This window comes from Halichoeres trimaculatus, unplaced genomic scaffold (assembly GCF_033239565.1).
Source record: "Halichoeres trimaculatus isolate MK-OKI-2021-1 unplaced genomic scaffold, fHalTri1.1 fHalTri1_scaffold_2, whole genome shotgun sequence".
NCBI classification, from domain to species: Eukaryota; Metazoa; Chordata; class Actinopteri; order Labriformes; family Labridae; genus Halichoeres; species Halichoeres trimaculatus.
This window is the reverse complement of record NW_027437180.1, coordinates 3,362,909-3,484,804: the sequence shown is the minus strand read 5'-3', so window position 1 is coordinate 3,484,804 and position 121,896 is coordinate 3,362,909. Positions and strand designations below refer to the sequence as shown.

Genomic DNA, 121,896 nt, shown 5'->3' with positions numbered 1-121,896 from the left:
GTTCATTCCCCTGACACCTTCACGAGGAGTGGATCCACAGAGAGTGTGGAGGAGAGTTTGTTTCTCCAGCTGTGATTCATTAAGGTGATTTTTACTGTTATTTATTAATCTTTCATGTCTTTCACTTATTGAAGCTCACTGTTGGGGAGGACCTGTGTAGATCATTCTAAAGTTATACATTTTACTCTTCCTTTGTCTTTATGCTTCATCACATTTTTATCATGTTTTAAGGGGTTTATATAATAGCTGGGGTCTTAACTTCAAGGTTTGATTCTTCTGATCTTGCTATTCAAAAGAGTTTAAGGGCGTATTCAGACCTGGACTGTTTGGTCCACTTTAAACGGACCAGGGTTTGTTTCCTACGCTGGTGCGGACTTTTCATGCAGGTGTGAATAGACACAAACGAACCCTGGTGCAGACCAAACAACCGGACCGAGACCCACTTTTTGAGGTAATCTTGGTCCTATTCCAAACGAACTCTGGTGTGGTTCGTGGTTCTCCGGTGCAGGTCTGAATACAAACCAAGGTCCATCCGAACTTACTACAGGATACATGCGCCTTTTGGGCCTATAAAGCCACCGTAACCTAACCGTCTTTAGTTCATACCTGATCCTCCGTCTTCTGTTTAGCCACGCTTTTGCTAGCATGTTGTGAAAATGATTTTCAGCTCTATAAGAGCACAAACACACATGTTTACCTCCATTTCCAGGTCTGTATTCTGTGTGCCGCCCTTTGTCAGTGCTGTCCAATGAGAGCACTGATCGTCACACACGTGGATGTGTTTACAGAATATAGTCCACTTGCAAAAAGTACAATCTGAATACGAACCTCACCAAACGAAAAAAAATAAAGTCCGCTTTTGGTCCGGACCAAACAAGTGGACCAAAGGACTTTTCTGGTCTGAATACAGCTTAAATGTAAATGCCACAAAAAAACTGCATGACAAACACTCAAAAGATCAGCTGGTTCCTAAATCCTACCCAGACAGGACATGAAAAGAGGTAACTCCACTGGAAGGGCATGAGTTTCATTTTTCTAAAAGAGGAGGAAATTACCCCATAAGTTCCTCCCTTTTTAAAATTATAAATTAATATTTTCTTATTTTATTTTATTTTATTTTAATACCTCCGCCAAGGAGGTTATGTTAGGAAGAGTTTGTTTGTCTGTGAAGTAACAAAAAAAGTAACAAATGGATCTTGATGAAATTTTTGGGAAATGTTCAAATCGGGATAAGGAAGAAGTGATTAAATTTTGGAGGTCATCTGGATCACCGTCTGGATCCAGGACTTTATTAAAGGATTCTTTATCATTGTGCAATAGGGCCGTTTTCACCATATGTGTATATAACTCCATCATAAATCGTTGGATTGCTTTAAAAAAGAATACAAGACAAGGTCACCATAATTTAAAGTACCATCCAGATTGTAACAATATTCTGGATCCTAGGATCTGGAATATGAAATGTGTACTGGGTCATCAGAAATTTTAACACTTAGGTAACAAATTATAGTACAAACCTGCAGCTAACACCAAATTGTAGCAGACAGTCTGCTGAAAGGGAGTATAACATTAAAATAGGACTTTAGTGTTAGTGACAATCACAATGGCCCTGATTTATCAAACATGCGTAGCTACGCCTGAAAAATGGCTGTACGCTCCTTTCCCTGCATAGATCCGCATTTGTCAATCTGGACATGGGCGTTAGGTACGCTCAAATCCAAGGCCAGGTCTGAGTTCATGTACGCAAGTTTTATGTCACGAGGAGTGCAGTGCATCGAGGGAAATCTGTCTGTGAAGGAGTTATTAGATCATATGAGGGCAAAACATATTCAGACAGAAACACTGATGTTCTTCTATTAATATTTAGATCCTTGAATTAGATATGTCACCAAGAATGTTTCACTGTTCTTCCATTAATCTGTAAAATATATCCCTATGAAAGAGCAGCGCGAGCTGTCAGCTGATTTCACCATATAAAAAAAGTGTTTTCTCCATCGATTTACCTACAAAAAAAAAAAAAAGGATAAAGAGCTGGTTATCAGTGTTTAATACACTCCCATGTCCATGATAAAGTCTCCGCAGAGAACATTCCGAGGACGCTGGATCAAACTTTAAGCCTGTTTTTTGTTTGTTTGTTTTTTTGTTTTTAAGGAAGCTGTATTGATTACAGGATTTACTGTGAAGATTATTATTTTACTCCTCACAACATTATCATATAAACGTGAACTGTGGGTGAAAAAGTGACTAGTTATTAACAGAAGACGTTCATTTACATGAGATCAACCCATGTGCTCGTCTCGTGGTACGAATAATCATAAAACTCCGGTCTACCCGTGCGTAATTGCGCACATTGACACACTTCAGCTCCACTCCCTCCTCAGTCTGTGACAGGTTCAGGAGTCTGCAGCTTCTTTCAGAGCTGAAACACTTTTTTAAAAGACAACTTTCCACGTTTCTGGACCTGAACGGACACAATTGATAATATTGTGGCTTCTAACGGTCAGATATCACAGATTAATTAATCAAGGTGTAAACGAAGGCTGTGTAAATTAAATGTTTAAAACCCTGCTGTATTTTACTTTGTCACGTCCACGCTGCTGAATCACTGCAGTGATTTCCTTGCAGTTGAGTTTTTTCTGATTCTCTCTATTTTCCGACTGCCTAACAACGCTCCAACAAAGCATTTAAAAAAGAATTTAACTGAACAGTGCTGTAGTGCACCAAAAACAGTGATGTAAATGCTTTCTTTAGTTGTATTTTGAAATTTAAAATGTAAAAAATAAATATTTTTGTTTTCAATTGTAAAGTACACATTTCACAACTACCAGTAATCTCTGCATGTTCTTTTAAAGCATTATTCATTTTAATTGCAATCGCACAATTTTGCCAAATCATGCAGCTACAGGTGTTGTCGGTAGCTGCTGAATGGAATTAATAAAGTAACTTGTAATCTAATTTAGCCACTTTCAAAATTGAGTAGTCAGTCAAGTAACCGAGTTACTTTTAAAAGGAGTAATCAGTAATCAGATTACTTTGTCAAGGTAACTGTGACAACACTGTTCCTAACTGAACATTCAAACCAGAAGTGGCAAATTCGCTTGTCAACGCTCTGGCCGCTTTCACCGCGCTGCTTGGCAGTTGAAAACATACAGAAGCACGCAGGCAGGGGAAGCGCTGTGAGCTGCCGAAGGGGCGGGGCTTACAAGTTGCGGTGCAGATGTGTCACCCTGGGAGGATTAGCTGTGCTCTGGATGACAACGTACAATCATTCTTGTTTTCATGCTTTTATATATCTATATATCTATCTATCTATCTATCTATCTATATATATATATATATATATATATATATATATATATATATATATATTAGTGGTGGGACTTGATTTAAAAAATTAGTTGAATTAATTTTGCCATTTGTAATTGATAATTGTAATTAATTGCATTTTAATCATATCAATATTCAACATCAGAAGCAACACTTTTCAGTTCAAACAGATTTTGGTAGAAGTCTAAATCATTGAATATTATCATACGCAGGTTTAAACAACAAAATCCTGTTTATTTTGTTCAGAAGATGTTTTTTTTGTGGACACTACTTTCAAGTACATTCATCAGCCGTTATGTGGTAAATAGTGCTGTCAGGAGATTAAAAAAACAATCTAATTATTTACAGGATTTATAATTAACTGATCTAATTAATCACATGTTAATCTTATATCTGCTTAAGGTCCCTACATCAAGAATTTGAATTCTAGGGCATCACAAAATTATAGTGCATGACTAATGAGTGAATACACGAAAAAGAGAAGATTTGAAAATCCTTTTTTTTTTTTATTCAACTGGACAATATTGATTAAAATGTCCGTGTTCCCTGCCACTGACATTCGATTACTGTTTACTGCGTCTATAAAAGTGAAATATATTTTTTCAGCGGAGGGAGGCGGAGTCTGGTGGAGCTTGTCAACCAAAATCCTGCTCGTAAACTACTGTGGGTGGTGCGCTCTTTAGACGAGAGCTCAGCATGGATATGAGGAGAAAAGTGAGATGACAGAGACACAGAGAGACGCTGCAAGTCAGAAAAGTTCAGGCAGCTCACGCTCCAACTGAGGATGTGTCGCGGAAGTTCAGAGAGAAAGAGCGGCACCATCGTGAGGAAAGTCGACGGAGATCATCGAGAGGATCAAAGGATGGAGCGCCTGAGGTGAACGCGATCAAAAAAGTTTGAAATTTCTATTTTTTGGACCAAAAACAGGAAGAGAGACATAAAAGAAGAGAGTCGACTCTTCTTAAGTAACTTTGGTGTTTACATGGTCATAGAAAACATTATTTGGGTCTTAAAAGATCGTTCAAGATGCCCTGAAAATGTCTGGCAGCCAATGAGTTAATCTTGCATTGATTTTTATAACGCGTTAATGTGCGGTGTAATCAATCTAATGAACACGTTAAAGTCCCAGCCCTAATATATATATATATATATATATATATATATATATATATATATATATATATATATATATATATATATATATATACAAATTGGTTGCACACATATTTCACAAATTAACATTCCTAATCAATCTAATGTTGGATATCTTTTTCCAAGAATCATTCTTTTTCTTAATGTCCCTGTAGATAAACAGAGACACATCATACAGCTGGGGGAAGCTGGACACAGCAATAAGTTTGTCCTCCATTGTTTACCCTGTTTCCCCCCCCTTTAAATCTCCTGCCCCGTAATACAGATCGGCCTGTTATTGGCTGACGCCTGGTTCGCGCTGCTGCTAATTTGCATAAAGTTGAGCTTCTCCCAACTTCAGCTCATCGCTCGCAACGTGCCACTCCACGCCGTTCGTGATCGCCGCCACCTTGAACGCCCCTCGACACCGGCAATCATAGAAAATGAATGGCAGCTGGACGCCGCCAACGCTCAGACCACTTCTGGTGTGAATGTACAGTAAGACACATCTGAACAGAATTTATCTTTGAATAAAGTTGTGCAGTAGATCAACATCAGCTCTGTGTGAATCAAATGAAGAAGGATGTCTCCATCTGCTCTAAGGTAAACTGACATCGTATTTGGGGCAGCAGATTGTGACTTTGCTGTAAAGAAATATAAGTTATCTTTAACACTAGAACCACCACTGCAGTCTGGCAGACGGTTTGGGATTTTCTCTAACTTTAGCCTAGCATTAGCTCTTAGCTGCTAGCTGTGTTGTTTATCATGTCACTTTGTTTGTTTGGAGTTCATTCATTTAATTTAATTTAATTTAATTTAATGAATCATTTCTAATGTTTCATGATGTGATTTTATGCAATGATTTCATTTTGTCTATTGTGATTTTATTTTATGTTAGCTGTAAAGCACTTTGAATTGCCTTGTGTATGAATTGTGCTCTACAAATAAACTTGCCTTGCCTTCATTGGCCTGTTTTCTTCTTGTTTTTCGTACATCATTGTTAGCTGTTGTCCAAAAGGCTCCAGTTAAGCTAACGTTAGCTTCTAGTGCTTAGCTTAATTAGCTTATCAGTTATAGCTGAGATGCTGCTTGGGGCACCAAAGTGTTAATCCTGTAGCTCCAAACTAACAGAGACACACTCTTGGTAAAGATGGTAAAAAGGAGGTTATATTTTTGTCCTGACCGATGCTGATCCTCTGTCTCCAGAAATCATCAACATCATCCTGTGAATTGTCTCCTACTGTGACACCTGCCACAGCACCTGCCACTGACTAAAAAAATATGTTAATCCTAAACTAGGATCACATGCAAACCTGAGGTTGTTTATTTAAAGAGATTTTGTTTGTTTGTATTATCCATGTAGTTATTTCAGGGTTTCTGCTGCGTGTAAATGATCATGGTGCACCACCACGCTGAAATAAAAGTAGCCATGCCTTCAGAATTGTTATCTCCTTTGTACAGATGTTTCAAACGTACGCGTCGATGCGCGTACATAAGACACAGTTACTGGAGAAAATCCATTCTGCTCTAACTACCATCATTTACCAGAGTTAAAAGACAAGTGTTATCCTCTATGTTTTACATGCTTTAATGATGTACTTCACATCGTAAATATCCTGAGAGTCGCAGAGAAATCTTTAGTTTCCATCGCTTCTTCTAGGTGTAAATCCACACCTAACCCCTGCTTGAGCACAGCTCAGTTTGGATGGCCAGTGTGACCGCAACTTAAATCACTCGCGCTTGTTACGCACCAGCTGTTGGTTAATCCTCCTTTTGCTTCTTCAGGAGGCAGCTTGCAGTGCCCATAGACTGTATCAAACATGGCCGTAGCCTCCGCGACATCACCCATCTGTCCCTGACACTTGAAATAAAGACAATCCGTAGAGGCAGCCACATTCTTTATGATGCTAGCTGTAAGTTTCATTTCGAACAGTTTCAGGGCGCAGGACAGTCATGTGACCTGAGCTGTGCCTCTGATTGGAAAATCACACGATCCTTATAACTTCAAGTTAGAAAAAAGTTAACTCACCACACAATGTGCCGATAGTGAAATCAGCGTTTTAGACCCAAGCTGTTTTTTGAACGAGGCTGTAAACATGTTGCCTTAGGGGTGCCAGACTAAACCGATCTGACCCCAGAAGGTGGAGCTACAACACTGCAGTTCGTTAATTGGTCAAAAGAATCATCACTTATTTTTCCTGGCGGCCCACAGCCTTCTCTGAAACAAAGCTTGATTGTTCTTTGTAACAAAGAGCCACATGCCAGTTACAGAGAGGACAAATTGCTGGATGTTTCCCATCGTTGCTCTCTATTTACTGTGTCACATTTTTCTTTTCCGCTGGATTTATCAGCAGGGTACACTGCTATAGTGTCAGGTTATTATGTTACTGACGCAGCTGTCGGCGTCAGGCTTGTACTCCGCTTACCACGAGGGGGTGGGGTTGGCTGTGGAAACGCAAACAGTACCAGGCTTAACCAACTGTACCAAACCATACTGACCCAAATCGGACTGCTTTGTGGAAACGGGGCAACAGCAGCGTTGCCAGACATACGATAATTATCGTATTTGTACGATAATTTAGCCCTCTGTACGATGTGCCATCAGTAATTCCAAAAAAGGCTAAATGTACGATAATATGACAATTTCATGTGGTTGTTACAGATCTACCCCAGTCTGACGGAGTTATTTGTAAACCCTAAATGCATCATATATCATGTGACGTTTCCAGCCAATCATAGTTTGAGTGTCATTTGTCTCAGAACGATTGACAGCCAATCACGCTCGTAGGAGCTCAGACAGTCAGGAAGTCTCTCGTCAGTAGAGAGAAAAATGAGCACCGAAAGAGAGGACGAGGGTGAGCGGGAGCCGAAAGAGAGGACGAGGGTGAGCGGGAGCCGAAAGAGAGGACCAGGGTGAGCGGGAGCCGAAGCGGAGGGCTGATACTTAAATGTTTCAAGGGGGTCAACACAAAAGAACCTCTCATCGTGACCCTTAAGAGGCTCCAGAGATCAATGTTATGAAGTTATCTTGAAGAAGATGTTAATTTGAAGACAACACTTTTGAGAAAAGTTAATGTTCCTGTCTAAGATGAATTTAACTAAGTGAAGTCAGACTTTTAACTAAGGTGCGGTCACACTGGCCATCCAATGGCCGCTGTTGGAGAGAAATCTCTCCAGCAGCGGGGAGGAGAATGCCAAAGTTGAAGAGCCATTACTGCTTTGTTTTTGGCAGTAAACAGCCACATAGTTTCATGCTCAAGCTTCCCATCTCGGAAGAAGACAAGGCTAAGTGGCTAGCTTCAGGATGCTAACTTTAGCTGCGGTTGGCCTGTTGTTTTAGCCTGTAATGTTACGGTAAACGAGCTTCGTTGTTTTCTTAACATTGTGCACTCGGAGCTCGTGGCGCCGCTCTCAGTGACGTGGAAGAGCGGGGCGGTATCAGCAGTGGATCGTCTACATATGAAGGCCACGCCCACTAAATCAGAGCGTTCTGAACAGAGGGGCTATGAGAGCCTGGAAACAATGCTGCTGTGCTTGATTTATTGGCTTTTTGGACCAAAACATGTTACTACCATTTCATGAAGACATCAATGATCCATATTAAACTGCAGAAAAGGAGCAGAATATGGGACCTTTTAAGTGATACTCTGGGATGGAACAAGTTGGGTCCTATCACAAGGTTTAGGGCAGAAATTACCCCTACAGCAGTGTTTTTGTGCAGCAGGGCGCACCCATCAAACACCCCCTCCCTGCTCCTCTGCCGGTTTCCTCTGCACTCAGACGGGGCCATATTTTACTTGACCAAAAACACAATTAAATGGAATCCCACCGAAAAACTCTGATATCGGTCTGCATTCACGCTTTATTTAGAGAATTTTCAGCGTGTTACTTTCACACAAAAACACTGCTAAATAAGGCTCTAGTTCTCATTGTGTCTTAAAATGGCACTACCTCCGTTGCAGAGCCACAGCTGGCTACGAGGCGCTCACGCTTAGTGTATCAGTCCACGCGTGGCGTGCCAGATATAAACAAACGCAGGTAGTCTGCCAGGATGAAGAGACACGATGAGAACTAGAGCCTTATTTAGCGTTTTTTTTTGTGTGAAAGTAACGCGCTGAAAATTCTCTAAATAAAGCGTGAATGCAGACCAATATCAGAGTTTTTCGGTGGGAGTCCATTTAATTGTGTTTTTGGTCAAGTAAAATATGGCCCCGTCTGAGTGCAGAGGAAACCGGCAGAGGAGCAGGGAGGGGGTGTTTGATGGGTGCGCCCTGCTGCACAAAAACACTGCTGTAGGGGCAATTTCTGCCCTAAACCTTGTGATAGGACCCAACTTGTTCCATCCCGGAGTATCACTTTAAGCCCAGATAAACAGTGGTATTAGAAAAGGCTAAATTTTGTTTGTGTAAATTGAATTATTTATTAATAAAATCTTGAAGCTGTTTTTTTTCTGGTATTCACAGAATTTTTTTTAAATAAAAAATAAATATTTTGAATATATATATATATATATATATATATATATATATATATATATATATATATATATATATATATATATATATATATATTGCAGAAATAATTAAAATAATCTTTTACAGGAATAGTATCGATCATGAGTTGAGTGTATAGTTACATCCCTACTGATGAGCTAACTGGCCTGACTGAAAGTAACTCAAAGCCACTTCTGTTGGCAAAATGGGTGTGCACCTTTGTAATGATGTAGATTGTAAAGAGGTCTACATGAACAACACCGAAAGGAGACTCCACCCTGTGGCACTATTTGGTACTGCAGTTCACAGCATGTCTGCTTATTATGTGTAAAAGATAAGAGATGTTATCCCTCTGCATGAACAAAATATTAATGTGTTGACGTGGATGTGTAAATGTAAAGTTTTATCTAATCTTCATCCACATACATGTGAGTATATATAATTTTAGCGTAATGGTATCTTTAAAGTAACGACAAGAGTGACTGCCTCAGCTCACTTACATACATGTAATATCTAACACTGATGTGACGTTCTGATTTAGTGCATGAAAACGTGAAAATAATGAAATTCAAAGTATGGAAACACCTTAATCTCATCTTATCTTTAATTTGACATACCTGCCCTGTATGCAGACGTTTTTACAGGATGAAGAGAAGTGAAGGCACATAAAGATGCAGAGATAGGATGCTCCAGTGAAGAGAGAGAGCCGCGCTGAAACAGGGACTTCCCTGAGCCTCCATCATCTGCAGGGAGGGAAAAAAACACTCACACACACACAGCCTCCCACATACACACACACACGCACACTGTGCTGAGAGCTAGCAAGAGGGGCTTTAAACAGCTTCACTCCAAACAGAGACAAAGGGACTGTATCGTGCCACAATGGAGGAAAACATGGATGAATCGCAGAGCCAGAAAGGTAGGACGGAGCAGCAGTTTACTCATTTTTATCTTTCATCAGCTGTGCCGTTGAGCCATTGTTCTGTTCATCCATCCATCTTGGTGCCATGGGATTCCTTTGTGTGTGTGTGTGTTGTGGGCTGATAGAGAGGAGATGTGTCCTGCAGAATGAAAAAAGAAAGATTTGTGTTTTTTTTCTAATATCTGCACATTTTCCTGCACTTGTTGTTTCATTGGTGGTGTTTTTTTCCTCCAGCACAAATCTGGAGATGATCTGTGGTTTTTATCATCTCTGCATCTCTATGTCTGCTAATGATAACACCAACAGGGATTATACAACCCCTGTTTTTGCGGTGCGTTGGGTGGATGGATGCTTAAACCGGCAGATTGTTTGTGTCGAGGCGGAGAGGGGATGGCAGACACTGGAGGGAAGGTGTTGTTTTGAAAGGCTGGACGGACAGATGGACAGACAGATGGATGGATGCATGTATGGATGGATGGATAGAAGGATGGAGGAGGTGGGAGTGGCAGGGGGGTGGGGGTGGGGGGTAGATGAGGGTTATGGAAGGAGGGAGTGAGGGGCAAAAAGCTTCAATAAAGCCTAAAAATCAGAGGGAGGAGGGATAAGTGGGGCAGTGATTGATGCCTCCATTGGGATTTTCTTTGTTAGCCTCCATTGTTGATGCTTCACGCTTGTCTGAACGCCTTTTCCTCTCCTCGCTCCCTGGCTCTCTGCATGTCTCCCTTTTTTTCTGCCTGTCTGTGTTGCTCCCGACCCTTTCCCTCCATTTTCCTTTATGTCTCTGTCACCAGTCTCCCTCTGTTCATTTCTACTGCTCAGTATACCTCAAACTCCATTTTCAGGCTCTGCCTCTGCAGCTCTCATCTTTTCCCTTTTCCTTTTTTCATCTCTCTTACCACAAACCTCCATTTCCATTTGCTCACTCCCTTTTTCCTCCCTCTTTTGCTTTATTTCTTCATAAACCATCTACTCCTCCCGCCCAAAGCTCACTGTGCATGCTCTGATAAAATAATCTGTTGTCCTCCCTCAACGTCTTTTTTTAATTTTTTTTTTTTCCTTTTTTTTATCCGTACCCTCCCATATTTTTGTTGTTGTTGTCGGCTGTAAAAAAAATGGGCGTGTCCATTTTCTCCGTCGCACCTTCGATCTTAAATCAGACGCAAGCGGCTCCTGCTTGCATGATTTCAGAAATGCACCAAAGATGAAAGAGTTTTGACGGAAAAATAAATGATTTTTTTGAATTTATCGCCGTTTATTAACACTGTATCTATGGCAACACCACTATGTAATGGTCGTCGGTTGTGCGATAGGCGGACTCATCTGTTTTTTCTGGAAGGGACCTGTTTCAGCCAATCAGAAAGCCAAATGGTGAGGCATGATGTTTCAAGCAAACATGATTTTTCATTCCAGCCACTTTCTCTTTTTTTTTTTTTTTTCTCACAGCACTCACCCCCTCTCCTTCTGTTCATCCCTCCAACTAGTTTCCATCCTACATCCGAGTCATTCTCTCGGTCTCCATTTCTTTATTCTAAAACCTCCGTGTAGTGTATCCATAAGGGCGCCTTCGTCCTCTTGTCTGCTTTTTACATATTTCATCAGAGATCAGGACTGAGATGGAGGGCCATGTGAAGAAATCATATTGAAATCATAAATCCATCTTCCACAGCGCCTGTCATTATATTTGATCACATTGTCATGGCCTGGATGGATATGCTCAGATACGCTGTGTGATATTTTTACCACTTTCACATGGAAACGGTGGAACTTTAGGTTTCAGCAGCTTGTCTCGCTCTCTGTGGGTGATCCACTCCCTGGCAGCTCTGACATTTCAGTCAAACTGGTTGTTTCTTTCTGCACATTTTGGCCAAGCAGATGACTGATGGTGTGTTGCCGGCTGATGTCATTAATTATTAACAGATCAGCTGTTCAAATGCAACACTTGGACTCTGGGTGGTGGTTTAAGTGTCCAGTTATCGATCAGCAAACAATACAAGACGAGGATCCAAACGTTGTCCACCAAACATGTCGGTCAAAAATGAAGTCTTTCGTTATTTAATTAGAAAAACAATGTGACTCAGTGTTGAACTTTACAAAAAGGTTTCCTCAGCTTTGTGCTAATGCTGGATGCTGTTTTCTAGTTAATATTTCCCTCTGCTCGTGTTACGCAATCTGATAGTTGGGTCATGAATAACCTAACTTCAGGCTCTCTGTACTGTTGCCAGGAATGGTTTATTTGCAGTGTTAGCTGTGCTTTTATCCAAGCAGCAACATCAGATGTTAAAATATAAAGCCGATGCAGGGGTGTCAAAAACTGCACTTCCTCCAGGGTCCACCTGAGCCTGGCTCCAGAAGCCAAGGACTCACCTGGAACATGGATGTGAGCCTGTCCATCTTATGAGCTGAAACCAACATGTCTGCTGTCAGATTTGGCTTTGGTTTCTCTGTCTACGCACACGCCACAGCAGGCGACCCGTTTGGTTACTGTTTTTTTTTAAAAGCATGTTTATAATAATCAGGGGTGTGGCCAACAGGTTGACACATTTTAGCTGTTAGCCAGGAGGAGAAGAGTGCTGTATCTTCACATTGTGAGGTCAACTGAAAACTAGACTGAATCTGCATTTCCAGTATTCAAACCTCTATCAAGCCATCAGACAGAATGAAACACACATCACAGTCTCCATGATGTCACTCATTTGTTTCCAAGGTGCAGTATTAAAGCCCATCACTGAAAGCGGCCATATTGGAAATGCTGGACTGAGTGAGGATGAGGTACAGGGATGGACCTTTAGCCTCTTTATAGACAGCTACAGGGTGCTCTCCTGTCAGTCAAGGCAGCCATGCCCTTATATGGGCAAAACTCAAAGGTTTAATAACTTCAAAAATAAGCTATAGAGGTTTTCAGACCCAGATTGTTTGAAACCAGGGTGTAAACCTCCTCATATGTGCTGGAAACATTTTTTTTTTTTTTTTTTTTTTTTTTGGCTTGGTGTGTATGTGGTTTCTGGTGTTTCGACATACAGCCTCATGTGGACACTCAAAGAACTGCAGTTTGTTGCACTTCCGCATCATTGGCTTCATATTCTAAGACCTGTGATCGACTTTTGGGCCTCAAAAACTCATCTTCTGAGATTCAATGTGTAATACAGTCTGTGGTTTTAACCTGACATAACTGGGTCTGCACTGTCTGTTGACGATTTCGTTTCTGAATATTATAAAATTACCCATAAAGTCCTCTTTGCTCTAAAGGTTTGACTTGCTTTTCATTTAGAGTTAGTTTATTGCTGCAGTTATCTGTTGGTTTACCCTTTGATTTGGCTCATATACAATAATATAGCACTGTTTACGGGTCTCAAACACCAAGGACCAGAATGGCCGCTGACTATATTACCCTAAAAGAGATTTGGGCTGAGCAGGATGAAACAGTCTACAGGTAAAGGTGGTGAATAGAGTATTCACTTTGCACTCTTTCCTCATCTGCTGTCTAATTAGATTTATAGGAGTCTGTTTTTTAAATACAGAAACTTAAAGTCTTTCCCTGAGTCACGGCTCGATTCACACCAGCATGAAACTCGTTATTGATATCATTCAGTGTGACTTACCCCTCCCAAGGATATCGCTATCTCCAATTCCCATCAAGGAGAAACGTCCATTAATCAGACGAAAAGACACTTCAGCATTTCAGAGTCATTTCAAAAGCAGGTCAGTGATAGGCATTTGTCATCAGCACACAGGAGGGAGAGCTCGAGCTCCATATAGGCTTCAGAGCGCAGTAGCTGTGTTTCCTGAGAGGCCTGTTATTGATGCCTGAATGTTTCCATGTGTTAGATTTAAACTCATCAGTTTCTGCTGAAAGTGAGCAGCTTTATCAGGCGTCATTTTTGCCTTCTTTTTCTATCTTAAAATAAGAAAATGTTCAGGACTTTTCAGGTGAATGAGGCTCATATTGGGTCTAACTAAATGCTTTCTTGGATTTCAGCTTGAATACTTTCTTATCCTGCTGGATATTGATGAATTCTATTGTTCAGAGGTTTTTACCTTTCCCGCGCCCATCACAACACACATGTTCAGTGTTCCTACCCTCTAATATCACCCATAGGTGCCCTATAGGTGGCAGTGTGCACTAACACTAACTCGGAACTAACTCACTTTGACATGTATAGGATTGAAAACTTTGGTTAAAAAGTACATGCTAAATTTTGTTCCAGGTCTACCTACCTTACATGAGGTAGGTAGTTGCCATCAAGGCGACTCTGGGAGAATCCAGTTTTGGTCTAAGCCTACATCGCTCCTAACAAACCTCACTGTTTGATTCCTCCCACAGTAATAGCAGTTACAGGAGGCCTGAACTTATCTTTTTCACACAATGTTAATTAAAATAATGTTTCTGTGATGATGGTTGGGTTCTGTGCAGGCAGTGTCATTTTTAATGTAGTCAGTTCTCGAAACTAAAATTTTGATACTTCCGATGCTGGCTCTCTGCGCTCTGAAATCGTTTTTTAAAACAAAGTATTGATACTCCTAATACTTCAGTTATTTGAGGTCCTGTAAATTAAAGTGAAAAGTCACTTAACTATTGAGAAGCATAGACTGTGTAATTAATAGATGTAGTCTCCTCAATGTCACCCGTGTGTTTCTGAAACAGGAAATGAAGCAGATTGGCTATCGCAGCTCCTGAAAGTGGCAGGGCTTTGAGTGCAGCCACAGCCCGCACGTCAGTCAGGTGACCTGAGCTGTGCCTCTGATTGGGCGAGCTCGCAATCTTAATACCCTCTAAATCACTGAGTTGGAAAAAATTAATGCGATTCAGACAGGAGACTTTTTCGAACCAGGCTGTAAATGTGTTTATGTCTGCTGTAAAAACAGCTTTTTTTTGGCTCGGTGTTACGTGGCTTCCTGTTCTTCCAGAGCCAGCTTCAAGAGTATCGCACTTTGGCATTGTCTCAAATTCTTAGATCAGAGGTTGACGCATGTTGAGAACGTGTCTGAATGATACGCCAATTAGTGGGAAATGCGTTTTCTTCCGCCTGGGTAAATGCGTAATGCGCTATCGTGCCTGCACGCCGTTCAGTCTGTCACTCAGTCTCAGTCTCAGTCTACAGCCTGCAGTTTGTACGGGACAGAATGGCAGAGTGCAAAACTGCAAAGTCGCTGTTTGTAGTTGGAGTTCGAATTCAAATTAATAGATATGGTTATGAAATAAGAAACAAAATAAATACATGCGCCAATAAATAGCTGCATGAGTTGGATTGGAGTAACAATATTTGCATCAAGGAGATAATCCCACATAGGCAAAAAAGCGGAGATTAATTCAGGTAAGGTTCCCTAAGGAATCGATCATTTAAAGTGAACTTCAAACACCATGAAATCACACAGAAAATTGCAATAAACAGACACGGGGAGTTGACAAAAATATATACTTTAAAAGATCAATAAACAATAACATTTGATCATGAAATGCATTCATTATAATTTACAACCTGTCAAATTTGTTTTAACTGTTGAATACATGGTTCAAAATGCAGGTATTGACAAACTTGTGCAAATATTGTGGCATTTATTTATTCAATTATTTAATTATTTTATGAAATATTGTACTGGCAATTTAAATTAAGTGATATGATTTGACTTTTTTTTTTTAAAACCAAACACATTACATGTATTTAGGGTATTGGTATTGTGAAGGAAATTGGTGGTAGCCAACATCACTATCTTTAAGAGATGAAGACTGAAGGCTCTTTTTGACAAACCTGTGCCATCTTTCCTTGTGAAACTAATGATAATAGTGTTTTCCTTTTTATACCTTAATTTTTATCAACGCTCTGCCTCTCAAACCAAAGCTGAGAAATGGAGGAATTATAGGAATATTTGTTGGTCATTCATCTTTAAGTTAATTATGTGCATGAAGAATATCTTGGTGTTAAATTGATTGGTCTAATCAATGATACATACTTCAGTTACATGTCCTCTGACTGTGTATGACAGGCTAACATTTGAAGCCCAAATGAGCGCTCGGCTGAGTCCTGAGTTGGTGCTTTCATGCTAGCAGGACTCATCTGATGTTGTATGTCAGAAAGTGGCTGCTAAAAATTTCATCCTGACCCAGTTTCTTCTTCTGAAATAGATTTATCTACAACAGTGTTTCTCAAACTCTGGTGCGTGTTACACTGATGCTACAGCTACAGAGCTGTGGGTAAACGTGACGTACAGCAGAAAAATGTGGTTCTTTATGATATTTAGGAATCAGAACTTCTTTCTCTTTCAGAATGTTGAACTTTTTTGTGTTTGCAATCTAAAGTCATGTTAGAGAAATTGGTCTGTTGAGAGATTCTGATCTCAAACATCATCCCCTTGATGAGGAAGATGAAAACATCGATATGACAGAAATACCAAAATATAAACAAACAGATCATCAGAAAGAGGCAGAAAACCTGTGGTGTCCTGTGTTCTGCTGCTGTTTGATCCTCCAGTTTCAGTCTCTCCTCAGTTTCACACAAGCCCCACATCACAGCTCATGCTGGTTACCTGGTTACTGTTAAAAATAGTTCAGTCAAACAGGATTTTCAGAGGAAGAGCTTCATGTTTGGCACAGAGGACATGCTACATCTCAAAGAAACGGGCAGAATTTAATTGGCTGATAAATGCAGGGAAATCAAGAAACATTTAAGAGCTTTTCATGAAAAGTGAGAAGTTATCTGTAGTTTGTATACTCCTACCATCTGTTCGTACTTACACCAAAACAGCACTATGAGCTGTCTGCTGATGTGAAAGAAAAACCAAGAAAACTTGGGTGTCACGCTCAGGGTTGGACAAGCAAACATGACTTTGCACCTGGAGGAGAGCTCAGACCCAAAACCTTGATCCAGATCTGATAGTTTCACTGTCAGCATTTTAGAAATGCAGAAGCCATTCAACAGCAGCCCAAAAAACCTTGTAGCATCCACCAAATGTTTAAAGAGTTTCTAATGGTGCCTTCATCGACTGCTAAAGGGTATCATGAAACACACTGAGAAGAAATGAACACCACTGCCAAGGGGCGAACTTAAATATCTGCTGACAAGTTCCTGACTCCCAGTATTGAAAGAGAGATCAGAGCAGCTGCTCAAGGCACACTGAAACACACACTAAAAGACACTAGAGCAGATGTATCAGGGTACCTCAAACATGCAGATAACATTCAAGACTGCTGAAGATTACATAGAGTATAGGGCACCATGATACACAAGTATAAGGAGAGATGATAACTGATACCTGCCATGAGACGTTATGTCAAACATTAAAGCAGATGTGAGGGGTACCTTCACACAAACAGACCTCAGGATGAGTGCGAGGTTACCATACAACTGAAACTGATGCTACAACTCAGTGCTAAGGCACTAGAGGTGTAACGGTACACAAAAATCACACTTCGGTACATACCTTGGTTTTAGGGTCACGGTTCTGTACATTTTCGGTACAGTATGGAACAACGCAAAACCATTTGCCTGTTTAGCATGTTTCTTTAACCAAAAACTTGCCATCATACAGCGAGGGGGGAGGCTCTTCAAGCTTCGGTTGGTCGTTAGCAGCAGCCATGATGCACAATTCAGACACAAGCTCCTGTGGCTACAGAAACTCTTTGATATTCATCTTCTGATTGGCTCACTGTGAGACGTCACGTCCACATGATATGCACATGATCGCAAAGCAGGAATCACAGACCACTTTCCTCATGAATATTAAAACGCCTTCCCTGCTCAGCCAATCAAAGTCAAGTACTAACGTGAATATTAAAGAGCCATGTGCAGTGGCTAACGTAAACTTACTCTACTCCTTCAAATACAGCACTGTACCGAACCGAACGGCCTTATGGGAGCGGTTCGGCACGGATACATGTACCGTTACACCCCTAGTAGGCACTGAAGAACACTATGACCACAAGTTAGAGAGAGGCACTTAAACAGAGACAAATGGTGCGAAAGGCTTTGGGGTCCCTGGTAACAGACATTACAAGGTTCAGTGCCAAAGGTGCAAAATTGTTGATATATATATATATATATATATATATATATATATATATATATATATATATATATATATATATATATATATATATATATATATATATATATATATATATCAGTATCAACAATTGTCTGGGGTACCGTGACAGAACATGTCCCTGGCTGATGTAGATGACCTGAAAAAACAGTGAAAGTGGACTAACACAGGATGAACGGTGTAAAATACCAACACTTCAGGGAAACGTTAGCCAAAGGAACATTAATAGTGATATGGATAAATAGAGCCAAGTGTTTTGGGGTACTCTGACCATTTACTCACCTGTTATGGGGTACCTTGAACAAGATTTCAAAAGATTTCTAAGACTATTCCAGAGGGTAAAGAGAAATTAAACTTGTTGGAAGAGAGCAAGTTTGACAGGCACTCAAAAGTACCTTAAAACTTAAAAAAGCCCGATAAGTTAGAGACACAGGACTGGGGATACTAAGAAATAGTGTTAAGAAATAATCTGTTCTGGCACTGGTAATCCCATTATAAATCATGGATTACGATCAGGCTACCATCAGATTCACCTGGAGGAAAGACTTCACTTAGAAAATCCTCATAGGGTCTCTAACAATAAATCAAAATATGGTGTTACACATGTTTAAGGACCATGAGAACAGCTCTTAGAGTGTCTTATTTAATGGTACAAGACAATACCCATCATGCTGCTGTTATAGGGAACCCAACAACTGAGACTCTAGACTCCATTTAAAAAGGAACTACAGATTGAAACAGAGAAATAAACAGACTCTCTGGGGTATGAGGCACACCCCAAAATAAATAAATAAAAAATTAGATATAATCAGATAGGGATACACTGAGGGATATGTAAAACATGTTAGATGGCACCATCTTATATTTAAAGGGCCATTACAGGGTACCCAGAAATACACTTTGAAAGAAAAGCTAGGGCACAATACAGTGAATGCAACAGGGCCAAAAACAGATGGCTAAGGTAGACAAAAAGAAAAGTGATGCGGCTCATTTAAACAACAGCTGGTAAACTAATGATACTCCATGAATTCATTTCATGTATGAGTATCTTTCAAGTCCTCTTGCCTTGAGAAAATGCGATGAATTAGAATATCACATAGCCCGTCACATGAGGAGCCGTTGTGTTCCCCCCCCTCAGAGCTGCTGAAAGGCTAAAATTAATTGTCCGGAGTAATTTGTGAAAGTACTTTCTAATCTATTGGAAATGTCAGTGGATGAACTGGCTGCAGTCGTAGAGCTGAGAGTGAACCGTGTGTATCTGCCTCATATCCATTTCATTATTATGACCACTAATAGAAAGGAACTTAATGGAGAGAGGAATAAGTCAATACAAATTGACTTAGCAGGCCCACAGCGGGCGGGGGAGAGGAGAGGAGAGCAGGGAGGGAGAGAAACGGATACTGACCAGGGGACCACGGCCATGAGAAAGCCAGTGAGATGGTTTCCCTTTCTCCTCTCTGTGGGTAATGTCATTACCTTCCATCAACACCACAGATGAAATCTCGCTTGAAACGAGCTGTGCTCTGCTGCTGTGAGTGTGTCACATGGACGCATCCAGCAGCTGAGCTGTTTCTGACCCAGAGTGGGAGGAGGAGGTTAACCCCTGATCTGCCAGCACTGCTTTATTACTCTAAAAAATCTGACGTTTCTGGGCAGAGCGCCATAAAGTTTCTGCAACAAACATCAGCTAGAAGTCTTCATGTGTGATGTGGAGTTATCACACATGTAAGGGGAGAGGTTGCTGTAAAATTAATTTTGCATAATGAACGTGTTATGAGAAACGCTAATGTTCTACCAACGGATAAAAAAGAAATCACAGATTGATGAGCGGGTGTCAGCGGCATTGTACTCAACTACAAGTAAAAGTACAGGCGTTAAGATAAAAGACAATAAGACAATAAGACAATAAGATTAAAAACTCATTCAGCCAGAGAAACAATCCGAGCTAATGTTTGATTGTTTAGCAGACAGTTAAGTTAAACTTTGCAGATAAATTGATGTATTATGTCACAAGTGTAAACACATTTTGGATCATTGCAAAAAATATATTTCTTTAACAATTTAGATGATATAATCTGTATATTATTATTATTATTTTTAGAAAAAAAGAAGAAATACTCATGCATACACAGCATTTTTACTATTAAAAAAAAAGAAAAGAAAAAAAAGTTCCCAGTGTTGCAGAAAAATCTGCTACCAGTCATAACTTGTGACCTTATAGCCGTTTTCACAATGTGCTAGTGGTGCGTTTGAGAGTTTGACAGCAAGGTACAAGACACACATTAACATCGTTAAGTATCAGAGACAACATCTCGATGGTTTAACATCTAAAGATAGAGAGGCTGATTGGGTGATACATTGATTTCCACATGTACTTTATCCCAACACGCGGGGCTAATAACAGCTCATTCAGCATCTCAGAAAATGATGGACAGCTCTCAGGCTAACTGATGCATCTGGAAGTGGTTTCCTTTTCTTCCTGTATACATGAAAAATTACTCCAGGTACAGCCACTGGCACTCATTAAGTGTCAACTCAAGTATCTTCTTTGTTGCGTTGGTATTTTACCTCCAGACACCTGTGTTTGCGGTGATGGAGTTTTCCTTTCCTTACGTCATTGGCGTGGTCATGATCGGACGGCCTTTTTGGCTACAATATGCAGATGGAAGGTTTGGATATTGATTCAAATGGTGGGCGTACTTAGTGGAGACTTGTGATTACATGGTATATCTTGTACTAAGAAAGAGAGTAAAATTACACACTTATTACTCTTGAAAGTACAAGTATGAAAAAAATCCACTTAATTATCGTAACTTGAGTTTTTGTAGTTTGTTACTTTCACCCCTGGGTGTCAATAAATCCTGTTTAGTTAAGTTATGAACATTTTGGGGTTGAAGACTCAAAGAGACCATGGTGCCCCGACCATAGCATACTCCACCTTTACTTGGTGATGTGCAAAATGAGCACCGCTAAGCCAACTAGCCGTTTTAGCTAAACCAGAGCAGGGAGACAAACAGCCAGGGTCAGACTCTGGATCAACATTTCTGAATTTGACAAGCAGACACAACAACACCAAGGTTGACGTCCCTTAGCCTTTCATGCTCCAAACTGCAGCTGTGCACGCTTTAGGTCTTTAAATTTAGCCCCAGCTGTTAAAAATCTCCACTTCTGACGAATTTTAACATCAGAGCTAAGATTTCTATACATTAAATGGAGTGAAAATACCCAGCATCAGAAATCTCTTCGCAGGCACCATAAGAGGCCTGTGTGTGAGTGTCCCTTTTTTCTTTTGGATAAATTCTTCAAATTTTGCTTTAGCAGAGACAGGGGGTCACTGAAATGTCCGGTCCAAAGCCACGCCCATCGCTGTGTTTCCAAGGGGTTCAGAATATTCTGGAAGAGCTGCTGATCTCAGTATTTCTCACCCAAATGTGAGCGCATTGTCTCAGAGATGCTGTGTGTGGAGCAATTTCAGATGTTCTCTTTTTTTAGACACTCGCTCCTCTTTTAATTATTCATCTTCAGACAGAGGAGCCGACGCTACATAATCACACAAACACCAAGCTGTGGTGGATGGGTGGTGTAGCCTGGACCGATCCATAAATCAGCTCACTGCCAGCTCTGTATGGACTGGTACTGGTGCGGCCATGAATCAGGAAATAATCTCATATCAGTGAAAAGCCGTGGAGGCCGCTGTCATAGAGTCCTGGCAGTGCTTCCAGTTTTTCACCATCCGTGGAGCCGCTCCAACGCGAGTCTGAGGATGACATCATCACTACAGTCTGTCTCTGTGTGCCGCTCAGCTGAGGCAGGGAGTGGTTCACAGCCTCCATCTACACATCCACACTGAAGCAAAACCACAGACTCATTATGGATTCTTTTTCTGCAGGGTTTCCTTAACAGTGTCAGGATTTGTTGTAGATACATGTTTAGTTTTACATCCTTCTGTGATTTATTGCTCGGATGAAAGCTCCTGCAGTGGTCTGAAAATGGTGGTTCAAAGGCATTTCCATTGCTTTGAGGCAATGTAAATATGATGATAGATCTATGATAGATAAAGAGATATTTTAATAGGATATTCCTCTGGTATTTTTTCCTAGATCAAGTCACCTGATAATTGAGGTGTCCCAGAGCAACTAAACCAATACAGTTGAATCCAATGTATCAGTACTTTTTTTTCTATCTGAAGTGGTCTGAACTGATGTTGGATTGTTGCCGGGAATGGCCTGCTGGTTTCACCTTAACTGTCGCCACAGCGCCAAACTTCAGACTGCGTCTGTTTCTCTCTCCCTTTCTGTGTACGTGTGTGTGTCTGTGTCTATGTGTGTGTCTGTGTGTGTGTGTGTGTATCCCTATCCCCCCCTCCCCCCATTCTCTCTCCCACTCTCTCTCCTCTATCTGTCTCTCTCGAACCCCAACACAGTCGAGACAGATATCTGTCTAACATGAGTCTGGTTCTGTCCGAGGTTTCTGCCCGTTAAAGGGAAGTTTTTCCTTGCCATTGTAACTTGCTAAATGCTGCAAAGTCCTGTACTCATGGTGGATTAAGATAAGATAAGACTCCTTATCTTGTCTTCATGTTGGGTTTCTGCCAATAAAATTTTATCAACATTTACGGGTCTAGACCTGTAAATGTTTTTGTAAAGTGTCTTGAAATAACATTTGTTATGATTTGGCGCTATTTAAATAAAGATTGATTGATTGATTGATTGATTGATGTTCAGAGGGAGGGATTTTTACCAGAAGATGGCACAAACTGGTCACAGGAACCTCATAACAGAGAATGGAGCTCAGAAGCCGTTTCAACGACAACTGTTTTAGGATGAAACGCTAAAGTATTGTTGCGTTCCAGCCTCTTGTGTCCACAGAAACAGCGTTTTACCTGAAACGCAAACTTTTGAAAATGGCCTCCAGGGTGGATTTGTTACCATGTAAACAGCAAGCAGTAGAAACGCTAAGATCACGCTCCATTTTGCACTTGTACAAAGAACAGTTCAACAGTACTGTTGTTACGATTGTCATGGTCTACGATGTTGTGCTTGTGCTGCTCGATCTGCTGAATCTTTCAATGTTGCTCCACTTCTGCTCTTAGTATTCACCAATACACCAGATGATTGGCCCCAACTCTACTTCCATGGAGATCTACCAAAAGCTGCTTCAGGACAAGACAGTTATAGCGCCACCTACAGGCCTGGCATGCTTACTACAGTGCAGACTTTCTTCTCTGTGTTTTTGCGTATTGTAGTTAAAGGTAATGTAAACGGGGTCTCAGTAACTATCAGTAATTTGCATGTTTTCAAACTCTTCAGCAGAAATAAGAGAACTGTAAATGTAAACCTCCCTTTCTGAGAAAGCTCTAAAACACAGAGCACATCCTTTACACCAGAGCAAAATATAATCTGAGTTCGACAGCAATACCATTGCAATTAAAAAAAAAAAAAAAAAAAATCATGGGAAATGTTAAATGAAAAACAGTTGCAAATGAACAGGAAGTAGCTGCAGCGCTCACTTTAAGAGCTGGCTTGTTTATCAGAGTGGTTGAGTCACCACTGTCCCTTACAAGTCTTAAGTTTTGATTTTACAGTTACTAAACTCGCAAGTTTTGCCCATATAAGGGCATGGCTGATTTGATTGACAGGTGAGTACTCTGTCAGTAAATATGCTAAAGACCCACCTCTTTGCATTACAGAGGCTACATCCATGTTTTTTAAAGGCTATGGCTCTGTCTGATGCGTCCAGCCCTCTCTGCTGAAATATTTAATTTAAAAAGAACAAATCACTCAACCTATTCTACCAACAAATTGTTTAAACTAGAGGTGGGGCTCTATTGATGAAAAATTAATCTACTTTATTAGAGGCTTTTATCACAACTCATAACATAAAGAACCAGCATTCGTTACTTCATATGGTTTTGTTTGATAGACATATACATGAGCTTACACAACAAAATCATGTTTAATTTCAATCACTATCACTTTTAAATGTAAGGTTCAATTAAAGGAACATTCCACTTTTAGAGCAGATAATGTTCACAAGGCTCAACTACTTATCCAAGGTCTGATTGGCTTTATGTAAACTGGAATATATATGTGTGGTGTTTATTGTTTAAAAGGATCCCCATTGGCTGTCACCAAGGTGACAAGCCAGTCTTTCACTCTACCTTGTTTGGTTTCTTCAGAAAACATGAAGCTCCAGTATTTTAGTCAGACGCTGCAGAATAACACTGAACGGCATTCTTCCATGCCATCCTCACGACAAAACTCACAGTAGATTGTTGGGTGGCAGTGCACATGAGTGAAGTGAGTGAGGCCCATAGACTGTAAGAAAATGGATGTCCGCTTGCTCGGCTCGAAGTGAGGTCTCCACAAAAACTGCTCCCCCTGGTGACTGGCTGCAGTATAGGTTTAAAAATACGGCTCTCCCGTCATTCCAGATAGGCTGTGGTCAAGCTTTAAAAAATTATTACACCTCGTAGAAATGCTTCTCATGTCCAATTGTTATAGTGATTTGAAGATATTTGGCTGTCTTGTATCCAAATCCTCTTTATTCTGAAAAGTTTCGTTTTCATTAGTTATACGAGGTTAAAAACGAGGCTTTAGGTAATGTTTAACGATGATTGACAACTGCCGTTCTCGTGTATTTTTATCGGGGATCGTAAAATATGTTGGGAGGTAAAGTCAGGAAGTGATTAGACTCTTGAAAAAAAAGAATTATATATTATTTTTGTCACCCAGCTCCACCCAGATTCTCCCGGAATTCCTCATCGTCTCTACTGCACAGAATCTGGCTCCAAACTGCTACAATGGTGGCGCCTGAGACAGCGGTATTTTGGCTTCAAAACCGTACAATGATAAATGGCGGAGCCACGCTGTCCACTCTATATACAGTCTATGGTGAGGCCCGGTTACGTGGCAACGTTTGACGCAAAAACGTAGAGAAAATATTCTGTGTTTACATGGAAATGCTGAGGAACTGAAAATGCTGTAGTAAGCATGCCAGACCTGTAGGTGGCGCTATAACTGTCTTGTCCAGAAGCAGCTTTCGGTAGATGTTTACTGAAGTAGAGTTGGGCCGATCATCTGGTGTATTGGGGAATACTAAGAGCAGGAGTGGAGCAACAGATGCCCATTTTGTTAGTCAGTCAGCAGATTCAGTAGATTGAGAAGCACAAGTACAACATGGTGGACCTCGACGATCATTACAATGGGACTGTTGCATGCGCGGAACGGAGCCTGACCTCAGCGTTTCCACTGAAAACTCTGGCTTGCCATTTACAATGTAACGGTGGCTCATATTTGAGAGAAAATTCCCTTTGGAGACTGTTTTCAAAAGTTTGTGTTTTAGGTCGGCTAAAACGCTGTTTCTATGTAAAGAAGAGGCTGAAACACAACAATATTTTTACGTTTTATTTTAAAACCACTGTCTTGTAAATGGCCCCCAACAGGAGCTCACATAGAGAAGAGAAACCGAAACTTAACCATCAAGCTTGTATTGCAAATGTTAATCAATGGTGATACCAACAATGCTCTAAAACTCACTTCCATTCATTTCTATTTTTTTAACTTAAATTTCCCATCCACCAGGCCAAGTAACACCGCCTCATACAAACTGTTTGTTACTAATCTGGTGTTATTATGGCTCCTCCTACATCAGGTGGTGGCACCTTGTGCATTGTTGTAACTTTTTGTAACTTTTTTCCTGTAATTACTTAATTAATTGTAATGAACATGTTTAAAACCAAACTGTATGGACTAATGTATGGATTTGTCTCAGTTATGGAAATGAACAATCACATGAAACAGCCTCAAGATATCCACTGGTGCAGGTTTTAAACATTAATTTTCCACTGTCTGCTGCACATCTCACAGGTGAGGGTCTGTGTAAATCTGGAACAAAAGACCTTGTACTCTACATATTTGACTTTGTAATTAACTCATATGTAATACACGAGACCACACTTTTTTTTATCTAGATTTGTCACTCAGGGATGTAGATGGAGCTACAGTGACAGTTTTAAAGACTCAAACAGGATTACAGTCACACCAACCAACAGAGGTAGGAGCCACTTCCACACCAACAGCTGATTGGGGATTATGATAATTTCTTCTGTTTACAGCCAGCCTGGCCTAGCTGTCTGTCTCTGGGACATCCATCAGTGACATATGATTGGTCCCTGAGGGGCTCCCCTCCCCTCGTGTCTCTTTTATTGCTGCTCTGCACCCATTGTCTCATAATCTCTGTAACTCTGCATACGCATGCTCAGATTCACACTGGAGCAGACGGCCGTCCTGCAGACTTCTCAGTTACAGAAAGTTGACAAAAACAAAAGAGTAGAGTTATTACATTATCATGCAGCTCTGAGCTCTTCCATTGTAGGAGCTGTGACCAGATGACGGCTAATCTCCTCTTTGAATGAGCAGTGAAAACTGATTATGAGTGGGCTCACATGGTTCTCAGAGTCTGCTCAGTCCATCAGTTCAAACAGCAGTGCATGGTTTACCAAAGAAAGGGCTTTGTTCAACCCCTACCCTGTTGTTTTTAAGATATGCATCAACAGCATTGTTGAGGGACTTCTGGGTGTGTCAGTTATAGTGCCCCCGTAGACAAAGTGATCCATGTTATCTCTTAGGGGCCATTTACGCAACAATGGTTTTAGGCTGAAACACAAAAAATTGTTGCATTTTGGCCTCGCGTTTACATGGAAACGGTGTTTTAGCCGACCTAAAATGCAGATCTCTCTGAAGTGGCTTTTGAACTAAACAGTTATAGTGCCACCTACAGGCCTGGCATGCTTACGACAGCATTTTTAGTCCCCTTGGCATTTCCGTGTAAACAGATTTTTTCCAGAAAACTCCATATCTATCAGAAAATTCATGGTTTAAGAATACTAGTAAGACTGGTTAACTGTTTGATAATATACTAGAGTTTTACTTTGAACACAAAATCTGTTCCTGTTCATTTTCACTTGAAGTGAGTCCATGCTTGGGCAGAACCTTGGTACAAAACTAACTTTTTCATTCAGTATAAAAAGAAAAAACTTTATTTGTGGTCAAACCTGGTTACCTGGGGTTGGAAAAAGAAGACACATTTATTAACACAGCTGGCAGATGTCGTTGGTGTTGCAGTGTAAAATGTGACTCTAAGCCAACAATCACTAGCCCTGTTGAAATGGGTATTTTTCCTCAATCTGGTAGAAAACGGTCGGATTAAGTGAATCTGATTTGATCTGTATACACGGAGTTTAAGTAAAGAGATCCACGTTCAACTCGTGTTGAGCCTGTACACGGCCCTAGCTGAATCTGATTGTATTGCTTTTTTTGACCTGCACATTACGTTACTCTGGCACTACCTGTAAATTTGTACAAGAAAAAGAGGTGCACTCCCTGCTTTCTGTTTACCTCTGGAAAGATGGATCCACGGCGTGTTTTGTTGGGGACGCTTATTGTGTCCAGTTTTTCACTTTACTTAAGCTGCATTTCCACCAAGCAGACCTGTTCGGTTTGTCTCGGTACGGTGCGCTTTTTGCGACGTTTCCACTGACTTATCTCGGGACAGATCCCTAAAAACCGAGACGAGCCAGCCTACTTTTTGAGAGTCTTTCGTATGGGTGCCAGACTGAACCGATCCGCTCTCGGAAGGTGGAGCAACACACTGCAGACCGTTGATTGGTCAAAAGAATCATCACTTTCCCCGACAGCGGCTGCATTTCTCCTAGCGGCTCACAGACTTCTCTGAAACAAAGCTTGATTGCACTTTGTAACAGAGAGCTTCATGCTAATCACAGAGAGGACGAAATGCTGCATGTCTCCCATTCGTGCTCTTTGTTTACTGTGTCACGTTTTTCTTCTTTGTTGGATTTAATAGCGGGGTACACTGCTACAGCGTTGCGCTATTGTTTAACAGCTGGGGCTTCCGGCATCCGGCTTAAACGCCGCCTACCACGAGAGGGCACAGTTTGCTGTGGAAACACAAACAGGATCAGGCTTAACTGTACCAAACCGTCCCAAACCGTACTGAATCGACCCGGACTGCTTGGTGGAAACGCAGCTTCACGTGCTTCTTATGTACTAGGGAGCGCGTGCCCAGACCACACAATCCTCTCTATCAACTCAATCCGCTCCACTCAGCCGTTTACATGGAGCATGGAGTGGATTACCAATCAGCGTACTACCTTTGACAATCTGACCCGAAATACAATCAGATCACAGGTGAATCGGATTGGCTAAGGTGTTTACATGAGACATTTAAAGTCTGATCAACTTTTCAATCTGATTGTAAACCATTGTATATGGGGCTAGTGACGCATTAGTCTGAGAGTCACCTCTCTGTAACACTCAGAACTGGATAGTAGTTGACTCCATGGTGTTGTAGTGGTGTAGTTTTTAAGCTGCTCAGAGCTTTAATTTAGTGTTTCAAGAACAATAACTCATCTGAAAGATGAAGTTAAATGCTGCTTCTGTTGCCAAAATGCCTGCATATATTTTTGATGACGTTTACAGTTACTTGGTCTTTAGAGTAAAAAGGACGGTTTTTAAGCTAGCATTGCTTCAGAACCGCAAAACTTCTACTAGCTATCAGTCATCTGGAAGAACAGGGATCCATTTACAGCACATAAACTGATAGCCCCATACAAGAGATGTGAGTTGACTCAGGCCCCACTTACACGAAAACGCTAAAACGTTAAAACGCTGTGAAAACACAGTGAAAAAATCTGAGTTTAAAGGAAACGCTGATACACGGAAACGCTGTAGTAAGCACACCAGGCCTGTAGATGGTGCTATAACTGTCTTGTCCAGAAGCCGCTTTTGGGAGATCTCCACTGAAGTAGAGTTGAGCCGGTCATCTGAAGTATTGGCGCATACTAAGTTAAAAAGTGGAGCAAACGTAACAACGGTACTGTTGTCTTGTCGAATGCGTACGCGTGAGACAGAGTATGACGTCAGCGTTTTCACTGAAAACGCCGGCTTACTGTTTAAATGGCAGCTGTGTCGTGAGCGTTTCAGAAAAATCCCACTCTGGAAGCCGTTTTCAATAGTTTGCGTTTTAGGTCAGCTGAAACGCCGTTTCCTTGTAAACGCAAGGCTGAAGCGCAGCAAAACTTTTGCATTTCACCCTAAAACCATTGTCGTGTAAACAGCCCCTCAGTAAGAAGCAAGATCTGTCCTTGTTCTTCGCTGAAAAGGATTTCTGTGATTTATTTTGTAGTAATGCTGGATGCTGGACCATAGACTGTAGACCATAAACTGTATAAAACATGGACATAGTCTCCCTGACGTCACCTGTCTGTTTCTGAAATGGAAAATGAAGCACATCAGCTATAGCAGCCATATTGGTAGTGGCAAGGCTTCGCCTACTGCTATAGGGCGCCTGTCCATGTGACCCTGAGCTGTGCCTCTGATTGGGCGAGCCTGCAATCTTAATATCCTCTGAACAGCCAAGTTTGAAAAAAATTCACCCCCGTACAGTGTGTGCTGATAGTAAAGTTAGCGACTCAGACAGGAGACGTTATTTGAACCAGGCTGTAAATAGGTTAATTTCTGCTTTGAAAACAGCTTTTTTTGGCTTGGTGTGTATGTGACTTCCGGTACTTCCAGAGCCAGCCTCAAGTGGACACTCGAGAAACAGCAGACTTTGGCACTTTTGCATTGTCTCATATTCTTAGGAGGTTGCCTCTTGCTGTAGACAGAAATGGAACAGAAGGCTAAAACACAGTTTGTGATAATGTCATACATAGACGAAGGACATACATACGCCTTGGCAAGAGTCACATCTTTACTACAGTGAGTGATGGTGCTCATGGGAAATGGAGTCCTTATCCCAGAAAAACACTACTGGTTCTGGCCAGAGGTGTCACCACAGTCAACATAATAACGATAGCCACACACAGGGTCTTTCAGCCAACTTTGCTAACTTTCAATATCAGAGCATCTTATTCAGACTTATGCTGTTTATCACCCTCATCTTCGTCATCCTCCACGTTTTTTTTGGTAGGTTATGTTTTTGGCTTTTATGCCTGTAATTGGACAGTATAGACAGGATAGAGCTGGAAACAGGGTGAGAGTGAACACTTGAAAACTCGTAGGTCTAAAAACCAAGTGACATCATGGAAGCCATCTGGACTCCTTTCATGCAGCCTTTATGCACTGATCTCAGGCTTCTGCAGGTGAATTAAGGTGGCTTGTAAATTGGAGCGTGTGTTGTGCATTGAAAAGATAATATTAGCAAAAAGACTTGTGTTTATCCCTGTTTTGCTTGTCACTTTAGTTTCTTCAACTGTGCTCTTAATGTTATTATCAGACACCGTATAAAGAAATAATGAACTCAGAGACATTTGCTGTCTCTGTGGTGTCCAGTCCCTTACACTCAGCTGAGACTTAGTGCGCCGAGGGAAGGAAAGAGAGGAGAGGAGAGGAAGGCAGAGGAGAGAGAGGAGGAGGGAATTTTGGATGAACACACAATGTGATTGGCAGCTAGGAAAATCTTTTCAGGAGGCCATGCCAGCAGAGGCCAGCACCATTAACTCAGTGTGTCAGAGCAGAAAACATCCATTTATTTAGTCTCAATTTAAACAGAGCTCCTGAAAGAGCAGCATCTCTTTATCGTTATTTAAATTAGATGAATTTCACCTGCAGATGATGCCAGCTTGAGTCTCATCAGCGCACTCATAGATTCATGTTTATCTGGGTTATACTCCTCTGTGCCAAGCTGCTTCCCTCTCTAAATGGTGCAATGGGGCTGAACTTGTCATTTTCCATTACAACAGAGCTTTGACTCCTGAGTGCATCTCCAGGCCATGCCATGTGTGTGTTTCTCCCTCTTTCTTTATGTTTGTGTCCGTGTGAGCGACCTCGGTAGTCCTCTGTTAGAGCTACGACAATGCTATAAAAACACACACAAACACACAGCGGCTACGTTGTCTTTTGGACAATCAGGCCAGACAGTGCCATCCAAATGTCTGCTTAATGAGCTCAAACAGAAGTGGAAGAAATAATGTGTGTTTGAGAAACTAAGTGATCACAAAATTCATCTTTACACCCACAGTCTGGTCAAGTTTGATCCTTTAAACGGAGGAAAAACAGACACCAGAGTGTCTACACGATCTACAGTATTCCCAGTGCTTCATTTTTTCCACATTTGGGACAGCAACATCAGAGGTGACTGACCATGTTTTCTGCTCCTGGACAGATTGTGACCAGGTTGTGCTTTAAACCTACACCTGGTGATCATGCTTGGTTTATTTTTTTATTTCATTTTTTTAATGAGCAAGTTGATATCCATAAATGTTGACATTTTTTATGACTTTATACCCCCAATACCTGTTGAAGCAGCTCTCTTTTCATTGTTATTGTTTTTTAATGTAATTTTTCTTCTCTCTTTGGTTCTCTTTGTGTTTGTAGCCTGTCGTTACTTTTTATGGCTCGATGCCACCAAACTTGTTGCATTTCCTGTGGTGTAAAAACTTTTTTTGTTTGTAGGTTTCTGTGTATGTCTGGAGATCTTAAGTGAAACCATGGTTGTATTGTTTACAAAGAAAAATTCTGTTAGCAGCTTCTAGCATGATGCTAACCTGTGCTAGGCCCAGTGTTCCTGGTAAGCAGAGGAGAAGGGGGTGAAGACGAAGTGCTGCTGTGAACTAAGAAAAGAAAATAATGACCGTTTTTTTCATTCATTGTAAGATCGAGCTCCTGTAAGATGGTCGTGCTAGACGTACCAACCTAGCACCAGGAGGAACACCAGAGGGCAGAGTAGCATCATGCTACTCACAGACATAGCTGACGGAGCTAAAACTGGACACAAACGCCACATAGGAAAGATTTTACCTGCTGTGAGCGGACAGGATACAGGGAAGTGAGACTGAACCGACTGCTGAAGAAGTCCATCTCAGTCCTGGACCCTGTGGAGGTGGAGGCTGACTGCTGCAGCTCATAAATGCATACCTCAGAGTATCATTCAAATGGTGATGCAAGTACAAAATTCAGCACAAATGCTCTTCAAAGACCACTTCTTTGAAAAATGACGTGAGACAAAATTGGCCTTTTTTCCAAGATGGCTGCCATGGTCACCATTTCTGTAGAATGTTCATAATTTCAAATGGTGATGAAAACGGAAGAAAGATGAGTGAAGTAGCTTAGCTGTGGTGCTGAATGGACGGTGCTCAAAAAAAAAAAAAAAAACATTCAAAGTCAAACCAACACTTTGAGAGATTCCAGACGTACAAAAAAAAAAAAAAAAAAAAGAAAGAAAGAAAAGAAAAAGAAAAAGTTTGGTTACTATTGTTGCCAGTGGCATTGAACAGACTGGTACCACACATTCCTGTATGGAATTCAATCAGGTTCAGGTCTACCTACAGCCAGCCTAAATGTTCATCTTTAATTTTTCATAGGCCGTTGCCTTTTTTTTCCAGAGGAGTGATCATTTTCCAGATGCGTTAATAAATGTTCACTACAAGCAGCAGCTAGCTTTAAAAAAAGGTCACCATTCTCAAACTTTGAGTGGCAACCACCTGTTTCCAAAAGAGTTTCCTTTAGAGCAAGGCTCTCAAACTGGTGCCATGGAGGGCCAAGAGGCTGCAGGTTTTCTTTCCAATCAAAAAGTCCACCAGCTGATTTCACTGATTACCTTACCTTCAAACAGAGAGCAGGGACTAATCAGTGAAATCAACTGGTGGATTTTTTTGGTTGGAAAGAAAACCTGCAGCCTCTTGGCCCTCCATGGCACAACTTTGAGATCGCTGCTTTTGGGAGTATCAGTGCCAAATATCTTGCATCATTATTTGAACTATTGACTATTAATGAACATTTGTAAAAATGGTGGCAATCTTGAATTTTTGGAGTGATAAGTGTAATTTTTCAAAAGAGTGGCTCTTAAAGAGTATTTTTTGCCAATTTTCATGTCGCATCACTATTGCAACTTTTTTTTTTTTTTTAGTGATTTGCTGCTTTAGACTGGAGAATGATGGCCAAGCTGTCGTCTCTGATGGACTTTTTTTTCTAGATGACACTTATATTATTCTAGTTATATATTCTTGAATGTTTTGCATCATAAACTTTATTGTATTGTTACTGTGACTCTGAATTTCTCCTTGGGGATTGATAAAGTACACTATTCTATTCCATTCTACTCCATCCTATTCTATTCTATCAACATTGTGTTGCTTTGGAGAATATGGTTTCTGTAGGGAACATGCATTAGGTATTATTTTTCATCACAGAGAAAATCTAAGTTTTGACCTTAAGTAGCTGATAACTGATAGTGTGACAAGTGACTTTATGCTCATATGTTGGATGTGTGTGTCAGGGGGAAGAGGGGTCTGCAGAAAAAAAAAAAGAAAAAAAAAAAGCTTGGGAACCACAGCATCAAAATCTGAAGTTGATGGAAAAACGTTTTGGGACTGCTGTTCCATAGGTAGCCTCAGAAGGGTTAAACACACCTGTTTAAAATAGCCAATCTTTCTTTTCAGTCATATATATGCGATATACAAATATAAAAATATCTCATCAAAGCATATTGTATATATAAATATTATATAACATTATATATAAAACGTGTTAACAGCCTGGTTTAAAGGTCTAAGTCAATGGTTGGAGCCAGTGTTCAAATTAGTAAAGCACTCTGAGGATGGCCGTCTTGTTCCTGTCGGTTTATTCCCAGGGCACAAGACGTGAGATTAACCCTAACCCTTTGTGTTAGATGGCTGACCTGTTGTAATTCTAAAGTTAGAATAAAGAAAGAACAGAGGAACAAGTGAAGGAGTGAACACAGAACAAACAAAGAGAAGATGGAGCAGAGGTGAGAGATATTGTCTGAATCAAAGCCAAGCACGAAGCAAACACTCCATGGGACAAGCTGTAGGTCCTGGCAGAGCTACAGGTGTGAGCTAAGGACAGGACCAGGAGCTGATGATGTTTGATACGTTAAGACATTTTCATGTCAACTGGACCTGCAAGTTGGCTGATAAGAGCTCTGTAACAATGGACAAGCCACCAACCATGGAATCAAACTGTTTTAGCTTTCTTTTTGCTAAATGGAGTCTTTTATATCAAAGTTAAGTAATTAACCTGTTGTGTGTATGTTCACTGTGCTCACCTGCTCTCTATTACCCTCCATTTCTGCCTGCTCAGGTGTAATTTTCTTGCTGACAAAACTGCTCACCTGTCCTGTGTTTGCTGATTCTGTCGTCTCAAGCAAAAGTCTTTAATGAGGCTGTGTCAGAGAGCTGTTAGGTGGTAACATTCATGACTTTATTATGCATCAGAAATGTTCAAATCTGTTCAAAAAGCTGTTTGCTTACAGCAGAAGGACAGCCAGAATAAATCAGGCATTTAATCCACCTGGAAATAACTGAAGGACAATCAATGAATGTGGGGAAATAACAGCTGTAGTGAGCTTGCTTTCAGTCGCCGAGGGAGTCGCTCAGCACAGTTAAACCTGCCACTCAGCGGGGATGATGGATGGACAGGTGCTCCACAGCTGAAGCTCATCTCCTATAGCTGGTGTCTATCAGAGGATTCCTGGTTCTGATCCCAGCTTACCGGACACAGGTCAGCCTGATGTAACCAGAGGACAGTTCATCCATCAGTTCATGGCCGTGAGTGCCTCTGAGTGATGTCATGACCCCAGACAGAGGGCGGTTAGCTTTGACACATGAGGACAGACGAGGCAGGAGAAGGTGTTTAACCCACCTGAAAAGGATGAGTGGTTCTTGGGTCACAGTTTGATCATCAGACTGAAAAAAAAAAAAACAGAAATAAAAAAGAGAATAAAAAGAATGAATCACCCTTTAGCCAAAATCCTGGAAGCATGCATCAAAAGAAATATTGTTTATTTGATTGATTTGTGTAGCGAAGCTGAATCAAGGAGCAAATGAGGTCAACTACTCACAAAAAAGTTTTTTTTTGTCTGTTACTTCATCTGTAAAAAGATAGATTAAAAGGTAAAACAATTAACTTACAATAAATTGAATTACAGGTACCATTCCCTCTAAAATATCTACCAAACAACCTCCTTTAAAGCTTAATGTCCTTGTTAACATTAATTTTTCGTTAAGAACATTTCTATATATTATCACAAAAAAATCCATTATTTTATAGCTTTGTTTGGCCTCATGACAGAATTTAAAAGTATGAAAAAAATATGAATTATCAGTAATCATCACAAGGATTCTGGAGTTGTTTCTTCTAATTTTGCAGTTTCACATTTATAAAAAAAAAAAAGTAATAATACTAAAATAATAATTTAATAGCATAATAATTTAACCCCAAAAACAGATATTAGAGTGAAGCAACCTAAGTAATGAAATAAATAAATGAAAATGTCTTTAATTGATTTCAGCCGTGATACATGATTAATCATTCTTTCTGATGCATGTTCAAAATCTCTCTCTCTCATTTTTTTGTCAATTAAAGAGGCTGTGAGGAGTTTTTAAAGGATCTTGCCTTGTAGTAATCCACACTTCAAAATTAGATTATCAGCACCAATATTACTGATTACAGGTCATTTCTGTATTTGTGGCTAATTCATACCTTCTGGATCAGGTTGGGCATGACCAGATTGATTTACAGCATCTAAGTCTCTATGACAACTAGGGATGTCCCGATATTACATTTTCACTTCCGATACGATACTGATACTGCAGCATTGAGTATTGGCCGATACCGATATTAATCCGATACGATATCAGCATTAAACATGAATACTTTTATTACTTATTTTGTAGTATGTCTGTCATGTTAGAAAAGGCTTGATTAAGTGATATTATTCAAACAAAGAACAGTAGTTAGCAACAGTAGGATTGAGGAAAAACTGACCCGTTTATTATTAACCAATGGGTGACAGGAACTGCTTATATCAGAGATTTTAGTTGCATTCCAATACGATACTGATATTTGTTTTTTTGCTGATATCAGACCGTGTCCAATATCAATATCAGACTGGGACACCTCTAATGACAGCACCGCGCCAGCTGATGAAGTGTAGTAGTGAGAAAAGAGATCTGTGTTTTTCTCTGCCGAAAGTGATTTCTGTGATTAATTTTGTAATGATGGTGGGGTGGTGACACTGGGGCCTATCTGTCAGACAGAAAAAGGACAGAGGAGCAGAAGAAAGATAAACAGGAGAGTGATAGAGCACGAGCTAAAGGCTGACACAGGAGCTAAACTGTTCATGCTGATGTTCATTTCAAGCCACAGTCAGCAGTTATTCTGCAGTGGTCTGTTCAAACTTGAGAGTCTATCAATAAAATGAAGAGTGAGGTTACGTTAGCTCTGCTTGGTAGATGACTGGCAGGACCTATCCAGGATTTACTAACGTTACACATTACAGACACGTCTTAGAGCATCGGGCTGCCAGCTGCACTAAAAATAAACAGCTACTAAACTACTTACAAACTGAAAGTGTTAACTTGTTGTCACGTTAGCTTACAGATATGTCAGAGCACCAGGCTGCCGATAGCGCTACATATAGCCAGCTGCTACATTTGCTGGATGTCACGTTTCAAACTGAAGTGCTATGTTACTGTACTGATACATACCTTACCTCGGCGCATAGTATCCGATAAAAATTTGTCTTGAACAAAGAAAATTTGTTTTGACCCGATCTCCATTTAATTCCAAAACAAACCTCCATCTCGCTAAAAGTAATTTACAAAAGTAAGTGGAGACTCCAAGCCAGAAGGTGGCGAGGGAGTGCAATGAAAACAGATCCTCCTCATAGCGTCTTTAAATTATTTATTGTGCATTTAAAAGATGTTTTGTGTCCATTTAACATCTTGAAGAAACCTTTACTAATGTGTTGATTTGTAAGTTAAGTGGGTTGGATGGAATGTACTTTCTGATCTGAATCCAACTGTTTTAATGTATTTCTCTTTTAGATTGTTGCTGGAGTAAAATTCGCTGATTTTATGATGTGTTGTTTCTCACCTCGTCACCTGTGACATCTTACCCTCACCTTCTCAGACATCAGTAATAACTCTGTTAGAATAATCAGACCTTGTTTTCTTTTGGAGCTCATAAAATGACATACGAATACATTTCCATCAGTTTCATAACCGGCTTATAACCCCTCACAGGAGCGTTAAGACTCCCTTTGGTTGATGCTGTTTTATTTTGCTGCTGTGAGAAACAAGAGGAGTTATTTTGAACATCTCTGAGCAGGCGTCAGACATAATGCAGTGAGTTTAAAAGAAGAGCTGCAAACCAAATGTGTTTTCACATCACCACTGAAAATATTTACCTCTCCTCAAACAAAGAAACAACCTCACACATACAGCCTCGCGCTCAGACGTTTGTGTTTATCCTGTCCCAGATTTTACCGGGTCACTGGGTCTTTCCTGCGTTTAAGCCCAAATATGGAAATATGACGAGGATTATAACTTGGCTGCGATTCAGGACACACACACACAAACAGCTGCACGGGCACACATTGTCAGGAACATGACTGCACCACCACAGGCGTGTAGAAATGTAGAGCTGTAAAAGCAGAACACAAAATGTCTCTCTGAAACACCTTCACACATTCTTATCTCACTCCTCCTCACTGCGTCCTTCTCTGAAACCAGGCCTGCATCTTCCTCCTCACATCAAGTCTTTGTCTTCTCGTCAGAGACACACACAGTGCACAAAGGACCAAATTAGCATGTAGCATATTAGCAATGCATGCTTTATTAAATGGAGTGTGTCGGTGCAAAATGGTACCTTCCTGCCAGGTGCAGCAGCCATTTTTGTTCTTCAGCTCTTATTTTGGCGGGGTGCAGATTGAAGATTGAGACGATTTTTTTACAAACTGAGACGGAAACCAGAACAGACTGAGCGTCAAATGGCTGCTGAGTGCGAGAGTGTCTCGGCCGTGTGCGTGTGTGTGTGTGTGTGTGTGTGTGCATCAATGTAACTGTAGTGCTCGCAGAACCGCGCTTGTTGCCATGACAACGCTACAGGCAAAGTGGGTCAGCGGGCTGCTGCCACACCCCTGTTGGCATGGCAACAAGGCTGGTCAATTAAACCTGTGCAGCACGATGACTCACGCACACACAGAAACACGCAACACACACACACACACACACACACACACACACACACACACACACACACATACACACACACACACACACACACACACACACAAAAACCTCCTTTGTGTGCAACAAGGAGAGGAGGAGAGATGTGATGTGTGTGTGTGAGTGTCTTAAATGCCCAATATGTATTTATTAAGGACTGATTTCAGCTCTGCTGATATTAACGTTGCTGTTGTTGACAGGTTAAAGTACAGTTAATAATAAATATCTTTAATATTTTTTTTCAATTTGAAAACATATTGATGATCATTAAACACCCCCAGCTATTTGAATTTTTTTCTCCCAAATGGGGCCTGAAAACATCCATTAGGAATTATTTATTTATTTATTTATTTATTTATTTATTTATTTATTTATTTATTTATTTATTTATTTATGTATTTATTATTTTCATTTCGAACACATTTTGTCATTACAAGACTGTCCAATCATTTCCTTAATTAACACTGTTTCAACAGTTTTCTGATGAATCACGAAATAATTTATAATTTTAAAATGCTTTAATGGATATTTACACATTCTTTTAGAATTATTTATTTTATTTTATTTTACTTTATTTTATTTTATCTTTTCTATTTTATTTTATTTTACTTTATTTTATTTACTTTTGTTTGTTTGTTTGTTTTCAAGGACCACCTGAAGTCCAACATTTTCTTTTTTTTTCTGTTTTGTGATCTCATTGTGTGAACAGAGACATCTCAATAAATAGGATCTGGTGGGACAGTTTATTTATTTCAGTATTTTAAATTAAAAATTGTAATCAATGTCTCACAGTTCATGAAAACCCAAAACTCAGTGTATCAGAAACTTAGAAATAGATGAAAAAGTTGAATGTTGTAAACTAATGGTGTCATGCTCTGATCAGCTCTTTAAGAGGAAACACCTGTAGATGTCTCCTGAGCCTTTAAATGGTCTTTGGGTCTAGTTCAGACCACTGACTGACAGCTGTCCAAAAGGCAGTCTCTGACCCCGTCCACAAGCAGGCTCAGGCTGCTAAAGGAGCTGTCTGTTCACAGAGAGCTAGATCCAAACAGAGCACTGGAAAGAAGAGTGGAAGAAAAAGACACACAGGAGGACTGTCAGGAACTTCACTGACTGTGGATCAGTGGATTGGGGAACCAGAAACAATGTGAACAGCATCTCACCTGGGCAGAGAAGAAGAACCTGTTTTCAGATGACAGTCATTTGACAGGACCCAGAGTCTCCCCACAGCGCCAAAAGCTCAAAAAGCGGGTCCAGAGAGACTCTATGAGGTACTGTCAAGAGGACGATGAGAGACACCAGACCAACAAAGCAACTCACAGCAGAGCCACAGGCTGTTCGCCTCCATACCACACTCCACTGATACATGTAATCATGCTAAGGAGACAACCAACCAACACTGACATGAATATAAATGAAGGCGCTTTTCAGATCGCCAACAGTCCTGTCAATAACATCACATTTAAAAGAAAAATTCACTTGAGGCTCACTAAATTTGAACTAACTAAATAAATAAATAAACTTTCCCACCATATTCTCATTTGTGTGTATAGAAACTCTAGGATTTGATCTCTTTAAAAATGAAAAAAGGCTGTCATGAACTGTTCTCTGGCAAATGTACTCATATTTACTATGGATTTTACTCAGTGTTTCAACATTTTCTCTGAAGTTTCACCTTTGTATTGCTGCTGTGTCATGGCCTAGCGTGTGTGTCTCTGAATGGGTCTTTTTAGGACTACTTCTGTTGACGTTTCTGTCCTCGTGCAGCTCTTCTTCTTCTTCTTCTTCTTCTTCTTCTTCTTCTTCTTCTTCTCAAAGCATTGATGTTGACTCACCTTTAGAGAGAAACAAGTCAGCTGTCTCAGCTTTGAACATTGTTGCTGTTATCACTTCCTCCTATGGTTACAGTGACTTGTTAAGACCAGCTGCTTAGAGATGCTCTCAGCATATCTGCTGCTGTTGTCTGGATTGCAGGACAGGATGTTGCTCCACTTTTCCCTATCCCTGATGGTCGGGGTCCAGTAGCTCAAGGGTTCTGTCATCTTTGCCCACTAAATGTCAGTGTTTTCTCAGACAGAGACTGGTCTTTTTGGCACAGGGTCAACAGGCAGAGGGGGAATGATTCTGAGTGTGTGATGGATGACTGGGTCACACAAACATAAGACTGACACCTGGGAAAAATTTAGTCCCATGTGAAACTGGCAATCTTGCTCATCTGTGAATGAGGTGACTGAGTTAAACAGATATTTTTACTTACGAATATCTATCCATCCATCCATCCATCCATCCATCCATCCATCCATCCATCCATCCATCCATCCATCCATCCATCCATCCATCCCTTATCCTGGTCCAGGTCCCAGGGGCAACAATCCCATCACCGAAAACCAGTGTCCCTTGTCCCCTTCCACTTCCACCAGCTCCTCTGGGGGGATACTAAGGTATTCCCAGAACAGCCAAGATACGGTATCTCTCCATCATGTCCTGGGTCTACCCCCTAGGATCTCCTCCCAACTAGGTAAGCCTGAAACACCTCCTCAGAGAGGCGTCTGGAAGGCATCATCACCAGATTCCTAAACCCCCCCATCTGGATCCTCTCGATGTGGAGGAGCAGAACCTGTCCCACATGTCTGAGCTCTAAACCCTATCCCTAAGGCTGAGCCCAGACACCCTGTGGAGGAAGCTTATTTCAGCCACTTGTAGTCGCGATCTTTCAGTCACTACCCACAGCTCGTGGCCATAGGTGAGGGTTGGAATGTAGATTGAGAGATAAATTGAGAGCCTTGCCTTCTGGCTCAACTCTCTCTTCACTTCATCGAACCAGTATAGTGTCTGCATTACAGCCAACACCGCCCAGATACATCTGTCAATCTCTCACTCCATTTTCCCCCCACTGGTGAGCAAGACCCCGGGATACATAAACTCCTGTACTTGGGGTAAGACTCTCATCCAACCTGAAGTTGGCAGTCCACTCATTTCCAACTGAGAACCATGGCTTCAGACTTAGAGGAGAGGATCTTCATCCCGGCTGCTTCGCACTCGGCTGCAAACCACCCCAGTGAGAGCTGAAGGTCAGTGTTCGATGAGGCCAACAGGACCACATCGTCTGCAAAAAGCAGACACGGGATCCTAAGACCTCAGATGAACCCATAAAATTACTGAACAGAATCAGTGACAAAGGGCAGCCCTGGTGGAGTTCAACCCTGACTGGGAACAAGTTTGACTTACTGTTGGCAATACAGACCAAGCTCTCACTCCGGAAATACAGAGACTGTACAGCCCGTAACAGCAGGCCATCAACTCCTTATTCCAGGAGCAATCCCCAAAAAATACCTCAGGAGACACAGTCAGAAGCCTTTTCCAGATCTGCAAAACATTGGTTTTGCAAACTCCCATGCTGCTCCGGTGGACCAATCATGTCAGACTTGTTCCTGATTGGTCAAAAAAGGGAATCGCTGACGTTGCTGACCAATACATCCACCAGGGGGTGCAGCCCAGAGTCAAAAGTTAATGACAACAATAAACTCAAAAACAAACAGGGTTCAGTAATGGAGGTATTGCTTATGTACCTCTTACTTAAAAGACAAAAACAGAGGCAGTGTTGGATGGTGAGGCTGTTAAATACATCGCCAAAGTTCTTCCATTGTTATTTCTTCTTCGTTTCTCACTAAAGTTTACATCAGGTAGTAACAGCAACACTGCTCCTACAGTTTCCAGTGGCTCCGTTTGGCCTGTACCCATAAGCTTTATGGAAATGTGCAGGATTACATACGGCTCTGTCCGAATACGTATGTAACATGGAGCATTAAGGTATATGAGGAGAAATCACAGGTATTCGGAGGAACTTTTCCAGCTCACTGTTTCTTGATGTTCCACTTGGCAAAGACAGCATTAGACATCTTTGACAGAAGTATTAGAGGGTTCCCTGGCAATAGGTTCATTCTTTGACCACTTGTCTGTAAACTAAAAGGACATAAATAAATCCTCCAATTTTCTGAGTGATGCTCCAAACTCCACCCATTCCGTCAGCAGGATCATGAATCGTGGTGGTGTCACGGTCTGTGTGCTCGCTCTGCTGCGTCATTGTGTTTAAAGAGTTGTGAATTGTGTTGTGACTGTACTTGGTTCAATCACACGGTCCTGCTGGAAACCTGAAAATAACTCCAAACTGATCAGATCCTTCATGCTAACATTAACTTGTGATCCCTTTCTTCTTCTCTGTGCCCTCCTCCTGCGTTTGGCATATGTTGATGAGATTAATTAGAGTTGTGCACCTGCCGTGTTATATAATTGTTCAGTGGCTGCAGATGATGCACCAACCACTCAGACATTTTGTGAGGCTGCCTTTGAAACTGTGACTGTTCTGGAGCTGATGGTAGATGAGGGATAATCCTTCCTGTTTCGGAGTTGTGTGTGTGTTTCTGTGTGTGTGTGTTGAGAATGGAGAGGTGTGAAGTTTCAGCCCAGAGAGGCTGTAATAACACACTGATCTGTGTATTTTGGTGTGTGTGTGTTTGTGTAATGCACAGTAGGTTGTTTCTCTGATTGTTTGGAGGAACTGTTGTGGATGTGCGGTTAATTTCTGATGTAGAACACGCCCTGCAGTTATCTCTCATCACCACAGTGTGCATCATGTATGCTTCACTCTCAAACCGTGACTCCACATCTCGCCGTTTGCTGTTGTCATCCCTCTGCGTGTTTCACAGACAGCCCTGTAACCCTGTTTCTCTCTCTGTGTTCAGGCTGTAAGGAGTGCTGTGAGCGATGTGTGGGCAGCCTGCCCTGGGCCTCCCTCATCGCCACCATCCTCCTCTACATGGGCGTGGCTTTGTTCTGTGGGTGTGGCCACGAGGCTCTGAGTGGAACCGTCACCATCCTCCAGAACTACTTTGAGGTCATCAGAGCTCCCGGAGAGACGCTGGATGTGTTCACCATGTGAGTGTTTACCTCCATTTTTTGGGCCTCACCTGTGGGTTCATCCTGTTTTTAAAATAACAACATGAGGTTTAAAGACTCAGACTCTGTCCTGTTTTCGCCGTCCTCCGGCGGTATCAGGAGGGTTCAGTGCCTCAACCCTTTCAAAGGCTCGCTTCAGTGGCAGTGTCAAAGAAAACCTTTGCCGCCTCCAGGGGGTTCAAGGCTCTGTCACATGCTCTTATAAAAAGATAAACATTAATTTAATCCACTGAGAAGAAAAGGATGGTTTGTATATATATTATATATATATATATATATATATATATATATATATATATATATATATATATATATATATATATATATATATATATATATATATATATATATATATATATATATATATATATTTATATATATATATATATATATATATATATATATTTTATATTATATATAAGTGCTGTCAGGCAAAAAAAAAAATCTAATTAATTACAGGATTTGTAATTAATTAATCAAATTAATCACATTTTAATCTCATATGTGCTTAATGTCCCAAAATAATAATTTCGGATTCTAGGACATTAAAATTACATTAAAAGAAGATAAACATTTTCTTTTAACATTTTTAGGTACCCTGAGGCATAAGGAACACATGAAAAAAGTTTTGTGGTTCTATCTAAATAAAATCTATCCATTCCTGCACCTTAGAAAAGCCAATTTGAATTTTAGGACGGTTTTTGCTTCTGTCACACTTTTACTCACTGTGGACTCATTTTTCACAGCAATATGAACTTCTATACTTCTATAAGGTCAGGAGAACCAGGGCTAAAGGCTAAAAACTGTGAGCAGCACTTTATTTAAGTCTTGGATCAAAGAAGAGTGAAGTATTCTCAGTTTAACATGCTCTGAATAAACAAACTGTTGCTCATTGGTGCAGAGCAGCCCCAAGCTGAAACATGACACCAGGAAAATGGAAGGAAATTTTCTAAGAATTCTTTAGATTTAATTACTGAACATATATTTATCTTTCAGGGTTTGTATAAAGCAGTAAAGAGTGTAGAATTATCCGCTGTTTACTTGAATTGAGCTAGAGCAAATGGTTGATTTTCAGCAGATTTTCAAAAATGACGTGAATAAACGAGATGTGGACGGCAGTCCCCTTAACAGCGCTCTCTCTTCCCCCGGTTTAAAGCATGTTGCTGACGTCACATGTGATACATTCCCAAATTTGAGAATCTGACAAGAACACCACTTTTTTTTACAGCTTTTGAATAGGACAAAGGATTTGTAAATGCCAGACATTTAAAAGTAGGTGCGTTTTTAAACCCCCGCGGGTTTGGGATCCAGATTAATTTACGTTAATTTTGATAACACATTAATTTGTGGTGTAATTAATTCATCTAATTAACGTGTTTTATACATATATATATATATATATATATATATATATATATATATATATATATATATATATATATATATATATATATATATATATATATACATATATATATATATATATATATATATATATATATATATATATATATATATATATATATATATATATATATATATATATATACAAACATAGGATCAGAGTTGATCATTTAAAGTCTGACTGGTGTGTCAGATGAAGTATTGGTATTAACAGAACCACAAAGTGATTCATGCGAGGATGGGAGTCTGCTCGGAGCCATTGCACGCATGCAGAAGATTATTGTCTTTCTCTCCGATAAAGCCTCACTGGACATGCTGACATGAAAAAACAAAACAAAACAAAAAGAGTCCTGTGGAAGAACACAGTTTTCAATTTCACAGCTGTATGTATGTATATGTAATAAAGCCTCAATATGTTTGTAATAACTTCAGAGGTTGCTGCTCGTCCACAGCCCTTCTTTGGGAATCATGGGATGATGTCACTAGAAACTGGTCCATGTTTCTGTACAGACTTTAATGACACCAAGAGGAAATGTTGAGCTAGTTGGCTCGAGGCTCAGCCTCCATCTTCACTCCTCCCTGATTTCTGTTTTGGCGAATTAACACATCGATTCAGCTGAAGAGTGTATACAGACCAACAGATGCAGTCTAGCTTCAACATTAATAAACACTAATTAATCCCTGACTCTGTGTGTGTCTGTGTGTGTGTGTGTGTGTGTGTGTGTGTGTGTGTGTGTGTGTGTGTGTGTGTGTGTGTGTGTGTGTGTTTGCAGTATTGATATCTTGAAGTACATCATCTACGGGCTTGCAGCTGGCTTCTTTGTGTTTGGAGTGCTGCTGCTGGTGGAGGGCTTCTTCACCACTGGAGCCATCAGGGACCTGTATGGAGAGTTCAAGATCACCGCCTGTGGACGCTGCCTGACTGCATTCGTACGTAACTACACACCTTAAATTCACACGCACAGATATGCCACATTTCTAATCAAAAATGTTGTTTTTGATTTTCACATGTGTTAACTGATGACTTTAACAGATGAAAAATGATCAAGCTGATGAGTATCTTTACGCTTCTAAGAACAGGAATATCTTGTTATTGTGTGTGTCAGAGCCCTTTTATTTTCCCCCAGAAAGTTTAACAACACTTCGATGAACACCATGGATCTTTTTTGTAACACATTTCCTAATGACTACAAACTAAAACTGATTTTTGACATATGCCCCAGCACGCCATCATGCAGCTGGAAATGAGTGGAAATAACCACATCTTCAACTGAAACTAGTTTCACAAACATACCATGTCCATCAGAGATGCTAGCTTGGCCTAGCACTGCTGGCTTGTCCATCTTAATAGAGATAGATTTTGCATTACCCATTAGGTGAATGAAAAAACAGGTCAGTGTTTACTTTTCCTTGGTTCCCATCAACACATTGTCCTCCCTCACCTCCTTCTCCTCATCTTGCCAGGGGACATTGGGCCTAGCACTGGTTAACATCAAGATGCTACTAGCTGAGAGAAAAAAAATGTAGCAATTGTTTTTATGCTAACTATGCTAGGAATCTTTTACCCCCTCGCTGTCGGATGATAAATCACATCTGTAGCTCATGGAGCAGTGATGATGTTGGGCTGTATGTTGTCATGTGACCGCTGCCTCTTTGTGGCATCTGACTCATGCAGAAGACACACACACACACAGCGGGAGAAAAAAATGTTTCCCTTGCAGCTGTGTTTGCAGGCCTGTGAAATAAACATACACACACAAATTATGAGATGGTTTGCATCAGTATAAATAATAGAGGTTTAACAGATTTATGGGAGTGATTTGGTAGCAATAATACTTTTTTTTTAGCCTAATGAGAAACAAATGTTTGACTTTATTAATAAATGACTCACATTTACTGAGTATCACAATCAGGTCTTTACGCTCCAAGACAAACCGTTACAAATTTCAGCCCAGTCTCCACTCCAGGAGCAGAAATAAAGGAGATAGTACAGAAAATCATTCTTTAATGTATTTGCTTGATTCTCCAATATTAAAGCTCAAAAAAGAGATGACAGAAATACAGCTCACCTGTGCTCTCAGTTTTAAGGTGGTTGTGATTATAAATTAAAGCCTCTATGAGGGGATATCTGGTTGTGTCTTATTTGTCGCCCCCTGTGGATAAATTGAGAAATGAGTCTGAAGCGTTTCTCTGTACAGCAGTAATCACTGGATGATGTTATCATACTTTGTTTGTGTGTGTGTGTGTGTGTGTGTGTGTGTGTGTGTGTGTGTGTGTGTGTGTGTGTGTGTGTGTGTGCAGCTGATGTTCCTGGCCTACCTCTTCTTCTTGGTGTGGCTCGGCGTCACAGCGTTCACCAGCCTGCCCGTCTTCATGTACTTCAACGTGTGGTCCATGTGTCAGAACACCAGCCTGGTGGAGGGCGCCAACCTCTGCCTGGACCTGCGTCAGTTCGGTGAGTGGAGGCGTGAAGAGAGCGCATGCAGGTGTTGGGTTTACATGTATCTTGGAGGTTTCGGACTACCACTTCTCCATCATTTAGGGCATTTTCCCACCTGTAGCTCATTTGATGTGTTTTGATTCGAATGATAAAAAAGTCCATCAACCTTTTTTTCCCTCTTCAGTCTGTTTGTGTCTCTTCTTGTAAAGCCATCAAAGCACCCATTTTAAACTGTGTAGGTCAACTAGTGCCACACTGACCTGTCACACTTTGCAAAGTGATAGGCTAGCTTTGCTAGTGTGGCTTGCGAACATTAGCCATACAAGATTTTTCTGTTTCGTTTTTTGTCTTTGTTTGTTTAATGTTGCAAAGTTGAGACTAAGTTCACAAAAAACAACACAAACTAAGAGCAGTACAAGTAACAGGCATCTTAAGCTGCGTTTCCACCAAGCAGTTTGGGTCGGTTCAGTATGGTTTGGGAGGGTTTGGGGCAGTTAGGTCTGATCCCGTTTGCGTTTCCACAGCAAACTGTACCCTCTCGTGGTGGGCGGCGTGTAAGCCGGAAGCCGCAGCTGGTAAACAATAGCGCGATGCCATAGCAGCTTACCTCGCTATTAAATCCAACGAAGAAGAAAACGCGACGCAGTAAACAAAGAGCACGGATGGAAGACATGCAGCATTTCATCCTCTCTGTGATTTTCATGTAACTCTCTGTTACAAAGTGCAATTAAGCTTTGTTTCAGAGAAGTCTGTGAGCTGCCAGGAGAAATGCAACCGCTGTCGGGGTAAGTGACAATTCTTTTGACCAATCAACGGTCTGCAGTGTTGTTGCTCCACCTTCCGAGAGCGGATCGGTTCAGTCTGGCACCCATAGGAAAGGGTCCCAAAAAAGTGGGACGGCTCGTCTCGGTTTTTAGGGATCCGTCCCGGGATGAGTCAGTGGAAACGCCGCTAAAAGCGCACCGTACCGAGACGAACCGACCCGGACTGATTGGTGGAAACGCGGCTTTACTCTGGAATTAGAAAGGTTTCATGTTTGGAGATACAGCCTAGCACATGGAACCATAGTCTGACCCGGTCAGTGGAAAATCAAGAGTAATTGGTGGACTTCCTGCTATATCTTTTCTGGAGGCTGAAGCTGAAGGGGGGCTTCAAGGCCAAGGCCCCATTGCATCTGACTGCTAAACTTCAAACTTTTAAAGTCTAAGTCCAATCCTTGAAAACTGCAGTAAGTGTTGAGTCCAATCAAGAGTCAGAAGTCTGGGTCCACCAATTTATTGAGGTTCAGCTCTGCAGAAACTAAACTGGAAGATACAGACTGTGTCACACATTTTGTACCCCTTGAAACAGCATTTTACCCATGCAAATTAATCCTAACCATAACCATAACCATGACTGGTTATCTATTAACAGTTTCCAAATTGGCTGTTTTTAATAGTATCTTTTGTTGTCCCATGGGTCAACCCCCATGGGGCCTTTCAAAATTGCTTTTAACAGCAACTTCCAGCAGATGGCTGCTTAGAAATTTATTTATTTATTTATTTATTTATTTATGTCAGAAAACATGGGAAAGTGATATGAACAGACAAGACACCTATCAGCTAACACTGACTAGCTTGTTTCCCGGGACCTCTGCACACTTGTTACATCATTTTAAAACCAAAGGCAGAAAAAGACTGACTGACTTGTGGTTTGAGAGCTTCAGGTGGACTTGTGGATGTCTAACGCTTTAGCGTCTCACAGGTCCTGTAAAATACAGTCGATGGTCCAGCTGAGTGCTGCGCTGTCAACTATATGCAAATAATATGCAAATCACTTCCTCCTTATCACGGCTGTAAATTTGATCCAAAAATACACTGTGCCACAAAATAATTCAAAGACATTGAAACGGAACAGTTTGTAGTGCACTAATGATGGGACACACTTGGTTATTTTTCCTCCAGTAGTCATTTAGAAAATGAAGCTGTGTAGATTTGAGTCTGGAGTGTGTCTCAGCCACCTCTGAGTCTGTGATCTGTTATAATTTGCTGAAATCAGTCTTATCTGTGATTGGTCATACACTGATATCCGCTCACCTTTGATGAGGAAGCGCTCAGAGACACCCCGCGTTGATTTCATGTGACCGCTTAGCACCATCTGCTCTGTCAGAGTGAGGCCAGGTGACCAAAGATACCCGGGTATGTTAAACACCAAGACTAACTGAAACAGAACCATTCAGCACTCAGGATGAAGTTATTTCAAAGGTTTATCCATTTTCCAACGGTCAGGAAAAAACTCAGATGAGCTGATCAGCAGTTTGTTTCAGCATTTTGTGCCACTGAAGAATGTCTCTGCAGTGATAGGCTCCAGATCTTTCTCACTGCTCAGTAACTGACTCGCTTGCGTCCCTGCTCAGAGCATTCATGGCAACTCCCCAAATCACCAAACTGGCTTACATGATGGAAAAGCCTGTGTGAGTGCAACCAAACAGCCAGATTAGGGTGAAAACCCACAGAGTACCATGTGCCACCAGGAAGAGTTTAGCAACTCTATAAAGAAAGACAGCTCACCGGGACTCAGAGGAGTGAGGACAGTAAAACACAGCCCCTTTGTGGACTTTTCAGATCCTAATGTGTTTTTGGATGCACAGAGGAGTCTGAGTCAGAAATATCTGCTTGTGGAAGTCACACATAATCTCTGTCTAAAGAAAGAACATGGTTTGAGGTGTGTCCACAGATTAAAGATTGTCTCTTTTAAAGAGGTGTGGGCCTAAACACCCGAGGTGTGGACTCAGATCATGTGACTTAGACTTGAGTCACAATTTTGATGACTTTTGACACCAGTTGACAATATCTTCCCATTCAAGTATTCATGAGGGTAATTATGTGCATCTATTGATGTCCAATAGTTTGAAAACAAACAACAAGGGTGTGGATTACATTTCTGTGAGCACCAGACTGATTAAAAGGGGCAGTGACCTACACCAGGATGCTACTGGGGATAGTTTCATTCACATTCCCAAATAACAAGATCCAGGGTTTCCACTACAAATGTGAAACTGTACTGGGCCCTTGTACATGTGACCAAAATTGCCTTAACTAAAACTCACACCCATGGTAGGATCAAATGGTGGGCAAACATATAACAGTCAGAGCAGGTCTTTCTCAGCTCTCTACATCAGGCACGGCAGAATTCCACCCCAATGGACGCACATAAAACACACAGTTACAGGAGAAAATCAATTCCACCCTGACTTTGATCATTAAGCAGTGTTTACAGATGGGTGTTGTCATCTAGCTCTATGCTTTATTTGCTGTAATGATGCAAGTCGCATCATAAATATACTGAGTCGCAGAGTAAACTTTGGTTTTCTGTGCTGCATCGCAGTGTTTCTATCCGTACATAAAGTAGCATGAGCAGAAGTCCCCCCAATACTCTGTGTGGTTTATTTTTACTGTAAACTCCATCCTGATCACACCAGCTGATCATTAAACCTCCTCGTGCTCCTTCAGGAGTCACCTTTCTGCTGTCTCTGGGACAGAAGCTGCAGTTTTTCTACTTTCCCCTCAGTCTTTAAAAATCAAGAGAGGAATTTTCCTCCAGCTTTTGTTGCACAAACCTGAAAGCCTGTTAGCTTCATACCGCTGTTACCAATGTTACTATGTGCCTCTGTGCAGGGGCGTGCCTAGACTTTCAGAATGGGGTGTCATGGGGTGCGACATTAGAAGGGGTGGCCAGAGTGTGCATAATTACAAATTATCACAGTTTATCTTCTTTATCTTCACTCTCTATTATACTAAAAAAGACATCATTGGATAAGCTTTATTATTTTTGTGTTAGTGTTTGTGAGGTCTTAAACAAAAAAGGCATTGGTGAAAAACTTGCAACACGATATAATGCTTTGGCTAGCTTTAGCTTAGCACCCATTTGATACAACAGTACTTGTTACTGTCTAGTCGTTTAAGTTGTAGCAGCGTTTGTCTCAACTGCGTCTTTATCTGTGACAAGACCACAAAGAAAGTTTTGTCATGCTGGTTTTATTTAAAAAAATAAAAAAATTCAAAATGCATTAAGTGTATTTGTTAAATTTAATAGATTGGTACATCGTTAAAACGGCAGTTTATTTGGTAAACATTGCTTGTGACTTGACTGGAAAACTCCAAGCCTGTGACTTGGACTAGACTCGACCTCTCTTGTCTTTATGTGGGGCTTGACTCGAGACTTCGGGTTTAAAGATTTGAGACTTACCTAATTGAGACTTGCAAAGCGATGACTTGCTACTTCCTTTGCTAAACACACAAGAGCAGAATAACAGTCCAAAAACAGAACCCACGATTCATAAGAGATAGTCACTCATTCCGAATTCTTGTGTGTACGAAACTTTAATCACCTCTATCGTTGTCTCAGAGAGCTCAGAGAGATCATTGACAGGGTCAGGGTTGAAAAGGTTATTGATCAAGCTGTCGGCACTTCAAGGGTAAAAACAAAGCATGTCGGACACATTCTGAGAAGAATTAGTCCTGTGGCGTCTGTTTACAACTCTCCCTCTGTCATCAGGACATAATCCTGGGTTTGAGGGGTGCAGTGGTGTAGTTTAAAGTAATCAAACCTTCCACCATGTTGTTCTCCTGGATGCTCACTCAAAAACAGGAAACACTATACACCAAGCTGTCCCTGTAACACTGCCCCCTGCTGCTCAACCTGCACATCACCCCCTGCAGCAGAGTCATGACTGTGTCTAAATCATTCTCAAAGGGAAACCTGCAGGTCATACAGGAAGGGATGAAAAATTCCCAGCAGCTGCTCTCTGTGGTCTGACTGAAAACTGTTCCCATGAATAAAAACAGAGACTAGTTCAGGCCTGCAGAGGGTCTTCACATCATTCAGCTGCACTTGGTAAAGAGTTTGTTTTTGTGTTCATCAGGAGCCGTGACCATCTCTGAGGAGAGGAAGGTGTGCACAGGATCTGAGAAGTTCTTCAAGATGTGTGAATCCAACGAGGTAAGAGACAGAGACAGAGGAGGGGAACTTTAGTCTTTGGGCTGGTTTCAACTCAAAGAGCAGACTCTGACTCTGTGCTTTGTCCTGCAGCTGGACCTGACCTTCCACCTGTTTGTCTGCGCTCTGGCGGGAGCAGGAGCTGCTGTCATTGCCATGGTGAGGATCATTACACACGCACGATAGCCCTACAGCGATAATTAGTACTGATCACTGTGACCTTTCCTCAGCTCACTCCTTACCTCACACTCTCCTCGCTGAGAGTCAGGTTTTACACAGAGACATCTGTATGCATTTATCATGTTTTTTTGATTTACATTTAATTTGGAGGATATCAAGAAAGGTTTGAAGTAGGGCTGGACGATTATGGTAAAAATAAGAATCTTGATTATTTCAAGTGATATCGAAATCACAATTAATATACACAATTATTCATTTATTCAAAAACTTCAGTACTGATTTAAATACAACTTTAAAGAACCAGCAAGTGGCACATAAAGTATTATTGATACTCATAAGTCACACACACTCGCTGTGGCTGCACATGGAAGACAGAAGAGCTATGAAGCACAGGAACTTGTATACATCTTTACTGTGTGGCATATTAATTGTTTTTCTTCAATTATATTGTTTTTATGATTGTCAGATGGCAAAATTGAAATCATGATTAAAATCTGATTAATAGTCCAGCCCTAGTTTGAAGTTTCTGAAAAGGAATGCAATAAAAACATAAATTAAAACACTTACAGGGACAAACAAAACCATAAAACATGAAATATGATTCTTTTAATCCCTGGATAAATATGGAGATTAATATATTTGTTATAAATACAGAATGATATCACTCGTTCCTGGATCGGGAGTAATGATTTAGTCTGAAAGGATATGCTGTGTGAAAAGATGGACGACATGATTGCGGTTCTCCGGTGCAGGTCTGAATACAAACCAAGGTCCATCCAAACTAACCACAGGATACATGTGCCTTTTGGGCCTATAAAGCCACCGTAACCTAACCGTCTTTGGTTCATACCTGATCCTCTGTCTTCTGTTTAGTCACGCTGTTGCTAGCATGTTGTGGTTCAGGACATGCAGAGCATAGCATCTCCTTGCTGCGCGCATTCGTCTTCGCTGTTCCAAAATTTGAAAAGGTGTTGTTAAGCCTGCTTTGAAGGAGCTGCTCTTGAAACTGAAAATGATTTTGCAGCTCTAATAAGAGCACAAACACATGTTTACCTCCATTTCCAGGTCTGTATTCTGTGTGCCGTCTTTGTCAGTGCTGTCCAATGAGAGCACTGATCCTCACACACGTGGATGTGTTTACAGAATATAGTCCACTTGCAAAAAGTACGATCTGAACACGAACCACACCAAATGAAAAAAATAAAGTCTGCTTTTGGCCCGGACCAAACAAGTGCACCGAAAGGACTTTTCTGGTCTGAATACAGCCTAAGTCACAGCATGAACTGCTGATCTGGGTTCCTGTGGCTGTGGAAGGCTAAGCTCTGTTAGTTACAGTGAAACTGGGACTTGATGGAGCCAGTCCATCAGGGGAGTTGGTGAGCATCAGGGAAATCCTGATACCAAACCAAGCTAACAGGTCGACAAACCAGGCTGTGCTCAGCCTCAGGAACCAGGAAGCAGCTGGAGAAAATTCATCTGACTCAGAAATATTAAGATCTCTAGCCCACCTACTGAGAGATTTGCAGTAATATAGACGGTGAGTCATCCACCTGTGAAGGCCGTCTATATGAAGTGTGCACAGATCAGCTTCCTGCTCTATTTGCATCCTGCAGGGATGAACCTGTGCTGCTGCTTCTCTCTCCTGTCCACCTCACAGAGCTTTGTTTCACATCCATCCCTGTTCTCTGGCTGTTTATTCCTGGTCAGAGTCACGGGGAGCTGGAGTCTTTCCCAGAAACACTCTGCACCTCCTCCACAGCACAGCTCTCCATCACAGAGAGAAAATGTGAAGCTTTCAAAGAGCAAAGACGCTCCGCAGAACAGGAGACGTCTGATTTGACAGCCTGCGCTGAGAGTGATGAATCAGATTCATTTCTGCTTTGTGGCGGATGGGAGGAAGGCTTCTGTCCTGTGAGGGGGATGTCAGAGCTACAGATTCATCGGAGACAAACCCTGTTAGTGTGTTTGGTTAAAAAAGACTGATTCTGCTGCTTAGTTAACAGCAAACAGAGGATGAAATATGTCATTTCAGCTCCTCAGTCAGAGAAAACCTGATCTAAAATACATATGAGCAGTCACAGAAGGATAACTGGAATCTGAGCCATAACCTGAGTAAAAACTGATCAGAGCTGCAGATTCTTTGATTTTAGAAAACAAACCTTCCATGTCTGTGTTTGATTCCTTATCAACATCAGAAGAAAGATTGGTGTGCACTACACAGTGAGATATCTCTGATGATATGTTGAAGAGAAAACACTCAGAGCTCTGCAGCTTTGCTCTGTTACTCATGCTGTACAAAGAAAAAAACACTTTATAAAGGCAAGAAGTGGTGAGGGTTCAATGATGCACATAGCTTTGATTATATAACCTGTGATGACGATTAAAGCAGAAATGTCTCAGGAGTGATGTAAGTGTTATCCTGTGTTTGGTCAGTAGGGGGCACCAGAGGACCACAGACAAGCTGCTGATGTCTGAACACAGCACTAACATTATGAAGCATTAAAACACAAAAACCTGTCTTATATTAAAATTAAAACACATGTTTTTTATGTTAGTCTTATTGTATAAAGAGCAGCACTGAGGTGAAAATGGAGAATGTGGTAGAATCCTCCAATAAGAATAAAGAAAACAGCTCAGAGTAAACATTACCTTCCCCTGACGACAGCCCAGTCCAGGGAGCAAAGGTGAATGGAGTGAAAAAGATTGATTCATCTTATATTCTGTCTGTCATAAAAATCTCCCTTCTAGATATATGCCTGATCATAATCCACACTTCAAAAATGAGATTATCAGAACCTCTAAGCTTCTCTATCAGGTCGAGCAGGGCTGGATTGATTTACAGCACATCCAAGTCTCTATGGCAACACCACGTTGACTGATTAAGTTTTGTGGAGAGGAGAGAGATTTGTGTTTTTCTCTGCTGAAAATGATTTCTGTGATTAATTTTGTAATGATGGTGGACACTAGAGCCTAACTGTCAGAGAGAAAAAGGACAGAAAAGCAAAAGAAGGATAAACACGAGAGAGATTGCTAAAGGCTAAAATAGAGGCTAAAGAGTATAACACAAGCTGTATGCTTGAACACAGGCTAAAGATTGAAACACAGGCTAAGGGCTAAAACACAAGCTAAGGTTTTCAACACAAGTTTAAGATTAAAAGACAAGGTGAAAGGTAAAACTCAGGCTAAAGATTGAAACACAAGCTAAGGGCATAAATACAAGTTAAAGGCTAAAACACAAGCTAAAGATTAAAACACAAGATGAATGCTTGAACCCAGACTAAAGATTTAAAGACAAGCTAAAGGCTAAAACAAAAGCAAAAGCCTCAAACACAAGCTTAAGGCTTAGACACAAGCTTAAGGCTAAGACACAAGCTTAAGGCTAAGACACAAGCTGAATACTTGAACACAGGCATAATAATAAAACACAGGCTTAAGGCTAAAACACAAGCTAAGGGCTAAGACACAAGCTAAAGGCTTAGACACAAGCTAAAGGCTTAAACACAAGCCAAAGATTAAAACACAAGCTGAATACTTGAACACAGGCGAAATATTTAAACACAAGCTTAAGGCTAAAACACAAGCTAAGGGCTAAGACACAAGCTAAGGGCTAAGACACAAGCTAAAGGCTCAGACACAAGCTAAAGGCTAAAACACAAGCTAAAAATTAAAACACAAGCTGAATACTTGAACACAGACGAAATATTAAAACACAAGCTAAAGGTTTAAACACAAGCTAAGGGCTAAGACACAAGCTAAGGGCTAAGACACAAGCTAAAGGCTCAGACACAAGCTAAAGGCTAAAACACAAGCTTAAGATTAAAACACAAGCTGAATACTTGAACCCAGGCTAAAGATTTAAACACAAGCTAAAGGTTTAAACACAAGCTAAAGTCTGAAATATGAGCTGGAGCCAAAAACACAGGCTAAAGGCTAAAAGGGCTAAACTGTTTGTGCTAAAGTTGATTCCAACCCACAGTCAGCAGTTATTCTGCAGTGGTCTGTTCAAACTTGAGAGTCTATCAATAAAATGAAGAGTGAGGTTACGTTAGCTCTGCTTGGTAGATGACTGGCAGGACATGACCAGGATTCACAAACCTTACACATTACAGACATGTCTCACAGCACCCAGCTTAGCTAAGCTTAATATAAACAGCTACTACACTAATTACAAACTGACAGTGTTTACTTGTCATGTTAGCCTACAGATACATCAGAGCACTGGGCTGTCAATAGAGCTACATAAAGCTGGCTGCTGACGTATGGTACAAACTTAAAACATTTGTTTGATGTCACGTTTCAAACAGTAGTGCTAAATAACTGTTTAATTAATTAACTGATTAATATCTTACCTTGGTGCGTTGTATCCAGTAAGAAGTTGTCTTAAACAAAAAAAAAATGTTCAAAAACAAACACACACCTGGATAAAAGTCACATCTTTACGACAGTGTGCATGAGATGATGGGCCAGAAGGTGGCGGTGCAGTCACATTGAAACAGATTTGTTTGACTTGTGTTTATTGCTTATTTTGATTTTAACAGTATTGTGTCTTTAAGTTTTTGAAAAGTGCTATATGAATAAAGTCCATTATAATTATAATTATTATTTTGATTGTTATTATTATTATTATTATTATTATTATTATTATTATTATTATTAGCATTATTATTAGCATTAATATTAGCATTATTATTAGCATTATTATTTACATTACTATTATTGCTGTTATCGTACAGACTCTTGCTTAGAACTGCGGTGGGGAAATCACCATAGAAACCAGTCTGGAAGCTCTTTCTGTCCGTCACTGAGCCACCACAGAGAGCAGGAAGTGTCACTGTCTTCTTCAAACCTGTGCTCTGTATCTAAGTCCACCTTCATCCTCCTCTTCCTCAGGTCCACTTCCTGATGGCTCTGGCTGCCAACTGGGGCTACCTGAAGGACGCCAGCCGGATGCAGAAGTACGAGGACATCAAGTCGAAGGAGGAGCAGGAGCTGCACGACATCCACTCTACACGCTCCAAAGAACGCCTCAATGCCTACACATAAACACACACACACCTGCAAGAAATGACACTCACCACACACACTTAACCTGTCAGACACACGAAATATGATACACACACACACACATGCACACACACATGGCCTGACATGAAAACAAGAGGAAATAAACAAAAACATAAACAAGTGAACAAACGACACAAACATACAGAGAGGATGAAGGAATGAAGAAGGTAGATGAACACATGGACACCATCATCATCCTCATGTCTGCAGCACATCACTGGCTCATTTTTCTAAGGTTTTTAACCCCTTTTAACCTCTGCTCCTGATTAAAAACAAAAACACTAAATTTTTAACTTAAAAAACAAGAGCATCATGGTCAACAGGGCTGAGAGGCCGTCGTTTACCCTGAAACCTCTGAAAGTCTGTTCAACAGAAGACAACTCCCAGATCAGATTCATGAATATGGATATAAACAACAGAGGCCGTTCATTTTGCCCTGTTTTTTTAAATGAACATTTTATTCTGACTGCTCTGATTGTTTCAGCCAATTTGGCGCTGAAAATGCAGAACAAGAAGAACTTTCCTGCTTTAGTTAAATCTCTACTTCCGTCAACTCCCAGTAAACTGAGCATAAAAAAACACAACAGTGTCTATAGATCACTTCAGATCCCACAAAGAGAATAAAATGAAACATGAAAATGCTACCTAATCTAGAGGAAGTTGATAAAAGCAACACGTTTGACAAAAAAAAGCACATAAAACTAACAAAATGAGACCAAAAAGTTAAAAAAAAATGAGCAGATGACCCAAAGAAGAGCGGTTATTTTTACACGCTGAGCGCCCTCTCCAGCTTCAACCCGCCAACGTGCTGCACCGAGGTCGGCCGACCACCCCAGACATGAGGATGAGTTTGGTGTCTGTGAATTCATCGTGTAACTAAGGGGCGATGTCACTGGACCCCCCACCCCCCCTGCAGTACACACACATCACACACTCATTCACACACACACACACACATTCACACATAGATGTGGCTGTATGGTCGGTGTTGTGCAGGCAGTGTTGTACGGTGGTGTCATGCCGTGTCGTGTCGTTTCGCCACATTATGATGACTGGTACTGCAGAGAAAAACGGTTCCCGAGGATGTTTGCACCTGCCAGGTGTAAATGGGTAGCTTTGCTAACTCCCACCCCCCATCTCTCCCCCCTCTTTCTTCCCCTTCCTCCTCCTCCTCCTCCTCCTCCCCCTCTCCTCTGTGACCTCTTCATGTCGAGCCCAGTTTCAGTAGTTGATCAGATCCTGTTACTAACTGTATCTCCTGAACGTGGACGTTTTCTGAACAAGGTTTGGTTTGAAACAAAAAGAAAGGCAGGAGGAAAAGTTCCATCAGCTGAAAAAGATTTAAAAATTACAAATTGACAAAATGTGAAGATGAACTGAAGTCCAACATCCTGTTAATTCTCAGAGCATTGCTTTAATCCCCGGCCTGGGCATTTCTCACTCACTTTGCCCCTTCAAAATAAAAGCACTGACACAGTCCACTTCAGACAGCTGCTGAAACAGGGCTCCTCCTCTCCTCCTCCTCCTCCTCCTCCTTCTCCTCTTTCATCCCTGATTTGTACAAACTTGTGATTTGTCCTCAGAAACAGCACATCTTAGCAGCACAAAGTCTTTTTAACGTGTTCTCATCAGTCTGATAAATAATGTTTTTTCTCACTTTTTGGAAATTTTGCCACATTTTGGATCAGTATTATTTATGTGTAAGTTTAGCATCGAGGGGGGGGAGGGGGCGCGTAAGTGGGGCAGGTGTGTGTATGGGAGGGGGAGGGCGTTTGGTTGTAACAATTTCACATTTCCTTGTGATGATTCTGTATTTCAGTGGTTCTGCACGCACAAAGACACACACACACAGACACACAAACACATGCGTATGCACCAATCATGTTGAGAATTTTCATAGTCATGTTTTGTTCTTTATTTTTGTAACTTATTGTTTTTAAACAAGCCCTAATGTGACCAAAACTCCAGTTCATAAATAAGCTAAATTTAAGAATAACTGATACTGACTTTAAGGTGGAGCAGAGGGTTACTGTGAATTCTGGGAAAGGCTGAACAGGACGGGCGTCCAGATGGTGTTCAGAGTTAGGAGAATGACACGGACAGGTGTGATGGGATGAGGAGAGGATGAAGGTGTGGGTGTGCTGAGGGGATCAGGTGGACTCAGCACCGTGGATTCAGCTGGAGGTGTGTCTTTAGAGAATGAGGACCAGTGAATGAAGTTCCAGCTCATAAGCTTCAGAGAGATGACTGGCTTTAAAAGCTGTCAGAGTTTATGTTTGGTATCTTAATGAACTCCTCAGGTGCTTCTTGATTGGCTGCATTATGTGTTACGCTACGGATCGCCTTGAATGTGATCATTCTGGTCGAAGGCTAAATTTTACTCTCTCCTTTTTTTTTAGTAGGAAAATTTGAGCGGTTGTGATTAAATTCTCACGTCGTTTATGAGATTAAGCTTTAATGAAAGTTAAAATGCGTGTGCAGGGCTCTGATGTTTGTTTATTATTTATGTTAACTTATTTTGAACCATTAGCATAAAGGTGTGTCCAGGACAAAAGTGAGACAGATTTCTTTGTGCAGAAACAAGAGAAGAGGTGTTGATTCTCACATTTATTGTGCCAAAACGGAACAAAACTAAAGAGCTTTGAGATTGAGATCTGATATGCCGAAGTCAAACAAGTGTGTCGCTTAACATCCCACAAACAGACCCGGCAAGGCCCAAGATTGAACTTTGTACAAATCTGCACATTTTTGTAGATAGACAAGGTTAAGACTGTGTTAATGAGGCTGATTGGGCAGGTTGTCCCCCTGCTGTAGATGTGGCTAACATGCTAACATGGGGAAAACACACTCACTGCAACACACACATACATCGTTCTGCAGCCAGACGAGTGTGAGGATTCTTAAAAATTAAGAAAAAAAAAGAAATTTGTCCCACTCTTTGTGTGAACACGCCTTCAGAGGGTTGTTTGTTCTGTTCTGGTTTAACTGTGAAGGAAAGCGACGATTCTCTATCTGCCAGTAGAGACGACTGAGAGGGAACCATGACCGTGCTGATGATGATGATGATGATGATGATGATAGTGAGAAAGGTGGTGATGAAGGGTTTGATCCGATGAGACTACCAGCACACACATCCACACACATACACACACACACACACACATACACATACATCCACACACACACACACACTCACAGTCCACCACCGCCATCACTCTGAGCCATAATTCTTTGCTCTTTTACTTTTCACCGATAACATTTCACTATTTTATTATCAACTTTTAAAACTTTTTAAATGTGAAATCATTTAATGAGAAAAAAGAAACGTGTTTTTTTTTCCTCTTTTATTTCGTGTGGGCAGTTTTAAAGCACTGTACCTGCATTAACTCTGTATAAAGATATACATATATGTGAAACAGTCGAGGTGAGCAGCCGGGAGAATGATTCGGTTACAGAGTCTGGAGGAGGCGGTTCAGTCGCAATGTCCTGAACTCCTGCTCCCTACACAGCTGCGTTTACACACACACACAAACACAGGTTTCAAACAGACTTTCAGACGGGAAAAAACAAAGTCTGTTGTTTTGTGTTCCTGCAAGATGAAGATTTAAAATTGTCTAGCGAAAGAAAAAAAGGGGTTGCACCAAATTAACACTCAAGCTACAGCTTGGCGACAAGTTTAGTTCTTTCAGACAGTGATATGCTAGCCTGTTTTCAGAAATTTATAGGCTCTTAGATTTTTTTACTTTTTTATTTTTGCAAACAATGATCGCTTCATGCAAATGTAAACACCAGTAAACTTTGGATTGTTTGTGTTGGATGCTGCAGCTTTCTAAAGTTAATTGATGCAATGAAATGTGGAATAATTAGCCTACACCTAGTCTTTTCATTGACTATGAATTGATGCAGTACCCAAAAGTGCCACAAGGGCTGCTAATGTCCTCATTGGAGACTTAACCTTGTTTGAGGGACAGCAATGGCCACAAGATGGCGCCCCAGTCTTCACTAAGCAGGAGACAGAGCTGTGATGCGGAGGATTAGCATGAGCCAAACTCACAAAACCAGAGGCCGCTATCCAACCCCGCTCTGCAGCAGAGATAGACCTGTTTAAACATGCTAACAAACACCTGGCTCTGTGTGTCGTGTGAACGCAGCTGAATTGAACAGAAATGTTCAACCCGTACCACCGTGTCCCTGAGGGGGGCGCTCCACCAGACTCGTGTCCTGTTCAGGTGCGTCCCGGCTGCGTACAGTCAGTATTTTTAAGGGTCTAGTTTTACAGTAACAGTATTCTATCATTTCATTGCCTGACAATGGATGTCATGTCAGTGTTTTTAACCTCAGATAAAAGAAAAAAAATAGTTTTTTGTGCACTTATTGACCATTGTGAGCTCTCTCTCTCTCTTATTCTTGGTGTGTAAGTGCATTGAGATCCCCACCGAGGGACCTGTGTATAGTCTTGCAGCATTGGTTATAACCTGAAGATAAACAAAGATGAAAACGAATGAACTCATAATAATGAAGATAATCTTATTCTAGGTTTAAAAAAATAGAAAAAAAGACAGTGAATCTAGTTGTTGTTTGTGGCATGGTTATGCATTCAATGGTCATAATTTAATGAAAACAATACATTCAAAAAAAAAAAAAAAAAAAAAAAAGTCATTCTTTTCCACTGGCGCTGTTCTGCTGTTTTTGTTCTGTTCTCACCTTTTCAGTGTGCAGTAATTGCGGTTCCTGTTGCTAATGGTGTTGCTAAGCTAGCTTGCTTGCTCAGTTGTTTACCACCAGAGCAATATATTGTAGCAGAAATCAAGACGTGAACCATCAACTTCTGGCATTAAAGTGCATGAATGCAAGTCTTCAGTGATATGATCATGGTGTTCTCTATTGTTTCTCCTAATAAAGCAGATTTGCAGACGTGGTGTAATGTATTGCTCTGGCCACCCACCCCCACCCTCCCCTCTTCATCCTGCACCCACCTCTTGCTCTCATCCTCTTCTTTGCTCTGTTCTTTTAGAGCTGCAGTCACACCGCAGCTACTTGTATTGAAAAGTGACTCATGTGCGACTTCCTGTGCGCGCGCTCAGGAGTCGCTGATGCAGAAGCAAAGCCGCATGCTACCTAGCAACAAGCAGTCTGTGCGGCTCACGCAGCCAAAGCACCATCTGTAATGAAGGCCGGGTAAAAACTGGAGCTGCTCCTTCAGTGCTGCGCCCTTCAGTCTGCAGGAGGGGAGGACTCAGGCTGATCATTCTGTACTGATGATCAGAGGGAGCTCCTCTATGTGTGACTGAAGCTTTAAACCGCTTTGATTCAGCGGCTGGGTGTAGATCTGTCTGCCGCTGAGACCAGGAAGAGGATGGGAGCTGCTTGCTCTCCATTCGTTCTCGTCTCCTCACCTTGTCTCCTTGTAAAGATGATTTTTTTAAAGTGTTGCACTAATCCTGCGTCCTTCTTGTCTACCCGCTGACCACGGCTGAACATGGACTCACTGAACCATCCCACCATCCTGGCTGCACGCTTTCCGTGACAGGACTCAGACAAAACAAACCTTATACCGTGTCAGCGCAATAAAGCATGACTTCAAAAAGATGAAATCTGATTTGTAACCCTGTGTGAGGGAGATTTGATCTGTTTTGGACTGTTTTTGCAGCTCTGTATCACAGGATGAAAAATCAGATCCTCTGTGCCTGAACGTGTTCAGCTCTTTGTCCATCGTGAACTGAAACCTCAGATCTCAAATCGCCTGTTTCAGATCCATGCATTGTGTCAGGTCGGACATTTTGGACGTTGGAGTAGTCTCTTTTTTTGGTTTCTGTTTCTCCATAGTACTTTAGACTTTTTGTACTCCACTCTGGTTGCTTAGTAGCAGGCTTTATCTGACTCACTCCTCCATTTTTGTACATATCTGTGCCAACAGCTTGGGCAGACAGTGGCTTTTTTTATTTGTAAAGACATAAACTTGCTTGCATATATAAATAAAATGAAATAATACACTTGTGTACTTGTTAATAAGGGAACATTGTGTGTTTGTGTCTTCATTTCACAGTACACAGTCTTTAGGTTCTTCAAGCATCTGATAATCTGTTCATGATGCTAGGATTGAAAAGAAATGAACACAAGTTCAATCCAAAAGAAATTTGCATGAAACGACTCAACACGTTGACACCTCATTGCTACCTTGTGACTACGCTTTAGGTGTTGAAATTGTGCACCAACACCTCTGCGGACTGTGAGAGACCACAGTCTGTCCTTCAAACTTAAGACGAACGTTGTCAGGAGGAGCCGGAGCTGAACGCTGGTGCAGTGGTCCGTCACCTCTAACATACTCTTGGTTCATGACCCAGAATGTGCATGTGTGTTCTCCCACAGTCTACAGACAGACTCCTTAGCCTACCTGGTGTTAGTGTGTCTCATTGTCTCCAACAGATGGAGGAATAGAGATTTGGTGAGGTATCACTCAGCTGTGGCTAAACACTTCATTAGATCAGGACACATTTATCTGTCTCCTTAATCTGAAGTGTGTTAGTCAAAACGTGAGACACCTGCTGACAGAGCAGAATCATGAGCTCTGCAAACAGCACGACCAGTTTATTGAACAAGCAGCCCCACCTGGTGGCCTGTTTCAAACATTACATCCTTGAAACAGCCTCTGTAAATATGCTCAGATGCTTCAGGCGGGGAGGATATAGATGATAAATAGGTAAATAAATAAATAAATAAATGAACCACTTGGACAATCAAACAGTTGCTTCCCATAGAAAAAGGTAACATCACAAGATCAACAACCAATGTGTTCAAATGTGTGACTGCTGTGTCCTGTCCACTGTTTCCAGTTTGATATCCAGATAAAGATGTTCCATTGCACCACAGAGTCTTATCCAGGAGGAAGCAGCTTTAGCACACCTTTGACTGGTGGTGAGGCAGCTAATAGTAGGGTTGGGTACCCAGTTAGGTACTTTTATATGTACCGAACAAATTCCGTCTGTAGTATTGAGCACTGATTCACTTGGAATCAAACAGTACCATGTTAAGGTACCTAAACACACCCTTGTGACCTGGAGGAGGTGGAAAAGTAGGGGATTTTCCATGAACACAGCACTGCAAGTTTATATATTGATAAATAAATATTTTAAATTGAAAAACTTTGAGATTTTATAAAAATCAATACACAAAAGTGGCAAAATTTGGTACCATTGAGTACCAATACCGATTACCAGTATGGGCATTGATACCGTATCATGTGAAATATGGGAGGTACCCATCTATAGATAGGACCAACACTTCTGAATCCCTCTCTTCTTTTACAAATCATGCTGGGGGCGTGTTGAATAATAGCGTCACGATACACTGTATCTCCGTGACAGGAGATTGGTTGACAGAGACAGGAAAATTGACAAATCACCATTTGATTTTTTGGGGGCGGGACAAAAACAAAAGATCATAGGCCTTCGTGAAGTCCGAACAGTGGGCAGAGTGGTGAGAGCGGTGAAAGGAATAGCAGAAGACGAGAGTGAAGTTGTGGCTAGCTTATTAGCATTTTTTCAGCGTGTGTGAGTTTAAATTTCATCTGGTCGTGCTAGTGCCAGTGCATATGTCTTAATCATCTATCACAGGTGCTGTGTAAGACATTGTGGATTGAATTCTCCCTCTCTTCCACTGGCTCAGTCAGTCTCCTCCACCTGAACTCTCTGCTATTCGGAAGACAGAGTGCTGTCGCGTACACGCGCGTACTCACACGTATGCGCGTCACACACCGAAGGCAGACAGAACTTTAAAACGACAAGCGTTTCACTATTTTGGAGTCAGCCTTCTCACTATAAGATTTACGCTGCTCTTAACTCCCTTGATTGAAGGAAATGCTGCGTTAGAGCAGAGCTATGTCAGTTTAACTCACGACATGTCAAGTCAACGACTCTGATAAAGTCCTCATCAAAGAGTGCTGCACTGTTACCTGTCTCTGTCTCTGAGGTGTCCTGCAGCGTCTTTGGGGATGTTTTTTGTTGCGGAAAATGTTATTGATGTTATGATCTGTTTACATCCTGGTCACCCTCATTAAAAGATTGTAGTTGTAAAACGCTTTCAAATCATCATACTGTTTTTTTTCTGCGATGAAGTGAAGGTCCAGCTGTAGTACTCACGGTTCGCCACTGCGATACAGTGTGCCCTGCCAATAAATCCAATGAAGAAGAACACAATACAGGAGAAATACAGCAGCCGCTGTCACACAGGAAGTGACCATTCTTTCCACCAGTCAACAAACTGCAGTGTTGTAGCTTCACATCTTTGGATTGGATCAATTTAGAAAAATCATTTCCTTCTTCAATAAATAACCACTTAATAACCACATACCCTGATGACTGTCATCTGTGCATGTTCATTTCAGTTACTTATTTCAAAATTATACAAATATTTACAGAATAAACTGAGTTGAGAAGGGCATAATGATGCATTCACTGAAACTGAGGTAGAAGACTCAATTAGCTGTGATTTTAATTTTTGCCATAATCTCCCAGCCCTAGTTTGACTCTTTTCCTTCTGGGAGAAATAAAAAGGCTCTCACGTAGAAGTGGTACTTATATTCCACACTCCAGCACTTCAGGACCAAAAAAAGAGATACAAGGCTAAATTTTGTCCACCAGAGGCACCAAAGCTAACACAAGGACCGAGATCACTGGAGCACAGAGGTAAAGGCATTGTATGTGCCAGAGTTTCAACCAAAGACTGTATAAAGCATGCATGTAGTCTGTGCGGCCATACTGGACATGATGCAGGCTTCGAGCTTCCTTTCTAACAGCTAAAGGATGCCCATCAGTCACATGAGCTGAGCTGTGCCTCTGATTGGACAATCAGACAATCCTAAAACCTTCAAAACTGCAGAGTTTCACTGCAGAGTGAAATTCAGGCTGTAAACATGTTTTAATGCTGTATAAATCTGAATGTTGCCCCTTGGTTTTCATGTAATTATTATGTGTTTCCTTTTATAAATGAAGAACAAACAGAAACATTCACATAAACTTGGTAAATATATTTAAAAAATACAGAACACTTTTCTTGTCTTACAATCAAAAACATTTCATTATATTTACAAAATGAAAACAACTTTGTTCGGGAAAACTTGGTCAGTGTTTCTCTGTCTGTCCTGATGTTTCTTTGGCTGAACAGAGTCTGACATGTTAACACTGAATGCTGTGTGAGAGGAGCCGTTTCATCACATCTGATCATTAACTATGAATACTGAAATCTTTTTAATGGCTGCTTCACTGGCCACTGAGTGTTGTCATCACATGTCATCGAATGACAGGGTACTTCCACCAGATCCGTCTATGGTCCATCTCCACCACACCACTGGAGTGGTTAAGTTTTAATACTAGTCAATGAGTGCTTTTGGACCACAAGAACTATGATCTAGATTTAGTCCTGGAGTTACTGATCTTCAGTTAGGGCTCTCCAGCTAGCGCTTGTCTCTTTTAAGAGTTAGCAACCCATTGGCTGCAGTATAACCGATGAACATCCTCTTTGCTAACAGCCTGTCTTTCACCTGGTATCATCTCGACTTAATGGCGTCCAGTGTTGTCTTACTGCCCTCTCCTGGTCTGGTGGTGTAATACAATTACTTTCCAGCTCGATGTATTTAACATAGGACTCCAGGCCTTGGTGGAAACAGACAACAGTGGACTACAGGAATACCTCCTGCAAGAGTAGATCCAGAAACTAAAAGTTTCCAAACCACCTGATGTCTTTAGTCCCTCTGTCTCACCCTGATGTGTGTCTGTTCCATTTCACATCGAGCAGGTTGGAGTCCTCTTCTGCTGGACACTAGAGTAACAACTCATAGATATGCACAGAGCAGGATATGAAGCTTCACTGTGCTGATGTAAGAGGCCTGGAGTCAAGGTTTGAGTAACTACCACAAGAAATCCTGGACTCTGGTCAGACCGAACAAGGACCTGGTGGACACCCAGTGTAAAGTCATAGCTTTAGACAGAGCTCTCTTATCTATAAATAACAAACAGGTTTGTTTGTGTGAAATTATTTTGACAAAGCTAAAAAAAAAAAAAAAAAAACATTACCTGCAGCTGCACAGTGAGTCTATGGTCCAACAGAACATGATAAAACAAAAGCTGAACACTGTCAGTGAACAGCTCTAAACACTGAGCTCATACCATAAACACCACAACTACAAAACTGTTAATAGTGAAACGTGTGGAACACCACATTCAGTTAAGTCTCTCTTTCCTCTTTGGGAAAGTTTTTTATAAAATCAGTAAATCTTTAACATCAGGCTGTTTCTGTTTGAAGATAAATGTTCTGATTCATCGTGGCAGCGAGCACATGAGGCCTTCCCTCCCACTGGAGATGTAAAGCTTTCCTGAGATCATGAAACATTCCAAACAGATTAATTTCACCTTTGACAGATAATTTACTTTCATTTGAATATTCTCTAATAAAAAAATACTGGGGCTGCACAGTGGCCCACCTGCTAGCATTGGGCTGGTGAACCCCAGTTTGGGCACCCTGGGCCTTTCTGTGTGCCATTTGCATGTTCTCCTCATGCATATGTTGGTTTTCTCCAGGTACTCTGGCTTTCTCCCACAGTCCAAAAACAGGTTCATCAGGTAAACTGGTGATTCTAAATTTCCCATAGTCGCGAATGTGTGTGTCAGCCCTGTGATTGACTGGAGACCAGTCCAGGTCGTACCTCAACTGCTGGGATAAGCTCCAGCCACCGGCAACCCTGAACATGATAAACTGTAGGATTTTCACTGGATTGCAAGACCCAAAGATGGAGGAAGCATTTGTTGTCAATCTTTGGACTCCACTCATAAGGAGGAGTAGCTTGGTGAATGTGGAGGGGAACCAGATGTTGAGAAGAACTGAGGTTCACCTGCTCTTTCTGATGTTAATGGATGGTTGGTGGCTTGCACCTGTTGCTGTTTTATGCTAACGACATGGTTATGATTAGTCAAGCTGCTCTTCCTGTGGTGCTAGGATGACCGTGTTCCCACTGCCAATGAACCACTCCAGTGCCAACCATCTCCATCCTGTTGGCTCACAGCATCACAGTGTGTTCAGACACCTGTTTTTGTTTCACAGTCATTCCCACCTTCTTTTGTCCCATATCCAACACTTCTGAGCACCCACCCCCTAAAGTAAACTTGATGTTTTTCTTCAAACTTCAGGCACAACTTGATCCTAAAGACTCTGGTCTCATGGTCTTGCCCAAACATGGTCACCTCTGGGCCAGAATGGATTTGTACTACTATGGATCCACACATTGTCCACACACTGATGTCAGAGGCTGTTAAAGAAGGGAAACATCAGTGTTAGCTGACACATTCATCCCCACATGGCTGGAAAACATCAGGAGCAATGAAGAGACAATGACTCCGCCACTGAGCCACAGCCACATGATAGAAGAGAATATGATGGCTGCCAGATCGTGAAAACAAGCCTTCAAAAACAGTCCACCAACCAGGTGGCGACCTACGACATTCCCCTCGTGTGTAAGAAAGAAAAAGTGAAACTTTGTTCAAAGCTATTTTTACAGACAGTCATGCAACAATGGAAAGGTTGTCATTGCTCAGAAACATTTTACAATGTGCACAAAAGAACAAGGGAGAAAGCGCATCCATGCAGGGAGAGTGCCTGAAAGGTACGAAGCATGTATTGTCTCCCACAGTCAAAGTTTGCTCCATGTGGACTAAATGATGCCCAGGTTTTCATATATCACATCATCCAGAGCGTGGTCCATGGCTCTGTTTGAGCTCACACTGCTGGAAGCAGAGGAGGGGGGTGTGTCTGTCGATGGGGAAGGACCCGGTGGTGGTGTTTTCTTGTTGACTTGAGCGTACAGGTGGGCAAACGGGTCAGGTTTCTTCTCATTCCTCTGAGTCACCTCCTCTTTCTTAGACACGGGCTCAGTGTAGATCGGTTCCTTGTGTGTGCAACGCTTCATCTCTCCTTGGGTCGGGATCACAGTCTGATGGTTTGGGACTGGACTGATTTTGTCATACACCTCTGAGTAGACTGGATCTGGGTGATCAGCAGCGAGGTGCAGCGGTGAAGCAGAGGAGTTTGGAAGAGGACTGACTTCTCGGGAGCCAGGGGGTTTGAGTGGTAGAATGCAGGCCGGATCTACGTACAGAGCCGTGGTTGGTTGAGGCCCTGGTGCAGATTTGAGGCAGTCAGCAGGGTCAGCATAGACCACCTCTGATTGTCCACCAGGATGGCTGATAGAGCGGCTTTCATCTGTTGGGATTAATGGAAGAGGCATGAGGGTGATGGGAGCTGGCTGAGCTGACACATGCTCCGATGAAGCCACCACGTCTTCTAAACTCTCCTCTGAAGAGAGGGGTTTCCTCTCCTGCGTCCTCAGTTTTTCCTCCAGGAGTGCGCTCACATCAGGGACTTTGGGGAGGGGAGAATTGGGTCGGATGTTGGTGGTCACTCTCTCACTCCCCTGGTGGGGGATGCCTGAAGTCACAGGTGAAGTCTTGCGTTTGATGGTGCTCTGAATCAAGGCAAAAATCTTCTCAGCCTGCTGCGTCTCAAAGGTGAACGTCCCTGGACCAGACGCACAGCGTCTCCCTGCTTCAATGGTGAATGCCAGCTGGAAGGTCAAAAACAACAGAGTCAGGAAACAGCTTTAGTGCACCAGCAAAAATAATGAGATGATCACTTTGTTGGGATTCTTAAGTCACTGCTACCCCCATTCCATCAGTGTCTGTTCAGTGCTAGTGCTACTTCTCAGTTGGTTCTAATCACATTCTTCCTAAGAACCGGTTTCTTTTTCCATCAGTGACGGCACTGCCTGCAGTCGCTTGGTGCAAGGAGCGGCAACAAAGAGATAAGATGTTAGGAGTGTCTTAAAAAAATCAGTGTTTTTTCTGTTGTCTACCTTTCTTGTGATGGTTGTGACATTATTTTTCCTGACTGTCTGCTACACAGAGTGTGCTTATCTATGTATGTGTATGTGTGTATCTGAACACATCAGCCCTGAACTCTGCCATGCACAACACACAGAGCTTAAGTCACGTCAGTGCAAGAACATAGGGCAGAAATGACGTCCCATCATGTAAATAAGATAAATAGCATCTGGCTATTTTGTTGGTTCTAAAGTTCTATGGTTTCATTTAGGAGACGCTTTTGTCCAAAGTGACATACAGCACAAGCAAGAATTTAGACTGAAGGGAAAACTTTAGTAAGTGTGAGCAAGTGCTACAAGTTATTCAAGTCATTTGGCAGCAGGTGTTACCAGAATATATATATATATTTTTTTGTAGATGTAGAATAATGTGTCCATAGCTAACCACAGTTGTTCACTGCAAAAATATAACTCAACCTTTAACAACATTCAAAACTCAGTGGTAAATATTAACTAATGGCTGGATCTGAGGCATTCTGATTCATTCTACCCCTGAGGACAAAGAGGAGAAGGCTCAGATTAAGGGCCTAAGTGTTCTCTGAACAGATGAGTCTTCAGATATCTCTTAGAGTAGAAAGGGACTCTGTGGATCGTATAGAGTTAGGTAATTCATTCCATAATTTGGGAACAGCAGAGGAGAAGAGTCTGACTAGAGATTCAGAGCCGCTCTGGACTGGGAGCACCAGGCGTCTTTCACAAGCAGACCATAGAGGACCAGAAGGAGTGTAGACCTGGATGAGGGACCCCCGGTAGGCAGGAGCCATTTTTGTCAGTGTTTTGTAAGCCAGAAGAAGAGCTTTGAATTTGATTGGAGCTGCCACTGGAAGCAAGTGAAGAGAGATTAACAGCAGGGTGATGTGCTGTTTTGGTTAGTAAAACACCAGACATGCTGCTGCATTCTGGGTAATCTGCAGAGGTCTGTTAAATAAAATAGTGAGGTATATAGGTCTGATCTTGCAGAGGTAATGTATTGCTGCTATGATTTGCCTCTGGTTAAAGTTACAAATGAGAAACTCCAACAAAAAGAGCTTTGTTTGTGGAAACAGAAAGGATACGGTAACACTGACGAACGTACTGTGCTCAATCACACTTCAGGCCTAAAACCGACATCGTTTGGCCTGTGTGACCGCAAGCATGTCGTGCTTGGGCACGGTTCACTTCTCTGCTTTGGCACGCTTCAGAGAGTTGGGCTTCAGCATGGTTTACTTCGCACGGACATGAGGTATGATACGTGACGATACCCCTGCGCTCCTCTCATCAATTATTTTAAACAGTAGCTGGGTGTTAGAGAGCTGTGTGGGACCAAAACAACTTCACATAATCCAAAAAGTCTCTGAAGTTCTAGCAGTGCTCTCTGTGTCTCATTGTGCTGACTCTGATGAGATCGTGCTTCGTGTAGATAGACGCTTCATGATGACGTAGGCGGGCCATGCGTGTGTCTAAAGTCTGGTTCATTTTGGGGTAGTGTGACCGCCAGCCGTACTCTCCAACCAGGGAACAACACTGGGGGGGGGGGGGATTTTGTGTGTGTGACTGCGTCCAAAGAACCAGTGATAAGCCAGGCACCGGCATCAGCACCAGTTCGGTGGAAAAGGGTTTGAGCAGAGTTTTCATATTGTGTTGATTCTGTCGCCTCCTCTGGATGAGACCAGTAGTGTTAATTTCAGGTTGAAGACTACATTTCCCATGAGCAACATCACTCACTGCTGTCTCATTTGCTGTTGATCATATTTTTTCAAATGGAGCTGTTTACAGATAGATTCAGAGATTATAAAACAGTAAATGTGAAGGTCTAAAAATCTGCACACGCTCACACGCATCAATTTTCAACACATAGGAACATGAAAGCCTCACCTTATCTCTTCCGTAGCGCCTCAGCAGCTCATAGGGCCACTCCCTCACTAAACTCTTCTTCTGTGTTTCTCTCAGCAGCAGCGCCTCAGCTCCAACCTGCAGCAGGTATGACCCCTGTAGGCCACAGCGTGTCGCTGCTTCAGTCCTCTGAACCACCACCCAGAACTCTGATGCTGAAAGGAGGAAAGAAAGTGACACTTTATAGCTGTAACCCTCCTGTTTATCTGCATCTTCTGCAAAGATGAATGTGGTAAAATAACCCTGAACAAAGTCAAAGCCAATGGGTTGCATACTCCTGAAGTACATGTAATGATTTTTAGCACATGCATACACTAAAGTCATTTTTATGGGCACAGTTTCTGCTGTCTTTAATAAGCTGTTTTCAGTTCCTGAACTAAACAGACGCTATTTAAACAGAGGTTACACACAGATTTTTGGCAACACATGAATCAAATTCAAATACTTTTAAATAGTTTAATTGATTCCTGGTGAGCAGCAGTCGTCTAATCAAAAGTCTTTAAAGGTCACTGCTGTTGTGCGTTCAGTCAGATGTGAGGTCAAACTGAGACGACACTGCAGAGAGCTCGATCTCATGAGGTAAACATCAACGTGCCTTAGCTGATTTCACCTGACTGAATGAACTGTCCTGTAGCTTCCTGCTACAGCCTGATCCAATGACATGCCACTTTGTTTTTAGGTGAAGTACACACACTGGGAACAGCAGAGGAAGGTCTGAGGCAGAAATCAAGGAAGATGAAGAAGAAAAGAGTCGTGACAGGGAGATAAGACTGTTACCTTCTCCTGTGGAGGCATAGATCTGGTTCTCCTCCATGTGAAGCTGGTTAGAGCCTGAAATCCCGCCTCTCTGAAAGTGAACAAAGAGCAGGTTAGAAAGAAAGACAAACAAGGAGGAGAAGAGCATTCATCTCCAGACAATAGGTGCTTTTTAATCAGAGGAACCAGAAGTTTAGCTCCTGGGTAATAAATTCACCCCTGAAAACAGTCCGGGAACTTTGGGAGGTGTGGCCTGTGAGTTTCTAACTTTTCTGATGGTGGCCCCACAATGTCCCCTGATCTCCACCGTGCTCCAAATACGTGGAAGATTCATTTATCATTCCAGTGCCAAAAAACACAAGCCTCTCTCTTTGACCTCAGGTCCTCAGAACCCACCTCCTCTGTCATGAAATTATTGGAGGGCACTGTAAGGGACGAACTTATAGAGGATGTCTAGGGAGACCTGGACCCACTGCAGTTATCCCAAAGGGCATGCAGGGGCGCTGAGGATGCACTGAGCGCTTTACTGAGTTTTGCTGTGTCACACCTTGAGCGGAGAATTCATTTGCAAATCTGCTTTTTATTAATTTCTCATCTTCTTTGAACTGAATCAAGCCATGTTTCAGCACAGAGCCTGCAGAGCACTCATAAAATCAACACAGTCTGTTTCTATTTTATCTGCTAGACCAGGGGTCTTCAACCTGTGGCTCTGGAGCCTCATGTGGCTCTTTGACTCCTTTCCAGTAGGTCCTTGTAGCTTTAAAAAAGTATTATTGAAATAAAGAGTTTTCATTTTTTCTTACAAAGGATATTGATAATTAATGACACTGACTCTACATAAATCATGGTTTAACATTTTGTTGAACTAAATCTTCATCCCATCTGTCAATAAAGCCTGCCACCGCTCTACTTCACCTCCTACAACATCAACAGCCCACCAACTTTCCATGCACCTGTGGCTAACCTCAGGTTTTACAGCCCTGGTAAGATAACTAGATCTACAAAAAGACAAATCTGGAAGAAAACACAGATTTTTAAGTCTGTTCTGTTTAATTCTGATTCATTTAACTGCCAACATGTCAGCTCGATATACATGTTTTATATGTGGCAAGACATTAGCAAATAAAAAAAAAAAAAGAGTTTAGCAAAATAATCAATATATGGTGTCCAATTAAAGAATTAAAAAAAAATCCAGAATTTTGCATTTAAAAAAAAAAAGAACAGCAACTTTTATTGTTTTTGGAAATTTTTCAAAAAAATTCTATTTTTTTTTTTTTTTTAATGAAATTTTCTCTCTCTCTCTCTCTTTTTTGGGGGGGGATTTCTTTTTTTTTTTTTTTTTTTAAACCTGCAAGAAATATATTTCTCTTTTATTTCAAAATTATTTGAAATTTTTGCATTTTTTCAAATTTTATTTTATTTATTTATTTTTTTAATTTTTGCATTTAAAAAAAAAAGGTAATTAACTATCACACCACATATGGAATTGCTTAAATAAAAAAAAAATGTGGATCATGCTTTGCTGCTAGGTGCACTTCAACACATTGGCTTATCTAACTAAGCAGCTTCCTTGATGAGCTATTTGGAAAATAGATCTCAGTGTGTTCAGATGGCTGGTTCCTCCTCTTTTTTTCTGGAGGTCTTCAGGGGTGTGCCTCAAGGCTCAGTCATAGGACCTATTCTATTTTCTGCTTATATTAATAGTTTGTACATAAATATTTTGAATCCCTCTAATCATTTTTTATGCAAATGATACTGTCATTTATTGTTCTCCGCTTGAATAATTCAGGCTTTTCAGTATCTGCTGTCTGCTTTTAATGTGGTTCAGCCCTGTCTGCATAAAGTCAAAGTAGTCCTAAATGTAGAAAAAAAAATAAACTGATGGTGTTCTCAAACAAGAGTGAGTTGCTGGGGAACATCCCTCCAATCTTTATCTCACAGAGTGTTCCCATTGAGCCAGTGCCTGATAACAAATATCTGGGCTTTCTTACTGATAGTAAGCGCTCTTTTACAGCTCATATTGCCAACCTTGTTACTAAACTCAGGGTGAAAATCATCTTCTTTTACAGAAATGAATCCGGCTTCTCCCTCAGAGCTCAGAAATACATTGTATCTACAACGTTTGTACCATTGCTTGATTATGGTGATGTCCTGTACATGTTAGCTTCAGCCAAATGTTTACAGTCTCTGAATGTTGTTGATCACTGTGCTCAGAGGTTTGTCACTGGTTGTAGTCTCCTCACTCATCACTGTGAGCTCTGTACTGTTTCTAGCTGGCCTTCTCCAAAAGTTTGCAGGTTCACTCACTGGCTGGCTCTCATTTACAAGGCTCCTCTTGGCTTGGTTCCTCTATTCCTATGACTGCTCCTCCAAACATGAAAGCCTTTATGCCTTGGGCTCTCAAGATAACATTCGACTACTTGTGCTGTTTTGTTCATCTGTCACTGCTGACTAAGAAAAAAAATGACAGATCTAATTCATCATCATAAAAACCTTTATTATTGCGCTTGGCATCTTTTTATGTGGGCTTTTTATTTTTGACCTTTCAGCTGTTTTGTTCCTGAGTAACCGCTGGTACAGACAGTTCACACACCTGAAACGTGCTTTGACACAGTTTCTCCACCCACTCCACGCATTCGTCTTTGAGAGCAGCAAACACCATGGTCCTGTCCTGAGTCTCCACGCAGAAGGCGGACATGTTGTCCTGCACACAGCACAGAGAGCAGCTTTAAAATAAATCCAGCTTAAAGACCTAAACACAAACTGAGCCAGGAACAGGACAGACCCACCATGGGACAGGCCTCTGCGTTTGGAGGCAGTCTGAGGACGCTGATTAGCTCGCTCAGTCGGACCACCTTCATCTTCTTGTCCTGAGCCTGGTGGTGTCTCCTGACCCCGGGACTGTGATCGCCTCCTGGTGGACACATAACGAAGACATGGATGCAAGTTTGTTAAGAAACTTTTTTTTAAATAAAGATTATCTGGAGCAATACAAAAAGACAGAAAGATTATTCAAAACAATACAATAAGTGAAAAAAAGCTCCTCCTTGTAGCTCCATGACCTGCCCCCTGCTCTCTGACACACAAACACTCTGATGGAGCAGACGCTACATGAGACAACTTGTCTATGGCGCTGCCAAACAGCCTCAGGTGCTGGCATGGAGTGGGAGGTGTGACAGGAATGCTGAGTGGATGAGAAAAAGAGCAGGCCTGCTTTAAGGAATAGGAGAGGTCTAGTTCAGCTGACAAACTTTTCCTCAAACTCTTCAGTTTATAACCAAACATCGAAACACTGTGGATGTGACATCATCACTCAGTCTGATGGTTTTATGTTTTCAGAAGAAAATGGGACATGAATAAAGGTGCTGTGTCAAAATGTCAGTCTGATTGTAAAGTAAGCACATATGTTTTAGAAACAGCAGCTAAAGCAATACAACATGTTTATTTACCCATACTGCACTGCAATCATCAGACGCAGTGTTCAATGGAGTCTTAAAGAAAGAGCTACAAACAGACAACATCTTCCTCACCTCGTTACCCAATCTCAGTGACAAAACAACTGACAACAGACGCATTAGACAAACATCAGACTGAGCCATTAAAGGCTGGGACCAGGGTGTCTTTAGCTGGACAAGCCAATCTGTTCTGAATGAACTTCACAGTAAACCCTTGAGCAGTGGCGGCTGGTGGAGTTTTATCTGTGGGGCTATGACTACAAAATAGACGTATAGTAATAAGCAAGTAAACGTGCTAGGCAGTGGTGTGCTGTCAGGGGAAGCAGTGCCTCCCCTAGGCTAACAAGAAAAAAATGTATATATCATTTTTTATTTTTTAATAAAAATATTTTTTTTTCAGTTGTTCGTATACAATTTGTCTTATTTAAAAAGTAAAAAAGGAAATTGCTGATTTTTCAATAAGAGGGAGGCTAACAGATGGGACAGACAGCGTTTCGCGCTGGCTTCATGCTTGTAATGTGCGTCAGAGGCAGAGACCGTTTACTTGAAATTTCAATGTTTTGCTGGTTCGCTCATGCGTACTAAGGTCTCACGCTGATTAACGTGGGCATCGATGAGACACAGCGCTTCTCTGCCTCCGCAGGTTGTAATACCGCTCCCTCTTTGAGGTCTCACGATAGCTTGTTAGTGCAGATGTTTGATAGAGTATACCAGAGGTCCCTGGCCTGTGTTCTTGTGTTGTTGAGATTCTGGTTATTTTTGTTCGTATTTTGCTCTTTCTCCTGTGATGTAAATCCTGTAGAAATTCAGGTGAACGTATATTTCGGGTTTTAATTAGCATTTTGTCTTGTTAACTCCGGGACTTCAGTCTGTCTCTGAACCGTAGATGGGAAAGCTGATTAACATTTATTTACTTGGCTCGTTGCTGGTAACCGGTGTCTAGGAGTCCGGGCCAAAGTGAGGGAAAAGACTAAAGAGGAGGAAAAAGGTGCACCTTGTGCACAACCGCACATTTATAGAGGAAACAAAGACCAAAATAATGTACTCCAGCCCCACACACACCATGCATGCACTCAGACCGTCTCGCGTGCGTACACACACACACACACACACACACGCACACACAGCACAGACTTTCACCGTGTTAAAGGGGCAGGGCTGGCCAGTAACAGTTTGTATTAGGAAATGTGAGCAGTGCACCGTATATATAACACACACAAAGAGAAATTTCAACTTTAGCTGGGTGCCAGCCTCCCTCGTTATGGACCTCACCACACGATACTGGTGCTCGGGTATCACACCTGTGTATTAACATCAATGAAAACAAAAAAAGCAACATTATACTGTTAAGGTCCGCGCTCTTTCACATTCACCTTCTCCTGATACGTTCTCCTCTCAAAAGGTAACGCTATGAGCGACTTCACTGTGTTATTTATGTTTTCTCTTTCCATTTTACGTCTCCGTCTTATCGTCTCCTACTCCTGACCTGTCAATCAACAGCACTTTATAACAGACGGCTGTGACGTTGGCTCCACAGCGGGAGGGTGGTGGTATGCTGCATTTAGCTCTGGGCGCAAGAAAGGTTAAATATACAAATATATAGATGTAGTTCAGGACATTATATTTTATTATTTATTTTTCTTTTTTAATGTCTCATTCTTCAAAGTACTGTTGATGGTAATGACAGTGGGGCGGCGCCCTAGCGCCCTCTATTGACCAGCCGCCACTGCCCTTGAGCGTCCTCTCTCTGTCATCTCATCATCTTTCTGTGGATATATGTAAGGGTCTCTGTGTTAGCCCTGTGATTGGCTGGTGACCAGTCCATGGTGCAACCCGCCTCTTGCCCAATGACAGCTGGGATAGGCTCTAGACACCTGCGACCCTGCACAGGAGCATCGGTTAAGAAAATAGATGGCTGGATGTTTTGTGTCAACACATCAGAAGAAAGGGCTTCCCCGTGGTCCAAGGGTTTATTGAGTCCTTAAGTATCTTTAACAGCGTGTCTGGTCCGGTCACATATTTGAGCTTCATCGGGCGGAGGAGCTGAGGCTGACAGCTCATGATGCAAAACGAGCAACCAGCACAGAGCTGCAGAGTTTTAGGGGCCTGTTCACTTTTGAATATCTGCAGCAGGCTGCTCTGGGACCTGACCTGGACCTGGATCTTAAGACAGAGCAGATGGGGGGCGGTGTTGTAGCCCTGCGGTCCACTTTGGTGAACTGACTTCTAAATGTGAAAAAGTTCAGCTCCCCCTTTTTACTCCTGGCTCCAACTGATTATCCAAATCTAACTCTCCAGATGTAACTTCAAACTTTCTTCAAACTTGGTCAACACTGTGAAACACCCGAAGCACTGGGAAACTTTGTACACGACTGCTACTAACAGTTCATGTTTTCCACCTGCCTCTAAATGATCCAGACACTGCTGACTTAGATGAACTCTGATAATAAATAAACACAGCAGAGGTCCTCAGTATGAGACGTCTCCTCTCACGGGCCTGTCAGCTTGTATTTCCTTTCCTTTGTTTGTCCATTGCCTTAAAGTTTGTTCAGCCCGCTGAGCTGTCTGCTCGCCGTTCAACCTCAGTAAATAAAGAAAATAAAAACATAACCCACTGTCCTTTTATTCCACAGAGACAGAAAAAATATTACCTTCAGGAGGGAAAAGGATATGATGAAATGCTCAGGGAGGTATTGTTGGTCATAATAAACCCAAAGTGAACTGATAACCTGTTTATTTAAGCAGGGTATGGCTCAGATTTAGCCTCAGGAGTGAAAGTATTTAAAGATAAAAAGCGGGGTCAAAGAAGAAATAAACTGGCTGTACATGCAGGATTTCTGAAGTTAGACTGGGATAAAAATTCAGACTCAGTGTTTTGAACTGATGCTCAGTAGAACTAGGTGAACTCGAGTCTGTGCTCCCTACCCGATGACCATGACCATGTGATCCCTGCGCACACTCACAAACGTACGTCTATCAGAGCACTAAAGCAGAGTCAAAGAAGTTTGCCTTTGTTTACAACATGACACATCTGTTTTGGAGATTTTTTCAGGTTCTTTTAACCAATTTCTCTTCTCTGCCGAGAGTGGCCGCAATTTTACGCCATGAATTATTAACCACTCGGCTATCACGGTGATCTCTGTGGGGAGAGTCATTCAGTTGGCTGTATTTCTGCACTTTGACCACTAGGAGATCCCGTTCTTCCGACATCTTGTCCCCGCTTCTCTGTCCGGCAGGTTAGAAATTTTCCGCGTGGAAGGGACCATGTAAGGGGGAGTGGGTGCAAAAATGCACAAAGCAGCACTTTAACAGCTCATGAAGACACCTCAATAGCAGCAGATGTGAGCTCACATACTGGTACAGCAGTCCATGTTTGCTCATCATGAACTGTGATAGAAAAGCAGATAACTAAATACTTTGTCCTTGTCTATGCTCCACATGGCGTGGACCGGCTAACCGGAACTTCATTCCAGAGTGTGTAACTTGTATTAGCAATGAATATAATAATATTAGCCAGCATGCTAATTAACTTTATTGATAGAAACATTGTCTTGGTGTTTAATGTAATGTATGACTTATAGTCAGAAGATACAGAATTTACTTAATCTCAGAAATACATTTGTTGTTAATAAATATTTAAGCAGACAGTGTCTCTTGCTAGTGTTTTTCAGTTTAGTTTTCATCTTTTCAATTAATCTTCCACCTTCAGCAGTTTTATTATGTTCAATAATAATTTACTTCTGTTATGACTTTGTCTTTACAGCTTGCATTTTCCTTATCAAAGGAGAACAGCCTTAAACACAACCTGATCAGAGCTGAATACCTGATAACAACCTGTGGGGTTAAACATTTATGTAGTCTTGATTTTAGTGTGCTCAGGGGTCATTTACATTTAAAAACTAGTTCAAATCAACTTAAGTAGTAGTAGTAGTAGTAGGTCTTTATTTGGTTTGTAAGGCAATTTCATTTACATGCACTTTTCCAACTCTCTTATTTCCTTTTCTGTCATTGTCAGCTTTAATCACGTTAAACATAATTATCCAACAACAAAGTTGTGGCTAGTGAAAATGCTGGGTGGCTAGTAACTCTGGGAAACCACTAACCACAGTGGCTGGTGAGTAAAAAGGTTAATATCAAGCTCTGCTGAGGACGCATGAACAGTGATAAACCTGGAGAGTGGTAACCGTGTGACTGAGAGAAGAAGGTTTTTGTTACTTTGAATTGATCCTCAGGAAGGACACTAAGGACACGGTCATCCAAACCGTGCCGTGCTTAAGCACGATTGCCCCCCCGCAGCGCTGTTCCCCAGCTGGAGAGTACGGCCAGCGGTCACACTACCCCTGTATGAACGGAAGCGAATCGTGCTTGAGCAAGGCATGGTTGCCGTCACACTGGCCATACCAAACGTGCTTTAGGGCTGAAGCGTGCTTAGGCACGGCACGGTTGGCTAGTGTGACTGCATCCTAAGTGATAAAGTTGATCTGTGATCTGACCTGAGACAACATCTAAACTTTACAAGCAACTGTAAAGCCTCTGCAAAGCTAACAATCACTGCAGACTCCACACCTTAAGTGACGCTCAAAATGGTTCAGGATCAGACTAATATTTGTCTAACACAGTATCTTTAAACTTAACGCTGGGTAACAAACAGGGATGTGTCATGAATATATGAGAATCAGACAGGATGAGTTCAAGCCCTGGTGTGGAGTAGTATCTGTAACCAGAAAGGATCAGGTTAATGGACCCTGATGGTAGAAGGGGATAACTTAACTTAGTCTGAGTAAGGACAGGAGTCTTTTTGGAGAAGAGAAACACAACAGGAGTCACTGCTTTTCCAAAGAAGTGGAAGATGAAGAGTTTATGAGAGAAGTTGATTCTATATAAGTCTGAATTTTATTACTTTATTAACTCACTGTGAGCATAAAATGCTGCTTTGACTGTACAAACCCAGAGTACTCAGCATCTGATGTCAAGTTAAGGCAGATCTTCTCCCAAACTAAAAGCTTTCATTTTCAAACTTTTTTTTTTCTTTTTTTTTGTCCAATCTGTACTTTAAAAATCTGTGGGCTGGTCAAGTCTTAATTCATTTTATTTTCTTACATACTTGTTTTGTTGACTTGTTGCTGTTTGGACCTGTTTTTTTTAAAAAAGGGACTCTGCAGTGAACCAGCTGTTATTGTGGCACTTTGAGGTCAGCTCGCTCGGTGGGAAGCATCCCCATGGACCTCAGTCCTGCTGTCCTCATCAACACCCTGCCCTGCTGTTTACCTCGTCCTCTGAGCTTCATGAAGCCAAACACACAAAATCACAAAAACACACTGAGGCCAACAGGTATATCTGAAACAGTTTAAACAACAGTGACACAGTGTGCTTTACTTTCTGTTTTACTTTCTGTGGGGGCTGGGTGCGTGGTGAAGTCACTGTTAGTTCTAGCTTTCACTTCATGGTGTGAATTAGGTTTTATATTTGGAGTGAGCCAAATTAACCACACTAAAGTAAACTTTTTCTTCGCTTATTTACAGTGGGACCAATATTAACTGTCTGTCCTAATGTCAGGGACAGGGCTGATCGCTGCATGCTCTCTTTATTCTGAAACATCATGATCATGAAGCAGGCCTGTGGAGACCCTCAGGAGTATTGCTCCTGTAGGTTTTTCTAATGTGATTTAAAAACACCATCACAGAAAATAAATCAGAAAAACTTGATCTGTTTACCTTGTGGTCAAAAATATTCATTTGAACTTAAAATATATGAAACCAACCTGACCAGATTCATGAAACAAGAAAAATGTCCTGAAATCTACCTGGAAGTAAGAAAGAGAAGAAGACAGAGGGAGGTTGTTACCGTTGTTGTTGTTAAAGAAGAAATGGGAGAAGTTGAGTATTTTTTGTTGTTTTGCTGGAAGAACTGGTATTAAGAGCATTTTCTGATGAGTGTAAATCATCAGATGTTGGTCCAAAAAGATCAGGAAGAAATGAAGAGAAACCGGAACAAAGAAAGGCTTCGTCTCTGGCTACTTGCACTGTTTCTAAGATACCATCATGCTTCTAATTTGTGTAGTTTTTAGAAATGTTTACTTACAAGTTATTATTTGTATTTAATTACAACATCTATTTATGAACACCCTGGCCCCCAACTAAACTCTCACATCGATTGTTTAAAGTGTTTATGCTTGATATCTTGCAGCTGCCTGTAATATCACCATCACTAATCCTGGGCTTTGATTCAGCGCTCAAACCCAAGCACCATGTTCACATCTATATATTAATGCAGGCCATACATCAGCTGCACCATCAGGCATCCAGCTGTGGTGAGTTTTTTCCTGATCTTCTGACGAAGGCTGCACTCTCCTCTCTCTGCTTGTATTCTTCATGGCTTTATGTCACAAACCACAGAGACTGATCAAGTCTGTGTGTGACCTCAGAGGACATGAAGAGCTACAGCTTTAAAGGGGACATATCATGCTTGTTTCTCCTTTTCACTATGCCAGACTAGGATGCCTGCAAAGCATTTCTGCCCTCAGTACAAGTCATTTAGTTTCTTCATTGCCCCACAATAGAGTTCTCAATATCCTCATTTTAGGCCATTCTGAAGATCTCATTGAAACGCTCTGTTTGGAGAATGACCTCCAGTAACCTCACAATGTCACAGCCCTTTGTGCTCTGATTGGTCAGTTCTATCAGAGGGGCGGAGGGGGTAGAGCCAGGGGGCGGTTTGTGCAGCATGGCAGTATTTACAAAATCGCCACATTGAATGGGGCAGACCGAGCGAGTTTGCTGTTTGCCAAAACTTCACCGTAAGGCATTGATAGCACTAATAAAATGGCAGAGTGTAGGATACGTCCTTTTGTATTGGACCCCGAGTCAGACCCGGACGGTTCTGCAGCTCAGGAGGAAGAAAATCCACCTGGACACAGATCATCTCAGGACGCTTCAGTGTGGTGAGTCAAAGCGGTACTGTAGCATGTATAGTTTATACGTGGAAATACAGGCAGACTTCACCAATAAACTATTTCTATAACAGGGCTCCATCCTGCTCCTTCACTTTTCTCTGTCTGTTTTATCCATCATGCTGAAAGTGTAGTCTAAAGATCGCCTCTACCGTCAGTTCGTCACTATGTTATTACCGCAGCATTATTGTGGTCCAGGTTCATAGTGCATGTCAGAACAAGCATGCAAATATCACAGTCTCACAAGTATTACGACGTCTGCTAAAACCACAGTGTTTTAAGTGCTAATTCACCATGTAAAGCCGAGCTGCTCAGCAGAGCAGAGTCCCTGCATCCAGCACTCAGTCAAGTTAGCCAGAGCTGGTAGGGAGCTTTATTTATACTCGGCTCTTGGTGGGTGTATCCCTCAGTGGCAGTTGTGTGACTAACTGACATCACAGAGGAGGAGCTGCTTTGCCAGATTACTCCAATAAAAGAAAGGATCCTCATGTCGTCCCGACGGTCGAAATCTTGCGGCCAACTGGCAATGACCTATTTTCAGAAGCATCAAATCTCGTTCTAGGATATCAGAAAAAATACAATATCTCATTTTTTTTGAAAATTCAGGGGATGTAAGGTCTTGTTTTATAATTTATTATATTATATGTAAGTATTAAATCAGGGATCAGCATGATATGTCCTCTTTGAGCTAACATCACATCAATGTTTGGATCCAGTTTCTTTCAAACCGATGACATATCTTGCTTCTTCTCATTCAACTGGAAATCACTTCACATACTACAACAAGAGTCTGGAGTGCTTTGATCCAGCAGACAGAAAACCACAGCTGAGAGTTAGGGTCTGCAGGACTGACCTCTGAACATGTCTGGGTATGTTTTAAACTCAGGTCTTAACACAGCTTTATCTTTCTATAGAGCAGTTATCTCAGTTGGGACCCTGTGAATTCCTAAACACTGAAGCAAATTAATATTTTAATGGAAAACTGAAACTTTTATGTACCTCCCACATCCTGGATCTCCAGACGACCCACTCCACTGCTGCTGTGAGGGAAGAGAGACAACCACACCGGCTTCCATTTCTGACAGAGGGAGGAAAGGGAAAGAGAAAGGGATGAGGCAAAGGCAGCAGAAAACATGGACCTGGTCTCTATGAGGTCCTTTCTGCTAGAGTTATGAAGCCCATCGTTCATCTGGGCCGTACTGAAAATGCTGAACTCCATCAAGCTTTGTACCAGTTAGGATGAGGCAAAAAGGCGGGCTTAATACTCTTTAGAGACAGCTACAGGGTTCCCACCTGTCAGTTAAGTTCTCCATGTCCTTTAACTTGTGTGAACAGTGTCACATTAACCATGGATCATCAAAGGTCAGACAGTAGCAGCGGCACATCAGACTGACACTGGTTCCACATTTAGGTAATGCTCTCCTGCAAATTTCTAAATGTGTGATGGAATATTCCTTTAAATTAATAAATCCTGCATCTGACAGGATGAACTATTTGAAGCTGTCGCCATGGTTTCAGGCTACCACACTTCAGCAGAGCAGCACTTATCTGTAAAACAAAAAATAGATCTATGTTTTAAATCTACACAATAATTTAAGTTTCTACGGGCAATTCAACGTGATGAAATTCCTTGGTTAGAAATAAGACAATAATTTTCAAACAGCCCTTATGAAAATAGCTTAAATTAACTTTTATTTGAAGTCTTTATTATTTTTAATCTCTTGTTTTAAAGGTAGGGTCTACAAGATTCTCCTAAAATTTAAATATCAACTTTTACAGGAATAACCTGCTCAGTCATCAGCTGTGGGCCTTTATACATGTGTGTCAGTGTCTGTGTTTGCCTCAGATCCCTCCTGTGCCTGGATGTTGATGTTTTAGGATTTTCTGGATGAAGAGAAAGTGTGGTTACCTCAGCTAATCACAGCACGCCCAGTGCGCAAGTGACTTTGCTTTGTTGATGATAGCGAGAAGAAGCTATTCTGAGCGGCTTTGATGGTGGACACAACACAGAGGACGAAAAACATTCAAAGTGAAATTAAACTCCAAACAGAGCAGCATGTGACAAAGAGGGATGCAAGTTAGCTTTCTGCTAACCAGGTATGTATCAAAAACCCTGGATTAGCTTGGGATAACGTGCCAAGTATAGTGCACAGCTCTTGAGTCTCTCCTATGTAGAACCACAATGCTACAGGTGGTTGCTGGGCTTGAGAGAATGTGTGTTCATGTATTCACAGTCGGAGGCTGTGGGTGTGTGCTGCTGCTGGCACTGAGCCAAGAAAGAGGAGCCCACTTTGAATGTTGTGTTTACTACACACTAAAAACAGTTGGGTTACAATAACCCAATTTGGCCTGTTTTATAACCTAACTGCTAGGTTTTTATAGCACCAGCTAAGCGGCAGTTAGTTTAACCCAGCAAGGTGGGTTGGTCTATTTTAACATGATGAGATGCATTCATTAGTCTCCCAAATGCTGTGTTAAGTTAATTACAATGCTGGGCTGTTTAACCACATATATATATATATATATATATATATATATATATATATATTTTTTTTTTTTTTTTTTTTAAACATATTTCATAAAGCTGTGGAGCACTGTCAGCCAGTCCATGCTGTGGAACATGGACGACAGGTCCGTGCTGTAAAGCACAGACAGCCAGTCTATGCTGCAGGTCGCAAACAGCCGATCTGTGGTAAGGTGTTCAGACAGTAAATCCATAGCACTAGCGGTAAATGCAGCCTAAAATTCCCACATTGCCTATAGTGATGTGAAGTACAGTAAAGTCTGATATTCACAGCGTTCCCTCTTAAGTCACGCTTAAAAAAGACCGTCACAATAAAAATTACTTTGCTAAACCGATTAAATTTATAATAAAATTAAAATAATAATAATAACAATAATAATAATGATAATAACAATAATAACAATAATAATAATAATAATAATAATAATAATAATAATAATAATAGTAATAAATAATAGTAATAAATCAAGACAATATCTAAGAGTGAAACCTTTTCAGTGCCACTTAGAAGTTCCTCAGGGATTTCAGAAACTTGACGAGTCAAATTTTTTCCTGCCATATCCTGCCTGTTACATGTGACACAGAGAGTCATCATTAGTCACCTCATCACTGTACTGTGTTGGTATCCAGGAGTGTCCCCGTGTAAATAAAACACACCTCTAATGCCGTCATTCCTCCTTCAAAATAAAAGACAGCGTGCATGCCTGCTTTAAACTAACACAAACTCATCTTTGAGTGAGTGTCTCTGACCTCTGACCTGTGGCTGAGTATTCCCAGCGTCACGTTCAGCTGCTGTGAGACTCAGACTGCAGTGTGTACTTTCTGTCAGTGCTGTTCAGGAATGCGCCGCTGTGTTTGAACTTGTTCTTTTGGATTCCCACTCTGCAGTATCTTCAGAAAGTCTGACACTTTTTACTCACTGAACATGCTCTGATTAAACGTGCTGAGAAAATAGAGGTTAGGTTTTTTACAGCTGTTAAACACACTGAGCTTTGTGTCATGCTGGTTAATTATCCTTACAAGACCTTATCTGAGTTACTCATTCACTGCACAGTAAGTCAGTCTCCATAAACATCACTGCATGTGTGTTTTTACCACGATCGTCTGTTCAAACCTAGCTCACACACACCTGGCTGGTGACTGAGAGTTAAAGAGCAGTGTGAACCTACCTTTCCAGCCTTGTGTGGTTGAAGGTAAACCTTCCCTGTTTTGCTCTGAGAGTCCATCTGGGAAACAAACGCTGTCAGTGTTGGTCTTTGGATCCTGGAGCAGTGTTTGGCTCTCCAGACTTTTTCCCTTTGAAGAGGAGTGGAGGTGGGCGTGGCCACAGTGAGGCATGCATGAAATATGATCCCCACCTGTAGAGGTGAAACTGAGATTATGTAAGTGTGTGTGTGGGTGGGAGGGGGGGTGAAACCTTTACATTTTTCTCCGCGTTGAACACTAAATACAGTTAAAGTAATAGTGAGGAGTTCTTAACTGATGTGGACAGAGTTTTCCTTAATAATACTCTCTAGTTTGCAGTTATTATCCCTGCAGAGATTAAAGCAAAAAAAAAAAAAAACATCTTTTTTTTTTTTTTTTTTTTCAGATCTTTTCATACTCCCCCCGCAATAAGCTGCACCACTCTTTAAGAACGGCCCCTTTTCTACCGTACAGTGCTTTTATAAAGCTTTCAATTAAAAAGGTTTAATGCTACATTAGCGCTTCAGTTTCTGTAATACAGCATTTAAGCTGTAAGAAAACTTAAACCTACACTATTCAAATATTCAAGACCATAAGCAGAAGTTTCTGACAGCAAATCTCAGCAAAAAGGGGACAGAAACTTTGATCATAGAGACCGTTTACACGACAACGGTTCCATGGTGAAACACAAAAGTTTTGTAGCGTTTGGGCCTCGCACTTAGACGGGAACAGCGTTTCAGCCGACCTAAAACACATATTTTGAAAACACCCTCCAGAGTGGGATTTTTCTGAAACACTGCCTACATCATTACCGTGTAAACAGTAAGACGGCATTTTCAGTGGAAACTCTGATTTCACACTCCACTTTGCGCTAGCGGATGCAACAGTCCAACAGCATCGGCTCAACTCTACTTCGGTGGAGATCTCTAAAAAGCAGCACCTACAGGCCTGGCATGCCTACTACAGCATGCAGACACATTTTTTTCCCTGCGTTTCAGCATTTTCAGATGATACATTTTTGTGTAATTAGGGCCTTAGTGAGGAAGTGTGGTTGACCCCGTTGCTTGGTATGACACCATCTGAGAAACTTGACATTTCCTCCCGAACCTTTATAATTAAAAATTTTAATTTGTTTCTATGGATGTCATTTTCCCTAAAAAAAAATGCATTTACATGTCCTTTGAACTGGAAAAATTCCATTAAAGAAAAAAGATGCTGAAATATGCATACTGTGTGCAACCAAACCAAATTGTTGTTATTCCTATTAATAAGCTTGGTTTCAATAGAAACCTTCATGTTTTAGAGTTGAAATACATTAAATACGTCTGCAGACAGACCCCATTCCATTGCATCTTGACTGGGTTTGTCAACTCACACTGGCTGCGTGTTCAGTCCAAGAAGCTGCATGACTTACAGACAGCTGGAGTCACAGACCAAGGAGTTCCTGCTCTTTATTCATGTTGGGCTGGAAAACCTCAAACCTGTTGACACTTGGTCTGACTCCACTCATTATGTTCATTTGTTTGTGTAGTCGAGCTAAATACAAACGGATTTTGACATAGTTTGTTTAGGATAAGGATAAGTTCGGTCAATACAGATTTTACATTGTTTATAGAATGAAGTAGAACAAAATACTCACCCAGAAGGATTTCCTGATCCAAGCAGTGCTTCGGGAGATATTTAGATCCAAAATCGTGCAGCAGACGTCCGTATAATGGGATCCATCAGGGCATAGACAGCGCCGCTCCTAGAACTGCATTAATCGTCCAAAAACTCGTGTTTTTCACCAATATTCCATCATGGTCTGCTCCGGGTTAGTCCTCTGCTGCAGTCTGTGTCACTCCAGACAGCGCTGTGTGGCTGTAATGACCTCTGAACTGACGAAAACTTTGTTTACGATTGCCCCTCCACGAATGCGCAGTGCGGCTCATTGTTTCAGGCGAAGACGGCAGGCTACATGACGAGGCACGGAGGGGCAATTGTTAACAAAGTCTTTGTCAGTTCAGAAGTCAGTACAGCCACACAGCGCTGTCTGGAGTGACACAGACTGCAGCAGAGGACTAACCCCGAGCAGACCATGATGGAATATTGGTGAAAAACATGCTAATGCAGTTTTAGGAGCGGCGCTGTCTATGCCCCGATGGATCCCATTATACGGACGTCCGCTGCACGACTTTGGATCTAAATATCTCCTGAAGCACTGCTTGGATCAGGAAAGTCTTCCGGGTGAGTATTTCGTTCTACTTCATATTATAAACAATGTAAAAGCTGTATGAACCAAACTTATCCTTTAAGTCACGGGCTGTTTTTAGGTAGTTTCCCGTCACAACATGACCACCCACGCGGACGTACTGCAACAGAACTGATTCAGTGTACGTTGACACATTGATTTAAATGAATTTTATCAGATCCTTTTGCCGTAACATAATGGAGACGCACTACAGATGCGTCTGGTGGCCTTAATGGGCTGGGATTCATCAGGAGATGTTTCAAAGATGTGTTACAAACTCCAACAATCTACTGCTCACTGTTATCCAGATAAAAAGGACACACAGCTAACTGTTAGCATCAGGGCACTGATGATTGTGAAATAATTTTGTTTCTGTATGCAAAGTTAAATATTGTCAGAATTCAAAATAAAACTAAAATGTTTGGACAATTTTTTTTTCCTTTTTTTTCCCTTTTTTTTAATCAGGTGTTTTACAGCACTTAAAAAATTGAAAAACATTTTTTTGAAAAAAATTTTGAAACAAAAAAAAGAAAAGAACCTTAAAATCTCTTTGGGGGATGGTTGTCTTGACCTGTATTGTAATATATGTGGCTTTTTGCATCACTGTATGTGATTGTTCTCATTTGTCCTGGCTTCTGACGCTGAAAATTAAAGGAGAGACATAAGGAGAGACATAAGGAGAGACGTGAGGATGGAGGGAGTAAGGGCACAGAATGAGAAATCCTCTGCTCCGTGGCGTCAGTCTGAGGAGACATCAGGTGGCTGTGACGTGCGGCTCAGATACGTCACCTGTCAAACCCACAGTAACAGGGTCCAGGAAGCTCTTATTAAAAAGCTGTTTCTAAACAGTTTGTCTCACATGTGGAAGTATTGATCTCTCAGTCATCAGAGGAGAACAGACTTCTGCTGTGAACTCCGCTGAGGATGAGGAGGGATAGAGACAGAAACAGACGCACATACAGACACAGGTTTAACATGAAATGAAAGGCATGTCACAGTCAGAAAGCTCACGCTTTAATGCTTTACACTCTGATTCTGCAAGACACTGTTTGAGTTCAGTGACCGGGCTCTGACCTTATCACTCCTCACAGGTTTATTCACATTTTGTCCAAAGATACTGGAATTCCTCATCCTCACTGAAGGCATGTGGGTCACAGAAAACAAATGTCAGCACAGTACAGCATACTGTAATACAGAACAACACAAAGGTGCTCCTGCCGCAGGCCATTAATAATCCAGAGTGACGTAAGGCTGGGAAGCCCGCTGAAGGAAAAGGTCACAGCTAAATATAATGAGGATCTGTGGCAGAGCAGGATCTGCTGCTGTGTCCTCAGGCTTATCAGAGGAGACGAGGAACCTCGAGTCCACACCTTCAACTCAACAATCCTCAAACTGATATTCCCTCCTTGTTATTTGGCATGAATATCACAGAATTAGAACCAAGCTTAAACTGCTTATACAAACCCCAGACCAGCAGGGGGCACCAAACAGCTGACAAACTTGAAACCACAGCTGTGGCTCAATAAGTGTTAGTGATGACAATCATGAACCACCCTGTTAAAACAGCTTCTGCTAACATCACATCATGCTGTTTGCTCTATGATGCATTAGTTCCATAACAAGTTGTTCAGAGTGTTCCTCCATGCCAGAGGTGTCTTTTTTAGCTTGGCAGACTGACATAATACAGTGTCCGCTAACACTTTCAGGTTTGATAATCACTCTGCGGCCACTAAATGATCACATTTGCACCTCCTCCTCCCAGAATTGTGTATGTTCTGATGATCTGCATGAAGGCAAACATGCTAAATGGATTGCGTGTGCTAATTTGCTCATTTGACAGATGCAATCCTTTGTGTATCTGTTAGTAAATCAGCTTTGCCCAAAGTATTAAGCTTGTACTTGTTTTATAGAAAGATAAATAGAAAATACTTTATTTATCACCAAGGGAAAATTCAGGAGCCACAGCAGCAATCAATAAAACAAAAGTAAGAAAGTGTATAGAAAGTGCAAAAAGGTCCACAAGAAAATAGATGACGACATCCCTTTCACCACTCTCCAGCCCAGCCAGCCTCCACCTCCACAGGATCCAGGACTGAGCCTCCCCAGCAGTTTGTTCAGTCTCTGTCTCCTGGATCCTGTCTGCTCACAGCAGGCGAAGCTCCTCTAATGTGGCGTCGGCGTCCGATGTCAGCTCCGTCAGCCACATCTGTGAACAGCACGATGCCAGTCTGCCCTCCGGCAGCCCCTCTGCCACTGGGTTAGCACAGCTAGCTCGTCCATCCCACCGGAGATAGATCCCACGTTCCCAACAACGATGGATGGAAGGACAGGTCCATGTCGTCACCTCCCAGCTCACACCTGAGAACCAGCACGTCGTCCTCACCTCCTCCTCCTCAGCTCAAAGGAAATCATCAAGCTCTACACTAGTTAGCATTGACATGCTACAGGCTGCTAGCAGCTAATTTCACATGTAAACAATGCAGCCATGGTTACATGTAGGATCTCCAGACAAACACAGGAGAAAAGTAGTAAAAATATCACTGAAGCCACAAAAAGTTTGGTGTCCGTGACCAACAATGAACCATACAAAATAATGATCCACTCCAAATACAAAGATTACGAAAAAGAGATGAAAAAATTACAAGAAACGGAAACAGAAGAGAGAGCTACTGCAACAGGCAGCTACTTGGGCAGTGCCAAGCAATGAGCATAAACAGTAACCTGAGTGTATAGATATAATTATTAATGACTACAATTGCTAACCTTTAGCAGATCAGGCCCTTGTGACATGGAAAAGGTAGAAAAGGCTGCAAGACCAGGAACAGGCACCATACAGACCACACTGCCCTCATGTGTTAGGGAGGAGAACTGCAGAGTGACGTGGACACATTGATACAGAACAATGTTGTTCTCACCACTGTGTTGGGCACTACAGTGCACAGTCTACACAGAAGTACAAAGCAGGCCTGAGGCGGCGCCCTGCCACAGTGAGCTGTTGCTCCACGGGTTGAATCTCCTCAGAGAGGTGAAGTGAAATGTCAGCATGCTGGTTGTAACATCTCCATTACAGACCTGCTTCCTGTGATAATGTTAATGAGATCTTGTGTTATAAAAAGGTCAGCAGGAGGTTACATAAACAGATGATGCCATACAGTATAGTGACCTCAATTATCCGGCTGCAGCACATCTTAATTATGGAAATCATCACATTTCAGCACCAAGATCCTCTGACACAGAAAAAGTCAATCTGTCTGCAGGAGCACTGGATCAGGATTTACCACTAATGAGGATCTTTCTGGGTCACTGATCATGGGCCCAGAATCCCCATGTGTGTTTATGGTCACTCAGAGATATATGGAATAGTTGGACTGTGACTGCTTTGATTTGGCCTGATGGGAGTTTTTATAGGAAGGTTTATTTATGTATATTTTATGTACCTCAGCCAGGGCTGCCCCCAATCAGAATTTCATTTCACCCGGCTGCCACATGTGCAGCATCTGCCTCACCAAAAAGTTGTGTATGTAGACAAGATCTGGTCCCTACAGCAAGCGTACATGCGTAAATGTAACTATAGAGTACACTGCACTACTGCCTTTGACCAGTATGTATTGCTGTGGCTATGACAAATTTTTAATGTTCAGTAACATGAGTGAGAAATCATTTAAGTATGCAGATGATTTTAAGCATGTTCAAAAGTGTTTATGGGAGTAAATGTGTCTTGTGCCCAATAGGTGGCGCTTTAAAAAAATAAAAATGCACTCAGGCTCAGACATAGAACATATTGGGCTCTAATTTCGTAGACCAGGCGCAAGCGCAGGCGCACCTGCCCTGCGCCGGCCTTTGCCGCACGGAAAGGGCGTGCTGTTGAGTGAGTAGGCATACGCAGTTCAAATTTATTTGATGGGGTTTTTCGGGAGGTTCTCCTTAATTATGACGTAATCTGCATCTGTGTATTTTCATGGTATGATTAGTTAACTGTTAATTATTTGCAGTTGTGTGGCCAGACAGGCGGTTTCATAACAGAACGTTAGGACTAATGGTCTCGTTTGTTTAATGACTGAATGTGCAAACAGGCCCAGATCCTAAGTCTTTCAGCCCCTAATCCTTCAGCAGCCTTTAACACCAACCCTTCTCCCGGACACTGTGAGGACTTGTGTCCTGCAGACTGACACCGATGTGTGGCCTGAGCACTGAGGTGGAGATATGTGCCATAAAACTGTCAATATGAGCTGACAGTCAGTCAATAATAAGAGCCAGGAGGAAAATCTCAGGAGAAACAGCTCCTCAAAGCACACGTTTACCCCAGCTGTCACCTCAGAGCTCCTGTCCTTCACCTCCTCCAACACATGGTCAGCTGACAGGAGGTAAACAGAGACACAGAGCTGATGGTGCAAATGAAATGTTCTCAATACAAATCAAGGCTTTAGTCCAGAGGAGAGGGAAAGTATCTTTTTTTACCTTATCAAAACCATATGTCATAAATTTCAGTCGCAAAAGAATTGTTGTGTTTTGGCCTTTTGTTTACACAGAAACAGTGTTTTATCCAACCTAAAACACAAACTTTTGAAAATGGACTCCAGAGTGGATTTTTTCTGAAAGCTGCTGACACCATTGCCATGCAAACAGGAAGCTGATGTTTTTGTTTTTGTTTTTGTTTTTAGTGGAAACACTGACGTCACGCTCCACTTTACACAAGACAGTTATAGCACCAACTAAAGGTTTGGCATGCTTGTTACAGCATTTAAAGTGCCTCAAAGTTTCCGTGTGAATGCAGATTTTTTTCACTGCATTTTTGCGTTTTGTGGTGAAATGTTGCTTCAGCTGTACCTTAGAGTATATGTCACTGAGAGGCTCCCTGAGGTGAAACAGTTTAGACTTTCTGGGCTCTAATTTCATAGCTGTTAGTTATGTCTGCTAGTTCTAACAACGTTATTCCTTACACTGCTTATGTATGACACGTGAGTAAGTGTCCTCATGCTTAAAATGTGGCTTGTTGCATACGTGAGTCCTGTCACACCTCTAAATGCAAGAAGTAAGAAAATGTATATTTTCACTGAGGGAAATGGAAAAAAAAAAAGTAATGCACAGTGACGTGGATCATTAACATTAATCTGGTCAGTGGTTTGGAAATAGTAACGTGTTGGATTACCCCTTAAAGGAATATTTCACCCAAAGAATGATATGCCTTCATTTTCTACTCACCCTCATGCTGAGCAACACTCTGGAGCACTTTTTTGGTGTCTCAAATGCAGTCGGAGATCCGCAAGGGTTTTTTCGCTGTCAACAAACTTCCATCTAACAGGGGCCTATGGCGCCCAAAAGAAAAAGGTCCATAAAATCCACAAAAACGTGCCTTTTTTCCTTCATACTGCTCGTCCACTGTAATCCAGGTGTCCTGAGCGGGAAATGTCCATAATTAATTCGAAACAAGGCCATTTAGTACATTTTTAGAGCCTAAACAGTGCTATATCCTACTTCCGCAGTGCACGTCTACGCACGCTCCCTGAACTGTGGAAGCTGCGGCAGACCAAGCCAGACGCTTGCTCGCTTTCAGGGACTACTGTGCTAAATTGCAAGCGTAGAAGAAGAAGTCCCGCTGTTTACACTCTGTTGTGAGCCTGACGAGGATGAGGTTAGCGAAGGTTAGCGTGGTTACGAGGTTAGCATTTCACATCAGGCTCACAGCAGAGTGTAAACAGCGGAACTTCTTCTTCTACGCTTGCAATTTAGCACAGTAGTCCCTGAAAGTGCGCAAGCGTCTGGCTTGGTCTGCCGTGGCTTCCATAGTTCAGGGAGCGTGCGTAGACGTGCACTGCGGAAGTTCGATATAGCACTGTTTAGGCTTGAAAAATGTACTAAATGGCCTCGTTTCGAATTAATTATGGACGTTACCCACTCAGGACACTTGGATTACAGCGGACGAGCAGTATGAGGGAAAAAAAGGCACGTTTTTGTGGATTTTATGGACCCTTTTCTGTCGGCGCCATTGGCCCCTGTTAGATGGAAGTTTGTTGACAGCAAAAATTCCCCCTGGATCTCCGGCTGCATTTGAGACATCAAAAAAGTGCTCCAGAGTGTTGCTCAGCATGAGGGTGAGTAGAAAATGAAGGCATATAATTCTTTGGGTGAAATATTCCTTTAACTGAAAAAAAAAGTGGTCATATAAGAGCAAAGCGTTACAAAGCAACTTTTCACCAATAACCTCACCAAATAATATTTCCTTTAGATCTGCATCATGTCTGTGAAACCACGGCAACGCCATCTGCCCTGGCTTCTTTAAAACAGAGGAGAGAGAATTAACATTTGACTGGAGAGGTTTTTGTTCCAGCTGTGTCACAGATCCTTCTCCTCCATTTAATGAAACCGGACTAACGAATGGAGCCGCTCTTTGATTTCAGGAAGATTCATGTTGACAGGCCTGGGCTCAAACCCAACCAAGGACCCACAGGGGATCAGCAGCAGCAGCACCAGGCTCCGCCCACAAACTGACTGAGTCCAGCTCCCAGGCTGACAGGCGTGGTAAAATGAGTAGTCCAGAGGAGTGTGACAGGGTCCAGGTGATAGAGGTGTTTCAAACCCCCTCAGCTGACCCCAGAGGCTGTTTGTCAGTCAGCTGACGTCCTGTGGGTTAGTTACACCGAATGAAGAGTTTGTTTATGGGAAAGCTCTCTCTCTGTGTGTGTGTGTGTGTGTGTGTGTGTGTGTGTGTGTGTGTGTGTGTGTGTGTGTGTGTGTGTGTGTGTGTGTGTGTGTGTGTGTGTGTGTGTGTTAGGAAGAGGCATAACCTAGCATTGGTTCAACATTTCACTGTCAGACATAAAATGGCCTAAATGAGGGTCAGTGCTCCCTCAGAGGAAGGTCACCTCTGCACACGCCGAGCATCGACAGCCTGCTGTTTGCTGGATCTGTGTCTGACATATCATGACTGTTTTTCTCTTTAGCTGTTTGAACAGGATATCTCTCATGTGATGCTTTGCTGTATTGTTGTTGAGATCGTGAGTTTACAAACTGATCCACAACAGCGTGGGAGGGTTAACTTCATTCAGAGTGTGCTGCAGATTCAGAGACAGGCACCTTAAAAGGTATACTGCAGTTTCTTTTTTTTTGTAAATTAACTCTTAACATGATCTGATATAACTGTAGAATAATTCAATTATTGATTTTATATATTATTCAACAAAAAAGGCACAAATTCATGATGTGAACATCTTCCCGAGCAGAACCCTCATCCTCAAACTGGATCAGTTCTTGGTATGGAAATGGATCAAAGTCACATGTGTTTTAACACTGCCCTCACACCAGATCTGTCTCTGTTCATTACATTTGACTGTGCATACTCCCTCAACCATCGGCTTCTCACGACTGTGTGTTCCGTTTGTCCCCTGATCAAGGTGTTCCTGCCTCTCCGCTCATGTTGGGCTGTAAAAGCTCTAATGTTCACACTGTTTGGGTAGCTGTGGCTCAGTGGTGTTTTCTGCATCTTTCAGTCTGAAGGTTGAGGGTTCAATCCCTGCTCCTACCATCACATATTAAAGTGTCCTCGGGCAAACTACTGAAGATTGATTTATCTTAAAGCTGCTGCTCCTAGAGTAGCTCCAGTGTCCTCCACTCCTCTGTCTTAGTACTTCTTGACCATGAACTTCTGTCTCTGTTCATTCAATGTTCAATGTGTGCATTCGTGTGCCTCCAATATGGCTGCACATCCAGGTAACTGCCCAAATCTTGACACCAGTGCAGACACTCATTTGGAGATAACAGCAAACAGAGCTAGTAGAGCCAAATGAGCTTACAGAGAGTAGCAGCACGAGAGAAGGCAACGCCACCCTGGGAATTTCACCCAGAGAATTCTAACATAAATTGAAAGCTACAGAGGAGCCGGAGACCAAAGTTCACAATAAAAAATTTTATTAGTAATTCTTAATGGGTGGACGAGTGGTGGATGGGATGTCGTCATCTAATTTCTTATGGACCTTTTTACACTTTGTATACTCTTTCTTACTTTTGTTTTCTTAAATGCTGCTGTGACTCCTGAATTTCCCCTCGGGGATAAATAAAGTATTTTCTATTCTATTCTATTCTATTCTATTCTATTCTATTCTATTCTATTCTATTCTATTCTAAAAATTTTCCTTAAAAATAGAAAACAAGAAAAAGGAAACAATCATTCATAAAATGGGGGATAAAGAGCATGTGGCTAAGGCTCACCAGGTGATACGGGTCAAGGAGAGGGATCCCAGTGAAGAAAATCAAATTGAAAACACTCCAGGCACACATGACGAACCTACACACACTCTGTGAATTACCTCAAATAAGGCACACACACAACCGGAAAAAGAGGGAACCACGACCGATCTCCAACACCACCACCAGACTCAGCCACTGAAAAAGAAGAGATGGACAACCCTAACCCCAATGAAATTGAAAGTAAATAACTAAATCACAAATAACCAACCAATATAATTGGCAGAAAACAAATAAAGATGAATAAGTTATCAACAAAAGCAATACTAAAGCTGCCCAAAATAACTTTAAATAATTAAACCAAATTAGTAACTTCAATAACTCATTCAAAGGGAAAATCAGATAACCAAAATAAATGCAAACAATACTAATGGCAGAAACAAGATAAAGGACGTCAAAATAACTCTGCCAACTGTAGGCAAATCTGGACAAAGGAAAAATCAATTCCAGCAAAAACAACAAAAAAACATAATCCAGGCAAAGAAATTGACCCCCAAGTCAATTCATTCCCAAACTTAAGAAAAGAAAGGGTAAAACAGTTTTAGCAGCACTGCTGCAGAGAAAGCAGCAATATCCAAAGTCCTACTGCCTGTGAGGAGACCTGGGCCCTGTTCTACGAAGCAAGTTCAGCCTAGCGAGATAGCCTTGGAGCTACCTCGCTGAACTGAGCGCGGTAGCTGGCGGTCTCGCTACACGGTTTTTCGACGCTGGTTATCAACCTCATAAGTGGATCCAGCTAGGCAATGAGCGCGTGCACGCATATAAGGCGGAGCCCGCTGCATCTGACCAATCGCGAACATGGACCAGTCTGGAGTGTCAGAGCAGGCCGGAGAGGGAAGGAGCGCATACTTCACACAGGAGGAGCAGGAGGTGATCGTGAGGAAGTATGACGAGCTGAAACATGTAATAAACGTTAAAAGCAACACCGTCGCCGCTGCTAAAGCACGGAAGGAGTGCTGGCAGAAAATTGCTGACAGTCTAAATGCGTAAGTAGTGCAAAAAAAATCTTTTGTGCCATTATCATCCTGAAATACCACTGTTCACCATGCACTTTTACTGTAACATGCAACATACCTAATTTATTTCTTAGATGAATTCTATCATTTGTTCATTCCTATCGTGTTTACATTTTTTGTGTGATATGTAGCCCACATGAGCCCTACTTGAATTCCTGTCAAAATTCTAATACGGGCAATAAAATATTGTCATGGAACAGAAGTGTTGGCATTGAAGATCTTATTACGGCAATGAGAGTTCTTCACTCCCTTTAACTACCTGTAGAAAGTGTCATGTACTACCAACCCCTCCCTGGAAAACCGGTAACTTTCATAAAGGTGGTCATCCCAAAAAGAGAGTGGGTCGGTGCTGTCCCTGAAAACACCGGAGTGCTCCTCGGACAATGCGAGCTCTGATGTCCACGGGATCCTCTAAGAACGGACAAGCCATTTTTTCGTGAGGGCTCATTGGTCAGTGGGCGGGGTTTTTCAAGTCTGCGAGTTCAATCTGGAACCTAACCTGCCCTGGAGCAGGTGAGCCGTTCAGCGTACGTTGCCATGGAGACTCGCCTCACTGAGGAGTGATCCCGTGTCGTAGAACAGGGAATCTGGAACCTATCCTCAAAGCTACCTCACTAGGCAGTAATCCTGCTTCCTAGAACAGGGCGCTGCTAGTCCTCTGCTAGCAACAACAGGGTCACTCTGCAGGCTAGCAGAGTGAGAAGAGATGCAGGCTAGGCCGCGTTAGCCACCTAGCAGTCAAAATGCCCACCCAGAACCAAAGCCGTGCTCACAAACAGGGCTCAGGCGAAAGTGTGGAAGGCAGGCAGACAGGCAGGCATGCAGGCAGAATGGCTGACAATCAGTGAAGCAGTGGCCAGCAAAGAGGCGGCGTAAGCACATAGCAGTGTGGCACTAACAGCTATGTAAAGGCAGCGATGAAGCAACACAACGTAGAGGCAGACAGCAGTCAAGCAAAACAGCATTAAGTTCCAGTTCTCCCGCCCACAGAGCACACGCTAGTTGTTAGGTGCCTTACAAATACAAAAAGGCTGTGTTAGGGAGAGCTGATGTTGCAGTTATCAATGAATCTGACGCCATTTAGCATACCTACCGATCAGGTGATCACTGTGCTATTGAAGGAGAGGCACGCTTCCTGCTCCTAGGCTGACAGCTGAAACGGCAGAGAATACAAACAATGGAGCATGCTGACGGTCAATTCGTGTAAAAACTACCCTGGCTGCTAACATACCTGGAACGGTGATGGCAACGACGTGAGGCGAGCGGAAAGGGAAAGAAGGTCCGCCTACTGGAGAGCAAGAGGGAGCAGAATAGCCTCTGCCTCCCTTTTATACACTGCCCCAAAGTGGTGATAGGCCAGCAGTACAGAATGGTTAAGGGCTGCAGGACTCATCCTGCTACAAGAGCTTAAAGTGCTGCCAGAGGTCACAGAGATAAAAGAGCTAACAGAGCTAGCTTTCAGAGCTAAAAGAGCTATCAGGGCTCAGATAGCTTTTAGAGCAAACAGAGCTTTTAATAGCCCTTGTGTCCACCAAGTGGTTTGGTCTGTCTCAGTACAGAACACATTTTGTGGCGTTTCCACTGACTAATCCCAGGACAGGTCCCCAAATTATTGAGACAAACCGTCCCACTTTTTGGACCTTCTCCTTTTGGGTGCCAGACTAAACTGATCCAATCCCAGAGGGTGGAGCTACAACACTGCAGTCTACTGATTGGTGGAAAGAATGGTCACTTCCTTTTCCTGGCAGCACACAGCCTTCTCTGGATCAAAGCTTGATTGTTCTTTGTAACAAAGAGTGACCTGCCAATCACAAAGAAGACAAATTGCTGGATGTCTTTCATCATTGCTCTTTGTTTGCAGCATGTATGTCAAACTCAAGGTCTGCAGGCCAAATTTGTCCCCCGCCATGTCATTTTTTGTGGCCCACAAGAGCTTAAAGGGTCTGAATGTCTTATAAAAGATAAGTCAAATAAGTTGACCCTTAACTATGTTATTCATAATACCCACCGATTATGTTACCTACGAAGGGGCAGCACCCCGCCACCAGATGGCAGTGTTGTCATATCAGTACCATTTTACGAACTACTGGAATGGAGAAATAAAAGAATGATCCCAAAATGTTCAGGAAGAGAAAAGTTGATTCAGATGAGGACTGCTTCAACAAAGATGGGAAGGTGAAAATGTGTTTGTGTCTCAAGGAGAAAAACTGGTGTGTTTTGTGGTATGAGGCTGTGAGGGTCAGACAGGACAATCTATGTTGGCATTTTGACACCAAACACTGAGCTAAGTACGCCAAAGTGAGCTTTTTCAGAAACACGAAAAATAGTGCAAGATTTAAAAACGCAAACTGCAATCACAGCAGGATGAGTTCAAGAAAGCCACGACCAAAACAACAAGGTAAGCAGTGAAAGCTAGCTTTTTCAGCTTTTTCAGAGGGTTCATTTTTGAAGCAGTAGCTTCATTTACTTAACATTATATTTTGCTACATTTAGCTACATTTAGCTACATTTTATACTGTCTTACAGTGACATCTGGCCCTCTGAGGGCAACCATTGTGCTGGTGTAACCCTCAGTGAACATGCGTTTGACACCCCTGGTTTACTGTGTCAAGTTTTTCTTCTTCATTGGATTTATAATTGGGGTACTCTGCTCTACTCTGCAGTTGCAGGAGCCGTACGGCACAACTGACAGAAGTAGTCTATCTTTCCCGGACGCCGGACAGGGTCTGCTTCAAGCTGAATGGAATATGATGAGCGATACAGGAGGTGAGTTTCCTGGTGGCACAAAGAGCCGTTGTTTTTCCAAATAAATCAGTGTACAAACATATGTAACTTGACTCTTCTTTGACAGCGCAGTCCCACTAGTAGTAAATGTCAACATTACATCACACCTGGTGACACTAGGGGCTCTAATTTTGTGGCGCAGTGCAGGGGGCGCAAGCCTAGCGCACCCTGCGAAGTGCCAATTTTGTGCTGCCAATTTGACAATTTGGTAGACCGTCTGCACAGAGATGGGTGTGACAGCGCGCCAGGGGGAGTTGACGGCACACCAGGGGGAGGTGTCAGCAGATTCATGTTGGCGCAGTGACAATTTCTGTGAATTTGCGCTGAAAGCTCTCCAGCTCCAACCTGGTCTATCCTCGGCGCAAAACGGAGCGCACCCTCCGCAGCTGTAATTTGGTGACAGGCGCACATGTGCGCACATGTCAACAAAGCCTCAGAGGCAGGTTTCCAGAGTGTCAGGCACATTTTAATGCAATAAACAATCACAGTAATCTCTATTTAATGTAACCATCTGAACCAGCATATACATTTATATCTATATTAACTGTCCCGTCACATCTGATGTCAGATTAAAGCTTTTTGTCATAATGGAAAGTTAACCTAATGGCAGCTGGCAAGTTTGATGCACATCTTACAATTAAACAATAAACAGCCTTAACATCTGATACTGAGTGTTTATCTGGTTCTCTTATTTCATTTAATTCAAAGAAAAGAGGGAGAGAAAAGACAAAGAAAAAAGAGACAAAATAAATGTATGTCACTCAGGATTTACCCGTGATTTCCCATATTTCTCTGTTTTAGTCTTTATTTTTAACGTGATCTAAAAAGATGGAGTACATTGTTGTAAGGAGGATGAGGTGGAGACACCAGGAAAGTATACAGTATATCACCAAAGGCTTTGCTTGGTGATGACAAACCAGGAGTGCAGGTGGATCAAAAGTATTCTGAATGGATAAGCCAGCTGTGTAACTGTCCCTTCATTTTGTACTCCTATTAATGACAAAGGAACAGATTACATCTGTCCCGGGAGCTGGCCCACTACTCCGATGTGCCCCGCTGTCCATTCTCCTGCTGCAGGGACAGCGGCTCTGACCGTCTCTGCTACCAGGACTGTTTCCTCGGTGCTGGGGATCAGTCAGACCAATCAGATGCTGTGCCTCGGCCGCAGGGCATTTAAAGGCGAGGAGAGGCGCTCATTTGATTGGTGAAAACAGCGCTCGGCTGTGTTAAACCCACTCACGGCTTTTCTCCTCCTGCTCTGCCATTTGCGCGGAGGGAGGCGTTGGCGCACCTCTGCGCCTCTCTTGGCACTGCAGGAAACTTGCAAAGTGCCGGTCACGCCCTGTCCGTGCGGCGAAGAAGGCCGTGCAGGGCAGGTGCGCCTGCGCTTGCACCTGGTCTACGAAATTAGAGCCCGATATGTTTCATTTTAAATGGACTGTATCATTTGTTTATTTAATATTTTCACCATGTTAGAAAATAATTCTAATAAAAAAGGAAGACAAGATGTTGCTGTGATAAAGATGGACTCACTCAGGGACACTGGGATAGATGAGCTCAAACTGTTCGTAACCTTTACTTCCCCAAAAATAAAAACATATGGTGTCAGATTTTTGAACAAACTGCTGACCAAATGTGCCTCCTCACCCTGTGATCCTGTTGGCAGAGTTGTTCAAGGTTTTATTTTTATTTGCTCCTAAAGGACTTTGTTTCCGCTCAGGCTCATGTGTTCACAGCACGCGCTCAGGTCCACTTCAGAGGCCGAGTGACTCTGCAGAGACATGTGAGAGCTGCTGACAGACCCCCTGCTCTCTGCGTGTCCTTCAGGATGTTGAGAGGTCTGAGAGGACCACAGGCCTTTTACAGTGAATGAACAAGTGAATGTGTTAACAGCAGAGACTCACATGTTTGGAGAGTAAATGTATGTGTTCGCAGCAGAAATGACTAACCATCAAAAATTGACATCAAGAAAGCAGAAACAAATATGTTAACAGGAGAATAAAAGTGTTTAAACCAGAACTTAACATGTTAATAGAATGAATAACTGTTTTAACAGCAGAAATAAACGTGTTTACATCAAAAACTTACATGTTAAGCATTAAAAATAAAAGTGTAAACAGCAGAAGTAAACATGTATATTGCAAAAATAAATCTGTTTACAGCAGAAACGACTAACAGCAGAAATTCACAGAAAGAAAGCAGACACAAAAGTGTTAAGAGTAAAAATAATCGTCTTTATAGCAGAATTTTTCTTGTTTATAGCAGAAAAATTACATGTTAACAGTAGAAATGACCATGTTTAAAGCAGAAATCAACATGTTTACAGCATAAACAAACAGTTACAGCAGATATACATGTGTTAGCGGTATTAATTTATGCATTTACAGCAAAAAAAAAAACATGTTTACAGTGGATGTAAACATGCTCATAGTAGAAATTCACATGTACAAAGCAGGGTTAAACATGTTTATAGCTACAATAAATGTGCTTACAGCACTGTACTTGTTTACATCAGACAAATTACATGTTAACAGTAGAAATAAACATCCTAACAGTGAAATTTTACGTATTCAAAGCGGAAATCAACATGTTTCCAGTGTAAATGAATGTTTTATCGTAATGAATATTTAACAGCATTAATGGATTTGTTTACTGCAGAAATAAATATGATAAGAGCAGAAATAAACTTGACTTTAGCCAAAATTTATAGTTAACAGCAAAATTAATGAGTTCACATCATAACTGAACCTGTTTACAGCAGAAATTAACATCTAGGGCTCTAATTTTGTAGACCAGGCGCATGCGCAGCACTTACACCACACAGGGTGTGACCAGCGCACTAAGCAAGTTTCCTGCAGTGCCAAGAGAGGCGCACTCAAGGTGCAGAGGAGCGCAGAGGAGCGCAGAGGAGCGCAGAGGAGCGCAGAGGAGCGCAGAGGAGCGCAGAGGAGCGCATCCTTCCCCTGCGCAAACGGCAGAGGGAAAGCAGGCAAATCCAGCTGGAAATGAATATTTACAGAACTTCCCTTCAAAACCTGTCTCCTCAGCGACTTTCACTCAAGCCTGCTCCATTTTTTTCTGGTCTCTGTAGAGTAAACACGTCGTATCGTATAACTTTGGATGATGATACACTGCACAGATTATTTTCTCCTCCGTGTTTCGGCAGGTTTGGAGTCGGAGCAGGTGGTGGTTCTCCCCCGACGTCATCAAATCAATGACGTCGTGGGGGAATGTCAACGCTGATTGGCTTGCTGCGGCACAGCCTTACGCCAATTTGCATTAAAAGTTCAATATTTTCATTTTCAGAGGCGTCTGACGCCCCAAACACGCTGCTTCGAAACGCTTCAAACTTGCCGACGCCCCCAACGTGCTAACGCCCCAAAAGCGTCCAACACGCCATCCAGGGCGAACTGGTGACGCGTCTTTGCATTGACTTTGTATGTAATCTCGGTGCAAATTTGCGTCCGGGTGCAAATTTGTGTCCAGTGTGGCCGTACCAATAGAGATCGCCACACTAGGAAAAAGAAAACTGAAGACAGACTTTTTATGGTAACAGCAGCAAAAAACATCAAACAGATTAACAAATAAAGCTAAAAATGAATAAATAAATAAATAAATAAATTTTAAAGAAAAGGGAGGAAAAGTCAATCTTGGCCTCTCAGGATGGAGTGTTGTATAATACTTAAGCTACATCTTGAAGGCGGGACCTTAGCACTCTTCCCCTCTACTTGTATTTTGACAGATTGGCTTCAAGTGGGGAAATGGAGATTTTTAGTGTCCATCTTTAAAAGCAGGTGTTTATCTTTATTTAGACGTCCTAAACGGGTCTTTACAGTGAACAAAGGAGTATCTTTGTAACTAGAGTTAAGTCACACAACAGTCCTGGTTCTACCTGGGATGTTGATTTGACATGTTGACTCATCTGGAGACCCTTAACGATCCCCTGTGGGCTCCAATTTAAAGAATTCTGAGATCCACCTGAGGAGAGTTATGAAACCTGAAACTCAAACTGAATCAGTGTCACCATCAGCAGAGAGCACCTGGACTTTAGAGGTGCAGAGGACTAGTTAAGTATCCCTGACACATTCTTTGAATTCAATCAGCCGACACCGTTTCATCTGGTGCTGCTGTATTTTCCCCATCAATGCTGAAGTTTTGAGTCAGACCTGCACTGACGAGCAGCTGTGACTTTCTTATTAAAGGTATTATTCCCTCACAGGGGTCACGGCAGGATAAAACATGAGGATGCAAAAAGCGTGAGGCAAAGAAAGGCTGACTGCAGGAAGAGCTGACAGGCAGTGTTAGAAGTTTCCCCACGCTGCACCTTCAAACCCAGAACCTAATGTCTAATTCATACACTGCACATTAAGGAGGAGAAGGAGGGGGAAGGGTGAAGAGGAGGGATGAAGGGATGAATGACAGCGGTGTAGAAAGCCAGCATGTCCATGGAGTGTGGATCCGTCCCTCTGTGTTTGGGTTAACCTGCAGGTCCACTCGTACCACACCTGCCCTGTCCTGTCTCAGGTAAGAGGCCCTGGCAGCTTCACTGGCTGCTCCGTCAACACGATGGACTGATTCTTAAACTGTTTTTGTCTCCATTCAGCGATGCCGTCAGTTCACTCAAAGTTCAGCTTTGAACAGAAACCCTCTGAAGTTTATTTTTCGACAGGGTATCCTGAACAAGGTGACCATGTTCTGAAAACTCAGGAAGACGACCCCCTACCTGGCCTCGTCTTTGAGATACTCAAAGACGACCAAGAAGCTTTATGATGCAGAGGTTAATTTAAAAAGTTTCTTTTTTTGTTTGAAGCAAACACTGTCTACAGCGTAAACATAAATAGCTCTTATGGAAAAATGTGCTTTTTGGGGGCGATATGGTTTACCAAGTCTCCAGAACCGTAGCACAGCGCTTCCCTTGACCACTATGTAAAGGGTTGTACCTTATCTGCAGTTCATCTCTAAGTTTACATTTAGGGGTTTTCTGTCCAAGAGTGCAGCGCGAGCGGTCTTTACATGTTTTCTGTTTTGATCTGAGAGAAGGAGCGACCTTGGTCCTTGACGTCTTGGTGCATGTGGCGAGCATGCTCAACATATTGACAGGTAGGTACATTAGAATAACACTAGTGGCCCAGAGCAGAACATTATGATAAATACCTATCAATGGTCTGGAGAAGAAGCTGAACAAAACCTGGATATTTCAGGGAATTTCATAAATTCCCCCTCCATACACAATTTTACCTCCAAAAAGGAGGACATGTCCAGGCAAAAGAGGGAGTATGGTCACCCTAATCTTGAATCCAGTTTTGCTCTGCTGCCATGTTAAAGATTTGTATTCACCTTTTGCGTGATGTCACAATACCCAACCACTCTAGACAGTTAAAGAGACATGATACTGATTGGATTTTGGTGCTAAATAAAACCTTTTTTCCACCAGGTGGTCAGGTACGGACATAGCTGTCAAGTGTCCGGTTTTGGCCTGGAAACTACCATATTTTACCTCTCTTTCCCACCATCCTCCCTTATAACTATTTTTCCGTAATTCTCCCATATTAAAAATAATAATAATCTGCCTCTGCCACTAACCTCGCGAGAAATGTCACCTGCTGTATCCTGGTTGGCAGTTGTCATGAGGTTAGTGACAACAGCGGGAACAACAAACCCGGGGAAACAGAGGAGAGATATCGATGAATGTCAGGAGGAGGGAGAAGGCAGTCCTGTAAATATCTTGAAAAATGGGACAGCGAATTTTCTTTCCTGAAGAGGAGCAGGATGGGGCACAGTCATGCGTTCTGTAAGTTTGATAACTGCGACTTTTAATGTGTTGACTTGAAAGTTGTTTTTTAGATATCTTGTACTCCTGTCTTAAAATGTAAGGGATGCTGGGGCTTGGTTGGGGTGGTGGGACAGCTCAGAGCAAGCACCGGAAAATATCTATTTTATATATCTAATATTATATATATTCATATATTAATATCTTATTTTCAAATCCAAAACTTGACAGGTGTGGGTATGGATCAGTCCAGTTTGGTACGGGTTGGATCGGTAAAGCCTGATCCTGTTCGTGTTTCCACAGCCAACCATGCCCTTCACGATGCTACCACGTTGTTACTGTATATGTAGTTAAACTACTAACGACGCTATTAGTAGTGACATCACTGCCAAACACTGGAGGCCACATGCTGATAGCTGCGCCAGCTACATAATAGTGTGATGACATAGCGGTATCACATAGTGTACCCCACTAATAAATCCAACAAAAGAGAAAAATACGACACAGTAAACAAAGAGCAACGATTGGAGACATCCAGCAATTCCTCTTCTTTGTGATTGGCATGTGGCTCTTTGATACAAAGAACATTCAAGCTTTGTTTTAGAGAAGGCTGTGTGCCACCAGGAGAAAAACAGCAGCTGCTGTCACACAGGAAGTGATGATTCTTTCCACCAATCAGCAAACTGCAGTGTTTCTAACTCCACCTTCTGGGGTTAAATCTGCATGCCAGCTTTCTGGCTCTGGACCTTTATAATTCCTGGATGGAAGGCGGACTGGCTCTGATGATTTTTTTCTGCAGCCCTGACAGTTTTTTGAAGTCTGTATCTGTGGTGTTGGGAGGCAGAGAGAAACCAAACAGAGATAGAGGAGCTCAGGACAGTCATGATGATGGAGCTGTAGAAGATGATGATGAGCAGGTCCTGGGGCAGGTTGAACTTCCTGTACTGTCTGAGGAAGAACAACCTCTGCTGTGCCTTTTTCTGATGACAGAACCTCTGGGAGGTCCACCTCAGATCTTAAAGGATGGTGGACCTCAGGAACCAGAAGAGGTCCACAGCAGACACAGTGTTGTCAAGAATGTTGAGGGGAGGGGGAGGATGTCCACTGTCATCTCCAAAATCAATTGAGAATTAAATGAAAAGAGATCAAACAGCAGAGGCAGATAAAAGCACGCATGAGATAAATCTATTAAAAAAAGTGATTGTATGAAAATATAATGTGCTGCTATAGTCAGTTAAATGTAAGTGAAGTTAAAAGGGATCAAAGCATTTAAGATACACAGAAAGAAGATTAAAAACTGCATCAATGAAGCACTATAAGCCAACAGTGAAGTAAACAATGAGATTATAAGAGTGACACAATCAAAGGTGATGAGAGGAAAAAAATCACACAAACTTAAATCTCCAGAGTTAAGTTTAAAGAAGTGGTTTAAAAGCTATAAATTAAGCCTTATTTTAAAGTCACTTCCACCCTCATGATTTACCTCCAACTCTCTCCACAGCTTGTCTGTTTATCCATGCTCTCTGTGTGATGTATGGTGAATTGCATCACCCCTATCAAACAATTTCACATGAATCGATCTAAAAATGTCTCCACATGCCACTGATGGTTACAGCAGACTAACTGGATTTTATGGCTGGGATGTAATCCTGTTAAAAATTAGGAGAGGCACAGCAACACGGCTCAGAATAGATCAGTGAGCAGAAATATGTACCAACATGTTCAGATACATGAGCGTTCTTAAGCCTCTCTGTGGCTCTTAAGACTGCTGTGTGCTGCTGAAGCTAATTCATCTAAAACACCAGCAGACTTCGACTGGAGGGTGTTTGCATCTAAATGTGGTGAGCTGTGTTATTAATGTATCTCTCTGTCCTGAAGGGTGAAACATGTCTGCTCACTGGGACAAGCAGAATGATTGGCTTGACTGCTCTATCAGTGGAAACCCTCAGTTTGAAGATAGCTGTCACTAAGTCTGGACCTGTTCTTTGATTCGCCTCCTTTCTTGCTCTCTAAACACATATTCTTTCTTAAGCTGAGCAGCTCATTGTATCCACTCATCTCCCTGGTCCTTTGCACAATACTCCATGTTTGGTTGAATATTGCAGCGTAAGGTTAAACTCCTCAAGATCGGCAACTTTCTCTTTACTCATGAGTCAGGTGTAAATCCCCTTGAGTCCACAGAAATAATCGTTCTCCTACTTCTCCTGAAACACTCTGACACAAACCTTTCCTTTGGCCTTTGAAAAAGACATCTTGATGGAACAGCGTTTTGAGGGTTCTGGCAGAGTGTCAGTCAAGTCAGTCAAGTCAGACAAAACTCATTGTAATATCTCTTCACTTGCTGATTAAAAAAAAAACCTCTACAGTTTGTGCTGATTAAGAAATGATCTTGAATCAAACCAGGCTGTGACACGTCTCTTACGGTTGTAGCTTCAGCTTTTTCAAGTGGGTGTTGTGAGGTTTCTGGTACTTCTGCAGCAGAAACCACATTGATAAGTGGACACTCATGGAACTGATGTTTTTCATGTCTGTATTCTGATGGTTATATTCTGAAACATGCTCTTGCTTACCTCCCCTGCCTGTGAAGTGACAGTAGTCTTCAAGGACAAGATGCTCCTATGATGTTTGTATTGTTTGACCTTGTTCTGTATTGTGTGATATTTTTAGATGCATATTTTGATCTTTGTATACTATAGATTATTGTGTAATGTCACTGAGTTCATGGTTTGCTTCACATGATTTTATATTCATATAGTTTATTTCACAAGTCTGAGTGTAGATGTTTCCATTGTGCAGTGGCAAGGTCTTTTTTACTAAATAAGAGAAAAACTGCCTGGTTCATCCTTGTCGTCCTTTCACTTCTCATTCTCCCTCCTCTTTTCTAATTCCTTCCTAAATACACATCTGGGAAAACCACACAAACTGAGTTTGAGAGAGGTGAGCTTCTGTCAGAGAACAGCGCTAATTTTTTTTTTACCTGTAACCAGTAAACAGTAGAACTGAGACTAACAGATTGTCCAGCCTTCATGCCGAGGTTACCAATAGAAAGAACTTCAACAATTGTATACATTAGTGTTGAGCTAATACACTGCCAGAACCCTCAAAACGCTGTTTCATCAACTTTAACAAATGTATCCATTGTATGACCCTCCATTTGTCAAGTTTCACCACCAAAAACATCAGTCAGTACAAATACTTGTGAAACAAAACAGAACCATACTTTTTTCTTTGCCTTTTACTCAGTGTATTTTGCATAGCCACTCAGGAAATACAGATATATGTATAGAACAATTTACTATCATCAAATCTATGCACACCAGTTTTGGCAAAGGAAGCGACATTTAGCTCCATTCATTCAGATGACTTATTAATCTTTAAACACTAAATAAAAGCTGTGGCAGCATAAAAATGTCTTGTTGTGCTCCGGTCAGTTTTCAGGAACTAATTACCATGTTACCATGGAGTCAACTTGTGTCCAGTTCTGACCGTTACAGAGCTACAGTGTTTTTGGAGCGAAACGTGACTGTGCTCAGAGAAAGAGAAAAACAACCAAAGGTAAACAAAATACCAAACAAATAAAGCTTTTTTCCTTAACAAGGGTGAAGCTTGGCTTGACTTTCACACACTTTCAGAAACTTCCAGAGCAGCAAGGGATGAAGAGCAACACTGGTAAGCTTTATACTAACCAGGTATGAGTCAAATACCTGCAAGTAGCTTGTGCTAACATGCCAAGTCAGGTGCACGGCTCCTGAGTCTCTCCCACATAGAAACGTGGTGCTACAGGTGGTTGCTGGGCTAGCGAGTGTGTCCACGTAGCTTTGAAAGGAAGCTGTGGGTGTGTGCTGCTGCTGGCACTGATCCAATGAGGAGAAGCTTAGTTTGAATGTTGCGTTTACTAACAAGTGACGGAAACAAAAAGATTTTATCTGGTTTATACACTTATTTAAACATACTTGTAAAATACTATATCCCAAGTCTGTTTAGTATATACAACTAATTTACTACAGACTGCACCTTTAACACAGCCAGATATTGCACATGCTAAACAAATAACTTCAGACGATAAAACCAACAGATGTAAATGAAGCAAATGTCAGCAATAAACTGTGCTACTTATTAAAACACTGTTTTGTTCATCTTTTCAGCTTGAAATGTTTAAAAGCAAAGCGCTCCACACACATGCCTAGTACTTTCGGCTGCATGTGCTTTCAGCCTCAGGCTGCTCTTGACGTAAACTCGAAGTCTCATCCACATCTCTGCGCTACCCACGCCTACTTTGGCCACATATGGCAAACTGACATCCACAAAAGCTACTTTTCAGCCGGGAATCACAACCACATGCGACTCTGTGCAGAGCTGTCTAACAGAGCAGAAAGACAGAGACAGATGGAGGAACAAACAGTGAGGGAAAGAAAATGAGGAGAATGGAGGAGAACAGACTTCCATGGGTTCATCAGCACACACAGAGAGGGGGAAAGTGTAGTAATGCATGGGTGGGTGTGGAATTTGATCCAGCTCACTGGGCTTCTAATTTCAGATGCGACTCAACTGGAAAAATTAACAACACTGCACCTGCTTGGCGGATCAGTCCGTCAATCAGGCCAATCCGGAGAGGAGGGCGGGACTCTCTGCCCCCGTGCAGCACGAGGGCACAGAACGAGCCCAGAGCAGAGTCTGAACAGCTGTCGCGAGCTCAGCCTGCTTTCCCTTCAGTTTGTCCAGTAAAATGCCGAGAGTCCGTGTTGTTTTCCGTCTTTTCATGGGAATGAAGCCAACACTTTGAGTTTTCTGGAGTCCCTGTCACTACAGTATGTTTGTGAGTTGCCCCCCGCCTGTTGTTTGACCACAGCTGGAGCGCGAGCGCTGTTCGTGGTGCTGAAAGCTGCACGAGCTGCGAGGGGAGCAGAGGTTTTCGCGCCTCTGGAGAAGGATGAGGAAGAAGACGCTCTCTGTGGCGGGCTTTTTACTCGCCTGGAAACTAGTTTTGTTACTCAGGTAAGCTTTGTTCAAGCGTTTCTCTCTGTGAATGACAAAAAGCAGGCAGGCAGGTTGGTTGGTAGGTAGATAAGCTAGATAGCTAGATATCTAGGTAGATAGATAGAGCTTGGTGGTCTTAAAGTTCATTTGAATTGACTTTATTTTAATACGTGTTGGCTAGAGTTTTAGACTTTAAACAGTCTTCTAAATGTGGATTTATAAATACACAAATCAATATGAAAAACAAACAAACAAACATATAAAGGTTTACTCATATTGACTGGGGCCTACTATATCAGAGATGTCTAAATCCAGATCAGTAATGTGGGACATGAATGTCTCACTTACATTTTTCAAAGACTCCTCTTTAAAAATCTTAAACATTTTAAATTGAACTTTACATATTTTCGTTTTTAGTCACTAGTCCTGCATTGTCTCTATCTTTATTGATTATCTTTCCTGAGAGTACTCAAATTTATTTTGTCTTTTTTTTTTTTTTTTTTACATTAAAAGCACTGTTATTGAAGCAAATAAGAGACATAATTATCTGAATTTTAACAGCCACTGAATGTTATATACTGAAATCACCGCACCGTTGAATTCATGACGTTGAACTATTTTTCCATTAAAACCCTGTATCTGTATTATTTTTTTGTGGTCCTGAATCTACCTATTTAAAATTCAGATCCAAAAGATATTTACTTATTAAAAATTCAGAACTAAAAATTCAAGTTTCATAACTCAATAACAAAAAGATTTGGTTGCTTAAATTTATTTTTTAAATCCAGATCTGAAAATTCAAGTTGAAAAATCAGATTGCTAAATCTGGGCTACCCAGGATGGGAAAGGCAATTTGTAAAGGCTTTTTGTAAAGCCAGTAACCTTACGGTGGCTGCAGTGACGTGTCAATCACAGCAGAGACACAGTGACAGGAGCTATCAGAGCTCAGAGCTATGGACAGGAGATGAGAAATGGAGAGGCGTGCTGATTGTCCAGAGGAAAGTGGACCAAACTAACAACTGAGGCAGAGTTATGATCCTGATTTTAAAGTGATGATGGTCAGTGCATTAGAGACCTTAAACAATGGTCAGGAAGCCAAAAAAAGTATTGAGTTACAGAGTATAATGTCCGGAGATCACATGTCCAAAAAGACATTCTGAAAAATGTAAACTGTTATAGAAAAGCTGGAGGGTATATGAGTTTACTGAGAAACGTAACACAGGCATGTCCATTATCAGAGCTGTCATCAGAATTACATTTAAACAAAGATTTTAATGTTACGATTGTATTTAAAGAGGGAAAAAAAGTTTTTATTTTTTTTTATATCAGTATTAATACCGTATATTGCCTTTCCTGTCTTGGGTTGCCTAACTTTTCAGATCTGAATTTGAGCAACCCGAAACTTTTTTGTTGTTGAGTTATGAAACTTGAACTTTGGGATATAAAATTTTTAATAAATTGTCATTTTGTTTGGGATATGAATTTTCAATAGGTGAATTCAGGACAAATAATTTCAGATACATGGTTTTCATGGTAAAAACAATTCAACGCCATGAATTCAGTGGTGCTTTAGTTTCAATTCAAGCACATATGGTAGCTGTTAAAATCTAAATAATCATATATCTTCTTTACTTCCATACACTGTCTCCATCACCGATGTATCAGCCAATAATTTTTAACAGCTGACAAATTTGAGTCGTCGCTAACAATTATTTCTTAGAAGCTGAAGATGATAGAATAGATAATATCTCACCTTCACAAACATTTGAATTGCCCAGTTCTATTTTTGTCAGGTTGTTTTTCTATGAGGTTGTAAGGCCATGCTGTGCTCCAGAGGACATATGTGTCATTCGACCTTGTGTAAAGGCGAATGTGTTGATACCCTTTTTAAAATGATGACCAAGAAGGGTGAGATGCTGGGGAATTAAACAAAAGCAATAGGAACACAATCTAAGATAGGGTTATTTTATTTTATTTTTTTTAATGTTAAAACACATCCAGAACCCTTTGTATTCAGACTTCAAGAGATCTGACAGTCAATGAAACTTTTAAAATATGATTCTTCATGTACATGCTTTGCCTGTTTCCAACTAGCACATTTTATAACGGTGAGTGTATTTTGTTACTTTAACCACAAAAGCCTTTCTGCGGCTGTCAGCATGATGACAGTAGGGTACATGAGTAAAACGCCCGGCAGGTTCCACTGCTTCCTGCCTGGAAGCTATGTCAGCTCAGAAAGAGAGTTTTATTTGGAAAAACAGAAGTAGGTGGCCACAATCTTCTCCTGGAATTAACCTCCAACTTTTCCTGCAGAAGCAGCTCATTCTGGTGTTGGGTTTGTAAAGTAAAGACACTGCTTTGGTTAAACACAGTGTATCACTGAATCACACCAGCTGTTTAGTCCACTTTGAATGCTCCCTGGATTGATTCTGCAGCCAGTCCAGTGTGATTGGAGTACTTACTTGGACTCTGGTGCAGACCAAAACTCTGGTCTACTCAAAAGCAGGGGTCTTCATTCGCTTCTGGTGCAGTTCATTTGAGGTGTGAAAGCAACTGGATAGACTTACAGACTCCAAATACAGGAAGCGTGATAGGTAGGGTAGGGCTGGGCAGTTATTAGGGATGATCACTGCTTTTTGCAGATGATGTGGTCCTGTTGGCTTCATCAAGCCGTGACCTCCAACTCTCTCTGGATCGGTTCGCAGCCCAGTCCATGGTCCTCAGCCGGAAAAGGGTGGAGTGCCCTCTCCGGGTCGGGGATGAGATCCTGCCCCAAGTGGAGGAGTTTAAGTATCTCGGGGTCTTGTTTGCGAGTGAGGGAAGGATGGAGCGAGAGGTCGACAGGTGCATTGGTGCAGCACCAGCAGTAATGCGGACTCTGCACAGGTCTGTCATGGTGAAGAGGGAGCTGAGCCGGAAGGCAAAGCTCTCTGTTTACCGGTCGATCTTCGTTCCCACCCTCACCTATGGTCATGAACTTTGGGTAGTGACCGAGAGAACAAGATCGCGGGTACAAGCAGCCGAAATGAGCTTCCTTCGCTCTCCCTTAGAGATAGGGTGAGAAGCTCGGCTATCCGGGAGGAGCTCGGAGTAGAGCCGCTGCTCCTCTGCGTTGAGAGGAGCCAGATGAGGTGGCTCGGGCATCTGATGAGGACGCCTCCTGGACGCCTCCCTGGTGAGGTGCTCCCCCCGGAAGAGCTGGACGAAGTGGCTAGGGAGAGAGAAGTCTGCGCTCCCCTGCTTAGGCTGCTACCCCTGCGACCTGACCTTGGATAAGCAGTAGAAAATGGATGAATGGATGGTACTCACGAAGACTGCTGATACCAGCAGCTGATACACAAGGCAAATTATCTAATGTCAACCGAGTAGTCGTCGCTACTTGCTGCGGTTTAACAGCACGGCAAATATGTGTCAGGTCCTGTTTAGATTACGTGAATGAACCAGGGATAGTAAACAGTTAAACTGTTTTTTTTTTTTTTTTTTTTTGCACTTCAGTTTATTTCAGAACATTACTAAAACTCTGAAAGTTGTTAGTTTTACTCTGCTGTCTTTGATCAAAATGATATGTCACTGAAGTTTTATGTATGAAAGGTACCAGTGGTATTGGTTGTACTCAAGAAGGAGTACTCTTACTGGTATCAGTCTGGTATTGAACATCCCTTGTGATTATGGCAAAAATCATCATCAGGATTAAGTGAATCTTCCACCTTGATTTTGTTTAATGCATCATTATTATCCTGTCAGCTCAGTTTATTCTGTAAATATTTGTGTAGCTTTGAAACAAGTAGGGCTGCACCAGCCACCCGCGACCCTGAACAGGATAAGCAGTTCAGAAAATGAATGACATGAATGGATACAGTTAGAATTGGCGCTACAGAGAGTAAAGACCCTAACAGAGAGTAAAGACCTGATTTAAATACACAGCCTTACCATTAGACACATGCTGTGATTGGTTGTGAGGGGTTAGTGATTGAACATCAGCCTGTCAGCTGATCACAGCTGGGCGTATGACTTCTGTGTTCTGCATGAACTTAGGCTAACTCCATTTATTGAAACAAGGAACTGAAAACACACATCTGCTAGAATGAAAATGTTTTAAAAATACAAACAAAATTTCCTTAAAAAAAAGGTGAAAAAAAAAAACTTCTAGCAAGCACAATAAATGGTTTTAATACTCAGTGTTAATGCAGAAAATACATTATTACTGCTGTTTTCCTGGCAGCCTTCATGCTTTGGGACACCTGGCTGCCCTTTGTCTATTCTAAAAGGGTGGTGTTTTAGGGTGCGGTCACACTGGCCATCCAAAATGTGCCCTGCTTAAACATGGATGCCCCCCCCGCAGCGCCGCCCCCCCCCCCCCCCGGAGAGGATGATCATGAGAGTCAGCAAAATGAGACACAAAGAGCTATTTGACTTATGGTGAGTCGTTTTGGTCCGACACAGCTCTGTAACACCCTCTCTTTGTTTAAAATGATTGTCAAGAGATGCGCTCGCGGTGATCATACGTCGAGGATCACTCGTGCTGTCTGGGTGCTTGTGCCTGTGCATGAAGTAAACCGTGCCGAAGCCCACCTCCCTGAAGCGTGCCAAAGCAGAGAAGTGAACCGTGCTCAAGCACGGCATGGTTGCGGTCACACTGGCCATTTGAAAAGTCTAGTCTATGGTTTGCAAAATGCCTTTCAGAATCAAGACTCATTTACAATTACACATTTTATCCATTAAAGTAAAATGAGATCTAACATTAAACCATGTGAACTAATCTGTTTACCGCATTACTTGGTTGAAGACCCCTGAGCTGACTGAGCCAGGGTAATGGCGGTTTCAGTAAAGGACGTTTTTTTTCTAAGGTCAGACTAACCTCTTTTACTTATGGAAACATATATTTTCTTGCAGACCTCAAGCTGTCTTACTGCTGCATTGAGCATAATTGAATTAAAGAAATGAACTAAGTCTATTCATAGTAACAAGAAAGGCACATGACTAATACCCTGGGATACATGTCAACATTTTTTTCTTACCCTTAACTGTGGAGTCGTAAGGCAAATGTGGCTCATTTTATGCATAATAAGTGTTTTATATATATATATATATATATATATATATATATATATATATATATATATATATATATATATATATATATATATCACAGTAAAATTACATGCAGGGTCATGAGTTTTGATGACAGCCCTGAATCATTAAAGGCTGCTGTCTGCCAGTACTAATACATTATTCTGAGTGGTTTCAGTAGCTCTCTGAAAATAAGCCAACTATTTGTCAGGATTTTCTCATTTTAACTCTGACATACTTTCCTTCTTTTTTCTCTTCTCTTCTGTTTTAGGATTTCTAAAAGTAAAACACGTAGATTCCCCAAACTTTGAGCAAACTTGAGCATAAAAAGCAGCTGAAAAGATCAAAGCCAGAGTAAATCTTCTTAGGGGGTCATGGATGGATTCAAAGACAAAATTTAAAAGGCTTAGAGTCTGTCATTCAAGAGAGGCTGGACGGGATCTGCCTGCTGCTTGTCATCCCTGTATAATTCTCTAAGTCTTTGTTTCCCCCTCTTTCTCTGTCCCTTTATCCTCCTACTTTTGCTTTCTGTGTGCAAAGTGAGATTATACAAGAGTTCTTGTCACATCAGACGACAAACGTTGGTTACCAAGCAGCCATCTCCCTCAGTATGACTGTCTGTAGGGGTCTCACATGGACCAAAGTCTCATATAATGTTTCTTGAGTCCCTTTTGCACTGCTCACAAAACCCTTTTCTGTGTCTTTTTTATTTAAAAAGATTTGGTACAACACTGACATTATCTGCAGCTCAACATAACCCCCAACTCCCTGTGGTCTGTCCAGGACGTTGTGTCATACCTGTAAAAACGTGTTGAGCTCAAAACAGAAGCCGTCATTTGCATCTTTGATTGTGAAAATAATAACCCCTGTTAGTTATCATAGGGAGTTTTTTTCATCTTCTCTATACTGTTTATTTGTAAAGCCAGGCTATAGTTAGTTCCTCAAAGCAGTTATTACAGTTTCCCATAAACAAAATTAAGGACATTACAACAAATAACTGTAAATGGCTGAGGAAATTTCAATGGTCAAATCCTGTTGTGTTTTGATAAAGCACTGTAAAAATTATTCCATTGTAAAACAACAGTAAAATACGGCCAACCCTGCAGCCAGTATTTTACTGTTGTGTTTTTTGTGACTGTGTAAAGTAACAGAGTGAGGAGGGAACACAGTGGATATCAGAGCCTACTGGACATTGAGATGTTACACTGTGGAAGCATAGGCTGTCTGTGTTTCACATGGCATGGACTATGTACCTGATAATTTTTACAGTCTGTCGGCCAATTTAAAATGGAGAAAAAGATAAAGTGTTTTTTTCTTTTCTCTTCTTTTTTTTTTTTTTTTGGTAAACTTTGAAATACTACGACTGACTCAGTCTAACTACTAGATCTTTCTAACTCTACTAGAGTTCTTAACAAAGTCCCAGTTTCTGAGTTATCTTTTCAGGGCCCTTAAAGAGATACTCCAGGATGGAACAAGTTGGGTCCTATCACAAGGTTTAGGGCAGAAATTACCCCTACAGCAGTGTTTTTGTGCAGCAGAAGCCCAGAGCGCACGCAGCAAACACCCCCTCCCTGCTCCTCTGCCGGTTTCCTCTGTACTCAGAAGGGGCCATATTCTACTTGACTAAAAACACAAATAAACGGACTCCCACCAAAAAAATCTGATATCGGTCTGCATTCAGGCTTTATTCAAAGTGAACGGCAGATTGTCCTCGCTCTCATAATCACTCATCTTTACGTTGTTATTGCATAATTTGTCCTGGCAGACTACCTGCGTTTGTTTATATCTGGCATGCTGCGCACGCGGACTGATACACTAAGCGGTGAGTGTCTCGGAGCCAGCTGTGGCTCTGCAGCGGAGGTAGCGCCGTTTTACAACACGATGAGAACTAGAGCCTTATTTAGCGGTGTTTTTGTGTGAAAGTAACGCGCTAAAAATTCTCTAAATAAAGAGTGAATGCAGACCGATATCAGATTTTTTCAGTGGGAGTCCATTTAGTTGCGTTTTTGGTCAAGTAAAATATGCCCCGTCTGAGTGCAGAGGAAACCGGCAGAGGAGCAGGGAGGGGGTGTTTGGTGCATGCGCTCTGGGCTTCTGCTGCACAAAAACACTGCTGTAGGGGTAATTTCTGCCCTAAACCTTGTGATAGGACCCAACTTGTTCCATTCCGCAGTATTTCTTTAATGTTTTGACTTTTAAAGGGCAGATAAAACTCATTGTACATGATTGATTTGGTGTTGATCTAAGTAGCTCATCCTAGGTTAAATAAGCACTAAACTGTTTATTATAAAACAAGTTTAGTTAAAGACGAGTCAATAGAAAAAGACTTCCATTTGACAGCATCAACAAAAATCTAAGTTCTTATTATTTAGTGAGATTAAATCTTTAAGAAATATTTTTTAGTAGAAAGTTCAGTTTGAAAAACACGAGGTATTTTATACTGACAGTGTTTTTATTTAGCCGTTGCATAATGCAGTGCATGTACGCACACAAAGAGATCGCTCTCTCTTGAATGTTTTAGTGTTTGCTTCTGTCTCCGCTCTCCTCTGGAAGCCTCTCTGAGCCTCTGGCCTCAATTTTAGCTTTTTCACTCTGTGTTTTCTGTTGTGCTAAATGCTGTTTCAGAGTCCTCTCTAACAAAAAAAAACCCCTTCTGGGCAAAGACTAAGTACTCCTAAAAAATGGGAAGAAAATAAGAAACAAATCTGAAAGTGCTGAATTTAATCTGGGATGTTTCCATCTTCCCCACAGAGGCAGACAGAGATCTGATGAGCATGCATGACTGCATCTGAACGCTGATAGTGATGGTAAAAGACTAAACTCTGAAATTAAAACAGATGAATATTGAAGAGAAAAAGTATGTCATGTAGAATCATTTTCGTTGTTTGCTAAGTAACTGTCAGGAGGAATTAAATGAATCTGGTGTCTCTGGATGCAGTTTTTGGTCTGAGTGAACTCCTCTGTTCTGTCCTAACAATAAATCAACCTCTCAGAGGATGTCTGTGAAGTTATCCTCATTATCCCTAAAAATGTCCATGTAGCTTATTTCACACTAAAAAACATGCAGTGAGTTCATTCCATAATGCTGTCATAAGCATCGAGTGACTAGTGTGCAGTGATGCCGGTAACAGGCTACTAAGTAACGCGTTACTCTGATTTCACCACCTTTTTCAGTAGCGAGTAATCTAACGCGTTACTATTACCAAACCAGTAATCAGATTAATGTTACTTATTCAACTCACTGTGCATTACTTTTCTTTTCTTTTTTCATGTAAAAAAATCTAAATGCTTTTTTCTTGTGTCTCTGGGATTGACGGGAGTCGCGTGTTCATCACATTTTCAGCATGAGGACAAATCACAAGTAATAGCAGCCAGCGACACAAAGGTAAACAGAGGGGGAGAGGAGAGATGTTTGTTTTCTAGCTGGAAACACAGTCACTGTTTTGAGTTTGTTACAGCTAAAGATGATAATATTATGGTTCATTGTTCACTCTGCACTGGCAGTTTGCTTAAGATATTTGACTCAAACATTTAGGAATCAATCAGAGAGAGATTCGAGCACTGCGGCATTAAACGCTTGAGAAGTTGTTTGATTTTTACCTGGGGAAAGGTGAGTCCCGTCTTTCATTGTAACTCCCTCTATTCCAAGAGCTGAACCCTCTGTTTAGCACAAATCCATCCACTGAGGAGCAGAGCAACATAACGTAGGCTACAACGGGGCACCCGGTGGCAAGCAGGGGCGTGCCCAGACTTTTTAGACTGGGGTGCTCCGAGCAGGGTACTGAGGATTATGTGAGCCCACACTCCAGCAACATTTATTTTTGCTTGTTGTATTACAAATACAGGTTCAATAGACTACAGCTTTAAGTAAAATGAAACTGATAAAAACCAAACTAGACCAAAAAAAAAAGAATTTAAAAATAAAATAATTTAAATAAAAAATTGTGCAGTGCACCAAAAATAGAATAGAATAGAATAGAATAGAATAGAATAGAATAGAAAATACTTTATTTATTCCCGAGGGGAAATTCAGGAGTCACCGCAGCATTTAAGAAAACAAAAGTAAGAAAGAGTATAGAAAGTGCAAAAAGATCCATAAGAAGTTAGATGACGACATCCCGTCCACCACTCGTCCACCACTCTCCAGCCCAGCCAGTCTCCACCTCCACAGGGTCCAAGACTGAGCCTCCCCAGCAGTCTGTTCAGTCTCTGTCTCCTGGATCCTGTCTGCTCAAAGCAGGCGAAGCTCCTCCAATGTGGGGCCGGCGTCCGATGTCAGCTCCGTCAGCCACTTACGTGAACAGCACGATGCCGCTGGGTTAGCACAGCTAGCTCGTCCATCCCTCGGGGCTAGAACCCACGTTCCCGACAACAATGGATGGAAGGACAGGTCCACGTCGTCACCTCCCAGCCCACATCCGAGAACCAGCATGTCGTCCTCACCTCCTCCTCCTCAGCTCGAGGGAAATCATCAAGCCTTACACTAGTTAGCATTGACATGCTACAGGCTGCTAACAGCTAATTTCGCATGTAAACAATGCAGCCATGGTTACATGTAGGATCTCCAGACAAACACAGGAGAAAAGTAGTAAAAAATACCGTCGAAGCCACAAAAAGTTTGGTATCCGTGACCGACAATGAACCATACAAAGTGATGATCCACTCCAAATACAAAGATTACGAAAAAGAGACGAAATAATTACAAGAAACGGACAAAGACGAGAGAGCTGCCGCAACAGGCAGCTACTTGGGTAGCGCCTAGCAAAAATGGTAAAAAAATGGTACTGTAAAAGCATTCGTTAGTTGTATTTTGAAATTCAAAATGTGTTAAATGAAGATTTTTGTTTTCAATCGTAAAGTACACGTTTTACAACTACCAATGTCTACATGTTACTTTAAAACCAAACATGTGGGCTCATATTATCACTTAATTTAACTGCATTGTACAATTTTTACCAAATTATGCAGCTGCAGGTGTTGCCGGCAGCTGCTGAAAGTAACTAACAAAGTAATTTGTAATCTAACTTAGTTACTTTTAAAATCAAGTAGTCAGTAAAGTAACTAAGTTACTTTTTTAAGTAGTAATCAGTAACTAGTAATCAGATTACTTTTTCAAAGTAACTGTGGCAACACTGCTAGTGTGTTAACTAGTGCTGTCAGG

At 41.7% G+C, this 121,896-nt stretch overlaps 3 protein-coding genes across 3 annotated transcripts in view; 2 read left to right on the top strand and 1 right to left on the bottom strand.

Annotated features, from left to right (window-relative positions):
- Positions 1–9,658: 9,658 nt before the first annotated feature.
- Positions 9,659–57,366, top strand: LOC141805834 (neuronal membrane glycoprotein M6-a-like). Its single transcript, XM_074691035.1, has 7 exons — positions 9,659–9,870; positions 42,703–42,895; positions 45,094–45,250; positions 46,622–46,775; positions 51,664–51,740; positions 51,831–51,896; positions 56,808–57,366. Exons 1-7 carry the CDS (start codon positions 9,834–9,836, stop codon positions 56,958–56,960), a joined length of 837 nt encoding a protein of 278 aa, XP_074547136.1. The 5' UTR covers positions 9,659–9,833; the 3' UTR covers positions 56,961–57,366.
- Positions 57,367–68,682: 11,316 nt separating this feature from the next.
- dok1a (docking protein 1a) lies at positions 68,683–86,688 on the bottom strand. The gene is made up of 7 exons (XM_074696899.1): positions 86,632–86,688; positions 83,938–84,016; positions 75,324–75,445; positions 75,128–75,238; positions 72,556–72,625; positions 71,761–71,933; positions 68,683–69,591 (listed from the first exon to the last, which is right to left on the bottom strand). The coding sequence occupies exons 1-7, from the start codon at positions 86,686–86,688 to the stop codon at positions 68,683–68,685; spliced, it is 1,521 nt and encodes a 506-aa protein (XP_074553000.1).
- A 24,741-nt stretch (positions 86,689–111,429) lies between these two features.
- The window catches only part of glra3 (glycine receptor, alpha 3), a 136,461-nt gene continuing 125,994 nt past the window's right edge, over positions 111,430–121,896 (top strand). Inside the window, exon 1 of the mRNA XM_074690985.1 lies at positions 111,430–111,683. Within this exon, the coding sequence (XP_074547086.1) occupies positions 111,619–111,683 (65 nt within the window). The 5' untranslated portion in view covers positions 111,430–111,618. The remainder of the gene's footprint in view (positions 111,684–121,896) is intronic.

Excerpts from the sequence above, each read along its gene's own strand:
- LOC141805834 (XM_074691035.1), top strand. The coding sequence starts at position 9,834 with ATGGAGGAAAACATGGATGAATCGCAGAGCCAGAAAG. Across the intron at positions 42,896-45,093 it reads ACGCTGGATGTGTTCACCAT|TATTGATATCTTGAAGTACA; the intron begins GTGAGTGTTTAC and ends GTGTGTTTGCAG. Across the intron at positions 51,897-56,807 it reads GAGCTGCTGTCATTGCCATG|GTCCACTTCCTGATGGCTCT; the intron begins GTGAGGATCATT and ends CCTCTTCCTCAG.
- dok1a (XM_074696899.1), bottom strand. The coding sequence starts at position 86,688 with ATGGACTCTCAGAGCAAAACAGGGAAGGTTTACCTTCAACCACACAAG. Across the intron at positions 75,239-75,323 it reads ACGCAGAGGCCTGTCCCATG|GACAACATGTCCGCCTTCTG; the intron begins GTGGGTCTGTCC and ends TGCTGTGTGCAG. Across the intron at positions 71,934-72,555 it reads CTATGCCTCCACAGGAGAAG|CATCAGAGTTCTGGGTGGTG; the intron begins GTAACAGTCTTA and ends TCCTCCTTTCAG.